This window comes from Lepus europaeus, chromosome 19 (genome assembly GCF_033115175.1).
Source record: "Lepus europaeus isolate LE1 chromosome 19, mLepTim1.pri, whole genome shotgun sequence".
Taxonomy (NCBI): Eukaryota; Metazoa; Chordata; class Mammalia; order Lagomorpha; family Leporidae; genus Lepus; species Lepus europaeus.
The window spans coordinates 61,349,360-61,493,538 of NC_084845.1; positions in this window are offsets into that span (position 1 = coordinate 61,349,360).

Genomic DNA, 144,179 nt, shown 5'->3' on the forward strand with positions numbered 1-144,179 from the left:
GGACAGAGAAATTTCAGTGTTCTTAATGTTCTTGAGAAGATGTACATAATACTATACAACAAATAGTGAAAATGTAATTTAAGAAAAGTTCTCTGAAATAAAAGGATGTAGGGCTTACAAATTGCAAGGACTCATGGGAGATACTGGCAGATGGACTAGACTGCTTAACACTGAGATGGAGTCTAGTAAAATGATTAGAATTGAATGACAGAGGCTGGCACTGTAGCATAGTGGGTAAAGCAGTGCAGTGCTGGCATCCCATATAGGTGCCGGTTCTAGTCCCAGCTGCTCCACTTCTGATCCAGCGCTCTGCCATGGCCTGGGAAAGCAGTGGAAGATGGCCCTGGTTCTTAGGCCCCTGCACCCACGTGGGAGACCTAGAGGAAGCTCCTGGCTCCTGGCTTGGGATTGGCGCTACTCTGGCCATTGCAGCTAATTGGGGAGTAAACCAGTGGATGGAAGACCTCTCTCTCTCTTTCTCTGCCTCTCCTTCTCTCTCTGTGTAACTCTGACTTTCAAATAAATAAGTAAAAGAATTTAATGACAAAAAAAATCCTTTCAGCATTCAGACAATAGCACAAAGTTGTGTATTAAGGAAAGCAAATGAGTTGGTATTAGAAACTTTAGAAAAATTATTTATTTATTTGAAAGAGAGAGCAAGCACAACAGGGAAATACATTACCCATCATGGGTTCACTTCCTAAATGTCTGCAATAATGGGAGTTAGGCCGGACTGAAATCCAGATCTGGGAACTCAAACCAGGTCTCTCACACTGGCGGTGGGAGTGAACACCTTAGCCATCAGCTGCTGCCTCTCAGAATTCACAAGAACAGGAAGCTATACCAGAAATAGAGCCAGAGCTTGAACCCCAGCACTCCAATCTGAGATGTGGGTATGCCAAGAAACGTCTTGACTGCTGTGCCAAATACACACCCCAGAATTTTTGATATTAAGATCTTATGAGTTAACAGAGCAACATAATTAAGATGCTCGAGGCAAAAATTTACGAAGTGTATCATATTTAGCCAAAGTGACATTCAAATATAAAACCTATAGTCAAACTTCTGAGGATTCTGGGAACATTTTCCCCACAAGCACATCAATGAGAATCTACTGGAGAATCTCTTCAAAGATATAGAGCTACAACCATTTCCCAATGAGAGAAGAGAGATCAAGATCAAGGGAAACACGGATTAAGAAACACCTATGAGATGTGCCAATTAATGCAATGTATGGATCTGATTTGGATTTTTGTTGACAAAGCAAATATAAAACTTATGAACTATTGGAGGAATTTGAATATTGATGATTTGATTGTATATGATTGTTGAAACATGTTTTGATAATGAAAAGTGGCTCTTTTCAAATAACAATGTTAGGTTTTAAAAATGTTTGCCTATTGAACTATTTAAGATCCATTCATGTGATGCCTCTGGATTGGCTTCTGAATGTTTTAGTGGAAGGGGCAGGTTGGTGAAGGATAAATGAAGCAAGTTTGCAAAACTGGTGTTTATATGGAAATTCATTCATTTGTTCCAACTATAATTTCTGCTTTTTTGATTCAATTATGACTTTCCACAGGAGAAAATTAGCCACAGATGGGTCTTGTAAAGGTAGGAACACTTCACAGTGGCTGGTAGTGACAGATGGTCATCTGATCGTTAGAGCGGATTATGAAAGCACAGAATGACAGAAACCTACCAGCAGAGTTATTAGACTTAGACCATTTAGCAGAAGAGCCAGCACACAACAGTCGTCCCTAAGGACATCATTGTGTTATCTACGGGTCTAATAACTGATCTCACAAACAAAGAGGCTGAATAATCTCGCAAATGCCACACTATATTTTGCACAGTCTGTTTCAGGAAGCAGAGGCACAGTGAATATATTTTTTAAAATGTCCATTGACATCGTGTATTGTTGGAGATGTGTCAGCATACAGCGTGCCCTGATGGAGAATCTCCGTCGCAGTCTGGCGTTGTCTGCCACGATGTGGGAACCACGGCGATGTCTTGCGAAGCTCTCCATCAGAAGAGCCTGCTGCCAAGTGTGTAGCAGGTGCCACAACCTGGGCTCCTCATGCTATGCCTGCTGAGGCCAGGGCTCTCCTGGTTGCTTTCAGTTAGTGACGGGGCATGGTGGATTGCTACCAGTATCGGCTAAGGCAAGATTCCTCCTTTAACCTGCAGCTTTAGGTCCCACCCAGTCCTTCCTTCCCTCCTTTCTCTCACAGCTGTCATCCTTAGTCTGAGGCTCTGCCTCCCTTCTCTGCTCTCTCTCTCTCTCTTTCTTGATCTGTCATGGGCATTTTTCCCAATAAATGTTCTGTGTGCCTGATCCTGAGTTGGCTTCTGCTTCTGGGGAGAACTGACTGTCAGAGTTGTACACTGGAAAGATGGGTGGAGAATATACCTGCACCCTGTTGGCTGGCACTAGGTCTTTCGTTTCCATTTCAAGAAAGCAGGGACACAATTAAATCAGCGAATAATGAATTAACTTGCCGAGATCTTGAGGTCTGATTCTTGATAAGACAGCTGTGGGATTCTGCACCATGGCTTTGGATTTATACCCACAGCTAACTCTCAGGGTACAGCTACTAGTGTTTTCCATTTGCTATTTCCTGACTGAAGCTCCAAGGATCATCTTCAATGATACAATTCTCTAACTTCTGTAAGTTTCATGTCTTTAATCACCACAGAAGACAGACAATCAAAAGGCCCATCAGCATGTCACTATTGCAGGTAGCTATTTCAAAAAAGAAGGTTTGTGCTTGCTTTCCACTTACTTTGGCAATATCCTTTTGACTGTTGCTCATAGCCATCCAGTTTATCTCACCTCTGGGGGGAGTGGGGGCAGGGAGAGTAGTTTGGGCAGGTGCCGATGCCTGCAGGTAGCAACCTGAGCTGAGGTCAGAAAGCTTTCCGGAGAGTGAGCTCATCCCACAGGCCTTATCTTTACCCCTGGCAGCAGTGCTGGCTGATAGATACTGGGGGAGGTGATTGCTTTAACCAGTGCTGGTTTATTTCTAGTGCTTAAAACCTCACCTGCAGGAGAAGCCAGAGGCTGGCACTGAGTCAGACACACTCAGGTCCTCTGGCCGAACACGTTCCCTTTCTCCAGGAGTCACAGCCTTCCCCACGGCCATTGTCATGTACACAAAGCCCTTTCTGAACTTCACCCCATCTCCAGCCTCCTCTGTGGGTCTCAGCGCTGCACGCTCCTCTCTTCGCATTTACATCTGTGTCTTCAGGATGTGGATGGATCCGTGTCTCCTTTGACCTTTCTAGTATGTTTGTTTCTGGAGAACAAACAAACCTAGACCAAATGGTTCTAAAGATACAGGAACAAGTACTGAGGTTTGTTCCTGTGAATTCTCTAGATTTGTATTTCCTAATATAATTTTTTATCTTAATATATAAATGTCCTTATTGATCTCATCAGGATGTTCAAATTTAACTTTATTTTTCCTTTCATCATCAGAACTAAGGCAGACCTTATTTACAATAATAGTGAAATATACTCTCAAATTCTCAATGTTTCTTTGGGGTAAGAATGGAATGTATTTTCTTTTTAATATTTTGGGGTTACACTGCAGTCATGCAGGCCAAGAGGACCATATAAACCTGGTCTGGAAGCCATCCACTTCAGTTGAAGGGTGAAAAAGAAGCACAAGGCGTCTGCACACCCAAACATCAGAAATTGTAGTTCCCAACATGCTTTGTTTGCCAACACATGGCACAGCGCATCATCATTTCTAGGATGGGATTAGAAACAAAAGAGATGGCTCAAGTGGGAGAGAGATCAATTTTTAGAACTGATAATGGAACAGGTAATAAAAGAGTTAGTATCGTTGGAGTTGAATTGAAAACACAAACCTGATCCCATGACTTTGAAAAGGTCAGCTTACCCCTGTTGTCACCTTCACTCCAAACACTATTCAAAGTGAAACCATCTCATGGGCATAGCGGGCATCAAAAGCCCTCATATGAGCGTTGCTCTGCAGCATTGAAAGAAATCAGGGCTGCTTCAGGAGTGGCTGGCTCTAAACCCTGGAGTAGAAAGAAACAGGATTAGCCCAGATCATTTTGTTGTCTGCATAACAATAGTAGAGTTTTAAAGATATTTACTGTGATGTTGAGAAAAGCTTCAGCCTTTGGAGTTATTCTAATAATGCAGTAGTGACAAGCTGAACGTGGAAACAAATGATCACAGCTAGTCAGAACGTGGTGTGTCCATCAAAAATGTTGTGAGTGAACGGCCACACTCAACAGAGAAGGCAGCGACAGCATTTGTGCAGGCTTCTAGAGAATACAAACATGTATGTAGTGAATACAAACATGTGGGAGTCGTGTGCCCCACACTCACATCTGGTTCACTTAACATTATCATACTGGCTATATTGAAAAGGGTGATGAATTGTAGCTTAGACAGCACCTTTCTTAGCTCCTCTAATAATGACTCTGTCCTTTGTTCTAGACCCTGTCTAGCGTACTTGGGCCTCATTCCTTTGTAATCATAACCTCTACTCTACCACCAATGGCTCTACTCCCAACCTGTGTGTACTGATGGTCCTATTCCCCACTTAATGCTGTATAATTGTTCAAACCTGGTTAATGCCACTCTTAGGTTCATTGGTTACTATCCTCACTCTGTCTTTTATGACCTTGTCTAAATATGATCAGATTCGGCAAACTTTGAAGGTTTCCATAGCCTTGGCAACTCATGATGACAGCCTAGGATGGTTACTGGCGCCATAAACTAGAGTGTCAATTTGTTGGGTCAACAACAGGAGCCACTGTGCACTTGCTCCTCATGTGGGATCTCTGTCCTTAATGTGCTGTACATTTTGATTTGATGCTATAACTAGTACTCAAACAGTATGTTTCACTTTGTGTGTCTATGTGAGTGCAAACTGTTGAAACCTTTATACTAAATTGATCTTCTGTATGTGAAGAGAATTGAAAATGAATCTTGATGCAAATGGAAGAGGAGAGGGAGCGGGAGAGGGGAGGGTTGCGGGTGGGAGGGAAGTTATGGGAGGGGGAAGCCACTGTAATCCATAAGCTGTACACTGGAAATTTATATTCATTAAATAAAAGTTAAAAAAAAAAGAAAAAAAAAAAAGAAAAGGGTGATGGTTTTTTGAAAGCGTCTTAAGAACAAAAATAGGAAGTGTTTGTTTCAAGTCGGAGAATGGTTGGTGGATATTGATTATGAAAGAAGAATCATCTGGATGCAGATAAAGGAAAAAGGCATTGAAATAAAATCATCTTTTATTAAAATGGAAGAAGCCTAAAAGGTTAATTTAGACACACAGAAAACAAGATTTTAGTTGTGGTCCTGCATGTTGTGGAAATATGTTGCATACTGACCTTTAGGGAGTCAGTAACAATTAGAATTGTAGACAGTAGCAATATGTTTCTATTAGGAGTGTATTTTGGGGTGTTAGAATGAAGCTATAAATGTTTTGACATTTTTGTGGCCAATTAGGAGAATTGGGAATTTTAAGTTTCTTTGGGAATAGTGGCTCTCTTCACTCTCAGCTCCTGTTCTGTTCTCTTTTGCACTTCTTTCTAAGATTTGATTTTTATTTATCTTATGTATATGAGAGAGAGATAGAGAGTGAAACTATATCTTCTATTTGCTAATTCGCTCCCCAAATGCCCATAACAGCGAAACTGGGCCAGGCTGCAGTCAGGAATCAGGGACTTCATTCAGACCTCCCACGTAGATGCCAGGGTCCCAAGTACTTGCGTCATTGCCTGCTCTCTCCCAGGATGTGCGTTGGTAGGAAGCTGGATGGGAGGTGGAGCTGGGACTTGAACCCAGGGCTCTGATATGGGATGCGGGCCTCCCAAGCAGTGTCCTAACTGCTCTGCCAAACATTCACCCCAGAGCTCTTTCTTAATGCCTCCCAGAGGCCTCAGACATTAATGTAACTTTTATTCCTATATTCTGATTCCAGTTAAGAATGTTCTCTGGATTCACATTTACATCACATAGAGGTTAGAAAACTGGGATTCTAACTTATTTTGTGGTTGAAATTCTTCTCCCTTTAAGTCTGTTCAAATGGCTTTGAGCAGAGACACAAGCGCGAGGCCCCCAAAGCAGAGCCTGTCACCTCTGCTCTCACAGGCAAGACACTGCCTTGTAAACAGGACACTTTTGTCCCCAGCAAGAGTCCACTGCTCACCTCTTGTGTAGATGCAACGTTGTTGATGCTAACTTCTTTAAGCATGACTTCCAGAAAAATGATCAGTGAATAATCACCTTCATAAGAAATAGCCAAATAAGGGGCCGGTGCCATGGTGTAGTGGGTTAAGCTGCTGCTCGATGTGCCAGCATCCTGTATGGGTACCAGTTCAAGTCCTGGTTGCTCCACTTCTGATCCAGCTCCCTGCTAGTGCACCTGGGAAAGTGGTGGAAGATGGCATAAGAGCTTGGGCCCCTGCACCGACATGGGAGTCCTGGAAGAAGCTCCTGGTTCCTGGCTTCAGCCATTGTGGCCATTTGGGGAGTGAACCAACGGATGGAAGATCTCTCAGTTTCTGTCTCTCCCTCTCTCACTGTAACTCTGACTTCCAAATAAATAAATAAATAAATAAATATTTTTAAAAAGAGTAGCCAAACAAAATGGCATTTACTTCCACAAAGGCCATCAACTGCCCATGTAAATAGTTCTTGTCATTAGTTTTCTGACAAAGGAATAGCACAAGGCTGAAAAAGACTTCAGAGCATGAAGTTGCTTGGGTTCAGCTGCAGAGTTAAACTCTGACCTCGGGACCGAGTTGGCTGTAAATAACTGCAATGAAAAACTTGTCATTGCTGGAACCGGCATTGTGGTGCATGAGTTGTGATCGCCTGGGACACCGGCATTCCATGTCAGAGTGCCTGTTCAAGTCCCAGCTACTCTTCTTCTACTACAACTTCCTGCTATTCCTCCTGGGAAACCAGCAGAAGACGGCCCAGTGCTTGGGCCCATGCCACCCATGTTAGAGACCAGATAGAGTTCCAGGCTCCTTGCTTCAGCCTGACCCAGCCCAGCTGTTGTAGTCATTTGGGGAATGAAACAGCAGATTGAAGATCTCTCTCTCCCCTCTTCTCTCTCTCACTCTCTCTCTCTGTCTCTCCCTCTGTCTCAGTCCTCAGTCACTCTGTCTTTCAAATAAATAAATCTTTAAAAATTGTCATTGCTGGAGTACCTTATCTGCAACAAAAGACAGGAACAGGTATTTCTTAGTATTATTGTGCTCTTACAAGTGGTTTATGCAGTTGGGCTCCTAAGTCCCTTCCTGTGCCTTGCTGAATTTATTGCTTTTCTGGCCTCTGTAAGAGAAAAATCACTTCAAAAAGATAAGCTTGGGCAGTACAATGACAAACTCCTGTACATACACACTTTTGTCTTTTTTCTTCTTCTGAGCCTGTAGAATTTACTTAGCAGATTAACAACAACAACAAAAAGTCATTCTCCTCCCTGTTGTCTAAACAAAACCTTATTTAAATTAATTCCATTCATATCTGTGTTTCAAAATTTGATTTGTTTTAAACTTTTATAAAACTTTTAATGAAATACATAAATCGTAGTTTGAAAAACTTAGTGTTACAAAGTACTTGGCTTAGCCTACAGGAACTGCATACATAATTGTACTTTTGTCTAGATCGCAATCTTCAACTCCATCCTTTTTATTATGTCTGTATCTATCCATCCAGAACAACCAAAACTGCTGTGTCAGAACTACAGAGGAAAACAAAGTCTATTTGTACAGGTCAGCATGTCCTACAGAGATGTAAGGGTTGGGTAAAAATGCGACCTCTGAACCTCTCAGCAATGACAGAAAGACAAATTTGTTTGCAAAAAGAATACTGTAAGAAAAGAAAAAAAAGTCCTGTATGACCTTGGGAAACTTAAATAATCACCCTGTGTCTCAGTTTCCCCATCAATTAAGTGGTATAATAGTATTAACTTCCTTATAGGCATGTTATGGGGCTCAAACCAAAGGTACCATTATTAATTAGGTGTTTAGATGCATGGTGGGCACAAAAGAGCACTACTTATGTGTTTTAAAATAAGAGTATTAAGGAAGTGCTAAGGAAATTTCTCAAGAGATGCCCGATTCTACTGAGTACCTCATTTTAAAAGATAGTTCTTATTGGGAACTTTATCTTCTTTATAGGACAGGGAGAAAGAAGGTAAAAATGTTCTCTGATGACTTCTCTATTGCAAACACATTTATGGGATTCAGGGAATGTTTTCTTGACTTATCCCTCCATAAGCACTGAGAACAGAATGCTGAACTCAAGGAAAGTAATTTTGCAGCAGGACAAGATAATATGTTCGGAACCTGCAGTGTTCTGATGATCGGGCTTGAGCTCTAGATGATAAAGAAATGGATGGGCTCATTTCCTTCAAATAACCCTTCATAAATATCAGTTCTCTTATCTGAGCACTTGGAAGTTGTGCACTGGGAGCATGGAGTTATAGTCTCTGCTGGTGTGTCCTGTGAAGCCACTGCACCCTGCTGATAAAGCCAGAGATGCAGGGTAGCATGTGCTGCTCAATAGCACACACACCTGTTTTCACATCCTGGCAATGCCACGGGATAACAGGGCAAGCTGCTAACCTTGGGAGAAATTATCCTGCTTCTTTAGATCCTTGATTGTCTATCTGAGCTTCTTGCGTCTTACATAAGTGCTTCGAGAGTGAAAGAAATGATTAAGGCATAGCAGCAACGTGGTGAGTGGGTGAATGATTGCATGGTCAGGAGTGATGAGAGTGGCGACTGCCTTTTGCTAGTTTGGTGACGGTTGAGGCTTAGGCTCCTCATCTGCAGACGGGGGTGGTGATGGTGCCCTTTCCCTAAGATTGTTTCAAGAATTAAATGAGGGTTGGCATCGTGGCGCAGTGGGTTATTCTGCTGCCTGTGATGTCAGCATCCCTTGTGAGTGCTGGGTGGAGTCCTGGCTGCACCACTTCCGATGCAGCTCCCTGCTGATGCGTTTGAGAAAGCAGCAGGAGATGGCCCACGTGTATGGGCCCCTGCTGCCCATGTCACAGACCTAGATGGAGTTCCAGGTTCCTGGTTTCAACCTGGCTAAACCCTGGCTGTTGTGGCCATTTGGGGAGTGAACCAGCGAATGGAAGATCTTCTTCTCCATTTTTCTCTTTCTCTGCTCCCTCTCTCTCTGTAACTCTGCCTTTCAAATACATAAATAAATAAAAGAATCTTAAAACAAAATTAAATGCAACCACAAAACAGTAATTAACATGTGCTCAGTGTTTCATAAAGGTTACCTGTTAACTGTGCTTTATTCAATTTTCTGTTAAACACTGCGCATCATACACTTGCACTGAATTCACGCTTAGGAAAAATGTCTCACTTTGGGGACAGATTTTTAGGAAATATTTTCATGAACAAAATGCAAATTATTCCTATAAACTTTTATTATTATAGAAGCAGAACTTCTGCATTGTATGAATCACAAAACGCATGCAAGCAAAAATACAACATAAAAACATGGCATTCCCATGGCACACAGATTACCATAGTAACAATCTAGAGCATATTAACCTACATTTTTGCTATGAATATGTGAGTAATAATGTTATGTTTCCATTAGTAGTTATATTCCAGGTACCTCAAAATTTATTAGGTGCCACAGCTGTTGGTTTTTAGTAAATGCTACAAGATTCATTTGAAAATATACAGAATTTACATTTCCCCAAGGTGGCAAAGATTAGCTACAATATAATTGTCATTCACCTGCATGACTTCCTTGCCACACATTAATGTCAACACATATAGCCACATTTGTGACAATGTAACTTGATTGGAGGTTTCTGTAATTTTGAGCACTACTCTGACAAGGAAGCATATTACATGATTTGATTTTGCAGGTCTACAAATGAGCAAGGGCAGCACAACTCACAGCCTTTCCTGTTTCCCCTTTCTTTTTCTTTTAGCAATATGGTATCTTGAGCCATTAATAATTTTATTTGTTTATTTTTTTAATCCAGAAACCTCTTCAGATTTTCATCTGATTTGTTCATGCCGAGGTAACTCTTATCAAATACCTTGTTTTACCCTACAGATATTTGTTGCACAGGTGGACATTGTCATATTTAAGAAATTTCTATTTTAGTTCAGTAAAAATGACAAAATCAACCTGTGTCATGTACCAAACTAATTTAAAATAAACCTGCTTGTTTACTGAAAACAAACAAACAAACAAAAAAAGATCATATTCTCTATAGTGTTATAAAAATTCTTGGCTGGTGCCGCAGCTCAATAGGCTAATCCTCCACCTTGCGGCGCTGGCACACCGGGTTCTAGTCCTGGTCGGGGCACCGATCCTGTCCCGGTTGCCCCTCTTCCAGGCCAGCTCTCTGCTGTGGCCAGGGAGTGCAGTGGAGGATGGCCCAAGTCCTTGGGCCCTGCACCCCATGGGAGACCAGGAGAAGCACCTGGCTCCTGCCATCGGATCAGCGCGGTGCGCCGGCCGCAGCGCGCTACCGCGGCGGCCATTGGAGGGTGAACCAATGGCAAAAAGGAAGACCTTTCTCTCTGTCTCTCTCTCACTGTCCACTCTGCCTGTCAAAAAAAAAAAATTCTTTTTTTCCCCAGTTAACTGTCTTGGTCTTTGCAGATCAATACATTATTATCTCATACCTAACCACAGCGGTGTATTCCCGAATGTCCTAATTACATGTTTCGTAACTAGTTGATCCAATTCAATATCCAGCACAGAAACACACAGGTGCTTATTCTTCAATCATTTTTGTTTTTTTGATAAGTTCTGTTCTGGTCTAATTAATGTATGGAAATATGCAAAGATCTTAAGTGTACAGTTCAGTGAGTTTTGACACATGTAGGAACCTATGAAGCCAACAGGCAAATGAGCTACAGATTTCACCACCTCCACCACTTTTGCATGCCCTATTTCAGCCCATTGCCTCCCTGGAGGCAACTCTTCTGATTTTTAGCACCATAAATTAGTTTTGACTGCTGTGGAACTTTGCATACATGGAATGATTCAGTATTTAACTTCTTCGAGTCTGGCTTCTTTCATAAACCTAACGTTTTTGAAATACATCCATGTTATTGTGCATGTTAGCAGTGAGCTCCCTTTTAATGCTATGTTGGAGGGATACATTATATGAATATAGCAGGGTGTGTTTACCCAGTATGCTACTGTGGTGGGTTTAAAAATAGTACACCAGTTTTAGCCGGTGCCGCGGCTCACTAGGCTAATCCTCCGCCTTGCGGTGCTGGCACACCGGGTTCTAGTCCCGGTCGGGGCGCCTGTTCTGCCCCGGCTGCCCCTCTTCCAGGCCAGCTCTCTGCTGTGGCCAGGGAGTGCAGTGGAGGATGGCTCAAGTGCTTGGCCCTGCACCCCAGGGGAGACCAGGAGAAGCACCTGGCTCCTGCCATCGGATCAGCACGGTGCGCCGGCCGCAGCGCGCTGGCCACAGCGGCCATTGGAGGGTGAACCAACAGCAAAAGGAAGACCTTTCTCTCTGTTTCTCTCTCTCACTGTCCACTCTGCCTGTCAAAAAAAAAAAAAATAGTACCCCAGTTTTTTGATTTTCCTTCCCATTGAAAGGTGAGGTTTATGTTTCTACTGTCAAATCTAGATTCGGTGGGTGCTTGACAAGATAAACTGGGCAACACCTGCTTCCTGGGACGCTTGCTCTGAGAACAAAACCACCGTCCCGTAAGGAAGCTCATGCAGCACCCTGGAGAGAAGTGTACATGAAGAGGTCTAGGACGGAAGGCACCGCGGCCTCTACCAGTATTCCCCAATTTTAAAATAATTCATTTTTCTTGGTTTGATAATGTCAACTGTATTTTTAAGTTTACATATTCCTTATAATCCTCATAATCATTTCATGATTCACTCAATCCATCGTGTTCTTCAAATTCTTTAGCATATTTATAACAATTGTTTTAAAGTCTTTATTTCAACGAGTGAGTCATTAGTAGATCTGCTTCTGTTGCATTTTATTCTATTGATTGTGGGTCAATTTATTTGCTTATTTACAAATCTTGTAAATTTTTATTGCATGCCAACCATGGTATTTCAAAAAATGGAGAATGTTAAATGATTTGTTTCCCTTTTTCTTTTCTTTCTCAGAACAAAAGAACTTTCTTTCCTCAGACAGCTGATGCATGATCTGTTCCTTTGTATTGGGTGGGGGGCGGGACTAGGGCTGCAGTTAGAGCCTTTGTCTAATTACTTATATGAATTAGAACATCTTTTTATTTTAAAGACTTATTTATTTATTTGAAAGAGTTACACAAATAGAGGAAGAGAGAGAGTGAGAAACAGAGACAGAGACAGAGAGAGAGAGAGCCTTCCATTCACTGGTTCACTCTTCAGATTGGCTGTGGCTGGACTAGGCTGAAGCCAGGAGACGGGAGCTTCATTCAGGTCTCCCACATGGGTGTAGATGCATGGGCACAATACTTGGACCATCCTCTGGTGCTTTCACAGGCATGTAGGCACTGAGCTGGATTGGAAGTGGAGCAGCTGGGAGTTGAACTGGTGCCCATATGGGATGCTAGTGCTGCAGATGGTGGATTTACCCGCTAAGCCACAGTGCTGGCCCCAGATCTCCCTTTCTGCTTCAGCTCACTACCAGCTCTCTTCACTATTGCTTCATAAATGAAGAAAAATAAATCCCATTTATAGTCTCAGGATTTGAACTTGGAGGAGTTTTATTTGTAGCTTAGTTTGTTCTTTTTCACTGATGAATTCAGCTTTTGCAGGGATCCTGGGATCAGAGCTCCATGAAATGGTTAAAATATCTTCTGCTGCCTTTTAGCTTTGCCTCTGAAAGTACTTCTAAGACTTTCTCAGAAAAGTTCCCAGGGTGTCTTGGTGTTGGCCTGAAAAATGTTTTTTTGTTGTTGTTGTTGTTTTTTTTTTTTTGCACTGGATCCATTACAGATCAACTTACTTTTGTTGGACCTTGCTGTTGTCATAGCCTGGCTTGATGCTCCTCATCCCTTTCTCTTCCATCTCTGACCAGTTTATTCCTCCACATAACCCCACATCAGGTGCCTGCCCCTAAGGATGGGAGTATCTGCAGCCTCTTGCTCATTGCTCTGAAGTTTACATCCTTAAATCTTCTTTGCATCCACAGTCGGTGGTCCTTGGCGTCCATCTATATGCTGCCCCGAAAGTCCCCCAACAATGTTAATGTGTTTACTCTCTTCCGGTTATGAATTTTGGCTGGAATAAATTGTGTGATTTTTATAAGGTTTATATTATAGAATTCCTTTAAATATTAAGCAGAGAGTAGGAGGGTATTGGGTATGCAATTGGAATTTCCAATGCACCAAATCTACTTTTTATTAGTTTTGCGATTCTCTGCAAAGGAGGAAGAGATTGACAGGCCAAGGACACAAATCCTGTAAAGCAAGCAAAGGCTGAGGCCCTGGACTGCAGAGGTGCCTTTGCCAAGCTGGAGAAAGCAGAGCATTTTTCCCTTTGGAGGGGCGGCTTCCATGGTCTGTAAGCACTTGGTAGATTCTTCGCTGCCGATGACTCAGGCTTTATGGAGGAGATATTGTGGGGTGGGTTCTTCAGAGAGTTCAACCTGGGTCCAAGAAGAAGACCACCTGCCCCCTGTGGCCTTTATGTTCTTGTGACTGTATGGAGAGACACCTGTCCTTCTACCCGTTTTACAACCTCTAGAAAAGACAGGTTAAAAGCTGAGTAAACTCTGTCTCTTGTCCTGGGATGTTAAGTCCATATCTTTGCACTGAGAATGCCCTTTCATTCTAGCACCCTCCTAGAAACACACGGTGGGGACATACAAATGGGAAGGCTCTTCTGTCACGTGGGGGTCTGGTCACCTCACACAGAAATGGGCTTAGGCCTGTCTTGAGTCCTGTCTGGACTCATGAGTAAGATACTCAAACTCTCTCAACATCAAATTTCTCACAAATAAAGTGGATTCAATTGTAATATAATTATAATACTTGCCCCACTGCTAGTGAAGATAGGAACTTTGAAAAATGTGGGCAGCTTTTTTTTCTTTTTCTTTTTTTATAGAAAGTTTTTATTTAATCAGTATAAATTTCATAAGTACAACTTTTGAATTATAGTGGTTCTTCCCCCCATACCTGCCTTCCCACCCACAAACCACCCTACCTCCTACTCCCTCTCCCATCCCATTCTTCATTAAGATTCATTTTTAATTATCTTTATATACGTATATATCTTTATATACTATATCTTAGTATAGAAATCAACTCTATACTAAGTAAAGATTTTAACAGTGTGCACCCAAACAGACATACAAAGTATAAAGTACTATTTGAAGACCAGTTTTACTGTTAATTCTCATAGTACAACACATTAAGGACAGAGAACCTACATGGGGAGCAAGTGCACAGTGACTCTTGTTGTTGATTTAACAATTGATACTCTTATTTATGATGTCAGGGCAACTTTTCATATTGAGATTCCAGGAGATCTCACAGGGCTTTTGGATTTAGATGTGACACAGTGATTGAATCACCCGCTTGGTAAACATTACAATTAAATATAGATTTTAAATAATTGTATTCATAGATTTGGCTATTTCAGGTTCTTAGATTTAAAAGGAAGTTTCTCTTCATTTTTGAGAAGACACTGAAAATAAGGAACATAGGAACAAATGCAAAGAAATAAAAAGAAGAAATTTGATCTGATCCAGATTTGGTCAAAGTTTTCGGTATGATAAGATACTTCACTTATGCTTTAAGTAATCAGAAACTGTTGAGGGACTTTTTAAGATTATTTCTATGTATGTAAATATTTAGTTTTTGAAAAGGGGATAGAGAGAAAATATGAGAGCTCAAGAGACCTTCCATCTGCTGATTGACTTCCCAAATGCCTGAAACAGCCATGGCTGAGTCTGGTCAAAGCCATGGATGCAAGGGACTCAAGTACTTGACCATCACCTGTGCCTTCCAGGGTATGCATCAGCAGGAGGCTGGATCAGAAGAACCAGTACTTGAACCCAGATACTCTGATATGGAATGTGGGCATTCCAAATGGCATTTGACTGCTGTGGCAAACACCCACTCTTTTTTTTTTTTTAAGATTTTATTTTATTTATTTATTTATTTTTCATTTTGACCATACATCTTTTTTTAATCTTTTATTTAATGAATATAAATTTCCAAAGTACAGCTTATGGATTACAATGGCTTCCCCCCCCCAACTTCCCTCCCATCTGCAACCCACCCCTTTCCCGCTCGCTCTGCCTTTCCATTCACATCAAGATTCATTTTCAATTCTCTTTATATACAGAAGATCAGTTTAGTATATATAAAGATTTCAACAGTTTGCCCTCACATAGCAACACAAAGTGAAAAAATACTGTTGGAGTACTAGTTATAGCATTAAATAACAGTGTACAGCACATTAATGACAAAGATCCTACATGATATTTAAAAAAATGATTAATTTTCTATGTAATTTCCAATTTAACACCAAGTTTTTTTTTCATTTTCAATTATCTTTATATACAGAAGATCGATTCAGTATATACTAAGTAAAGATTTCATCAGTTTGCACCCACACATAAGCACAAAGTGTAAAAATACTGTTTCAGTACTAGCTATATCATTACTTCACATTGGACAACCCATTAAGGACAGATCCCACATGGGACGTAAGTACACAGTGACTCTTGATGTTGATTTAACAATTTAACACTCTTGTTTATGGCATCAGTAATCTCCCTAGGCTCTAGTCATGGGTTGCCGAGGCTATGGAAGCCTTTAGGGTTTACCAACTTCGATCTTATTCTGACAGAGTCATAGTCAAAGTGGAAGTTCTCTCCTCCCTTCAGAGAAAGGTACCTCCTACCTTGATGGCCCCGTTCTTTCCACTGGGATCACACTCACTGAGATCCTTCATTTAGGTCTTCTTCTTTTTTTCTTTTCCATGGTATCTTGGCTTTCCATGCCTACAATACTCTCATAGGCTCTTCAGCCAGATCCAAATGCCTTAAGGGCTGATTCTGAAGCCAGAGTGCTATTTAGGACATCTGCCATTCTATGAGTCTGCTGTGTCTCCCCCTTCCCATGTTGGATCTTTCTCTCCCTCTTTGGTTTCATCAGTTAGTATTAGCAGACATTAGTCTTGTTTGTGTGATCCCTTTGACTCTTAGACCTATCAGTGTGATCAATTGTGAACTGAAATTGATCACATGGACTAGTGAGATGGCATTGGTACATGCCACCTTGATGAGATTGTATTGGAATCCCTTGGCACGTTAAAGATTTTATTTACTTATTTGACAGGTAGAGTTACAGACAGTGAGAGAGACAGAGAGAAAGGTCTTCCTTCCATTGGTTCACCCCCAAATGGCTGCCATGGCTGGAACTATGCTGATCCAAAGCCAGGAGCCAGGTGCCTCCTCCCGGTCTCCCATGTGGATGCAGGGGCCCAAGCACCCGGGCCATCCTCCACTGTTCCTCCCAGGGCACAGCAGAGAGCTGGACTGGAAGAGGAGCAACCAGGACTAGAACCAGCGCCCACATGGGATGACAGTGCTGTAGGTAGAGGATTAACCCACTATGCCACGGCATCAGCCCCAACACCCACTCTTTACTGAGGGATTTAAAAAGAGGAGTTTTTGGGCCGGTGCTGTGGCATAGCGGGTAAAGCTTCTGCCTGCAGTGCCGGCATCCTACATGGGTGCAGGTTTGAGACTCAGCTGCTCCACTTCCGATCCAGATCTCTGGTGTGATCTGGGAAAGCAGTGGAAGATGGCCCGAGAATTTGGGCCCCTGCACCTGTGCAGGAGGCCTGGAAGAAGCTCCTGGCTTCGGATCAGCACAGCTCTGGCTGTTGTGGCCAATTGGGGAGTGAACCAGCAGATGGAGGACCTCTCTCTCTCTCTCTCTCTCTCTCTCTCTCTCTCTCTTTCTCTCTCTCCCTCTCTCTCTCTCTCTCTCTCTGCCTCTCCTTCTCTCTCTGTGTAACTGTGACTTTCAAGTAAAATAAATAAATCTTTAAAAAAAATAGAGAGGAGTTTTTGTTCTCTAGATTTTTCCCTATGACATAAATATTCATTTATTTGTCTTGTTTCTGTGCCACACCTATTCTTCTTTTTAAGGTTTGTTTTATTTATTTGAAAGACAGAGTTACAGAGAGAGGCAGAGACAGAGAGAGAGGTCCTCCATCCACTGGTTCACTCCCCAGATGGCCGCAATGGCCAGAGCTGTGCCGATCCAAAACCAGGAGCCAGGAGCCTCCCCCAGGTCTCCCACATGGGTGCAGGGGCCCAAGGACCTGAGCCATCCTCTACTGCTATCCCATGCCATAGCAGAGAGCTGGATTGGAAAAGGAGCAGCCAGGACCAGAACCAGCGCCCTATGAGATGCCGGCGCTTCAGACCAGGGTTCCAACCTGCTGTGCCACAGCGCCAGCCCCAGCCACATCCATTCTTTTTGCATCTTTTGGTATAAAACTTTTAGAACAAAATTAACTACATTTAAATTATATTTAGGTAGGGAACTTCCATATGGCAGAGTAGGGAGGGAGCTTGCTTCTCTAGTGTAGAAGATAGTTTAAAAAAAGTGGAGAGAATGCAGTCTCAGGGAAGAGTTAGGGAGAAAATGGCAGAGGAAAACACTATGCTAATTAGAGGGACATAGTGGACCGACGTGGAGGTGTGAATGCCTACAACTCAGGACCCCAGCAGCCAAGAGTCTCCCAACCAGCATTGGAGAGAGACCAAACTGCAACAGCCCAAGCCACTGGTGATAAAGCTCCAGGAAGAGTATAGAGAGAACCTGGCTTGGAGCCCAGTGTGGGATAGCATACCTGCCAAACTAGAGAAGAAAAAAAAATAACTCTAAGCAAATTGTGTATAGAAGGAACATTCCTCAACATAATCAAGGCAACCTGTGATACACCCATGCCAGCATCCTATTGAATGGGGAAAAGTTGGAAGCATTCCCACTGAGATCTGGAACCAGACAAGGGTGCCCACTCTCACCACTGCTATTCAACATAGTCCTGGAAGTTCCAGCCAGAGCCATTAGGCAAGAAAAAGAAATCAAAGGGATACAAATTGGGAAGGAGAAAGTCAAACTATCCCTATTTGCTGATGACACGATTCTATATATAAGGGATCCAAAAGACTCCACCAAGGGACTACTGGAACTTACAGAAGAGTTTGGTAAAATGGTAGGATATAAAATCAATACACAAAAATAAACAGCCTTTGTGTATACAGACAATGCCATGGCTGAGAAAGGACTTCTAAGATCGATCCCGTTCATAATAGCAACAAAAAATCAAATATCTTGGAATAAATTTAACCAAGGATGTCAAAGATCTCTATGATGAGAATTACAAAACATTAAATAAAGAAATAGAAGAAGATACAAAAAATGAAAAAATCTTCCATGTTCATGATTTGGTATAATCAATATCACCAAAATGTCCACTTTTCTGAAAGCAATTTCCAGATTCAATTCGATACCAATCAAAATACCGAAGACATTCTTCTCAGATCGCTGAAGTTTGTATGGAAACACAGGAGACCGCAAATAGCTAAAGAAATATTATACAACAGAAACAAAATGGGAGGTACCACAACACCAGATTTCAAGACATACTACAGAGCAGGCAGTTATAATCAAAACAGCCTGGTACTGGCACAAAAACAAATGGATAAACAAATAGAACAGAATAGAAACACCAGAAATCAATCCAAGCATCTACAACCAACTTATATTTGGTCAAGGAGGTAAAACCAATCCCTGGAGCAAGGACAGTCTCTTCAACAAATGGTGCTGGGAAAACTGGTTTTCTACATGCAGAAATATGAAACAAGACCCCTACATTACACCTTACATGAAAATCCATACAACATGGATTAAAGTTCTGAATCTATGACCCGACACCATCAAATTATTAGATAACAGTGGGGAAACCCTTCAAGACATTGGCACAGGCAAAGAGTTCTTAGAAAAGACTCCAGAGGCACAGGCAGTCAAAGCCACAATTAACATGGGATTACATCAAATTGAGAAGTTTCTATATTGCAAAAGAAACACTCAGAAAAATGAAGAGGCAACCGACAGAATGGGAGAAATTATTTTCACACTATTGAACTGATAAAGGATTAATAACCAGAATGTATAAAGAGGTCAAGAAATTCCACAACAACAAAGCGAACAACTCAATTAAAAGATGGGCAGGGGCTGGCGCTGTGGCTCACTTGGTTAATCCTCTGCCTGCAGCGCCGGCATCCCATATGGGCGCCGAGTTCTAGTCCCGGTTGCTCCTCTTCCAGTCCAGCTCTCTGCTGTGGTCCAGGAAGGCAGTGGAGGATGGCCCGAGTGCTTGGACCCCTGCACCCGCATGGGAGACCAGGAGAAACACCTGGCTCCTGGCTTCGGATCGATGCAGCGCGCCAGCCGTGGCAGCCATTTGGGGGTGAACCAATGGAAGGAAGACCTTTCTTTCTCTGTCTCTCTCTCTCACTGTCTAACTCTATCTGTCAAATAAAAAAAGAAAAAAAAAACATGGGTAAAGGACTTAAACATACATTTTTCAAAAGAGGAAATCCAAATGGCCATCAGATACATGAAAAAATGTTCAGGATCAGAGAAATGCAAATCAAAACCACAATGAGGTTTCAGGGCACCCTGTTAGAATGGCTTTCATACAGAAATCCCAACAAGCAACAAATGCTGGCGAGGATATGGGGAAAAAAGTACCATAATCTACTGCTGTTGGGGATGTAAACTGATGTATCTACTGTGAATGACAGTATACAGATACCTCAGAAACCTGAATACAGCCCTACCACATGACCCAGCCATCCCATTCCTCGGCATTTACCCAAGGGAAATGAAATCAGTAAACAGAAGAGTTATCTGCACCAGTGTGTTTATTGCAGCTCAATTCACAATAGCTAAGACATGGAAACAACATAAATGCCCATCAACCAAAGATTGGATAAAGAAATTAGGGGAGATATATATATATATATATATATATATATACACTCTATGGAATACTACTCAGTGCTAAAAAATGAAATCTGGTCATTTGCAGCAAAATAGTTGAATATGGAAACATCATACTTAGTGAAATATGCCAGCCCCCAACGAACAAATACCGTATATTCTCCCTGATCTGTGAGAACTAATACAGCACCTAAAACAAAATCTGCTGAAGGGAAATTGACACTTCGGGAAGAGATGACTAGAGCTGCCCTTGTCTTGTCTTTCGAGGAACAGTTTTGTTTTCTCATTTTTTTTCTTCATAGTATTTGTTGAACTCTTTACTTAACTTAGAGTTAATTATATGTGTATAAAGTCAACTGAGGATGGGTCTCAGTGAAAAAAAATTCAAGTGGCAATAAGAGAGGGAGGAGGATGTTTGTAAGTGTAGAGCTGTATAGTTGGGGCCGGCACTGTGGTGCAGCAAGTTAAAGCACTGGCCTGAAGTGCCAGCATCCCATATGGGTGCCAGTTCTAGTCCTGGCTGCTCCTTTTCTGATCCAGCTCTCTGCAATGGTGTGGGAAGGCAGTAGAAGATGGCCCAAGTCCTTGGACCCCTGCACCCGCGTGGGAGACCAGGAGAAATCTCCTGGCTCCTGGCTTCGAATCGGTGCAACTCTGGCCATTGCGGCCATCTGGGGAGTGAGCCAGCGGATGGAAGAACTCTTGCTCTGTCTCTACCTCTCTCTGTAACTCTGTCTTTCAAATAAGTATGATTTTTTTTTTTAAAAAATTGTATAGTTCTGCACACATTCCTATGGACTTACTTCTAATTTACAGTTTAAAAACTTGTCATGGTACTCTAAATCCCATTAAGCTGAGTGGTAAAAATGTCACCTTAAGTATTAAAGTGATCATATTAAGCGTTAAAGTGAACATATAGATAGAATTAAGTGTTAATGTGCTCATACAAATAGAATCAAGTAATCTGAATCTGGTAATAATAATAGAATTAAAAAGGAGAAAATATTCCAACATGGGAAGCAGTCCACACAGCAGACTAATAAAATGACAATTGCTTTAAGTAACACTCTGACCTCAGAATCAGCCATTAAGTTTTCCTGGTCTGGCTGAAAAGCCCATGAGAGAATTTCAGGTATGGAAAGCCAAGACACTGTGGCAAAAAATGTTCTACATGGAGGACCTGAAGTAGATGGGCATACAGGTTAAAACTGATTAGGTTTGTGAGCTGGAAGACCATGCCTTCACCACACCCCTGTGTGACCTCATGTTCCTACCTGGCAACACCTGAGTGCCCACCAGCCAATCAGATTAATTAACCACTCCCCTTTGAAAGTGGATTAAAAACCTGGAACACAGTGTGTCCGGCCCTTTTTCCTTCCTCTCTCTGGCCTCTTGCCAGTAGGGGGCTGGCTGCACCAATTTGGCTGGCACCCCAAATTCTGATAATATATGTGGTACTTCAGGTGGGACTGTTGGGGAACTTTAAGGGGGCCACATACTGGTATTATATTTTAGGGGGTCAAATTTTGATATCAGACCTTGGTGAGTGAGACTACAGTGGAAAGAAGTGGCCATCAAAGAAGGACGTACCTATGCTAAAGGGTGGAAAGAACTTCCACTTTTCTTATGGCCTTGTCTAAATACTGACAGAGTTTGTGGATTCAAAGGGCATCCATAGCCTAGGCAGCTCATGTCAAGAGCCTTGGGTAGTCACTGACGTCATACATAAGAATGTTAGTTGTTGAATTAACATGAGGAGTCACTGTGCACTAATGCCCCATGCAGGACCTCTGTTCTCAATGAGTTGTATAATGAGAGTTAACTGTAAAACTAATTCTCAAACATGATTTTTTTTGTGTGTGCAAATTGTTGAAATTGTACTTAGTATAGAGTTGGTTTTCTGTGTACAAAGTTAATTGAAAGTGAATCTAATGGAGAATGGAACTGGGAAGGGGAGAGGGAGGAGGGGGGGTGGGAGTGTGAGTAGGAGGGAGGGTATGGTGGGAAGAATAACTATATTCCTGAAGTTGTACTTATAAAATATTCATTAAAATCAATTAATTAACAAAAATAAATATATTTATTATTGACAAAGTTTTGATATTTCTCTTGTTAATGTTTGTACATGTAATATCTACAATGACACATCTCTAAAAGTCACATCTTGTAACACTGTCTTGAAATGCATTTATTTGCCAACCTGTTTTGCTCTATGTTATGTTACAATATTACAGGGAAAAATGGCTGGACATCCGCTCACTATCCTGACTACCCAAGGGAGTCTGTCATGTCCTGCAGCTTCTAAGAAGTCCAAGTCTGAAACATGCACTGTAATAGTCAAAGGACCAGACAGTCATATCTACGTTTTGACCCTTACATCAGAAAATGCTTCTACAGAGAGGACTTTGAGAGATGTTGTCAGGTTTTAGATTTGTTCTCCTCCTGGAAATTATAATCAATTAGGGAGTAAGATGAGATGCAAGAAAGGTAGGTCACAGAAGGATCCCAGAAGCCATGAAATTTGCTGCAACTGAACCCTGATATCCAAGGGCACTTCAAAACATTCATGAAGAATAGAATTAAAAGATAACCTTATTTTTTTTGCCAAAATGCTTGAAATCCATGCATAATTTTTTCATAATATGCATTTCCATGAAGTTTTTGAAGACCCCTCATATTCATGAATGTCAACATCATCATTCTTTTGCATGTATATGTGGAAGCAAAATTGTACAGAAAAAAGTCATTCATAGGAAACTTTATTTGAGGCTATTGCAATAGGAGAGCCCAGACGGAAGTACAAACCTAACTCCCTGAGACAAACAGTGGGAGACCTTTTAACAGCCAAGGGGTAGGAGGATCATAGGCCATCAAGTTGGCTAATTGGCTTCATCCAAGGGAAAAGAAAATTTTCTCTTATCTTCATGACAGGAGGCATTTTCACAACTCGAAGCAAAGTGCCCATGGAAGTTAGGTGCCTACCCTCTGCAGAAGCTGGAGATGGGGCACTATCTTCCTTTGATGCTCACATTTCAAAGAGATGGCTCCCAGGTCCCTGAGGAAGACATTCCTGGGTTATAAAAAGAGGCCAGAGGATTTTAAAAGAATTTACATGTCAAAGAGACAGATGAAAAATTTATAATTGCAAATTTTCTAAAGGAAGTCCTCTAAGAAAAGGGAGGTCAGGGCCTAGAATCAGGGAGAAGCTGGTGCAAAGTTTAATCAAGCTGAGAGGGACCTTAGGCCCTCTGGGTCATGGGCAAGCCTGAACATTTTATGTAAACCACACAGTGGTCACATTTGATATTAATTGAGTAATTCAGTAACAAAATAATAGCACTTGATAGAACTCTACAGTTGGCAAAGCATCTCCCATACGCCATTTCTTTTTATCTTCACAGCCATGTGGTGGATACTCTGTAGTCACACCCCAGTGTATGTGTAGGAACTCGGTTTTCAGAACTGTTGAATGAGTTAACAGGTGAATGGCGGAGTAGGTGTTTCAGGGCATCTGACTTCTATGCCCTTTCCAACCTGCATTTCTTATTTAAAGGAACACTGGGATGAATTGTTCCGAGAAATGAATGAACATAGGTGAGCTATCATTATGTTTTGGGATTCTGGATTCCTACATTTTGTTTCTTTAAATTTTATTAAAGTAGTAAATAAGCAGAGTAGATAACTTTGGAAGATAATAAGCAGACAGGGCAATGCTCCCCTCCCCCTTTTAAGCTTTATTTATTTATTTGAAAGGCAGAATTACAGAAAGGCAGAGGCAGAGAGAGAGAGAGAGAGAGAGAAAGATCACCAATCCACTGGTTCACTCCCCAGATGGCCGCAGCTGTGCTGATCTGAAGCCAGCAGTTTGTAGTTTCCTTTGGGTCTCTCATGCGAGTGCGGCTGGGCCTACAAGTGCCCGTATGGGATGCTGGCACTGCAGGTGGAGCCTTTACCCGATATGCACAGCACCAGCTCTGTCAATTCTCTTTTAAAATGAGTCTACTGAATCTGTGGGAGTGCTATTTATAAATGACAACTCATGATAACCCATTTTTTTGTTGTAAAAAGTCTAAGACCACAATTGTTCCTTATCATATTCACTAAAAGTATTTCCGAGAGCTTTTGAAATTTCTTGCTCAGAAATTTCCCACGGAATATGCCCTAACATTTTAACACAAATAAAGGAAGATGGGACTTTCGGTTCAGGTGTGAGTTTTAATTTCATGAGCTATTTAACAGATTTCAAATGGAATCTTTCTGCAGTCAGCTTCAGAGACAAAGATTTTCTTTGTCATGGTTTCAACTTCATCTGCAAATGATTTTGATGAAGGAGAGAAGGGCTGGTCTGAACCCTGAAATATTTGCACCTGCTTTCTAATTGTCCCTGTGTTCAATATCAGGCTGAGGTCTTTCTTTATGTAAAGCTGTCATGGCCTATACAACTCTCTTCCTGTTTTGTGTGCTGAACATGTTCTCATGTGAGGTTTTTCTATCCTTTCTTTATGCCTCCTCCTGTCATTCTTCTACCTGGACATTTATTGCAGTTTTGATGTCCTGCCATAGTAATGGTTATCTTTTCACGGCTGTGCAGATGAGTGCTTCCATTTGGGGAGACTCCATACCTTTCCTCTAGGTCTCTGGATAACAGCTGAGAAAGCTCCGCTTGTCAAGTTGCTCACCTGGGTAAATGACTCGGGCCACTTGGTCATTTGCTTTATAGGGTCTGATGGTGTTTTCAATTCCTGCAATACAGGTTTGGAATGTTGCTGAGGTGAACATCTCAGCAAGATATACAGTGGGGGACAGAAAATGATGGCATGGTCATTACACAGGTTGGTCCCAAAGGGAGGAGGGGGCAGGTTCAGTATAGTCTTGTGATACTCTGGTATCATGTTGATAAATATTCGGAGCTGAAATATATCTTCTAGCAATTGGAGATGATTATTTTAGGGGGGCATGATCATTGTAAGGGTTGAATGTGAGTGTTAAATATCTCCAGGGACATCTGGAAGTATCTTGAGAAATAACTGTAAATATTCATTCTTAGACTGCAGATAAATCTAAGAAACCTATAGAAATGGTGCATGCATCGCACCATTCTTTTTAAAATTTTAATTAGATATCATCTATGCAAATGAGCCTCAGTCTAACCTTGAATTTTAGTGACCTGTACTTTGTGGTGAATTCTTTCTGGGATCTCGTCTATCACAACGAAAATTCCCCTTCCCATGTGATGTACATAACTAAAAAGCATTAGTAGTCAGCAATGGGTTATCTCATTTTTAATCAACCTCTAAGGTACAGTTTCCCACCTTCATTGTGGGATCAGCCAGTAAGGTACAATGTTAACTCTAAAAACTGAGCTGAAGCACTATGGGATTTAACTGCCATTTTGAGTAAAATCTTTTCTGTTTTAATTTACACGTATATTTTATACTACATTTGCTTAGAGTTTTGTGACTTATAAAGCATTTTATTTTTAATCTTTTTAACAGCCTTTTCAGGACCATAGGGAAATATATTTTCATTCTAGCATGTTTCCTTCTACATCATGCCAATTTATCTCTGAATATCCCCAACCAGACTGTAAGCTTTTGTAAGGATGGAAGCACATTTTATGCTGCTTTGTATCACATCAGTGCTCTTAATAGAAAAAACTAAATGTGTTTTTGTTGATTTATCCATTGTAAAAATTTAATACAGGGGAACTCAAAATACCCAGACAGCATGCCAGATTTTGCAGACTCTTCTAGGATTAAGCAAATTCTAAATTTTAAGGACCCCAATCAATCAATTCCCAAAGTGTGTTTAAAGATGCAAAATTCAGAGAGTTGTTATGAAATATAAGTCTCTCCATGCATGGTTAAAATTCAGCTTTATTTCAGTTCCTGAAACCCAGTCTGTTCCTTGTACTGTTGAAAGTAAAATTACAGAGGAATCACCCTGTTATTTACAAATATAAAGAAACGCAAGAATTGGCTGCCATCTCAGCTCCCCAGGAATTGCTTTATTATGTCTTTTAAAAATTTTATAAAGGCATATAAATGTATGAAGAGACAGTCAATCTGGAAACAATAAGCAAAGGACCAATGCCGTTAGTTTTTTCATCACCGTCTAGTGATTTTGAATAGATAAAAATTTCAGCCACTTAGAATATTTCACCACATGTGAGAGGCAGCGTCGTGGCAAAGGCTACTGTGTTGCAATAAGATGACATGGATCTGAATCCTACTTGGGGTAATGAGCATTTGTCTCAGCCTCAGGGATGCATGATAATCATACCACTTCACGTGATATTTATAAACAATAACATGAGAGAATCTGTATGTGATTGATTCTGTCAGTTGGAAAGCATTAAAAGTGTTAGCTATTGTTACGTCAAAATTTGGGAAAATGGTAAAAAAAAATTTATAGATTATTTTAGTTTCTAGTGCTGTATAGTATCCTATCCCCAAACTTAGTGCACAATGAGCACCATTTTATTTGTGTTCATGTTTGTGAGTTGGGAACTTTGAAATGGTCTGACTCAGGAGCACTGGTTTGGAGCCTCTTAGGTAGGGATCATTGGACATTGGCTGTGGGTGTAGTCATTTAAGAGTTTGACTTGGCGCTATGTTCAAGGTGCCTTCTCTACTCAGTTGAGGTTAGAGCTGGTGATGAGCTAGGACTGATTCTGAGGCTGTGGGCAAGAGCTTCTTCACTCACCCTCTCCAGTGCGGTGGTCTCTGGTTAGTCATTTACTGCTTGAACATCGCATTCTCCCAGAGTGAGCATCCTAAGAGAACCGTGTGGAAGTTGCATCATCTTGGCTTGCCTAGCCTCAGAAGCCACTCAACATTACTTCCTCTGCACCCTACTGGTTATGAGCATGTCACTAATACATCAGGGACGAGAGGACAGAGCTTCCCCCCTTATCTCTTGACAGGAGTGGTGTCAATGATGTGCAGACATGTTTTAAAACCACCTCTGTCATTAGAAAATGCATGTTAGAAATAAAAGGGGATATGTTTTGGAAAACAAGTAAGATCAGATGTTTTACAAACTATTTAAAGAATATCTTTGTGTTTGTAACTGTATCTTGTGCTGATATTATTTGGTGATTTGGTGATAGTGAGGGGTGAGTCCCAATATTTACAGGGACTCATCTGGTTCTTTGTGAACGATTGCTTTGTTCTATTTGAGGGGCTTTTTCCTGAATCTTTTCACCACATAACAGGACATGTGACCTCTTCCTGTAGACTTGCATTTCATTAATTTATTTGAACTTCAATGGCTTTCTGTCCTCAGGAACTCTCTAATCAATAGACAAAGTTCCTAACCTTTCAGCAGTTTAGTAACCTTACAACTTGATTCTATTATTAGCATGTATCCCTTTCAGAGGCCAATTATCCCAGTTGATGATTAGGTGTTATCACAGGCATCCCAGGTGGGGATTTTCCCAGCCTGCTTTGTGGCAGTCCCCCAGGTACCTCACAATCACATCTTCTCTGGCACTCCTGTAAGCTGACTTTCAGGTGCAGCTTACTCTTCCAGAGAAGGATTAGCTTATTTGCATTCATATGTGCTTTGTCATGTAGAGGGATTGGCAGGAAAAATTGCTGGAGGTACAATTTCTTGCCTCTAGGTGAAGCCAAGCTTCTCACTGTGAAGTCCAGTGGGTTTATTTTGAGTAGGCTGTCTGCCAAAGAGAGAGCTCTGCTGTTGTGTTGTTCCCAGACAAAAGTTATGCATTTTTTTGTAAGAGCCTCAGCATCTCCAGAAACTAGTAAAGGAAGTTGATGGAAGTGATGGCCCTCGGAAGAAATATGTCAATACAAGACCCAGGAGATGCTAGCAACCATGTCTCCTAGGGACATGTTATCTGGGGAATAATGTTTTTGTGGTGGTTGCTAGAAATCCAGCTCCTTTAGCCAGTACCTCTGTTAGAGTATTTCTGACCCTTGAAGCCCTTTCTGCTGGGATCTGTGGTAATAGGTTCTCATGGCATCCCAAACACAAGACCTCCACCAGTGACTGGTTGAACAAATTTCTACAATGTCTGGCAAGAAGGGAAAGATTAGAGGATGCTGATTCTGTCACAAAAGAGCATGCACTGTTGATTGCCTTATATGATTACCAAAATGGTTGTAATGCCCACAATCCAATAGTAGTAACCTGCTGTGGTGAAGAATCAGTTGTGAAAGGGTTTGAGTTCTAAGAGAGTGTCAGGGTTTACTTTCAAATTCTTCTCATTGGAAGTTGTAGGACGTAGGGTAAGCTATACTACTTCTTAAGGCCCTGATGTCCTCAATTATAAATTCCAGGGTATGACAGAAGATGGAGTATGGCTGAAGATGACCATTGTTACCTGACTTAGTAGAAATATTAATTTAATTTATTTTTATTTTTTTCTTCCACACATGCATGTATTAAACAAAAATTTCTTGACAAAAAGGCACAAAATGATTATATAAATTGTTTTGTAAGCCTGCTAAAACCTCAGCAGTTTGGATTCTGAGTATGCATAAAAGACTCACCAGAGGACACAGGGGCAGGAATTGCAAGCTTATTGTCAGAATCAGGCAACCAGAAGTCTTTTGAATCCATAGGTGGATCCGGGCTCACTGGGGGCTCTAATAAGACACTGAGAAACATTAATTTTAAATGATAACTCTAATTGTTTGGATTCAAATGGACTGTTCTCATTTTTAACATCCAAGAATAATTTCTCCTCCTTTTTGAAAAAATGATTTATTTACTTGAACAGAAGATCAGACAGAGAAAGAGACAGCAAGAATATGAATGACTGATCTTATATTTGCTGGTTCACTCCCCAAATGGGTGCAATGGTTGGGGCTGGGACAGGCCAAAGTCAGGAGCCGGGAACTTCATCCGGGTCTCCCACATGGTTCCAGGAGTCCAAGCACTTGGGCCATCTTCCTCTGCTTTCCTAGGCACATTATCAGGGAACTGGATTGGAAGCAGGCAGTGGCTTACCCACCGTGCCACAATGCCAGCTCTCTCTTTCTTTTTTTCTCTCTTTATTGGGCTGATCAGGAGAATGGAAGTCACTCTAGGTATTCCAAGATGCATGGAAATTAATACAGGGAATTAGAGACGTTCAAAGCAAATGAAAGGGCCAAAGGAGAAATGTCTCTGGTAAGATTTGGAATTTTGAGAACTTCTGCCCAGAAATCCCTTTGCCTGTGTTCCTGGAGTTGGTGATGTACTGGGGGATGCTGAGGGAGGCTTGGCAGGTTGTCACGTCTGCACTTACTGAAGCCCTCACTCTGCCCACCATGTGAGAATCACTGTCTCTGTTTCTTTTTTTTTTTTAATGATTTCCTTTTTTTAAAAAAAGATTTATTTTATTTATTTGAAAGACAGAGTTACGGGGGGGAGAGGGGGAGGTGTCTTCCATCTGCTGGTTCACTCTCCAAATAGCCACACAGCTGGAGCTGAGCCAATCCGAAGCCAGGAGTCAGGAGCTTCTTCTGGGTCTCCCACATGGGTGCAGGGGCCCAAGGACTTGGGCCATCCTCTACTGCTTTCCCAGACCACAGCAGAGATCTGGATCAGAAGAGGAGCAGCTGGGACTTGAACCGGCACTCATATGGGATGCTGGCGCTTCAAGCCAGGGCTTTAACCTGCTGCACCACAGCACGGGTCCCACTGTCTCTGTTTCTTTTCCATCTTCCACATCACTGCAGAATGCCCTTTACTTTGGTTCAAATAACAAAGAAATAGATAAGCATTCTTTATAAAAATTTTGAATTATTTTCTGTTTGAAAATTGAGGAATTGAGAATGCTGTATTTTGGATATTTTAGCTAAACTTTATGGTCTTCCCTTGCACCATAAAGATATGCCTTTAGAATAGTTCCATCAGGAAACACTAGACTGAAGCTTTACAATTCAGGTGGATACAGATTCATTTTTTAAAAAAGATTTATTTATTTTTCTGAAAGTCTTAGTTATACAGAGAGAGAAGGAGAGGCAGAACCAGCATCCGCTGGTTCACTCCCCAATTGGCCACAATGGCTGGAGCTGCGCTCCTCCGAAGCCAGGAGACAGGAGCTTCCTCCTGGTCTTCCCATGTGGGTGCGGGGGCCCAAGGACTTGGGCCATCCTCTACTGCTTTCCCAGGCCACAGCAGAGATCTGGATCAGAAGAGGAGCAGCTGGGACTTGAACCAGCGCCCATATGGGATGCTGGCAGTGCGGGTGGCAGTTTTACCTGCTATGCCACAGCTCCGGCCCCACAGACTCATGTTTGGCACTGCACTCTTCATGCTAGGGCTCTGTAGTTGAAGGTGAACTGTCACTGTGCTTTGCTCTGAGCAGGGTGGCTGAAGAGTCACAGTGTATTTATGAGGCCAAGGTGCTCATTGGCCTCTTCCGAAGAATGGATTTTCTGGTTCTGTAGCTTCTGGTCTTCACTTTGGCTGAAAAATTCAGCTTTTGGTGCTGCAAATCTCGCAGGTGTGTGAGAACTGCATCTCAACCCAAGTCGATAGTTCAATTAATTGACAATATGATGCCATTTAATTTATAAGATGGTGAGAACAATCCATAAAAGAAATTCTACCACCATTTCAGGTTCTTTCCCACTTAGGAAGTGCCCCCTGTGTGTGGGGGTGCAAGGAGGCATAGCATGACGTCTAATGGGTATTTTCTTTTCAAATTCGATGAGCAAGATTTTTTGTGCAACCTGTGCTAAACTTTGGGAGTTAAACAAATGAATGTTTTGAGATCAGAAGCCTTTGTGGAAAATTCTTTACCTATGTTAGAAGGCCCCTCCTTCAGAAGCAGCCCAGGGTGTTTATGAAGGCATTCCACTCTGCTTGTCTTGTGTCCGCTCACTTCAACATAATGTGTCCTACAGTGTGTTCCCCCTGGTCCCCTAAAGAGGAGGCCCCTCTCTCTATTTCCTTTTTTCTTTCTGTAACTGCATGTCCACAACAAACTGACAATATCCTTGCATTGCCTTTGAAGTGCCAAAACAACAAATACACAAACAAACAAATCCAAGAAACCAGAGGAAATAATCCTTTGTTTCCGGGAAACTGTACTTTGGTATAAGTGCACCAGAAGTCGTGATTATTATAAGTGAAGTTTTGAATTGTTGGAAAGATGTGGAACCATTTCAGATAGTTGTCTTTGTTTTAAGACGCCTGAGCCAGTCTTTAAGGCCCTATTAATCAGCACTTCTTTCCATCTCAGCCCTGACTGCTGACCCTGAGCTGGCAGTGGAAGTTAAGTCTTTATGTGAAAGTGATTTAATGTTACTTCTGCATGGATAAAGGCACAAAATCGTGGCCATAGACAGAGAATTGGAAATCTGAAGGCTCCCATAGAGCAGAAGTTACAAGTGTTAAAATTTCCAGTGATAGATAATGTTGTAGGTGTGTTTATTTCCAGCCCTATAGAAAACAAAGTCAACTTGAGCTCTATAAAGGTGGATGCTATCTGTGTCTCCTTTATGTATTAGATAAATATTTGCTATATATTATGTACGTGTTGTACATATTATATATCCCTTTTATGTATAATTTTCTGTGGATTCATATTGCTAAAGAAAATGGTTTGAAATAATATAATCACTCTATACTCTTCTGCTTTCCTTTGAGATTTTTTTGGTCAGTTACCATAGTTTCAATGTAATCTCTATTTTTAATAAGACAGGTGCAGGTTAGAGGTTCATGAGAACTCTGTAAGGTCACACTTAGCAAAGGTTATCCACTTGCCTTCAGTGTTCATGAAAGAAATGACCAAAGTGTCAGCTAATGCACCAGTAGTTCTGTGTGTAAGGTGTCGGAATGAATGCCAGGAAGAGCGATGTGGAAGGAGAATTAGAGAATTAGAGGGAAGGGAATTAAGTACTCTTTACTCACTCCTTACCCTTGCTACCCTCCATCGTGTTTTCACCTTCATTCAATTTTCGTATATTTGTGTACATGTTTACTGTTCCTCATAGATTATAATATCTTTGAGGCACACTTAACTCATCTGCCTTCCATCCCAGCCTAAAGCATTTAGCAATGCTCCTTGTACACGTTTCTTTCAGTGACTCAGGAGCAGAAAGCAACTTTACAATTTGCTAACCCATGAGTGTGCTTTGTAAGTCACCAATGTTAGGGAAAACTTCAGGGAATTAGGTTGCCTTAAGACTCCAATAAATCTTAAGTGGCAGGTTGAATGGTGTCCTGTAAAAAGGTGCACATCCTGATACCCAGAACACTGTGATTGGGATTTTATTTGGAAAAAGGGTCTTTGCAGATGTGATTAAGTGAAGGATCACTCAATGAAGAGATCATCCTGGAGTATCTGGCTGGACCCTAAATCCAATGATAAGTTTCCCCATAAGAGACACAAAGGGGAAATTTGGCAGAGAGATGAGGAAGTGGCTATGTGACCATGGAGATGGAGACTGGAGTGATGCGACCATGGTCTAGGGTCCACCAAAGATTGTTGGAGCCACCAGAAGCTAGGAGAGGGTGTGGTTTGGATTCTCTCCTAGAACCTCTGGAGGGAGGGCAGCCCTGATGATATCTTGATTTCACACTTCTAGGCTCTAGGCCTGCAGGAAAACAAATTTCTATGGAGTCAACAACTTTGTGTCATTTTATTATGTCAGTCCTTAGGAAACCAATAGATCTTGGTTCTGGAAAAGTCCTCTTAGAGATCACACAGCCTGTATCTGAAAAATATGAGAGATGAAGTACAGCTGTGGGCTTCCTGGTGTTCCCTTTTCAAATCCTTCTTCACCAATACTATACTAGGGGACTTCTCAGCACAGACTCTGGGGACAGGAGAATTGCATCCTGATTGAAACTAAGACTTCAGCTGCCACACTATTCAGAGAGCAGCCTTGCCTGGGAGATGAGGGTCAGAAAGGAAAGGTACTACCTCTCACAACCTCCTGCTTTTTGAGTGATGTTGTAGAGCCCCGAATTTATTCTCCATTGGTATTTTATCCCTGTAGGCAGACAAGTTACTATTAAACAACAGACTGTTTCAAGATAACATCTGAACAGACTTATGACACTGCAATGGAAGAAGAAATCACAATGAAGGAAATATTTGTATGTAGACAGATGTTCCTTGGAGGAACTGAACCTTGAGCTGGACTATGGGGAAAAAAAAGGGTTTGAATAAGTGGTGAGTGGAAAGGAATATATTTTAAGTGAATGCACAATGGGAAGATTAAGCAGGAGGAGTAGAAAATAGCGTTGATTGAAAGGAAGGTCCAGAGAAGCATGTCCAATGCTAAGTAGGGTGTTCAGTTGCCATAAAAGGAATCTGGATTTCTTCATCTGGGGACCCATTGCAGTTAGGGCTACAGCCTTAAGGAGTTATCACAGGTAATGTGGATGACACTGCAAATCACAACGCTCAAGTGTGGAAAGGACATCAAAGTTCCCCTCTCTTCCCCACTCCCAGCAAATCTTTCTTGATTTCTCTGGGCAAGGTTGAGTGCCCCTCATCTGCTGGACCCTGTGCATAATTCTACAACTGCTCTTGAGTATCTCTCTATGTGGTTTGGATTCCTCCTAAATCCAAAAGTTCTACAGAGAAATTTATTTCAGCCACTCAGCACAAGACTTGACTTCTAGTAGGTACTCCAATACTATTTCTATTGAACTCCACTGAATTTCAAGAGTGACTCCTGTACAAGATTAAAGGCCTGCACTCCAGCCCTAACAGCTATTGTCCCTTCGTAGTCAGGAGCTGTACAAAATGGTCTTTTAATAAATTTCACACTTGGGCAAACTATGCTCACAAAGTCTAACTCTGGGAAAGTCTAGCTCTTTCATGGTTTCAGAGTCTGTCCTAAGTGGGAGACAAACCTTGCATTTTTCTTTTCTTTCTTTTTTTTTTTTTAAGATTTATTTATTTATTTGAAAGTCAGAATTACACACAGAGAGAGGAAAGGCAGAGAGAGAGAGAGAGAGAGAGAGAGAGGTCTTCCATCAGATGGTTCACTCCCCAATTGGCCACAACGGCTGGAGCTGCGCCAATCCAAGGCCAGGAGCCAGGAGATTGCTCCAGGTCTCCCACGTGGGTGCAGGAGCCCAAGGACTTGGGCCATCTTCTACTGCTTTCGCAGGCCACAGCAGAGAGCTGGATCAGAGTAGGACCAGCCAGGATTAGAACCAGTGCCCTCAGGTCAGGGAGTTTACCTGCTGTGCCACAGCGCCAGCCCCTTCCATTTTTCAACAGAAGTTTTCAAAGGAAACATGTAAACCAAATAACAGGGTTGCCCATATTTGACGAGGACCTGATTGGGTTCTGCACGCTATGTTAAAGATCAGATATTAGGGGCCGGCACCGAGGCTCACTTGGCTAATCCTCCACCTGTGGCACCAGCACCCCAGGTTCTAGTCCTGGTTGGGGCACTGGATTCTGTCCTGGTTGCCCCTCTTCCAGGCCAGCTCTCTGCTGTGGCCTGGGAGTGCAGTGGAAGATGACCCAAGTGCTTGGGCCCTGCACCCGCGTGGGAGACCAGGAGGAAACACCTGGCTCATGGCTTTGGATCGGCACAGTGCGCCAGCCGTAGCGGCCAATTGTGGGGTGAACCAATGGAAAGGAAGATCTCTCTCTCTCTCTCTCTCTCTCTCACTGTCTGCTCTGCCTGTCAAAAAAAAAAAAAAAAAAAAAAGAAAAGAAAAGAAAAAAAGATATTAGGGAAGAGAGTATATCTGCTTGGGAGATGCCCACTCTGTGTTTTTGTTCCTCTTCTTCCAGGTGTGTAATGGGCGAGGATGAGGGGAGGAGGGAGCTTACCCTGAACCTTGGATTTCCGGGAGGGGAGCTTGGAAAGTTGCTAGTTGCCATGGTGCCTGCAGGACATGAACAGGAGGTCATTGTTACAGGGAAACGCACGCCAGTGTGGGTGGAGAAGGGAGGGGTGGAGTATAACTTACCGCTCACCTTGTGTGAAGTCTTGGCATTGTAAACAACTGAATATAAGTAAAGGGAGAAGACGTTTGCTATGACGGACTTGTAAAACAGAGTACCTACCTTTAAGGTAGCATGAGAGACAGGCAATGCATTCAAGTGTCTGTGACTAAGTTGTTTTCCTTGTTTTGATATGTCTTAGCTGTTTGCAGGTACTATCCCTAAGGCCTTGAGTGCTGGCTTTGTTTTTTTCCCCTGTCTTAATGTGATTCTCTCTTTATACTTATTAATAATTCAGACACGTTGCCTAACAACAGGTTCCCAAATATCTGGAGAAATTTAGTCCCTTACAATAGAGAATAGTTGAAAGCTGAGAAAAATTGAGGCAGCTTTTCTGCATTTCACCATGTCGCTGCCCATGCTGGGTGTTGAGATCTGAGCCTCTTTGCTCTCCTAGTTGGAAACTTTAGGGCATATAAATATTTATATTAGATCTAGGCTTAACCTATCCATAGATAGAGTGATCTGAAGAGCTCTCTGAACATGTGAGAAGTGTGTCTTACTGTAGAAATCTTGTCCTCATAGTAGTCCTGTATCCTCCCCTCACTGGATGGGATCCGGGTCAATTCTCAGTGCCTTTCTGCAGGTCACCTTGACTTGTCCTACGACTGGAGGAAGACCATTTGGTTCAAGAGTTTATTTGTCTCTTAATGTTTTTTTTTTTTTTTTTTAAAAACACATACTTCACTTAATTGCATAAAATAGCTCAGCTACAGAAATATCAGCACAGATTAGTAAGGAATAGCAGTCAGAGTTCCCTAGGGACATGAAATCAGCAGGATGGATAGACAAATACAAGAAAGAGATTTATCGTGAGGCACAGATGTCTGTGATTTTGGAGGCTGAGAAATCCCATGATCTGCTTCTGCAAGCTGGAGGCCTGGGAGAGCTGGTGGTGTAGTTCCAGTCTTCGTCTGAAAGCCTGCAGTCTGATAGCAGGAGAAGCAGGAGGATTCGGCTTGAGAACAGACAGCAAATTTACTTTTCTTCTGCTTTTAAGTTCTGTTCAGGCTCTCAGCAAACTGAACTATGTCCATCTGCCTTGGAGAGGAAAATCTCCCTCACTCAGTTGACAGATTAAAAGGCTGGTCTTTCCCAGAAACATGCTCACAGATGCACACAGAGATAAGGTCTAACCAGTTATCTGGGCATCCCTTAGTCCAGTCAAGTTGGCATATAGCATGAGCCATCATGCAAGGAATATTCTAAAGTGTTAGAATGCCTTAATCAATGGCAAGTCCAATTAAACGTTCATAGCTTCATATGTTGATGTCCAGGAAGTGATGGTGGTACACAATATATTTTTTAAATTCTCATTGAGCACACAGATAGTTAAACATTTACACCTCTCTGTTTGCTGGTTACATGAGATGTATGATGCAATTACCTACTGAAATGTATTTTCTGCTTTGTGTTGGAAATCAAATGTTTTGTTCCTTAACACGATTAGTAAACTTTCTTATAAACTTTAAAAATAAATAAAAATATATCTTGCCCAATATGAAAAATATTAACAACAAAGAAATAAATCTTGTCTAATATCAAAAATGTTAACAATATTTAGCTCTGATGAAGATAGAAGGTAACTGTGATTCTCATATTCTGGGATGGGAGCACAAACCAGTAAACCTCTCTAAAGACTGTCACAAGTCAGCCATTATGGAAAACAGTATGGAGAGTCCTCAAAAAACTGTCAGTAAAACTGCTGTACAGTCCAGCAATCATACTACTTGGTATGATTCCAAAGTCAGTCTGTTGAAAAATATCTGCACTTGGCTGGCGCCGTGGCTTAATAGGCTAATCCTCCACCTTGCGGTGCCGGCACACCGGGTTCTAGTCCCGGTCGGGGCGCTGGATTCTATCCCAGTTGCCCCTCTTCCAGGCCCTCTCTCTGCTATGGCCCGGGAATGCAGTGGAGGATGGCCCAAGTGCTTGGGCCCTGCACCCGCATGGGAGACCAAGAGAAGCACCTGGCTCCTGGCTTCGGATCAGCACAATGCACTGGCTGCAGCGGCCATTGGAGGGTGAACCAACGGCAAAAAGGAAGACCTCTCTCTCTGTCTCTCTCTCTCACTGTCCACTCTGCCTGTCAAAAAAAAAAAAAAAATCTGCACTTGAAGCTTATTGCAGCACTATTCATTATAGCCAAGATATGGCAAGCGAGTGTCAGTTACTCAGGAATGGCTTCGGAAACCACCTGGAAATGGAGCCTGCCTGGCAACAGGCTGTGATTGGTTAGGGCATAAACTGCCCCTTGACTGGATTGGTTGCTTCGGCTATATAAGCTGCTGTACCAACTGAAATAAATGAGTGTGGGCTGCTCACCTCTGGCCCACTTTCACCCGACTCCCGGTGTCTGTGTGGTGATTCCATGCCTCTTAACCCCCACCACGCTCCTCATCTCAGAACAAATCAATCTCAACATCTGGTGCCCCGCGTGGCTGAGAGAGAGACAGCGTGACAGAATTGGCAAGGTCCCCCCTTGATTTTGGCAAATAGGCCCCTTGGTGCTTTGTGTGCTGTTTGGTTATGTGAGGTGGGTTCAGAACCCCCTCCTAAGCCCCTTTCCTTGTCCTTGTCCTCGGTCTAAGTGACCCCAGGTTAGGCACACACCGCCCAGAAGCGTAAAGCCACTTCTCAGCTCCTCCTTTTACTTTCAGTTCTCCCGGCGAATTCACATAAGGGACTGATCACCCCAGAATTCGGAACCAAGTCATCTTCCCTCACTTGAGAGAGGTGATGCTCCAGAGACACCATGTGGGCATATGGCCTTGACCTAACGAATCAAGGAAGTCCCCCACTAAGCACAGGACATACTTATGATCTGATACACCACTGTCTGTTCATCTAACATAGGGAACCCCTTGCATAATGCCATCAGCTGCTGAGGTGCTAGGAATTTATTTTGTTATGGCAGCAATGCAGTGGGTGTCTTTCCTTTGGCTAGAGTTGGTGTGGTATGCTGCTCTTAAGTGCTCAAACATGGGAAAGATAACCCCCTCTCAGAAATCCACACAGATTACCAAACATAATGAATCTGTGAGTGATAAGAGCCTGTCACTCCAGGCCACTGCCTCACAGGCAACAGTTGATGACTTGGGGAGAGAGAGCTTTGACAGTGGAAATGACATGACAGCAGACAACGCAGCAATGCCTAGTCAGCCACCCCTGAAATACCCGTGGCATGAATTTAGATGACCTTGATGCAATAACCTATGCGAGGTCATCCCATCTGCACCCAGTGAGGATCCCCACATTTGTGGCAGTCCCCAGGCATCCCAGGCTCTCAGGGCATCTGCTAGACCCCATCCCACCCGCATGTTTGCCATTAATGTTGGAGTGGACACAGAATTCAGGCCCTGGATTTCAACTCCTGTAAAAAGGCTTCTGCTAACCAAGGGCCGAGGATATGTTTGTGTCTTTCCAGAGAATGTGGGACAGCCCATTTGGGTACCAGCCAGAAACATCAAGCCTGCTACTGACAGCCAACCAGAACCAGTAGAACAAGACTGAGAGTCCTCCTTGTAGCAGACACACCTGCTACCAATTGTCAAGCTGCTGCCCTATCATCCTACCTTGAGGAACTGCCCATAGCCACATCCGTTACTGCTATATACCCCACGTTTGAGTCAGCCACTCAAACGGCCCACAGCCTGTGTGCGGTCACACCATTCTTGAATACCACTGTTCCTTATTCCTGCCTCCATCTGAGCAAGCACTCCTGTGGTATCCCATTTTGAGGGCTGGTTAGTCAACAATGGGTAAGATCCCCTGGGGTGCAACCTAAGACAGGCACAGCTGCATACGGAGACCACAAGGAAACGGGGTCAACAATGGTATGGCCAAGAATCATGCCTCCCGTTGCTCAAAAATAAACAAAAAGTGGGAAATGTGGTGGAATGAGAAGGCCATGCCAAGATGACCGCTGGCAAGCGAGTGTCAGTTATGTGTGGTGACTCAGCGCCTCTTGCCCCTACCACGCTCCTCCTCTCAGAACGAATCCACAGCAACAAGAGAGAGATGAAGAAATAGTATTCAGCCATAAAAAGAGTGAAATTTTTTCATTTGTAGGAACATGGGTAGAACTGGAGAATATTATGGTACATGAAATAAGTCAGTCACAGAAAGGCATATACCACCTGTACTCTCTTATATGTGGAAGCCAAAAAGCTGATTTTACAAAAGTGGGGAATAGAATAGTGATTACCAGAGCCTGGACAGGGTATGAGAGAGGGCGAGCAAATTTTCCATGGAGAGGGGATGATTAACATTGAGTACAGGGATGCAATTAGGAATAATAACTCATAATATTCCATTGAATAGTAAGAATACTATGGTTGACAATGATTATTTGAATATGTTAGTTGAATAGCTAGTAGGGAAGAGTTTAAATGTTCCCAACACAAAGAACTGATAGCTTTCTTGGGTGAAAACTGTGCCAGTTACTCTGATTTGACTATTACACATGGTATACATTTGTTGGAATATCACATGGTACCCCACACATTTGAAAAATTGCTAAGCATCAATGAAAATACAAATATATTAAAAAAATCGATACAATTGCTTGGTAGTATCTACTAAGTTAAACAGATGCACACCCTTTGTACAGCAGTTTCACTGTTAGGTATCCAGCAGTCCCCTTTATCCATGGTGGATACTTTCCAAGACCCCCAGTGGTTGTCTGAAGGAGCCATGGTACAAAGCCTCTACAGGAGCACTGCGATTCTGCGACAGATCTGATAACAGAGAGTTACTGTGTGGCTAACTGGTGGGTGCGTATATAGTGAGGATGTGCTGGACAAAGGATTGGCTCCTGTTCTGGGCGAGCTGGCCTGTGACAGTGTGAGATTTCATGCTGCTGCTCAGAATGGTGCACAATTCAAAAACTTACAAATTGTTTATTTGTAAAACTTTCCATTTAATTTTTTTCAGACCATGGTTCATCATGTGTCACTGAAACTGTGGGAAGTGAAGCTGGCTAAGGAAGGACTACCATTTAACCAACTGGAGTGCCTATCCATATTCGCCAAAAGATGCCTACTAGCATCCTGGTAGTGTCCATATTGGTAATATCCACCATCAGTAGTTGAATAAATGAAGAAAAAAAAAAACCCCAAATATCCACCAAATGAGATACCCTCCATCTTAATGAGAATTTATGAACTTTTATTGTAGGTAACAACAGGAACAAATCTGCCAAACATAATATTGAGTGAAAAAAGCTAGAAGAAAAAATATGTTAACTAATGCTTAAAATATCAGACAAAATAATCTGTGATTTTAGAAGTCAGGGAAATGTTTAACTTGGGTGGTGGTAAGTGGGGTGGATTACTGATAAGGGGGTGTGTGGATACTCTTACAGCTTTTTTTTTTTTTTGGACAGGCAGAGTGGACAGTAGAGGGAGACAGAGAGAAAGGTCTTCCTTTTTGCCCTTGGTTCACCCTCCAATGGCCGCCAAGGTAGGCGCGCTGCGGCCGGCGCACCACGCTGTTCCGATGGCAGGAGCCAGGTGCTTCTCCTGGTCTCCCATGGGGTGCAGGGCCCAAGCACTTGGGCCATCCTCCACTGCACTCCCTGGCCACAGCAGAGAGCTGGCCTGGAAGAGGTGCAACCTGGACAGGACCGGTGCCCCGACTGGGACTAGAACCCGGTGTGCCGGCGCCGCAAGGCGGAGGATTAGCCTAGTGAGCCATGGCGCCGGCCCTCTTCCAGCTTTTGATTGAGTGTTGCTTATGCTTTGCTTTATGGTGAAAATTGATCCAATAGCACATTTCTTGATTTCTTTTTTGATTAGTATTTATCTTGTTTTATATATATATATATATATATATATTTGTACCTATATATTGTTATACCAATATATATAGTTATATGTTATATATTTTTCTGTCAATCTAATGACACACATTTGACTTACTGACTTCTGTATATGCTATAATTCAATAGACCACTTTACTTTTTTTTTTCAAACTTTTATTTAATGAATATAAGTTTCCAAATTACAGCGTATGGATTACAATGGCTCCCCCCCCATAACTTCCCTCCCACCTGCAACCCTCCCCTTTCCCGCTCCCTCTCCCCTTCCATTCACATCAAGATTCATTTTCAATTCTCTTTATATACAGAAGATCAGTTTAGTATATATTAAGTAAAGATTTCAACAGTTTGCCCCCACATAGTAATACAAAGTGAAACATACTGTTTGAGTACTAGTTATAGCATTAAGTCACAATGTACAGCACATTAAGGACAGAGATCTTACATGATATTTTTAAAAAATTGATAAATTTTCTATGCAATTTCCAATTTCAAACCAAGTTTTTTTTTTCATTTTCAATTATCTTTATATACGGAAGATCAATTCAGTATATACTAAGTAAGGATTTCATTAGTTTGCACCCACACAGAATCACAAAGTGTAAAAATACTGTTAAAAGTAAAAGTACTAGTTATAGCCTTACTTCACATTGGACAACACATTAAGGACAGATCCCACATGAGACGAAAGTACACAGTGACTCTTGATGTTGATTTAACAACTTGACACTCTTGTTTATGGCGTCAGTAATCTCCCTAGGCTCTAGTCATGAGTTGCCAAGGCTATGGAAGCCTTTTGAGTTCACCGACTTTGATCTTATTCCGACAGGGTCATAGTCAAAGTGGAAGTTCTCTCCTCCCTTCAGAGAAAGGTACCTCCTACCTTGATGGCCCCATTCTCTCCACTGGGATCTCACTCGCAGAGATCTTTCATTTAGGTCTTCTTCTTTTTTTTTTTTTTTTTTTTGGCCAGCGTGCCTTGGCTTTCCATGCCTAAAATACTCTCTTGAGCCAGATCCAAATGCCTTAAGGGCTGATTCTGAGGCCAGAGTGCTATTTAGGACATCTGCTATTCTATGGGTCTGCTGCATCTCCCGCTTCCCATGTTGGATCGTTCTCTCCCTTTTTGATTCTATCAGTTAGTATTAGCAGACACTAGTTTTGTTTGTGTGATCCCTTTGACTCTTAGACCTATCAGTGTGATCAATTGTGAACTGAAGATGATCACCTGGACTAGTGAGATGGCATTGGTACATGCCACCTTGATGGGATTGTATTGGAATCCCTTGGCATGTTTCTAACTCCACCATTTGGGGCAAGTCCAATTGAACATGTCCCGAATTGTACATCTCCTCCCTAGACCACTTTACTTAAGAGCGAATATGAGCCTAATGCCATGCCTGTCCTCCTGTTGTTATTGGTCCCAAAATAATTGAATACAATGTTTATATTTTCTTATATTTGATTTAAATTTCTTTTAATGATGGAATGGGAGAGAAGAAATATTTGAAAGAAATGAAAGAGCAAAGCCCAAAGTAACTGGCTTGAATCACACTTTAAAAACTTTATTTTTTAAGGGAAGTGGGAAGAGAGGGTTAGAGCGTGTTTCTGTGTGCTACTTTACACCACAAATACTTGCCATGGCTAGGACTGGACTGGGGCTGGGTTGAGGCAGAAGCTGGGAGCCCGGACCTCAGTCCAGGGCTCCATTTGGTGACTGGGACCTCCAAGTGTCTGCATTAGCAGGAGGCTGGAGTTGGGAGCCAGAATAGGCTATTGAACCAATGCACTCTGATAGAGGATGTGAGTGTCTTAACCACTACAGTAAATGCTGCTACCTCATTTAAATTACCTTTTAAATGAAGCAATTGACTAAGAATATTCTTAGATCAAGAGTGAGGTCTTTTCATGCTAAATAAAAAGGGGTGATGATCACCAAAAAATATCAAAGTATTTAAGAGTAAGTTAAAACAATATGGTTTGACAAGCTTTAGAGATGAATAACATTTTTCTCAAAAGACAGAAAAATAAGTCATCTAGAGTAGCCTTAAGACAATAGACAATGCCTATTGTTTGTGATAACAATTTGATTTATATTGCATATAATACTTATCAATGGAATAAATATTTGCTATGCAAATTAAAGTAATCAAATCAAAGTAAATGAGATATCTACTTTGATTTAAATTAATCCTAAGAAATTTGAGGGAAGGATAATTAGCAATTAGACTTGAAGATAAGGGAGAAATGTGACAAAGCTAAAACAGACAAGCAATAGAATAAGTGACAGAAGATCATTTCCTAAAATAATAACCTGCACGTATTGCTTTCTGGAGAGACAATGCAAAACGAAACAAAACAAAACAAAGCCACAAACATCTTCATATAGCGTAAACTCAAGTCTTAAAATCTTAAAACATTCAGGTGCAAGGTCATCAGCATTTATAAAATGTGGCTTAAGAAGTGTTATTTAAAACCAAGCCATTGCTGGAAGAATTATGCAGAAATTTAAAAAAGAGCACTTCTTTATTAATTCCCTTAGATTTCTCAGAAATCCACACATGTAACTGAAGTCTGTCTGAAATATCAGACATTTGAGGGGCTATGACTGGTACATTGTAAATACAGTGAGTATGAAAATCATTGCAAATTATCTCAGAGTTCCCAGGTGTAGGTCTTCCTAAGCATGCCAAGAGCCCCATGTTGCTGCCTGGACAAAGTGTTCACCCTAAAACAATCAAGGGCTGTGCTTGGAACATTACCAGATTTTTTGTTGGCATTTCACACAAGCAATTTCAACATTCCCAGTAAGTAAGACAGGCACGAGAAAAGGTTAACACATATGGCTGTAGAGAACCTGTGGCCGTCGTCTTTACCTGTAGCACAATTTAGCGGAATAGCAATTTTATGCTATTTATTTCTGTAATTTATTTATCTGAAGGAGAGATGATAAGGAAGAGGAGGTATATGAAAAGCAACTGGAGGTGGAGCAGACTGGATAACAAGGAGGAGGGTGGGGAGAAGGGAGATGGAGGAGAGAAGGCGGCAAATGAGCAAATGAGAGAACAAACTGGAGGTTTTAGTTCCCAATCTGAAAATACAGATTCCTGGGATCCACGTCAGGCCACAGCCTTGATAAAACACTTGGCAGGCGGCTCCGATCATCAGCAGGGTTCCAGGTAAGTGAGTCAGAGACTGACATCGCCCAGGGACAACCCTGTCGGGTTCCTCTCTTGCGGGTCTGCACCCTTTGGTGAGTTGTTGCTGGTGTAGGCTTCAGTGCCTCCCTGGGGAACAAAGGAACCTCAGAACCCATCGCTAGGCTGACTGGTGGGGTGTCTTAGAGCAGAGATGGATTCCAAGGCTCTTATGCTCATAATAAACTCATTGAGGATCAGCAATATGTCTTTTCCAACTGTTCCTGTGGTACTCACCTGGGGGCCTCATGTGAAATTAGTGATGGTAAGTGTGTTGAATTGGACGTATCATGCAGTCTACTGTTCACCTGTTTATGGCAGGCGCTCTCCAAAGCTAAGCTCTAACTTGATTGGGACCTCTGTAAATACCCTACAACGCAAATAGGGAATACTATCAGTTGAGAGAGTTTTTGTTTCCATAAAGCCAGAGCAAGTGGATCCGTAGAAATACGTAATTCTGGAGCCCCGTGCCTTTTTGCAAAGACCCATACTGAGACTCGTACCCTAGTCTTTGTGCCTTGCAGCATAAGGCAAGACATCCCACTCAGAGTCGAAGTGCATTCCATCATGGAGAAGGTAGCCGCCCGCACAAACACATTGCTTCTGTCAGTTTCACACTGCCTTGTTATCCTAGCACCTGCTGTTCAGAGGAAGAGGAAAGCTGAAGGAAATAAAGCTCAACACAGAGCAGAGCTGTGTCTGCAGTGCAGGCTTCGGGAAAAGGACAAGGGGGTTGTCAGGGTTTCCTTGATGGGGGAAGTGCCATTGAAATAGAGTATTGGTGTAGTTAATTGAGAAGAAAGAACAAGGTGAAGTGAATTTGAGAGGAAAGCAGAAAGGTTTTGATGGATTTTTGCTCACAGATCCTGAGAGCTGGAATGGGCTTCAGAGAATCCCAATCTTGTCATCGTGCAGGGAAGGGAAGAGAGGCTCAGTGGGGGTGCACGCCGTTTCCTGGTCGCTGGGAGAATCCTCTCTGGAACCATCCCTTTTGTCAACAAAAAGCCCACTTTTATAATTAAAACACTGACTTCATGTATTTATTTACTTATGTCATTTTTCATTCTTAGAGGAAAGATGCAACAAAGGAATTCACAAAATGCCTAAGTGGTTTTGGAACAGTGCAGTGCTGCAGCGACAGGGCCTCTCTAGTGGGTGCTGAGGCCCCCAGCCTGGGCCCCTGAGCAGGGGCTTCTGTCCGGTGATCAGAGCTCTGGTTGCAGAACAGCGAGACTGCTGCTGCTTCCCCACAGCTTACGCTGTCTTACCCGTCAGCCCGCTCTGGAGGGAGAGGCCAGGGGTCTTGGCAGGACACTGTAGATTCTTGCCGTGTGGTCTAATAAAGGAAACCCTTCTGAAAATTTCCCCATGAGCTCGAGGGTGTAGGGAGCGTGGCTCCATATGGAACTTGGGTTGCATTCCTGGAGTCTTGGGGATTCTGTCTTTGTGAAGTTGGAGCTGGGAAAAAAAAACGCAGGCTTGCAGCGAGAGTCTCCTGCGGTTGGCTCTTGTCTCTGCAGGACTGTGCTCGCGACCCCGCAGCCACTGTCCTCTCGGATTCCTGTTCACTGTGAGGCAAGAACAACGTCCAGCGCATGAACAGCCAGCAATGGCCTCTGCCAAGCGCGGGGGAGTCGGGCAGAGGCTCTGCATTCGTTTCCCTCGAGTTCCCGAGGCTCCTTCTCCAATGCAGGGCAGAATCTGATAGCATTGGTTTTTTTCTTGGTTACCTGATTTTCTAATTGGCCATCAAGGACGTTCAAGATCCTCATGGGGTACTCATACACAATGAGTGATGAACAACTTCCTTCAAAACAAAGACCATGAACCGTTGGTCGCCACAGAAATACGTTCTCAGTCTTGGCTCTGCTAATTTTCCCATTCTTCTACTGAAACATCAGCTTGTGCCTGAATGCTCTCTCTGATGTATGTAATGGGGGGACAGCACGCCTCAGTACTCTGACAAAGAGAAGTGAGTGGACGGAGCTGTAATACAGTGAGTCTGCAGTTTTATGGGGGAGAGGGGAGCTTACTGATGTTTTTTAAAAGGCCATTATTTCATGCAAGTATTTTGTATTTTGATTATGTGTGTTCATCGAGGTGTAGTGCTTTAATAAGGAAACATTTAGAGCCATGGTCTCAAGTTAAAAACAAAAATCACAAACAAGAAAAGATCAGCGAGAACCTTCGATTAAAAGAAAAGTTGCACGGATTACAAATTACAGCAAATGAGTAATATCATTTCTAACTTAATTCATAAGTACTTGAAACATGATTCTAAGTTTTAAAAACACTTCCACATTTTCTTTCTGTTGCAGGGTTTAACAAAATATTGTCTTTCCATGATGTCCTTCGTTCACCCAGCTTTATTCCCTGAGCACCTGCAGTATGGCAGAAGATGGGGAAGGGTATCCAGATGCAAACGCCTTCTCTGCGGCCGGCCGGGAAGGAGTAGAAAGTCAACAATGCAGGTGAGTCAGAGAATGGGAAGGTGAGCGCCCCAGCAGCAGGGAAGCGCACAGCCATGATCTGTATTCTGAATGTTACGGGAAGCCGCGGGGTTTGATTTTACATGTCAGCTTGGCTCGGCCATGATGCCCAGTCGTGTGGTCAAACACCAGTCAAGTTGTGGCCGAGGGGGCCAGAGCTGTGGCGTAGAAGGTTAAGCCTCTGCCTGCAGTGTCGGCATCCCGTAAAGATGCTGGTTTGAGTCCTGGCTGCTCCACTACTGATCCAGCTCTCTGCTAATGCACCTGGGAAAGCAGCCAAAGGCGGCTCACATGCTTAGGCCCCTGCACCCATGTGGGAGACTTGGAGGAAGCTCCTGGCTCCTGGTTTCTGCCTGATCCAGCCTGGGGCCATTGTGGCCATTTGGGGAGTGAACTCTGGATGGAGGACATTTTTCTCTCTGTCTTTCCCTCTCTCTCTGCAGCTCTGCCTTCCAAATAAAAAAAAATTAAAAAAAAAAATAAAGATGTTGCTGGGAAGGTAATTTCTAGATGTGATTAGCATTAACATCGGCATTCTTGGAGGAAAGCAGATTAACTTCCATGATGTGCATCGGCTCCGCCCCATCTGTGGAAGCCGTTAGAGACAAGACTGAGGTCCCTCAGAGAGGAGGGGCTTCTGCCTGCAAACTTCAGCTCAGAAATTCTGCCCTTGCAGTTGGCACGCACGAGTTCAACAGCTCCTGCCAGCATTTCCAGTCGGCTGACCTGTCCTGCCAGCCCCCACAATCGCACAGATCGATTCCTTTAAACAAATCTTTGGTTCTTTTTATATGTTCTCTCTCTCTCTCTCTCTCTCTCTCTCTCTCTCTCTCTCTCTCTCTCTCAAAACTCCCTCTCTCTCTCTCTGCCTCACTGCTCCTTTAATTCTGTCTCACGGAGGAACCCTGGCTCACAAAGATGTCATCACACCGATTTGAGCAGGGGCATGGTATAATCTGAAAATCACTCAGACTACCAGAGAAAGCATTGTCTTGGGGGCAAGAGGGAAGCAGGGAGATGAGCTCCCAGGCTGCTCCAGGCCTGTAGCTGAACCTGACAGCAGCCTGGACATGATCAGAGGGTGTGGATGTGAGGAATATTCTGATTTTCAAACAGATCAGATGATGGGTGTGAGTGAAACAGATAAGTAGCGGCTTATGTTTAGGGCTTGAACAGCTGTATGTATGTATGGTGTACCATTGGAAAAGACAGTGCTGGAAGCTGGAGGGAGGAGGAAGGATACAGATTTGGAAAAGAAGGGGAGGGAGTGATGTATTAATGGATATATTAAGCTTTATTGTGAATGCAATGATTTCGTGTCATCCATTAGATGTCCAAATGGAGATACCAGGCCGGCTGGAGATTAGCATCACTTGGCCAGGCAGAGAGGCACGGTGCCTTGGCAGAGACTATGCAGTCCCTGGAGCCAGAACAGCTGGATTCAAATTACAGTTCTGCCTTGCCCAGAATTAACTTGACTGTCTTGGTCATCTTATTTGAAAAACAGATGATAATAGACTTACCTAATTGAGACAACATGAGGCCTAAATTAGTTACCATGAGTAAGCATTTGGGATGTTGCCTGGATCATATTAAGTGTCATGTGAATGTTCTCTATTATTATCTTCAGAGATCAGTTTTCTTTTTCTTTTTTTTTTTTAAGATTTATTTTATTTATTTGAGAGAGAGAGAAGGAGAGACAGAGAGGGAGGTCTTCCATCCACTGGTTCAATGGCCAGAGCTGCGCCGATCCGAAGGCAGGAGCCAAGAGCTTCCTCTGGGTCTCCCACCTGGGTGCAGGGGCCCAAGGACTTGGGGCCATCCTCTACTACTTTCCCAGGCCACAGCAGAGAGCTGGACTGGAAGTGGAGCAGCCAGAATTGGAACCAGCGCACATATGGGATGCTGGCACTGAAGGCTGTGGCCCTACCCACTACGCCACAGTGCCGCTCCCAGAGTTTTATTTTTCTGGCCCATCAAGTCAATGGCTGGACTGAGCAGGGGTCCCAGCAGGCCACCTTTGTGTGATTTTGGGGTTGTTGGCTCAAAGTGATGCTGCAGCAGGTGAGAGTTGGAGTGCAGCTGAGTGTTGCATCTTCCGTCTGCTTGGTCCCTCAGTGCTTTGGAGCAGGAAGGCTGACGCAGCTTTGCTCCTCCCTGCACTGCCTTTCTCTTCTCTGCTTTGTTTCCTCCACTGCGTTTGCCGATGCATGGATGTCCTTACTTACTCTTGGTCTTTTCTTGGTAGATAGCCCTATGAAGGCAGGGATTTTTCACTATTTTGTTCACTGTTAGCACCTGGAAGAGTGCCTGACCCAGTCAATATATGAGGAATGAGTGATATTTCTTAGTATTTATTGTTCCCTTTCTCTGTTTCTCATGCCGTTTCTTCAAATATTTTTCCCTGAGAAAACCAGATAAAAATGATGGCTGGGTGTTAATACGATTCTCTGGGCCTTTCTGATTTTTGCCTGTTGTCGATTTTCCTCGGGACAAACTTCACCTACGAGAAGGACATTCGGAGATGGTTTCAAAATTAACTCTGGAAATCAATTCTAGAATTGACATAGGGTCTTCTGAAAGTGGCGGCACCCTCCTTGCTCTGGTTGTCCACTCCGTTTCCTCACCTGGCTACATGTGGGCAGTTCTCCTCTTTGATTGCAGATTCTGATCACAGATTTTTGCTCAGCAATGCTTGTCGATGAGAAGCATTGAAAGCAATGCAGGGTGGAAGTTGATACATGGCCCAGTCAATCTATGACTTATGAGACCTATTGCCATCCCAGGCACCGTATTGATTCTGCAGCGTGGACTGGAAACTGACCTTCATCTCACAGAGCCCTCTGCCTTGCCCCTTGTCTGTTTATTCCCAATGGAGCACTTGCGTCAGGCATTTTTGTTGCAAAAATCATTAACCTTTATGTCCCTTTACATTCCATCATGATTTTACCATACGTATGAGGAGTGCACAAATTGATGTCTTTATTTAGCATGAAAGCTTCAGTCCTGTTTCAATGTCAGCTTTTCAGAGGCAGTTAGTTTTATCTTCTCTCACTGCATGGTTTTAGTACATACACACTATATCCTTGGAAGTGCAGGCACTGTCCAAACAAAGTACATTTAATCCTTACACTACTTGCACCAGCCCTTGTTAATGACCATCCTCAGCACAGTGTGTTGCAGGCAGTATTTTAACAATGTTTCCCAATTCTCCCAGTCAGATTGATGTTAATATTAGGATGGATGTCCAGTTTTACCTTGTGGTCGTTCCAGCCAGCACATCATGGTATGTGGCTGGAGTTCAGCACTTGGTGGTTGAAGTGAGTTAAATATTCATTCCCGATGCTCCACGGGAAGGGGCACTGACAGTGTGCTGCTCTCAGCTCTGCCTTTTATCTATAGAATGGATGATTGGCTGAAATAGGACTTTGCTCATCAACTATTCTCTTTGTTCTTGAAATGTAGGTGTGAAGTGGACTTCAAGATGCCACTTGGAAAAAATAACTCGTTTCTGGATTAGGTTTTGAGTCATTCATTGTGTTTTTGATTTCCAAGCCTGTTTTCTGTTGTTGGAGAATGGTCATTACATGCCAAAATAATAATTTTAAGACTTACATTCCACAATTTAGGAATTTAAATTGAAAATTACATTTCCCATGTAGAATGTAAGTTCTAAAATTGTAGAATATTCTGCCTGGATACAAGCTTCTAGTTGTTCTAGTAGAGAGAGTGCTCACTATACAGATAAGTAGGGGGACTGAGAATTTCAGAACCAAGTCCGGGCCACGGAGCTGCTTGGTCTTGGTCATCTGGAAAGGATATCCATGGCCTTTGAGCTTAGTTTGGAGGTTGTTGCTTGATTTCCTGGGTCTTTATTCATTTATTTAAAAATTAATTTAAAAAATTTTTACATTGCACCAGAGTTTTGTTCACTTACATGTAACAATTGTAACATATTTATGGAATATGGTGTGATATTTCAAGACAGTTATGATTTACGATCAAATCATAGTAATTAGCATTTCCATTTCCTTATCATTTCTTTATGCCTGGAGGCTTTTAGCTCCTCTCTTCTAGTTCTTCATAAAATACACAATAGATTACTGTGACCTCTAGTCCCTCCACCAGGCTGTGGAATAGTTGGACGTATTCCCTCCATCTTACTATGGTTTGTTATCCATTATCCAAGCACTGTGTGACACTTCCCCTTCCCAGACTCTAGGAAGCACTGTTCTACATGCAGATCTGCTTTTTTTTTTTTTTTTTAAACTTTCACATATGAGAGAGAATATGCAGTATTGTCATTCTGTAGCTGGTTTATTTCACTTTCCTCCTGCTCCATCCATGTTGTTGCAAGTGACAGGATTTCATTATTTTTTTTTCTTTTAATGATTTATTTATTTATTTGAAAGGCAGGGTTACAGAGAGGCAGAGGCAGAGACAGAGAGAGGTCTTCCATCCACTGGTTGACACCCAGATGGCCACAGTGGCCGGAGCTGTGCCAATCTGAAGCCAGGAGCCAGGAGCTTCCTCCATGTCTCCCATGTGGCTGAAGAGTTCCAAGGACTTGGGACATCCTCCACTGCTTTCCCAGGCCACAGCAGAGAGTTGAAATGGAAGTGGAACAGCCGGGACTCAAACTGGCACCCATATGGGATGCCAGCACTGCAGGTGGTGGCTTTACCCACTATGCCACAGTGCTGTCTTCCAAAATTTCATGCTTTATGGCCAAATACTATTCCATTGTTGTAGGGCAGCTAGGTTGACTTCATACCTTGACCTTGGCATTTATGTAATGAAGAACATTCACAGCAAACCAGTCTTTTTGTCCAAGGCCAATTGATGTTTCCACTCATATTCCCAGGCAGGGATATGAGTCGGAGTGTGATTCTGAAAAACGCACACTGAGTTACAGTCTTTTTTTTTGACAGGCAGAGTTAGACAGTGAGAGAGAGAGAGAGAGAGAGAGACAGAGAGAAAGGTCTTCCTTCCGTTGGTTCACCCCCCAAATGGCTGCTACGGCCGGCACGCTGCCCTGATCTGAAGCCAGGAGCCAGGTGCTTCCTCCTGGTCTCCCAGTTGATGCAGGGCCCAAGCACTTGGGCCATCCTCCACTGCCCTCCCGGGCCACAGCAGAGAGCTGGACTGGAAGAGGAGCAACCAGGACAGAATCTGGCGCCCCGACTGGGACTAGAACCTGGGGTGCCGGCGCCACAGGCGGAGGATTAGCCAAGTGAGCCGTGGCGCCAGCCACTGAATTACATTCTTACACTTGTTGTACTCAGAAGTGCCCTGTTATTACTCAAGTCTTCGCCATTGCTACATTCAGTACATCAGAGTAGGAGAAAATTGAAAAGAGCAACAGGAGAAATGGAGACAATACAACAACAACAAAAACATCAACTCTCTCCTCCCCCTTAGATAAAAACGAAAGAGAAGGTTTCCGATAAAGGCTCTAAGAAGCAATGATTCCTTTGAAATGAAAGTCGTAGCCCTTATCTTGGCTCTGGTACGTCCTCACTAGTATTTGCACCCCAGACTCTGCAGCACTTGGCTGCCTAACAGTGACAGGCTTCTAAGACAGCCTTTCTCTGTCACTATTGCGACCAACTGAGTATATATGGGTGGCAAAGAGCATTTTTATTCATAAAAAAGTAAATGAGCTTATTTCATAGTATGTTAAGTGAAAAGCACCAGGGAGAAAAATGAAGGGAAGAGGCAATCCTGGTGAGAGTCACAGGAACATCTTATCTTAAACATAGTTTCCACGTTCTATACTAAAGCACACCGTAGGGCACACGTGGGCAGAGTGAGATCACTGTCGTGGAGATGAGGCATTTGCCTTCTTCAATGTCCTTATTCCTATCCAGATCACTCCAAAGTGAACGGATACATGTTGGGCTCACTTCTTGAACCGAGTGACAATGTTCATTTCTGTTTGCATCCAGAACAAATTCGGAGATAAGAAAGGATATCTGTTAGCTTTTTACTTAATCCGAAAGTCAAATCCTGGCACATGATTTTAATAGCAATTAAAGTGGTAGATCAATTAACAAGTGTTTAATTAAAGTCTATTTAACTTTAAGCAGAAATCTTTCCTTCTGCCCTCATTTTAATCTTTATCCATTCATTTCTTCACTCATTAAAACATTAGTTTGGCCTTAATCAAAATTGTTTAGAAGCAACTTTCTGGAAGTTAATACCAGGAATTATTGCTGTTTTGTCCTATCTTTTACTTCATAATAAAGTTAATGGTTCATGAGGGGCTAAGTTCTGCAGGTACTGGGTATGACTATTGGAAAACAAAAAAACCCTCTATTCTTCATCAAGGATTTGCAGCTGCGGTGACTGCAAAGGCTGGTCTTTATTAGAAACTGATTGTGACCACACAGAGGGCCCCCCAACATGGAGAGGCAGCAGGCCAGGCCAGGTGGGAAGGGAGCGCTTGTGCATTTCACATGGCTTTCTTGTGCATACCAATGGGGAAGGAAAGGAGTCTGAAAATGCTGTCCGCGGAGATGCTCAGGATGTGGGCCCGAAGACCTCGCACGGCGGCAGAGTACTGATGGTCTAAAGACGTCCAGCCCTAATCCCTGGCACCTGTGGCTTCCTCGTGTCCCGTGGCAAAAACAACTTCCATGATGTGATTAAGGACATGCACCTGGAGCTGAGGCCAGTTGCCTGGATGATTCAGATGGAGCCAATTGAATCTCATCCATTTTTAAAAGGGGACGGGGACTTTCCCCTGGCTTGCTCACAGAAAAATGCGATATGAAAGTGGTAGGGGAAGAGATTCGCAGGGTGAGAGGGAGTCACCATGGCTGCCTTAAAGATAGAGGCAAGGGTAGAGTAATCAAGGACAGTGGGCATCCGTAGAGGCTGGGAACAGCTCTCAGCTCATTTCCAGGAAGGAAAAGAAGGTCTCAGTTCTACCAGCAGAAGAAACTGAATTCCGCCACCAACTGTGTGAGCAGGAAAAGGGTCCTTCCCCACGGCTTCCAGAAAGGATCCCAGTCCTTCCAACTCGCTTCAGACTTCCACCCGACAGAGCTGTAAGTCACTATGTTTGGGGTAATTCTGGAGAGAAGTGACAGAAATGTAAAGATTCTTATAGTTCTGGAATGAATAGAGAGAGATTAAAAGAGCTGTCTCCTTTGGGTAGGTCAGTTTCAGTTCTTGGCGTGTGTTGGCGGGTGGACCAAAGCAACGTTGTATTTGTCCTTGCACCTTGGAAACCTCTGTTACAATTCAGGCAAATATCCAAGCCACTTAAAATAATGAGTAAAGGGGCACAGCTCCACGTGAGTCAGAGTTGTCACTTACGATCATGGAATACAGCTTCGCGTTTCCAGACAGCCTTACAAGGTATGAGACCTAGCCTTTTTGTTGAGGTATTTAAAATAGTCTTCAAATTTTGTTCGTAAATTACTCCTGTCGTTTCTGGGTAAATGTCGTATGTAAATACATCAACAGCAGTCACTCAAACTTCTTAGAACAATCAATCATGTGTCACTGAAAAATGATGTGCCCTGCAATTAGGGCAAGTCTGTATCACTGCCTTGCTTTTGCCTCCATGGTTAATTGAATATTGTACACAGTTAGTGCTTGAATATAGTGCTGTGAGCTCACTCACCTGTAGTTTACTTTTTCTCTCCCTCCTTGGTCCTCTTCTTGGGGCTCCTGAGTATCTCCCAGGTTTTCACTAAGACCTTGCATTGGGAGTCTTCCTGGGCATGCAAAATTCTAAGGGTACTCAGAACTGACCCAGAGATGGGGTCGGGGGAGGCACATGGCATTCTGACTTGCTGTGCTGTGATTTCACTTGTGCTGCAGTGTCACTTGTTCAAAAATAGGACCTTTCTTTTTTCAAAATATAAAATTCTAAGAGAGGCAAGATCTGAGAGTTTGTAGAAGTTGAACACACATGGCCAGAAGGTCTATCCTGTATTCATTAGGCACAGCCTGTCGTGTCTGTACCTGTGTGTTTCGTTATCTTGGGTAAAATCAGCCAGACCTTTTGATTGTAGTTGGAGACCAGGTCTTTAAGGAGGTTACTACAATTACAGGAGGTCGGAAGGGTGCAGTCCTAATGCAGTAGGACTGAAGGTTTTAAAGAAGAGAAAGAGACTCCAGAGGTCTCTGCATAGAGAAAGGCCATAGGAGGAAACCGTGAGGAGTCGGCTGTGCGCAAGCCAGGAGAAGCCTCACCAGAGATGGAATTGACTGGCATCTTGGTCACGAATTTCTAGCTGCAGGCACTGTGAGAAGAGAAGTTTCTGTTTAAGCCTAGCAGTCTGAAATGTGGTATGTTTTTTTACGATGGCCCAAGCAGAGTTAGACAAAGCCACTCCCAGGAATCTTCATTTCAGCATTGGTTGGAAGCCATTGATGCAAATTAAGCTTGGGGCAGGTGGCTTTTCCATTTATGTTTGAAAGCAATATCTCTGGCTGCTGTGACTAAAAATGTGACTAAAAATGGGACAAGAATATAGCGGGAAGTCAGCTGAAGGGTTGCTCTGGTGTCCATGGGAGAGAAAGTGTTTCAACATTTGACAGTGTGAAGCAAGAATTACAACCCTACAGTGTTTTGTTTCTCACAAGGTAGAATACGAACCACAATTGCATGAAGAGTGAGGATTTGAGGTTAATAGATTTATACTTGTTGAAAATGCATGAATTTATGTGAGATGGTACAGTTGTAACGTTAAGTTGACAGTGGTAATTTTATTTTTCATAATGTAGCCCCTAAGTTATTGTGAGAAAGATGCAGACATACAGCTTAAAAGCTAATGAAAAGAAATAAAGTATTAAAATATCCGATTAGCTCCAAATGAGGCAGAAAAGAAGGGACAGAGAAAAGAGAATCAGATGGGACAATTAGAAATCAAATAACAAAAACAGTAAACTGAAATCAAAGTGTATCTAAAGTTATATTTGGTGTAAAAGCGATGAATATGCCAGTTAAATGAAAAGAATCCAATTAAATGCTATCTACAGAGAAACACTTTAATAATAAAAGTAGAGGACAACTGACAGCGAAAGGGTGGAATAGATATGCTGTGTGAAAAACAAACGTGAGAGATGGAACAGCTATATTAATATGACAAGATAGAACTCAAGACAAAGAATAGTGCTAGAGATAAAGAGGGACAATTTATCATGGGGAAAATTCAATTCTATACAAAGCTATAACAATTAATATATATGTTCCTGTTCACAGAATTCCGAGTTACATGAAGCACAAAGCAGAAATACAGGGAACATAGACAACTGCACCTAGCTGGAGATAGCAACATGTCTTTTTTTTTTTTTAAGATTTATTTATTTATTTAAAGGTCAGAAGTACACACACACACACACACAGAGCGAGAGAGAGAGAGAGAGAGAGAGAGGTCTTCCATCTGCTAGTTTACTCCCCAATTAGCTGCAATGGCTGGAGCTGGACCACTCTGAAGCCAGGAGCTTCTTCAGGGTCTCCCACATGGGTGCAGGGGCCCAAGGGCTTGGGCCATCCTCCACTGCTTTCCCAGACCACAGCAGAGAGCTGGATTGAAAGTGGAGCAGTTGGGACTCAAACTGGCGCCCATATGGGAGCTGGCACTGCAGGTGGCGGCCTTACCCGCTACACCATAGCGCTGGTGCCAACATGTCCTCTTAGTAATTGGTAACAACAATTAGACAAAGAAAAAAAAGTATAAGACAGGAACCGTACAGTTAGTCTCCCTGATCTAACTGACATTGACATCCAGCATCCTGTAACTAGAATACACATGCTTTTCAAGTGAGGTGGAACTTTGACGCTCAACTGTAGGCTGAGATGTAACATGCATCTCAGGAAGAGGGAATTGATGCAGCCTTGTTGGTAAGCATCTGTTAAAGTTCAGCTATGTCTGCGCTCTGTGCCAGCACGCTGCTCCATGGATATGGGCTGCAGAGAGCGGAATGAGCTCTAGGGCGAGTATAAGGTTGTCTACCACGGTTTTATTCATAATACTCCAAACCTAGAAAGCATCTAAACGCCCATCCACAGGAGGATGGACCCACTGTGGTATATTCACATAAGGGGAGACTACACAGAAACAAAAACAAAACAATGTGGATGAACCCCACAGATAAAATGATCCGCTCCACAATCCCTTCCTGAATCTGGCCACACTGTAAAATTCCACTCATATGAAGTTCAAGGGCAGGAAAAATGGGTCGAGAGTGGTCAAAGACAGAAGAGTCAGATTAGTTTTCAATCCTTGGGGTGGGAGACCTGGCCTGGGAAGGGCACAGGGAGCACTGTGCACACTGGCAACTTCTGTCTCACACAGGTGGTTGCTGCCCTGGGTAAACGGAAGCCAAGTCCACGTCGAAACTACTGAGAGGCCTGCTGCCAGAGACAGCCTGGGCCAGCAGCACCGGCTCAGAAACAACACATGTCATAATGACCTTAGTTTTCCAATTAGGAGCGTTCCTCCTAGTAGAATGGTCGAATATTTGCTCTCAAATTGCATTTTTTCCCAATATGGTGACTCGAAATTTATCATCCTTTGGGCTGGAGCTTGCAAACAGATGATTTTTAAAACATTTTATTTTTAGTTTGTATATATCATAAATACAACATTATATACATACTAATTCTTCCCACTGTACCCACCCTTCCACCCATTCTCACCCCTCTTCCTGCTCCGTCTTTCATCCGAGAAAGAAAAAGAAAAAAAGAACAAATGGAGTAAAAATAAAAAAACCCTAAGAGATGTGTTCCTCAACAGTCTATACAAGGGTTGATCTATGTTATTGCTTCTTGAAGGTGATTTTTCTTTTTTTTCTTTTTTCCCTTCTTCCTCCCCCTTCTTTCCTTTTTGAAACTTAACTGTCTAAAGAAAAACCCAAAGATGATACATCTTTTGTGAGCTCTTAGACATGACTATAACTTATGAGACATAATAATATCTTCCTTTTAATATATTAAAAGGAATTTTGTATATAAAGTAAGCTTTCTTGACCAAATCATTGATTGAATAACCTTGCCATGAGACTAGGGAATGACTTAACTATACAAATTGTTTTAAACCCTTTAGAAGCAATTTCTATAAACCGATAGGCTGGGCATGTGTTGCACCTTATTTGTCTTGGAAGTGGAGCCCTGGGTGGGTAGTATCTTGGGGCTGGTTGAAGCTGCTGTAGACTTAAAAAAGGAAACATTTTGCTTTGAAAGCATTTCCTACTTGTTATATTTTTCCTTCTATAACCACCCCTCCCTGACGCTCTGTCTTTTCCTCCAGCCCTGTGTCTCTTAGTGGAGGTTGGGGGCATCTCAGTGCTGGCCCAGAGAAGACTGGGCAGTCCTGCATACAAACTTCTGCTAGAGAGGGGAGTTCGATTCTGCGATGCTTCTAGAATTACCACAGCTGTAGGGACATCAAGGAAGTCTCATACATAGACATATGTTAGTGTAGCCAGTGGCAAGTGTTAGTGTCTGACCTGAGTATAACCACTGCCTCTAGCACTCAGTGGGTGTGCAGTATTGGGCAAATTACTGAAAGTTTGTATTCTTACGTGTGAAATGTAATTAATAATCATTGGTTCCTAAGGTTGCTGTGGTGAGGTTGCTGAGAATGATGTAGGTGCCCAGTAAGGGGTGATGCGATTTTATGATGATGATACCTCTGTTGCTGGCTGAAACCATACATCATGCCAAACCCTTAATGGACTGCGTGCTTTGCCTACACACAAATACCTATGATGGCATTTAACTTATAAATTAGGAATTAACCACAGCTAATAATAAAATAGAATAATTAAAACAAAAAATAGTGCTGTTGCTGACATTAAACTTAGAATTCTGACCTCCTCTCTCCAATAGAAGCTAAAACATCAGTGCACAGTTAAGCACAGCGAAACGAGTTCTTTTGGTCCTAACGTTCTGAATAATGGGGCTGACCAGTTCTTCATAAAGCACTTTGGATTCCAGAGCGAAAGCTCTAAAGAAGTCTAATGACTAAATAAAATTTAAATGCCATTAGTACTTCACATAATGATCGCAAAGTGCCAGAGAGAGATTGTGAAAAGCAACAAATTGAGTCAGCTATTTCCTTCTCTTTAAGATATCTACTGAGATGTTAACAGACAGAAAATCAGTAAAAATACTGGATGGGATTTATTTTTGTTTTAATTTTCTTAATCCTGCATTGCCTAGCTGGGGAAGATATGTCTATAAGGGAGTTTTAGAACAGTTTATTAGCTTTTAGAATAAGAGGCAGATTTGTGAATTACCTAATTATATTCAACCTTGGTGCCATTGACATTCCACATAATCACTGTAGAACAGTTCATGTGTGGCATGTGTATACTACAGTTTAATCTGACATTCATTCTTTTTTAATGTCTGGGTAATTTGGGAACCACTGTAAAAATAATTGGCATGGAAATGCAAAGTGTTTCTTTTCTTAAATAACAATATTACACCCAGGCAAAGTATATGTAGAAGGAGCTGGGACAAGAATAGAGGGGAGTACCACCAAGTAAAAAATGATTAATGTACAAATAACAATTCCTTATTGTCAGTGACAGGGAAGATGGAGTGAAAAGAGAACATGGTATGTAATACTTGGATTTGTCTGAAAGAAACAAGGATTTGTCTCCACTAACACAAGGGATCCAATTTATTTATGTAAAAATATGTTAAATATTTCACATGTATTATATAATCCTTCAGTGTCCCTTGGAAACAGTATATAATGGAAAATGCAATATTTTTTGTCAACAAATGTTTATTTACTACTGACTTATTATATGCCAGGCATCAAGTAAGACTTCAGAAATTCAACAGTGGTTAAGACATGTTTCCTGCTCTGTACAATACTGGAAAGTAGAGATCACCAACATATAAATGGGAAAACGAGGGGGTAAAAATACACAAAGACAGTATTGATTTCTAATCATAATTGATGTATAGACAAGCAGTCTTTTTTTTTTTTTTTACAAGGATTTATTTATTTGAAAGGACTAGTGACAGAGGGAGGAAGAGGGAGAGAGAGGAAGGGAGGGAGGGAGAGAGAGCAAGACAGATATTTTTCCATCTGCTGGTTCACTCCCTAAGTGGCTGTAAAGGCTGAAGCCAGAGCCTTGAACTCCATGCAGGTCTCTCACATGGCATGGCATGGGGGTCAATTACTTGGGCTGTCTTCCACTGCTTACCCAGGCACATTGACTGGAAGTTGGATTAGAAGTGGAGCTGCCTGGACTTGAAGTGGTACTCTGATATGGGATGCTGGCATTGCAAGTGGTGGCCTAACACATTGCACTACAGTGCCAGCCCCTAGATAGGCATTCTTTTTTTTTTTTAAATTTTTCCCCCAGAAACCTTTCATGTAAGGAATACAAACTTCATGCATTTCATAAGTATAACTTTAGGAATATAGTGATTCTTCCCGCCATACCCACCCTATCACCCCTCTTCCTCCTTCCTCTCCTATTTTCATTCTTATTTTTCACTAAGACCTATTTTCAATTAACTTTATACACATATAATTAACTCTATATTAAGTAAAGAGTTCAACAACAAATAGTATGAAAAAAACATACAACTTCCTCAACAGTTGAGACAGGGGCTGTTCAAAGTCATTGTATCTTGAAGTGTCAATTTCACTTTTATAAATTACCTTTTAGGTGCTCTATTAGTTATCACAGATCAAGAACATATGGTATTTATCCTTTTGGGACTGGCTTATTTCACTAAGTATGATGTTTTCCAGTTTGATTCATTTTGTTGCAAATGACAGGATTTCATTTTTTTTAACTACTGTGTAGTATTCCATGGTATATATGTCCCATAATGTCTTTATCCAGTCTTCAGGTGATGGGCGTTTGGGTTGATTCCATATCTTAGCTATTGTGAATTGAGCAGCAATAAGCATGGGGGTACAGATAACTCTCTCATATGCTGATTTCATTTTCCTGGAGTAAATTCCTAGGAGTGGGATGGCTAGGTCATATGGTAGGTCCGTATTCAGATGTATAAGGTATCTCTATACTGTCTTCCACAGTGAATTTACCAGTTACATTTCCATCAACAGTGGATTAGGGTACCTTTCCCCCAGCGCTACTTTGTCTCTCTGAAACTGGAAGCTTTCCCAGCATTGGAGGGTTATAGAGCATTCACGTTCAAAGAGTTATCGATAATTTCTGAGAAGGGATATTTAAGTGTTCTCACCACAAAAGAATTTTAGGTGATGTGTATGTTGATGTGCTTGGTTTTGCATTTCTACAACATATTCATATATGAAAATGTTAGATTACATGCCATAAATATATCCTACAATTTCTGCTTGTCAACCAGAAAAATAAAGAATACAACCATATTTTAGTTCCCTATGAAATGATTTATTGACTATGTACTCCTGACGTTTGGACCAGGCATTGTGCTGTGATATAAGGTACACACAGCCACACCCAAGGGGCAGGGTTATAGAAGGCTGATGGCTTGGATGTGCGTATCTCACTTGCTCTCTGTTGGAACTTCTACTCAGGACCTACCCACTGCACGCAGATGGAGTCTGGGGACTGTGTCTCTGGTTGTGAAACTTCCCGAGATGGCTTGAAAAGTGAGCAGGTGGCCAGTGCCGCGGCTCACTTGGCTAATCCTCTGCCTGCAGCACCAGTACCCCGAGTTCTAGTCCTGGTTGCTCCTCTTCCAGGCCAGCTCTCTGCTGTGGCCCGGGAGTGCAGTGGAGGATGGCCCAAGTGCCTGGGCCCTGCACCCGCATGGGAGACCAGGAGGAAGCACCTGGCTCCTGGCTTCGGATCGGCGCAGCGCACTGGCCGTGGCAGCCATTTAGGGGGTGAACCAACGGAAGGAAGACCTTTCTGTCTGTCTCTTTCTCTATCACTGTCTAACTCTGCCTGTCAAAAGGCAGGTACAGGGAACTTAATTACCTGGGATTATGGCCCAGGCTTGTTTTCTCCCAGTGGGTGGAGGCAGATCTCGGAGGAGACCTGGCACTGCAGCTGCTCAGCCCTGGCTGGGCTTCCTTTTAATGGGGGTCTGCACAGAGCTGGAGAGCATCTGTCTTCGGGGCTGAATTTCTGTTCCCCACTGGAAAGAACCTCTCTACCCCACAGCCCCGTGGAGTCTCTCTGTAAGCCGGCACTCATTGCTGAGAATACAGCAGGAACCGTTCACGCTAGTGACTCAGAGACCCTTACAACCTGGGTGGGTGTTGTAGGACTAAGCAAGCAAAGGACATGCAAGGGTCAGTGTCATTCTTGTACGATAGTGGACCTCAACCTTGGGATGCATGTTAGAACTTGTAAAATAGCCTTTGCCAGTATGCTATGCATATCAGTTAAATAGAAAGCTGCGTGACTGGCCCTTGCGTGAGTATGTCTTAAAATCTTCTTATGTGTTTTGGATGTATACCCAGGGTTACAAATTACTAATTGGATATGACTTGGGATGGCCACATTGAATAGTTAAAAGAGGTGATTAATTTTGAGGGAAAATCAATGGAGAGATAACACAGAGCATTAGCACAGAAAAAAAGGAACTTTCAAGTAAATGAAATAGAACAACACAAAAACTACTTTTTGAAAGAAAAATTTCTGGTTTCACCCTTCATTAAATGAATTTTAACAAAATCACTTGTGAGAACCCAATTATTACTTGGGAAGACCAAATGGAATAAGAAACACAACGTTAGACAAAGAAAAAGAAATGGAAATTAGAAGTAAAAAGTACTTGACTGATGATGAAGAGGGAAAAGGAATAAATAGATGATAATGAAAGAAATATCAGAACCATTCCCCGAGTGGAGGAAAAGACTGGAATCTGAAATTTAAAAAGCCTTAGTGGCTCCCAAATAGAATAGAGATTAAAAATCCCACATACTAGGTGGAAGATATGAGAACAGCATGAAATTGATTATTTTACTTCTAATAGGGCTCTAAGGATCCTTTATGTAGTCAAGGAATCATTATTCTCTTAGGAAAACGAGGTATGTATCTGGAGACTACAGGATTCAGTAGCTACACCCTATGTCCCACGTAAGAAATTATTCAAATACTGTGAATAAGGATGCAGTCTTCCAAAATGACCAGGGTAATTTAATTTGGAGATATTGATGTTTGATACGCAGTGGTGGGCCCACCACTTACCATGGTTTGAGCTAGGAATCTGACTTTACAGTGGTGTGACAGTGATACGCGTTCAGTGGAAACTGAAGGTCAGCTGTTGCTCTTTGGGCTGGCAAGATGCATGCAGTTCTCGCTCTTGATGCTGGGCAGCTTGCAGTCCGCTGCGGAATCACGAAGGTGAGCAACCGAGGCTCTGCGGTGTACTGTGTTCCTAAGCCGTGATCGTTTCTTGAGCTGTTTTCACTTCACAGTGGGCTTATTGGGATGTGTCCCCGTAGCAAGTCGAGGAACTTCTGTATACCCGTCCACTCATACGCACACAAACACACATGTACACTCACATATTTGTGCATATAGGGATATTTGAAATAGTACATCATTTAATCTGAGACTAAGATAGTAGATCTGAAGGTTTTAATACACCTCACAAAAACCAAGAGGTGGAAAGAGGCCTGAGGAATCCATGTTCTAGAGGCCTGGACCAATGGGATGTGGGTATCTGGCCACATGGAGAGAGACAGGAAGTAAAAACATGCTAATACATTTGGGGCCAGGTGATACAAGCGGACAGGTAGGCTGCCTCGGCTGCTGTGTGACTGCTTGATCTGGCCTCAACAGTGGAGACACGCAGGAGTCACCCCTGCTGTCAACCATGGACCTGGAGCCTGAAAAATCTCATAACCAGGTGTGTGGGTGGTGGTCATGGCGAAGAATTTGAAAAAAATATTGAGTGAAAATGTGAGGAGCACAACAAGGCACATTATGTCGATCAAATGGGATTAAAAAAAGCATCAAACCAAGTGTAGAATTGATCACAATATTTAAAAAAACACTGACAGAATTCCTGTAACACAAGTCAGAGATTCTTAAAGGAGTTTAAAATGCAACATGCACAAAGAATAAAGGATATTTATTAGTTAAATCAAAATGGTATGATTTGAATGCAAACATGTCAAAACTAAAAACCACAATGACTTGGACCAAATAAAATTATGGTAATTTAAATATAACTCATTAGAAAAATATTAGTGATAGATTTAGTAATAAATTTAGGTTTGAATTTTTAATTCTACATTTAAAAGCCAAAAGCAATATGTACTAAAACATTTTTTAGGCCATGTGCCAAGAGTAAACCTTTATTTTGTTTTTTTTTTTTTTTTTTTTGGTTTACAGCAAATACAATTGTCAAAAAATTAATAACATTAAAAATTCAGAGACTTTGCAGTTCACATTTCTAATTATAACTAGTGAAAATGGATAGCAACAGTTGCAATTATTGTAAAATCTTTTTTATAATTTAAAAACACAAACCTCTAATTAAGGAAGAAATCTGAAATATAAGTTTTCTGGGTAGGCAAAAAAATCAAAAGATCAGCATACATTATAGTTCACATGACCATTGTTCAGAGAAAATTATTAGCATAAAAACCTCATAATAAAGATAAAAACTATTGAACCTGAGAAATGATGAAAAGCATGGAACAACGTACTGCAATAATGAAGGCAGAAATAATTAGTGATATAAGAGATCAAATTAAAGAAACAGGGAATGTGTATTGTCAAAAGGATAAGTAACCCCCAAAGAATGGACACTTAAAGTGACATATTTGATTATGAAAAATAGAAAAAGATAAATACATGCAATAATTAGAAAAACACATTTGACAATATCATAGGTTCTATGAAAATAAGTAAGGTATGAGGATATTATATATATGCTGATGGTCATATTTTATTGATAACTTGGTTCTTGTTTATCTCAGTGTTTTGAGTATATATGTCTCACCATCAGGTTTGTTCATATTGCAAGCATTCTACCCCATCACTTAAATTTAGGTCACACAGCTTTCTTCCTAGTACCAAGGTTTCACCTCTTCTTCACAGGCTTCTATCTTTCAAGTAGAACTATTTTTTTCTAGCAATAAAAGGGAGTTGTTTATAACATAGTCCTGAAAGTAAACGTCTAGCTTGATACATCAAGGAGGAATTCACCTAATAGAGGCAATGTATGTGTGTGTTTGTTTTTCTGTACCAACACTGCATGCACAAGTGACTCTCCTGTGACTTTTATTGCACCAGCTAGAAACAAGATCAAACACTCTTTTCCTTAATGACAACTTTGTTTCTAAAACTCAGCATTGTGAAGTAGTTAACTATCAGATTTTCAGACTATTGTTGCCATTGAACTCGTTGAAATATATTTTACTTTGAAAGGGTACATTTCATTATGCTACTGGATTATCCATGAAAATGCATGAAGGGACCTTCAGCTTTGTCATGGAAACCTTAACAACAACAGCATATCAATGTTCTGACTCTTGAGTGCAAAATCCAGTGTTTCAACATTGAGGCTCTTGGGAAATAATGGAAAATGGTGAACAATGGCTTTGGAATTGACATAAAAAGCCTGTGTATTCAAAGCACAGGGTCTTTGTGTGAGACTTGGCAAAAGAGATATCGACAAAAATGCCCAAAACGGAGTATTAGCACTTAGAAATTGCCATGTTGGGTGTTCACTTTTAGCTTGGCGATTCCGACGCTGGTCGATAGGCTGACATCCCGTGTCTGAGCCTGGATTCTACACCTGGCTCTGCTCCTGCCTAGCGTTCCTGCTGATGCAGTGTCTGGGAGGCAGAGGTGTGATGGCTTAGTGATGGTGTTCCCACCGCCCACGCCAGAGACCTGTGTTGAGCTCTCAGCTCCTGGCTTTGGCGCCAGGTCGGGGCTGTTGTATGAGTTTGGAGGAGTGAGCCAATAGGAGCTGTCTCTTTCTCAAAAATCTTTGCCATTTTGGTGTATTAAAAATATTTTTCTCAGTTTCCTCACAGTTTCCCATTTATAAAAACCACCAAGGTTTCTAAAGCTGGAGCTAGGTTCTCTGACTGAAATAGGCATAAACTTCCTTGGAACAGATTTGCCCAGAGCTTTATATGCACTCCCAAGAGAAAATTTCATCAGTGCTTGGACTTAGGTTGATAAGCAGTAGTTGAAAAATGTCTGGTATCTTCAACACTTTATTGTTAAACAGCAGTTTATTTCTACCACTCTCTAGAGTCTTACTCACATGTTATAATATCTTAGGATTATGTTAAGATTATGATGCTATTGAGATCCTGAATTAAAAAGATTTTACTCAAACCGTTTCTGCTTCCTAAGTTAGAATCTAACTTTACTTTATAACAAGGAAGAAGTCTATATAAGCTTTCAAGATTCTCAATATTGTAAGACATATGCCTATTGGATCTTTGTGTTTTTTTTTCCCCTCCAAAGCAAGAAATGAAAACAGCCTAGGTAAAATGAATAATAAGCCATAGGGTGTACAGTTTTGGTTCATTGATTACTGTCACGTTCTAAGTGAAATTATGTATTTGAATTTTGATTTATCATCTGTGTATTTATTAAACAGATACACTTTGTTCTGTTGAAAAATCCTTGAATGTATAACTTAAACCTTAAATTATGACAGATAAAATTATCTGAATTGCTCTATTACACTTATCAGAATGCTCCATTTACCTGTGTGGTGAGGTAGAGATGATTCAAAATGTTATTTATTGTTTAAGAAATGTATCAGTCAAGAAAAGCATATAAACTAATACATATATTTTCAGGTGATTAAAGGAAAAACAAATACTAAGCTGAAGTATTTGTTAGTCTAAGAAGCAATTTATAATGAGTAAATGACAAGCAGTAGACTTTATTCCTGCTTTATATCACTGAAGTCCATATAGCTTGATCTTAAATTCTGTGGAAAGGTTTGTAACTCTTTAAGCTGTTCTTGTCTCATCTTGAATCCTACCTTGGGAAAGGGAATTAGGTTGTTTAGTATCTTCATAAAATTGTCACGCATTTCTGTATATTCTTTTGGAGCTATTGCAATGATAGTTTATGTGATGTTTTCATGCATGCACAATCCTGAGAATGATTATTCTGATGTAAGGACTTGAAGCAGAACATACATCCATGGAATCACAGCCACTGCTTTGGGAGTTAGGATACAAAGAATGTAGAATTTCGTGTTTTCATGGATAATACAGATAAGCTGTCTCGAGTGATTATGTATGGAAATGCTGTTTCTATCATGTTCCTATCTCTTCACTTCCTTCCATGACTGGCTCCAATTTGCTCTTAGTTCCATTTCTGTGCTAAGAGATCCTGTTGATTTTTGATCAAGTTGCCCATTGATCATAGTTGCCTGGCAAAATCCCAACCAGGGTTCAATCTAGTTGTCCAGCTAACTTAAAGCTACACCTTAGTTTTAACCCCACAAGGGACGGATGTTAAAATCCATCAGTTTGTAATTTCCATTCTTCCCAAGGCAAAGAACTGTATGTCAACCTTACATTGTGCAAGTGTCTTCTCTCCCATTCACAACAGCAGACTCTTGAATCTTTCTTCGCTCTCTCAGATATCCTACTCCACACCACCTACCTGTTCTTGACAAACGATCCGTCTCTGAAGCCGAAGTGGACAGTGGAGTCCATCATCTGTAACTCCTTCAGCTGCAGCTATTGTGAATCATGGTGCTTAATGTGGACAGCCCTCCAGAACCTTCCCATCTTAGCCCCCAGTGTAAGCATCCCTCTTTCATTTAATTTTTAAATATTTTAAAAGATTTATTTCTTTGAAAGGCAGAGTGACAGAGAGAGGGAAAGACACCCCCCCCGCCCCCCCCCCCCCCCCACACACAGGGCAATATCTTCCATCTACTGGTTCATTGCCCAAATGCCCACAACATGAGTGGGGCCGGGCCAAAGTCAGGAACCTGTAACTACGTTCAGTTCTCCCATGTAAGTGATAGGGTCTCGAGTACTTGGGCTGTCATCTGATGCCTTCCCAGGAGAATTAGCAAGAAACTGGATTGGAAGGGCACTCACACTGACATTCTGACAGGGGCTGGGCGTGTCCAAGTGGTGGCTTAGCCTGCTGTGCAGCAGTGCCTGCCCTACCTCTGTCGTTTTTTTTGTTTTTGTTTTTTACTTTTTGACAGGCAGAGTGGACAGTGAGAGAGAGAGAGACAGAGAGGAAGGTCTTCCTTTTGCTGTTGGTTCACCCTCCAATGGCCGCCGCGGCTGGCGCGCTGTGGCCGGCGCACCGTGCTGTTCCGAAGCCAGGAGCCAGGTGCTTCTCCTGGTCTCCCATGGGGTGCAGGGCCCAAGCACTTGGGCCATCCTCCACTGCACTCCCGGGCCACAGCAGAGAGCTGGCCTGGAAGAGGGGCAACCAGGACAGAATCCGGCGCCCCGACCGGGACTAGAACCCCGGTGTGCCGGCGCTGCTATCTGTCGTTTTAAGGTCAAACCCTACACCCCTGCTCAGAAACTATCCTCTTTAGCTTTCATAGCGACCTGGACTCGCCAGTCCTCTCTTACATTTTATATCTTGAACTTCTGCCTCCTTCCTGACTACTCCTTGGCATTTGCCTGCTTTATCCTACATTTAGCTGTGGACATGGCCCTCCCTTCCTTCCTTTTGTAGCAGAAGTCCACTAAGTTGACTTCTTTATTTCCTCAACCTCTCCTCAGCTGCAGTCTGCCATTCTCATTCTGGCCTAGTGAAGATTCTTTTGCTTTGTCACAAATAAATTTTTTAAAAGAAAGATTGATTTTTTTTTATATATTTGAAAGACAAAATTACAGGAGAGAGAGAGAGAGAAAGTGAGACAGAAAGAGATACTCCGTATGCTGGTTCACTCCCCAGATACCCGCAATGGCTAGGGCTGGTCCAAACGAAAGCCAGGAGCTTCCTTTGGATCTTCCAAGTGGGTGCAGGGGTCCAAGCACCTGGGCCATCTTCCACTGCTTTGCCAGATGGATTAGCAGGGTGCTGGATCAGAAGTGGAGCAGCTGGGACTCCAACCAGTGCCCATATTAGATACTAGCATCGCAGGTGGTGGTTTGACCAGCTATGCCACAGTGCTCGCTCACAAATTCTTTAGTAATAAGTCCTCTAGATGAATTTTATATTTGTGTATTCCTTGTTAAAATATTCTTAGATTTGTCTAATTTTTTTAAGATCAATTTGTCTTCGTCCAGCTTTTATAGCAGGTTGCTTTTGAGATTACTGCTTAGATATTACTTGTTCCTTCACAGGCTTTTCCTTGGAAATACAGTTTATTTCCAAGGGAATATTTACTATCTGCCTAATCATGATTCCCAAATCACTATCTCAAACATAGAGATCTTTCTTGAATTTTAGGACAAATTTATCAGAGTTCAAATTCTGTCTGAAATAAGAATCATGTTTGTCTCCTGGATTTTTTTTTTTTCTTCTCCAGGACTTTCCTGTCTCAGTATTTAAACATCATGCACCAAGGTTTTGGGACCAGAAAACTGGACATCATGCTTGACTTCTGTTCTTCTGTTCCTCATTCCTCAAACCCAGGAATATGTTGTGTTTGGATGTATTTTCCAAGTCCAAAGTATCTTACATTTCTTTACATTTCCATGGAAACTCTCCTAATTTAGGACAGTATTCTCTCTTGCTATTGAATCCTACTTCTTGTTTATATGCTGTGGACAGTGCTAATGTAATTGCTTCTTCACTTAACACCCTGCCCCAAAATTGGTCCCCTGAATGCAGACCGAAAGCTTTAACACTGTTCTAAAATCAAAATGTAATTATAAAACTCACATGTTTTAAATTACTCTAACCTTTGCATGTAAAATGAAATCCACATATTCATCATAGTTTACAAGATACTCAGGAAATGGTCTTTGAATTTCTATGTAGTCTGATTTTCATTACCTAAATGCAGTAGGCTTCAGCCACAAGGAGCTGATTTTGAAAAACTATTGGAATCACCTATCCTTCTTATTTTTTTGTATTTTTTTTTACTCTGTTATTTTTTTTAACTTTTATTTAGTAAACATAAATTTCCAAAGTACAGCTCATGGATTACAATGGCTCCCCCCGCCCCCCCCCCCCGCCCCATAACTTCCCTCCTACCCGCAACCCTCCCATCTCCTGCTCCCTCTCCCATTCCATTCACATCAAGATTCATTTTCTTTTTTTTTTTTTTTTTTTTTTTTTTTTTTTACTTTTTGACAGGCAGAGTGGACAGTGAGAGAGAGAGACAGAGAGAAAGGTCTTCCTTTGCCGTTGGTTCACCCTCCAATGGCCGCCGCGGTAGCGCGCTGCGGCCGGCGCACCGCGCTGTTCCGATGGCAGGAGCCAGGTGCTTATCCTGGTCTCCCAAGGGGTGCAGAGCCCAAGCACTTGGGCCATCCTCCACTGCACTCCCTGGCCACAGCAGAGAGCTGGCCTGGAAGAGGGGCAACCGGGACAGGATCGGTGCCCTGACCGGGACTAGAACCCGGTGTGCCGGCGCCGCAAGGCGGAGGATTAGCCTGTTGAGCCACGGCGCCGGCTAAGATTCATTTTCAATTATCTTCATATACAGAAGATCAACTTAGTATATGCTAAGTAAAGATTTCAACAATTTGCACCCACACAGAAACACAAAGTGAAAAGTACTGATTGAGTACTATTTATAGCATTAAATCACAATGTACAGCACATTAAGGACAGAGATCCTACATGAGGAGTAAGTGCACAGTGACTCCTGTTGTTGACTTAACAAATTGACACTCTTGTTTATGGTGTCAGTAATCACCCTAGGCTCTTGTCATGAGTTGCCAAGGCTATGGAGGCCTTTTGAGTTTGCCGACTTCGATCTTATTTAGACAAGGTCATAGTCAAAGTGGAAGTTCTCTCCTCCCTTCAGAGAAAGGTACCTGCTTCTTTGATGGCCCATTCTTTCCACTGGGATCTCACTCACAGAGATCTTTCATTTAGGTCTTTTTTTTTTTTTCCAGAGTGTCTTGGCTTTCCATGCCTAAAATACTCTCATGGGCTCTTGAGCCAGATCTGAATGCCTTAAGGGCTGATTCTGAGGCCAGAGTGCTGTTTAGGACATCTGCCATTCTATGAGTCTGCTGTGTATCCTGCTTCCTCTGTTATTTGTGAAGCCTAGGATTCACTGAAGGCAACACTAGAAATAATAAAACCCAAACATAAATCAGCTTCTGGTAAGACTGAGGTATTTTCAGACATAGATTCTATATATTAATCTCTCTTTTTCTTTAGTTGATGTCTGACAATTAACAAAATTATGAGACATGCAAAACAGGAAAAGCAACCCATTGTAAAAAGACATTAAAATCAACAGAAGAAGATGCAAATATGACTCAGATGTTGGTGTTGTTACAAAGTGGCTTTAATAAACACGATCAGTATTAACGGATCAATGGAGAATTATGATATGCCCAGTTAGATTGGGATTCTTGGCAGAAATAGGCAAGCTGTAAGGAGATAGAATTTATTTCTTGTTTTGTCATTTGATACTGAAGATTGAGAATTCTTTGAGTAGTTTCATCAGTTGACAAGATAGCTCTGGAAAGAATCAGCAGACTTGAAGACGGGTCAATAAAAACTACTCACAATGAAATGCAAAGGAGAAAGGAAGGAAAGTGATCAGAACATCTGGGTACTATGGTACTATGTATAATGGACCAAGATATACATAAGTTGAGTGCAAGTAAAAAAAAAAAACAGAAGAAATACTTGAACAGATAATGGTGAAGAATTTTACACAAATTATTGGGAGGCATTAAGTCACAAATAAGTTCAGAAAACTTGAAGCTAAATAAATAAAAATAACCTATAAACACACACCCATTATCATAGTCTAACTACTTATAGTCAAACAGTAACAGAAAATCTTGAAGGCAGTTTCAGGAGAAAAACAAAAAAAGCAAAAATAAGATTTTTGTCTGACTTCTCATCAGAAACTATGTGAGCCAGAAAGCAGTGGAATATTTAAAGCTATTCTCTTTTCTGAAGTTCAAGTTGACCAAGGGAACCAATTCTAGTTGGCTTATTCTTTTGATGTAATCCTCGTATTATTTTTAATATTGCCATGCTTTTTGAATTACGTGATGCTCCATGTACATTTTATGCATTTTCTGTTTCCTATTTGAAATTAGAATTTCCTCTATGATACTCTTGCTTCCTTTCAACACTTCATGATCTGAGTGGAAGGGGTGTTTCTTTGATGCTATGCTGGTGATTTCTATTCCTTTTCATATGCATTGATTCCAACACTATTTCTGGTTTTGAAACTGTTACTTGTAAGTTCTATTTCCACATCTTTTTTGAAATAACCTTATATTTCCCAAGGTCATACAGATAATCTCACTAACAATTCGGGACTGCAGTATTTTTATTTAGCCTTATGCATTTTGTATTTGTATTTGTTTTCTCCTATACAAATGATTGTGTTCCTCAGTGACACCTACAGAAATACTTATTTATCTTAACCCACGATTAACTTAAGAAATTTGCAAAAACAAATACCTATACCACAAGCATTTTATCTTAAAGGGTGTCAAAATAACTCACTAGCTCACCTGAGACTTTGGCATGTAGGGTGTCTGATCACAAGGATATGTTGTGGTATCACTCCTAAAACAATGACATGGATTGTACGCACTTTGATTTTTTTAGATTTTACTTTTCTTTTAATAGTTGTTTTTTTTTAGAGGCAGAGTAATACAGAGAGGGAGAGACCGAGATCTTTCTTCCGCAGGTTTACTCTCCAAATGGCTGCAATGGCCAGATCTGGGCCAGGCTGATGTCAGGAGCCCAGAGCTGCTTCCAGGTCTCTTAGGTGGGTGCAGGTGCCCAAGGATTTGGGCCATCTTCCACTGCTTTCCCAGGCATAGTAGCAGGGATCTGGATCTGAGATGGAACAGCTGGTACACGAACTGGCACCCATATGGGATGCCAGTGTCACAGGTGGCGGCTTAATCTTCTATACTAGAACGCCGGCCCTGGATTGTACACTCTTCTATGGAGTAAAGAAGGCAACAGAAAGCTTCAGGTTATAAATTGATTAGAGTAGTAGAAAGATGGCAGCAGATGATCTGAAAAAAAATCACATAGGAGAAGATTTTTCTTTTTTTTCTTGACAGGCAGAGTTAGACAGTGAGAGAGAGAGAGAGACAGAGAGAAAGGTCTTCCTTCCGTTGATTCACCCCCCAAATGGCTGCTATGGCCGGCGTACTCCACCAATCCGAAGCCAGGAGCCAGGTGCTTCCTCCTGGTCTCCCATGCGGGTGCAGGGCCCAAGCACTTGGGCCATCCTCCACTACCTTCCTGGGCCACAGCAGAGAGCTGGCCTGGAAGAGGAGTAACCAGGACTAGAACCCGGCGCCCCAACTGGGACTAGAACCCGGGGTGCCGGCGCTGCAGGCGGAGGATTAGCTAAATGAGCCACGGCACCGGCAAGAAGATTCTTGAATTGAGACATCTCCCTGTATCTGAGTCAAGCTTTATACTAGGGATCTACTAGTATAAACCATAGCATATGACCATAGTCTCTTCGTCTATCGTAACCTCCGTCATAGGTACTTCTCTCTTCCCTAATGGTTGACACTGCCTTATAGCTCCCTGGTTTTCAGCCTTTGAATTTAGCAGGACGTAAATGTGGGAATGTATTTTAAGTTTATAATATATCTCTAGCCTAGGCCTGAAAGTAATAGTTGGAAAAGGCTGTTTTTTTTTTTTTTTAAGATTTATTTATTTATTTGAAAGTCAGAGTTATACAGAGAAGGAGAGGCAGAGAGAGAGAGAGAGAGAGAGAGAGAGAGAGAGAGAGAGAGATTTCCCACATGGGTGGCAGGGACCCAAGTACTAGGCCATCATTTGTTGCTTTCCCAGGTGCATTAACAGGGAACTGGACTGGAAGTGGAGAAGCCAGGACTTAGCGTTGCAATACGGGATACGGGCACTGCCACTGGAAGCTGAGCCTGTTGTGCCGTAACGCCAGCCCCTCTGCTATTTTTTAAAGCCTACACACAGACACATAATCATCCATTGAAATATAAATGCACACATATATGTATGATTTTGCTGGTATTATGATGCAATACATTTTACTAAAGATATTTTAGGGCTATATGTTAATTATCTTGAAAAAACATTTGCCAAGTTTATATATACCAAATATTGTATAAGTAGTCTAATTATATTTATGGAAACCAAAGAGAATATGCCTTTGAATTTCTTGTTATAATAATATCTTCATCCCAATTGTGAGGTGTCAAATGTCAGCCGATGAAGCATTGTGTGCAAAGCCAGACATCTCTACTTGATATTTTTTGCCAGCACTTTTAATTGTTTTGTGTGGAGTTGAGACACCGTCTAGGACCCTTTGACTTCAGCCTGAAGGAAGATTCAGGTGGCGAATTATGTAGAGCAGATGTGCTTGTATCAGCCTCTGGGTTTTTGTTGATCAGGAGGCATCTAAGGCGTGGTTTGGTCGTCCTGCCGCGCCTTCCTGGTTGTGCAGAGCCTCAGAGTTCAGCAGGGGCGAGAGCGTAGGGCACTCGCAGGCATACATTGGTGTATGCACTTCTGTGTTTCCAGGAGTGCCTAGGAGCTTTTCAGTCCCCCAGCTGGACATTTCATTCCCCAGCTGTTCCTTTTAAACTTTCTGACTCACCTGTTGCTGGCTTCCACTGTTACCGCGATTTCGGGCATCCATGAGGTTTAACAGCCACCTTGAACTATTTTTCACAGATTGCCACCCCATCTCCCACCCAAAGGGTCTGTTTGCACTGAGCTGACTCTTGAGTCTGTTAAAATAAAGACGTTGTCGCAAGCGTCGTCTCCAGGGAACTACCAGACCGGCGACACTGTGAGACTTCTCTCAAATCAGGCTTCGAGGAGGCCCCCGTCCGGTTCCTGCTCCTTCAGTGGGTGCCCTGCTGATGTTCTCTGGGATGTCGCCCACCTGCCACTGGGGAGTGGCACTTAGGCAAATAAAATAAACAAATGAATAAATAAAAACCTCATTCAACATTCTGTGTTTCCTGAGAACTAGTGATTTTTCTGAAGTAGATACAGTTCGGGATTGCTGCAAGCATTTGCTTCATTCAAGAGGTATGAGCACGTTGATTGTGAAAGTTTTGACCAGTTTTCCTATCTCTTTGATGGAGGAATGGATTTTTGGAGGGTTTTACTCCATCAATTTCACTGACATAACCCATTTCAGTCCTTTTTTTGATTCCTTCCTTCGATCAAAGTGAGATGGAGATATTAAAAATATTTAAAAAGTGCTAGCAAGAGAATGGTAGGAGGAACGCCACTCATCTTTTATTCCCTAGCAAGTGTAGAGGCTGCACAGTGTCTGTGCTGAGGACACACACATGGTGGCTTTATACTGTGCTAAAAGTTATTGGTGTTAAACACAAGCCACAAGCAGTCCGTTAACAGGGAGAGAGACAAGTGTGTTGAATTACAAAATAGAATCTTTATGCTATAGGTAATAAAATATTGGCATGTCCATAGAAGGCATTTCATGCATGGGAACTTCATACCATGGGATTTTCATGTCTGCTAAGTAACTGAGGGGAAGCAGTGACCTTGTTTAATGGATTCTGGGCTTCCTAACCTGTGAAGTGAATCCATATACCTTCTGGATTGCTCTGAGGGTTGTCAACAATACATGTCGTGTGTCACAGAACAGGGACTCAATTCAGTAGAAGGAACACTTAAACAGCACAACAGCAATAGTTATTACTTAATCTGCCAAGCCTCACAAGTGCAGGCGGAGGATGTTTTCCAAAGTTTCCTCGCCATGGTGTAGATTTCTGGAAACTCAGGTTGGGGCATGGTAGTTAAATGGAAAACAGTCGATTTTGTGAATGCGCCATTCTTGAATTAAAACATGAATGTGTGGTAGATGAGGGTTTGGTGTGGTGTGGTGGTAGCCATACGTAGGGGTCGCATTGCCAATGAGCCTCTGTGTCCTAGCGTGTACCCTAACATGCAGGAGATGATGCGGTGGGGTTCACGTGTTTCCAGTGACTAAGAAATGCCCTAAGGAAAAATCAGACACAGAACAGGAGAACTGAGGACAAGGAAGGCAGAAGAGTAAGAGGTCATCTATAGAGGAGAGAAGGAAGAATGGATAAATTAAAGATAAACCGAAAATTTGATGGCTTTTTTTTAGAGCTTTTATTTAATGAATGCATTTTTCATAGGTACAGCTTGAGGAATATAGTGGTTCTTTCCTCCATACCTGCCCTCCCACCCACACTCCCATCCCACCTCTTAGTCCCTCTTCTATCCCATTCTTCATTATGGTTCTTTTTTAGTTTAACTTTATATACAGAGGACCAACAATTTGATGGCTTCTTAAGAAAATCATGGCAAAGTGGGGAGACTTTAAGATCCCTGTTGCAAAAGAGATTGGAGAAATCACTGTATTTCAGATTCTGGCTTGGGATGCAGTCTTATTTTTCCTCCCAATTTAAATTGCACTTTGCCTCTCCCCTTAGAAATGGCAGAGTAACCATAGCAAAGTGATTGTAAGCATATGGTGTGTGTTAATGCGATCGTTTGCTTCCTCATTATGGATTTAGTATGACCATTAACATCTAACTGCCTGATTTCCCAATAACCATTGAAAAATTAGAGCTGCATCATTGCCACCCTGGTATTCACCATAATAATTTTGTTATTTCTAAAAGCATTCTATCTTTGCAAAATGCTTTGAATCATTTTTCTTTCGTATTTTGACTTTTTGGCCTACAGTGATGTGATTTATTTGTTAATTATGTTTCTGTATAAAGTAAAATCGCATAGTTAATCTTGAGTAAAAAATTATTAGTTATATTCCATAATATTTAGGATATTGTTACTTTATGAGATTAATATGTACTTGCCCTTTTCATATCTTGGTCTGTATCAAAGCTTTTAAAAATGATTGTAATCTACATACTTGTCTATGGTAAAACACCCAAATCTTTTCATGCTTTGCTTTTTGTTTCCACAAATTGCCAACAATCAAGTTTCACTGTGTGTGTACATGTAGCTCATTATTTAGTGGGAAAAAATTCCTGTGTAGCTGAAGACTTTTTTTTGTGTTTTTGATTATAGAAGTATGTTTGATCTTTGAGTGATTTCCACATTGGGAACTAGGTACGTACATTGCAAATGAGATATGCATATACACACTGCAGACAGACATGTACACATTCTCTCTCACACGTGTACATGCACGCCTATACTCGCCAGTCTACATTCACATTTACACTCAGCTACACGCTTTTACCTGTGCATGATATTCACGTACTCACTCCCACATGCATATGCAGGTATAAAGTTATTTAAAATGATTTAAGAAGTTTGCCGTTTGATTTGGAATTTGGAGACCTTTTATGGCACTGTATTATTTTCACTAATATTGATGGGTAAACCTTCTGAGATTTGGCTGCCTTTCAACTCAGATGTGAATATACTGAAGTATTTATGCATTTCATTTTGAAACGTTCCAAATGCTTCTAGGAGATTTCAACCTTTAATTTTCTCCTTAGGTATTGATTAATCTTAAAAGCATCTGGGGGCAGAAATGTACATAAAAGGCTGTAATTTTAATTTTTCCTTAAAGTTACGGTTAATCTTAAACTTCGAAAAAAAGTGTGGACAGTCGTCAGTTAAATGTATCTCCCATTAGGATTACAGCTAAGGCACAGGGATTCTGCCTGTTCTCAACGATGTGCCTAGTTTCTTATGCCTGTGTTTCTACTGGTTCTTCCAATATAGTAGGTATATACTTCATCAACATTCATCCCACATCCAATCTAGACAAGTATCATGTCTGTTCTAGTCCTATCTGTTGTCATCTGGACACCTGTCTGCAGTGCTTACACCATCTTTATTATGAGAAAACAGTCCACAGAAGTGAGGGAATATGTAACAGTAACATCAGCCTGACGTTGGCCTTTTTTGTTAAAGAGGGATCTAAACAGGCTCAGCAAATTGTAGAGAGAGATGGTACTTAGATGATGCTCCAAGCCACTGGGATTTTTGGATGTAGGAATGAGATACCAACAACAAACTATTCTGTTTGTCATTTGTAATTTTAGAATTTGAGCTTTACCCTATGCCTAACTCACTAGTCTCCCGTTCCTTCCCATACTTCTTTTAGAGATGAGAAAATGGAAACCCAAAGAAGGAAAACAACTTGCCTAAGATCACACAACTAGTTTTAGTTTAAGCCAAAACGATAGAAATAATCTGGGTCCTACTCCACAGAGTCTTCATTAGACCTTAAGGATTTCTGATCACCCATCATCTGAAGGAATCGCTTGGTGCTTTTCATGATTGGAATTATCAGTGTGAGGGTAGGGCGAGTTGCAAGGATGTTGTCCTGTAGAATCTGCAGCCTGCTTCCCTCCAAACTCTGCTTTCCTGTTGACTAGCTTTGTCTCATGCTGAAGATTTTGTCAGTACCTTGGGCTGAAGGAAGGAATTCCTACCAGATTGCTCATGTTTTACTTATTGGTGACTTACCTTCATTAGTGATAACCTTGAAATCTTGCCCAGAAGTTCTTCTTTACCACGCCTTGAATTGTGAAAAGAGACATCGTGAGGGGAGCACTTCTAGATTTGAAAGGCTGCAAATGCTGCTGCCGACCCCAGATAATGTGAGCTAGGAACCTGCTCGACATGGAAGATTGAACTTCAGAGTTTCTAGAAGGGAGTATACGCTCAGTAGTTGTAAGAAGTGGAATGAGTTGTATAAGGCATTTTATTGAATTATGTTTGTTTGAGACTTGGATAATTGAGCTGGTGATCATGTTCAAAACGAGGATGTCCATGACCTACTAGTTGAATGGGGTGGAGCAATTAAGTAGCCAAGCTTTACTTGTTAGTCTAGTCATAGACTGAGTTTATAGACACAGACTGGTGGTTTAGGAGAATTTTCTAAATACATGCATAATGTGAAGTGGATTAATTCTTATTCAGAACAGGAGTTTTGTGTTAATTTATACAGATAACTATTTTGTGCCTTTTTGTTTTGTTTTGTTTTTTTGCCCAGTATGTGGTAAGATGAAGGGAGACACAGAAACTCCTGAAAGCAAACATTATCTAGGCGGCTGTGAACTCCTTTGTTGTGAATTTACAGTTAATCCTCTTGTCATCATTTTTCCAGTGGAATATATGGTCTCTTTCTACTTGGTGAGAATGCCAAATATCATTTGCAAGTGATTAAAAACCTGGTGATTAAAAAAATTTCCAATAATATTCTCATTTTGTGACTATTTCTTTGGATGATTTCTGAGAGATGAAGAAGCAATAATCACAGAATTAATATTAAGTATTTAGAGACTTTAATAATTTGGAGATTAATATTTATAAAACATTTATGGGCAATATAGCTAGCACTTAATGAAAACATCTCACATTACATTGGTATAATTAGATTGACCCATATAATACTAAGACATAAATTATGCATTTTCTCATTGATCCTTGACAAGTTTCTGTATGGAAATATGACCAAGGAGCTGACTGCTGTGGACTTCGGGACTGTTCCAATAGGGGATTTAGTAGAGTCTTGGTACTTACTAGTGGTGGGAGTTTCAGAAAGTTGATTGCACTCTGAAACTTTTTTCTTAGTAAATGACAATGGTAATTTCTGTCTTGACTTTTTAAAAAAGTATTAATGATATACCGTGAACGTGCCTATTGTGATGCCTTTAATGTCATGATAATAGTAATAATAATAATGAAAAGATAATCACTATAAGGAATAAACTAAACACAGAAGAAGGCAACTAATGCTGACTTTGTTTCAAATATGTATTCTGTTTCTAAAATATCCAGATACTTCATTCACCATATGTCACTGAAAACCAAGGTGTTTAAGCAGGAGTTGCTTTATATTTTAGGAATTGAGATGGGGCAGGCGATGAAGTTCAATTCAAACAAAAGGCATAATGAGTATTTCTTGAAACCTTTGTAAAAAAAAAATTGCACAGTTAATAAGGTGGCTTAATTTCATTGCTGGAGGCACTGATGCATATTTCATTCATTTTAAGTGTTTCCTTTTTCAGAGCCAGAATGAAAATATATAATTGCACAGTCCATGATTAGCCAGCTGCTTAACAATTCTGTCTTACTGAGTGTTTTCTGCCGTATCTTTTTTTTTTTTTTTGCCCCACAGTGGCCAGCAAGTAGACGATATTAGTTGAGGACAGAAAAGGCATTTTTGTTTTGTTTTACCATACTTGGTACCCTCTAATAGGTTATGAGGCCTATGGCATTGTTTACTACCTGTGCAATTTTAAAAATCAAAGATGAGAAAAAGCCTCCTGTACAATGTGGAGAATTAGCCCCATGGAAGGAGATACAGCAGGTTTCCCCCCGTTGATTTTGAACCGTTTGCTTCTGGTTTTAAGTCAGAAGCCCTTATGGAAGGAGAGCCGGGGCATTTATCAGAAATCGCTGTCTCCGTGCCAGGCCTTTGCCCTCACATGGAGAGCCTGTGAAGACAGCATTGGTCCAGGGCCTCACATTCACCTTCCGCCCACCCTGCCCTGCCCAATCAGCCAGCAGCTGTCATCAGGCAGGGGAATATCCTGGGAGGAGGGATTGAAACGATTTGTAAAGCTCAGGGCTGGCAATCTTGAGATTCCTGTTTAAAACAAAACAAAACAAAACCAAAAAACAGCTCTGAAATGGAGGTTGCCCTGTTGCTCCTTCTCATGGGAAGCTGGCTAGAAAATGGCCTAGGATGCTCTATGCGTGTGACTGAGAGCAAGGCAAGTTTGAAGGAGATGATGGGGAGAGAGGGGCTAATTTGCCTCCTTTTCAGTCCCTGATGATGTAGTTCTTCCTGATGGATCCTAAGGAAATGTCCATGGTAATCATTCAGTGAACCCTAACCAAGGCCAGTGGAAGTCTAGCCAGAAAGATGTGTAAGATTGTTTCCTGCACCAGGGAACCACACAGCCCAGGCTGTCATCCTCACGTAGCAGAACTCAGACTGTGCAGTGCTGTGCCATCTGGCTGTAGGCGCTAGTGGTCTCCTCTTATATCTCTACCACCCCCCCATCTCCATCTGTCTCATCCTCCCTGTATCTCTCCTTCTCTCTTCATTCTCCTCTCCTCCTCTCCCTTAAAAAGCATTTGCCTGCCTGGTGATCCCATTGATTTTCTAGTCCCAGGGTGTGGGAGTCTGTAGCCATATATCCAGTTCTTAGGCTGATGGCAGTTACATCCCCTTCTGAAGATCTTCAGTCCTGAACTGCTTCTCTACTTAATGATCAAGTTTACTTTGGATGCCTGTAGCATCTTTGCTCCTACTCTTCAAATAAAACAGTTAACTAGGGAAGCTTTTGTTTGGTTCACTCCAGCAGACCACTTTCAGTGTTTGTGTGTCAGAACTGGCTTTGAGTTTTGTTGCCAGTGTCACATCAAGTGGAACTGTTAAACATTTTTCTTGCCTTTTCCTTGGGCATATTGTTTTCTATCCTACATGTAAGGTAGAGCTACAGCCTATGCAGGGGAGGCTTCTAAAGTCTGCCTGGAAGGTGGAACTGGAGTATAGTAGAACATTCCTCCTGAACTTTGCCACAAATCACTCCTAAGGTACAGTATGTGAACACGAATAACCTCAAAAAGATCAACAAAGCCAAATGGTTTATCCTGCAGTATTGATCCAATCATTTTCTCACTTGAATGTCAGGTGAGATTTTGCCTGTATAGGCGTTAAGCTGTTTGAAAATTGTGTCTATTTAATCCCAGAGTCACATGCAGTCAGAAGAGGAAGAATCATGGTTGCACTTGCTCTGTGGTATTCACTGGGAGGCGTGGGTGGTGCACTGCCAGTCCTCGCTGTTTGTTTTCTTCCTCGAGGACCTGCAATAGAATCGCATCAGTCGGATTTACAAAAGCGATATCCCACTGCTGCGCTGCATGACTCAGGCCCTACTGTGAGCATTTTTGCATGGCCACCTGTGGCATTAGGAACACATGGTGGTAACTGACCGCTGTTTATTGAGATTTTATTAAGTGTATGAAGTATAGTGCTAAATATTCTATGTTATGGACCCATTTAATCTGCTCAAAAATTCTGTGAGCTCTGAGTTATTTTTCCCATCTCTCATATATATATATGAGATATATATATATATGAGATATATATATGAGATATATATATATATGAGATATATATATGAGATATATATATATGAGATATATATATGATATATATATGAGATATATATATATGATATATATATGAGATATATATATATGAGATATATATATGAGATATATATGATATATATATGAGATATATATGAGATATATATATTATATATATATGAGATATATATATATATGAGATATATATAATATATATATATGGATTGATTATTTAAAAAAAACTTTGAGTTTTCAGAAAAATAGTCAACAGATAACACTTCCCTACTGCTATCACACTGTGTGTACTTATTTGTGTTTGTATCTCGTATGCAAACTGGGTTATAACATTAAAATTTTACTTTATATTTGAGAAGTGGAGGGAAGGGAGAGAGAAGGAAAGATTTATATCACACTTGCTGGTTCACTTCCCAAATGCACAAAAATGTCAGCACTGGGCCAGCCTGAAACCAGGAGTCCGGGACTCAGTCCTGACTTCCCATGTGGGTTTCAGGGACCTGACAATCGAGGCATCGCCTGCTGTCTCCCAGAAAGCTGGAATGGGGAGCAGAGCCAGAACTCAAACTTGAACTTGGGCATCCTGGTACAGGATGTGGGCACGTCCAACCCATGGTAGGCCAAACGCTCATCCCAGGATGGAAGAGTTTCACGAGCTGAGAAAGCAGCATTTGGCCTTGTGGTTATCATGTCCACATTCCTCCTTGAAGGAAATGCGTGGGTTGAAGTCCTGGCTCTGGCTCTTGACTTCAGCTTACCACAAATGCAGACTCTGGGAGGCAGTGCTGGTGACTCAGATAATTGGGTTCTTGCCACACATATGGGAGATGACCTGGATTGTGTTCTTGGTTCCTGGCTGCAGTCCTGGCCCAGGCCCAGGCCTAGGGTTTATGGGAATTTGGACTGAGAGAGTAAGAATTGTTTTATTCTACTTACAACAAAATGTCTAAAGATTGAATGGTGAGCAAAGTGTTCCCAGTCATACAGATAGTTCAGCTTGGTGGTTTGAACCACATGGCTTTTGCTTCTTTGTAAGAAGAGGAGTCTCCTGTATATTTGGTTTTCATTGTCAGCTTTCTTGGTTTCCAGCTTTCTCATGAACTAGGACTTTGATGATGTCATTGCAAACTGCAAAATATTGTCACATGGCAAGCTTTCTTCAGGTAGCTTGTTGTAGTCTCAAGATCTTCCTTACAGATAGTTATTTATTTGCTGGTATAATACGACTTCCCACTGAATTAAGGGTTTGTTGTTCTGTTGAGGCTCTTGATATGGTGTTAAGGAATTTCCACCAAGGAAGACTTCAACAAGAATCAAGCTGGATGGCTAGGGTAATACTTGTGTTTATTACTCAGATCTGATGGGAATTACTCATTTTCATTTAATATACTCTGTTATTCCGCTTTCTGCTTTCTGATGCTCTGCGCAGTTTGTTTTAGTGCTTCATTTTCTCTTACATCATTTCTTTCTTTGTTCATACACAAAAAAACTTAAGCCCTAAGGAAAACATTTTTAGTTATTTCAGTGTTAACTGTTAAAAGTTACAGAAAAACCATTCACTTTATATACCTAAAACTCTGTGTCTTTATTTATTAATGTTGCTTTTGAGTTTAGGTGGAAAGAAACATGAAAGATTACACCATGGTCTGTATTTTAACAGATTTGTGGATAGATAAGCCCTTCTTGTCAATCTGAAGACTAACAGCTACCTCTCTAGTGTGTTAGTCTGCGTCAATAGTGTTAATTTTCATGACCTCTTAATGCACACTTTAAACATTTTCCTGGTTTCTACTGTTCTCTGGCTCAAAAGTAAGCAGTTTTAATTGAATTGATTTTCAAATAATAGACACTTTTCTAATTGTGGTTAGTAAACAACCTCTAAAACACACAGCAAAATTCCACATGAAAACATTGACTGTTAACTACTTCGAGTGACTGATTTACATTCTGACTCTTGAAGTATTTAAAAATGCATGTTCACCTTTTTAAAAATAGCCATCAGGGGGGCCATTTCACACATTGCAACCAATGAGTACTAAATACCATAAACGAGAATGTGTCAGGCAGATGTGTATAATAAAATAATGTCAGTCAGTTTTGCAGACATAGGGCATGTATTACAATGAGTTCCATAAAGGTTAGCAATTGGATGTAGAAACCGAAACTGTGCAGCCCCAAGTACACCAGGATGTACATGCAGTATATGTCTATTGCATGCAGATACATATATGAATATACACACATTATATTTATTTAATCAAGAGAAGTTTTTCATAGTCACTTATTTGAAAGGCAAAGCGACAGACACAGAGAGCTCTTCTATCTGCTTATTCACTCTCCAAACTCCCACAACAGCCAGGGCAGGGCCAGGCTGAAGCCAGGAGCCTGGAACTCCAACCAGTTCTCCCATTGGGTGGCAAGGGCCCAAGCACTTGGGCCATAAGCCATTGTTTTCCCTGGTGCATTAGCACAGAACTGGCTGGGAAGCAGAGCAGCTGGGACTCGAACTGGCTCTCTGATGCGGGATTGCTGCGTCACCCGCTGTGCCAGGCCAGTTCCCAGATAGTATATTTAGAGTGAAAGGTGTATGGAGATGTTTTTTAAAAAATACAATAAACAATTGCTTAAAAATCTTGTGATACTTGCATAGAAAAGATACCAGCAACCTGTTCTAGAAAAGTCAAAGGAAACACCCTGAATTTTGAAGGACAATATTACATGAAAATTTTGAAAGGAAGTGTCTCAGTTTCTCTTCAATTATGCAGTTATGCCAGCCACTTTTCCTGCAGTGGAAGTGATGAGTGTGGAGTATAATTCTCTCTGACATGGAAAGTCTCTGTCTCATTCTCTGATCCTTGTGTTCTAAGTGAAGAGCACAAGTCTGCAAAGAAAAGGTAAATGATAATCCCTTGATGTTTTCTCCTGATGTTTAACTCCTTGTCATCCTGCTGTTCTCTCTGAGCATTGGTTCTCTATGCGAGGCAAGGGCAGAGGAGATGCCATTCTGCATTGGAGGACACGAGTACTTGATTCTGCACCTGTCCTTGATTCTACAGCTCTGCTTACATCTTTCCCCTCGACAGAATCATGGGCTGCCCTCCGAACCTGGCATCCACTCTAGAGAAGAACGATACTTATTTATTTATTTATTTTTAAATTCATTTGAAAGGCAGAGTTACAGAGAGGCAGAGAGAGAAAGATTTTCCATCTGCTGGTTCACTCCCCTAATGGCTGCAATGGCCGGAACTAGGCCAATCCGAAGCCAGGAGCCAGGAGCCAGGAGCCAGGAGCTTCTTCTGGGTCTCCCATGCGGGCACAGGGGCCCAAGGACTTGCGCCATCCTCCAGTGCTTTCCCAGGCCACAGCAGAGAGCTGAAGAGGAATAGCCGTGTCTTGAACCAGTGCCCATATGGGATGCCGGCGCTGCAGGCAGCAGCTTTACCCACTACACCATAGCACCATCCCTGATGATATTCTTTTCTGTGGACAAAAGTTTAGCTTTCAAGGTATCCGCAAAGGTTTAAAAAACACATAAAAGTACCTGTAATGATTGTAGGTAAGTGTAACAATCTCCAGAAAGGGCAGAGAAAAAATAAAATATTTACGGAGTTACACTGATATAGAGTATTTGTGATTGGAGGTGAAGATGATGGATCCACGTGGAAACACAGGGAGTGGTAATGCTGACAGGTGGCCACAGAGGCATCTGCGGGGCCTGGCAAAGCAGCCTTTGGCAGATGCCAAGCAAGGTGAAGAGGAGTCGTGGGACACTGTGCTAGAGCCTGTCTTCTTCAACCGGGGTTCCCCTAGAGAATGCGGCGTTCCGTAAGGTTAGGCCAGTAATGATTTGTCACCCCTCACAAATCTGGTACGTAGCTATCACCAGTCTGGGAGAGTAGACGAGAAGTTGTTTTTTTTATATATATGATGTCTGGAGCATTTGGATTTAATTTTCTCTGAGAACACTGATTTAGAGTTCTGGTCTAGTCTCCAGATAATGAGGAGCCCTGGAAAACATTTAAGTTGAAGTGTGGCATGACATGCTTGTGTTTTATGACGACTTACCTGACAACTATGTTCAGGATAGTTGGAGAGATGTGAAATTAAAGAGCATCAGATTTTTTTTTTTAAATGGGAGGTAATGAAGGAAATGAAATTAATCAAAAGAAAGCGAGTGCACAGAATTTATTAATTCACTCACTTAAAGTAATTATTGCAGTTTGTAGGTACCTACTGGATGAAGAAAATTAGAAAAAACCACTAACCATGTAATGGAGAATCGGGTATTAAGCAAATAAACATGAATCCTGTGAATTCCCAACATGGAGAAATGCTACGAAGGAAGGTTTCTCAGTGCACTTGCCTGATAGGAAGTCTATAGCATGGTTCTGTGGACTTGGAGAAGCAGACCATGTACCTTAAGTGAGGCTTTATATCTGGAGAGTGAGTGGAAGACCAGCAGATACTTCTAAAATTTTTTAAACGTCAGTTCATTTCATTTATTTGAAAGTGGGAGAAACAGAGTGAGATCTAGAGAACGAGAGGAAGAGAAAGACCTCCCATTTGGTGGTTCACAAACCCTGGCTGCTCTACTTCCCATCCAGCTCCCTGCTAATGTGCCTGGGAAAGCAGTGGAGGATGGCCCAAGTGCTTGGGTCCCTGTATCCATGTGGGAGACCCTGATGAAGCTCCTGGCTCCTGGCTTTGGATCGGCCCAGCTCTGGCCATTGTGGCCAAATGGGGAGTGAACCAGAGGATGGAAGACTAATCTCTCTGACTCTACCTCTCTCTGTAACTCTGCCTCTCAAATAAATAAAATTAAAATCTTAAATTTTTAAAAAGGCACTGCTTGATTCTTTCATTCCAGTCTTGCTAAAGAATGCTTTTATGAAAGTTTTTATAACTCATCATCCATAGGCTGTAAGCATGAATGCAAACAGATACTCCTCTTTGTCAGTTGTGGTTGTACTTGTATAGCTAATGCATTTTATCTAGTCTGCCTGTATTGAGGTGTTCACTGGAAAAGATCCTCCTTGGACATGCCTGGGTGAATTTTCCTAAGTTGGCAAAGGAGCAAATCTATAGCTGGAGTTCAAATGAAAACAATATAAGTGAATGGAAGCTAAAACCAAAGTAGCACAATTTTTAAAAAGTTCACGTGATTATTATGAGTCAGCTTATTATAGCTGACGTCAGGAATATTTCTCATCTCTAATATTTTTATATCCTAGGTGAGTATTGTTTTTTCTTTATGAAATTTTTTTCTTCAAAATGATTTGTTCAAAATGGGAGGGGGAGAAATAATGAGTAAGCAAGGGCGAACTAAGAGCTAGCGTTCTTTTCTGCTGATTCTCTCCTTGAATTCCCACAACAGCCAGGATTGGACCAAATTGTTGCTGGGAGCCTGGAACTCAATCTGAGCCTCCCACACAGGAGGCAGGGAGCCTACTAATTGAGCCATCATCTACTTCCTCCCACAATGAACATTAGCAGGAAGTTCGGAGCTGCAGTGGAGCCAGGAGCACACTTTGAAATGGGATACAGACATCCCAAGTGGCTTCTTAACCACTGTGCCAAGTGCCCACTCCATAACAGTGTTAGACTGGTAACACGTGGACACTTCCTGGTGCACAGCAACACTGACACAGATGCATGGGGCACAAACTCAACAAATCAGGCTGTCAGCTTCCTCAATCGCCACACTTCCTCGGTGTTGGGAGCCTAATGTCTCCAATTCTTTGTAGAGTGTGTAATACATTCTTCTGCTCATGTTGCTCCTCTGAGCTGGGTAACTTTAGAATCTGTTTTCTGTATCTGCTTGATAAGGTTTATTTGCTTATTTGAAAGGCAGAAATAGACACACACACACACACACACTCTGATGCACACATGCACACACACAGAGGGCAAGAGATCTTTCATCGACTGGTTCACTCCCTAAATGGCTGCATCAGCCAAGGCTGGGCCAGGCCAAAGTGAGCTAGGAATTCCGTTTGGGTCTCCCATTTGGGTGGTAGGGTTCCAAGTACTAGGACCATATTCTGCCTTCCTAGATGTATTAGCAAGGAGCTGGATGAAAAGTGTAGCAGCCGGACTTGAGCTGGAGTTGGTGCTGGTGTTGCCAGCAGTGGCTTAACCTGCTGCTTGCTGGGCCACAATGCAGCCAATTTTCTATGTTTTCACACCCTTTATGTGCTTTTTCTCCTCCCCCCACCCCCGGTAGTCATTCTGTGAATTCAGATAGACTTTGTTCAATTCCTATGGGAGCATTTCCATTAAAATTTAGCGCCACAACAAAAGTCTCATTAAGGACTTGCTGTGGTTTCCCAGTTTTAAAAATGAGACCCCTATCTTAACTTTCAAGTAGGCCAGAAACAATTTTGATGACAAACCATGACTGTCGAATTTGCCTCCTTGAGTCAGAGGCCCTAATGATCTTCTATTTTGTTGATCATATTGTATCCATGTCCATTCTGTTAGCTACTCCATATGATTAACCAAAGATGTCCCATTTCTTAGCATCTTGTTACTTGAATCTGTATGCTGCTAAAACTGACAGTGTGTGGAGTGAGTAACCAAAGACGATATCTTTACCTTGTCCTCCCTGAGCAGACCACAGCCTGAACAAGCGTTTGGGGAATGAAGTTCATTAAGTAGAACAATGAGCACTCCACTCTCATTGTTGTTGTTCATATTTTCTCTTACAGTGCGAGTGCCTCCTGGGCAGAATCAGCAAAGCAGACTTGGAGGTTTTGAAAATGTGAAAGGAAGTGTGAAAATATATCCGAAAATGTGGGGGTCATGCTAGATCTCGATAGGAGAAATAAATCAGTGTTTTGGTTTTTATGGTTGTAAGTGCTGTGAAATAAAGGCCATAAATGTCTGAACTAACAAGGAAGGATTTGGTAAAACAAATGGCTGAACTGCTCTTAGTAAATCCTGTTGAAAATGATTACACCACTCAAGATAGTATAAACAGAAATCTGTAAAACTCGAGGATGGATATGGAGCCATGGGATTTAATGAGGTCTGAACACAAGAAAGCCGTGTTACATAATCCGGTGGGCAAGGGCCACTGTGTTTAATTGTTGTCCAGACTTGATGCTCTTTGCTCTCTGACTGTCATCTCATCAGTTAAGGGCCTTGTCTTCTATCTCCCTTGTCCATGCACCGCCCTCGGCGATCTCCCAGCTGCTGGCTGAGTTCAAGGCAGAGAAGCAGAACCTCGGGTGGGGAAGTACTCAACCTAAGGCTTACGTCACCTGGCCCCATACCTCCCATTAAAGAAAAACCATGAGTTAGAGTCGCTCTCTCCATCCATATGTACATATAAAGTTTCCCCTTTATTAAGAGTCAGATTGGGAGCTGCCAACAGTACCCCTGATTGTACCTCCAAAGCCATCAAGGGACACGTGTGGTCTCTTCTCTGCTCCACATTTCATTAAATGTTTAATATAAATATAATAAAACCAAGTAAAATGTCAACTGCTTGTAGTCCCAAATGCAGAGAGATTATCAGGTAATGCTTCTGTCGTGACCAGTCCTATCTGAATTGTGAAAGTAGAAACTGCCATTTATTGTGTCTTTAACCATCACCAGATGGGACAACAGGGCTTTTCCTTTCAGTGCAGTGCATACCTGTAGCTAACGAGGTGAATGCATGTGTGCCACCACTAAGGGGGTTACTATTCATTTCCAAGTTGGCAATTGACAGAGGCTTGCACAATTCTTTGGGCCCTGAACGTGAACCAGATTCAGGGTTTACCGTAAGGTCTGTCTTCTCCGACAGTTGTACACTCCTTTATGTAAACTGCAGGTACATGCCTTATTATCCCTGTATTAGTCTGGGTAAATTCCACTATTCTCTAAAGCCAATGTTTATGCTTTTAAAATAGTTATCTTTGTGTGGTGGAAGTCATCATTATGATCCTCCTTGGAGGGTAATTTTGGAGAAACTGTTTGAAATCAAGATTAAGAGGCAGTAGGCTGGATGAGGCAGCGTGGGACAGGGAATCCACCTGCTTTGTCAGCTGGAGAAAGAATGTGCCATACAAATCTACCCAAGACATCTTTACACTCCCCAGGTCTCCGGTTGAGTCTAAGCAAATTTAGTTCTAAAATTTATTTTTTAATTTTTTTTAAAAGATTTATTTACTTATTTGAAACTTAGAGTTACAGAGAGAAGGAGAGGCAGAGAGAGAGAGAGGTCTTCATCTGCTAGTTCATTCCCCAGTTGGCTGCAATGGCTGGGGCTGAGCCAATCTGAAGCCAGGAGTCAGGAGCCTCTTTCAGGTCTCCCACACAGGTGCAATCAGCGGTTTTACCCACTATGCTGCAGCACCAGCCCCCATTTGGCTTTTATTTTAGCTCTTATTGTCAAATAAAAAATATAGTTGAAAACCTCAAGAACAGACTAGATCAAGGAGAAGAAAGGGTATATGAACTTGAAAATGAGTCTTTTGTAATAGTCCAGGTAGACAAAGAGAAAATCTTTGGGCTATCATTAAACAAGCTAATATTTGCATGCTGGGAATTCCTGAGAGAGAAGAATGGCACAGAAAACCTATTAAATGAAATAATTGCTGACAACTTTCCCAAACTGGAGAGAATATGCACACCAACATACAGGAGACCCCTAGGAATCCAAATAGACATGACCAGAAAAGATTCTCACCATAGCAGATTAAGGTCAGCCTCTCAAAAGCACAACACAGAGCTCTCTAAACTTTGCAAGTGAAGAGTGCCAGGTTACGTTTAATGGGACTTCCATTAGATCAACAGAAAATTTCTTATCACAAGCTTTACAGAACAGGAGGAAATGGAATGACATATTCCAAATTCTGAGAGAAAAGAACAACTAGCCAGAAAAAAATATATATCCTACTATATTTTTATATATATACATATATTATATATACATATATTTTTATATATATATAATTTTAAAGGGTCGTAGAAGGCTTTTTTTCTTTCTTCCTTTATTTGAAAGGCAGAGTTGCAGAGAGGCAGAGAGAGGTCTTCTATATGCTGGTTCACTCCCCAGTTGGCTGGAGCTGCGCTGATCCGAAGCCAGGAGCTTCTTCTGGTCTCCCACGTGGGTGCAGGAACCCAAGCACCTGGGCCATCTTCCACTGCTTTCCTAGGCCATAGAAGAGAGCTGGATCAGAAGAGGAGCATCCAGTACTAGAATTGGCACCCACATGGGATGCCAGAGCCACAGGCAGAGGATTAACCTACTGTGCCACAATGCTGGCCCCTGCCCCACTTCTGATCCAACTCACTGCTAATGAGCCTGGGAAATCAACAGAAGATGGCACAAGTGCTCAGGCCCTGCACCCATGTGGGAGATCTGTAAAAAGCTCCTGGCTTCCAGCTTTAGCCTGGCCCAGCCATGACTTTTGTGGCTATTTTTGGAGTAAACCAGCAGATGGAATCTCCTCTTCTCTCCCTCTCCCCCTTTCCCCCTCTCTCCTTCTCCCTCTACAATTGTGACTTTCAGATAAGTAAATCCTAAAAGATGTGTGTCTCATCCCTCATCTAGTGATACAAAAACCTTTTTATCTTCAGTAGCTATTGTCTGTTCTTCTTTGTGACTTGCCTACTAATATTATTTGCTAAATTTTTTGTTATCTTGTTTTATTTGCTCTTATCAATTAGATTAACATTGTATATTAGCAGTATGTATTAGCTTTTTGTTTGTCATGCTAATTCTAAATGCTTTCCCAAATCTATTGTTTATCTTTTGCTTTTGTTTATAGAAGTTTTAACAAACTATTGTTTTATATAATAAAACAGAGATGTTAAGATCCCCTCACTATATTAGTAATTTTTTCCATAAAAAGTTTTATAATCACTGTCATATAATACAGCTATGTGAGAGAGAAGTTTTATTAAAATCGTTAGCCCAAAATTGCTAGTTTTAAATGATGAATTGAAATTCTTTCCATATTTTCCTATGACCTGGAAAGAAATAGTAAAATATTACTTAAATTGAAGTGTGTGGGTGTGTGTGTGTAGGGAGCTGGTTGTGGTGCAGTGAGTTAAGCTACACTTTGGGATGTCAGCATCCCATATGGGAGCACCTGGGTGCAGTTCTGGCTGCTCCACACTTCCAATCCACCTTCCTGATGATGATCCTGGGAGGCAGTCGGTGATGAAATGAATTTCTAGTACTGCTTGAGAGACCTGGATGGAGTTTCTGGCTCCTGGCTGCTGACTTTGGCCTAACTCAGCCCCAGCTATTGCTACCGATTGGGGAATGAACCTCTATTTCTCTCTCTCTCTTCTCTGTCACTCTGTCTGAAGTAAATAATTGCCAGTTAAGAAAAAGTAGTAGAGGGTTGAGTGTTTGGCTTGGTGATAAATAGTCTGGTCAAGGGGGCTGATGTTGTAGCTTAACAGGTTAAGCTGCTGCCTATAATGCTGGCATCCCATATGGCGCTGTTTTGAGTCCCAGCTGCTCCACTTCTAATCCAGCTCCCTGCTACTGTTCCTGGGAAAACAGTGAAAGATGGCCCAAGTGCTAGTACCCACAAGGAGGCCTGGATGAAGCTCCTGGGTTCTGGCTTTGGCTTGGCCCAGCTCTGGATATTGTGGCCATCTGGGGAGTGAACCAATAAATGAAAGATCTCTTTCTGTCTCCGCTCCACCCTGTAGTTCTGCCTTTCAAATAATGAATAAAATAAATCTTTGAAAGAAATAGTTTGGTTAGGATGTCTGCATCCTGTATTTGAGTGCCTAAGTTTGGGTCCCTCTTCAGGCTGTTGATTCCCGCATCCTGACAGGACAGCACTGGAAGGCAGCAGGGGAGGGCTCAGGTAGACACCGGTCACCCACATGGGAGACTTGGGTTGAGCTCTGTGCTCCTGGCTTTGATCCTGCTGAGCCCTTGAGGGCATCTGGGGAGTGAACCACCTGTGGTTGGGAGCTCTGTGACCTTTCTCTCTCTCTCTCTCTCTCTCTGTGTGTGTGTGTGTCTGTATCTGTGAGTGTATCTGCCTTTCAAATAAATAAAAGCAAGTTTTTGTTTTAAAAATGACATGTAATTTAGCTGTAAGATAAGCTGGAGTGAGTTTTCTTAAAGGTAGAGGTTTAATTAGTCCTCCATTCCCTTTCTTTCTTTCTTTCTTTTTTTTTTTTTAAATTTTTGACAGGCAGAGTGGACAGTGAGAGAGAGACAGAGAGAAAGGTCTTCCTTTGCTGTTGGTTCACCCTCCAATGGCCACCAAGGTAGGCGCGCTGCGGCCGGCACACCGCGCTGATCCGATGGCAGGAGCCAGGTGCTTCTCCTGGTCTCCCATGGAGTGCAGGGCCCAAGGACTTGGGCCATCCTCCACTGCACTCCCTGGCCACAGCAGAGAGCTGGCCTGGAAGAGGGGCAACCGGGACAGGATCGGTGCCCCGACCGGGACTAGAACCCGGTGTGCCGGCGCCGCAAGGCGGAGGATTAGCCTAGTGAGCCGCGGCGCCGGCCTCATTCCCTTTCATAATTATGTGCTTGTTCAGGTTGTTTCTTGGATAAATAGTACATTTTTTGGTCATGATTTCCATAGCTGTCTTGTAGTTGCTCTTGCTTTTTTTTTTTTTTTTTGGACAGGCAGAGTGGGTAGTGAGAGAGAGAGAGACAGAGAGAAAGGTCTTCTTTTTGCCGTTGGTTCACCCTCCAATGGCCGCTGGTGCCGGCGCATCTCGCTGATCCGAAGGCAGGAGCCAGGTGCTTCTCCTGGTCTCCCATGCGGGTGCAGGGCCCAAGCACTTGGGCCATCCTCCACTGCCTTCCTGGGCCATAGCAGAGAGCTGGCCTGGAAGAGGGGCAACCGGGATAGAATCCGGCGCCTCAACTGGGACTAGAACCCCGTGTGCCGGCGCCGCAAAGTGGAGGATTAGCCTGTTAAGCCACGGCGCCGGCCTGCTCTTGCTTCTTAAATTCCTTCTGAAATTTTAGAATTTTCCATGAACTTAACCTTAGCTCCCTTTTTCTCAAGTCCTGCCGTGTAACGTGATGTGTTTGCAAAGCTCTGGTAGTTGCAGAGCTCACAGGCTCTGTGCAGAGGTGAGTCAGCGAGTTCTGGGGGCAGGACGGCCCTTGTGGCTGAGAGAATGAGCTCGTGGACTCCACATCTTCTGCCAAGGCTGGAGGAGGAAGCTCCCCTGCTGTCTTTCTGAGGGGTTGACTGCCATGCCTCAGAGGCAGGCCCTGGCCATGTGTGTTACTTCCTTCTTCCAGGGCCCACCAGGGTTCACACAGCTGTGTAGATGGACAGGTGCTGCTGTTCCTCCAGAGACTCCACGGCTTGGGACTGCTCGTCAGCATCTACCAAAGAGGGGGCCGAGAGAAGCTCTCTGTTTTCCAAGGCCTTCGAAGAAGGCAGGCCTGCCTTGATTTCCTCCCCTGGAATCCTAGTAGGGTTGGTGACCTAAGATGCCTGGTCCACTAGCAGCCTGCTTGACAGGGTTGATCCCTTGGTCTAGAGCGGGTGTCGAGAACAAGAGCACAGCAGTGATAGGTGATCGGCATGTCCCAGTCGCACAGAAATGACTTCCACGTTGAGCCACAGCTTGTGAAGATACATCTTTTGTGGTAGTCTTTAAAAAAAAAAATGCGGTCTCCCTTTAACACACTTTGGAATCAAATGCAACCGCATATTAAGTGTTTGCCTCCTACAAATGCGACGTGACATGAAATAGAAAGAAGAGCGAACATTCTTCTGCAAGTAATTTTGTAATTTACAGACTGGCCCACGTGGATTTCAGTTTCTTAATAAGCTAAATCATGTTTTGCTGTCCTGCTGTGAATCTAATCATAATCATATGAGTATTTTTCCTGCTCTTCGAGATGCCGGTTGCCCTGTACGTAACAGCTCTGCTTTGGAGGCAGTGGCAGGAGCCCTGGGCTCCCCTTGTGTTCTCCCATCCTCTGACAGAAATGCTTCTCACTTCTCCCCGGCATGGCTGCCGTGGTCTCCACTGGCATCTCCTCGGCACCATCTGTGGACCGCTATTTTGTGGGAATTTGTGTGGATTCCAAGTACGAATTCAGCTCAACAGGCTGGAATATTTAGTTTTTAAGAGGAAAGAAAATAATCGATCAATTCCTATTCCAGCCCCCCCCCCCCCCCCGCCCTGCCCCAGTCCATCTTCATGTGAAGATGTTCTCACAGCTTTGAAATGGAATCAAATTTCCAGGCTGCACAATTAAATTTCAGTCAAAAATTCCACTTACCAGAATGCTCACAATACTAATAGTGTTGTTAGAAATAAGACACTTGATTAAAAGGCGGGTACACTTGTCTGTATCTTTAATGTGCATTCCCAATGAGTCTTAGCAGGAGGTTGATTCACATGAAAATGCACAATTAGCTCATCCAAGTTTAATACACCATTATCTGCACCCAGGCCCTTTCTTCATTACCATTTGAATACGCTGTTTTCTTTGGAGTTTCGTGCGAGAAGCAAATCCCTCTATATGGCACACAGCTCTGCGCTCGCATTTGTCTGCCTTTGCCCTTTAGACAAAAGGCCAAAACAACGTGTTCTTTGGTGCATTAATTTTCAATCTCTGGCTATTCTTGCAGCACTTTCTTTTCCAAGGGACTTTAGTCAGTACACAATGTGGAAGTAGATACAGCCAAGGGATTTGTTTGATAGTCTGGATGGTGGCACACCATCTTGCCCATGTGGATTCCAGATAAGAAGGGGCTGCTTTAAAGAGATGCTGAAACCCAGTGAAACAAAAATATTACTTGAGTCTGATGTCGCCGCTATGGAACGCTTCACTATCTGGACTTTGGAATCTGGGTCAGCTGGTTTTCTGAAGTGAAAACAGAAGTTTTGTTTAATTCCTGTCAAGGTTGTCATCCGGGTTTTCATGAGCTTTCAGGGTTTCTGGCCACGCTCCCACAGTTCTGTGAGCAGCCGCAATACTCAGCACTCCATTTAACCGGGAGCAAATGGAATAAAAACCAGATTTAAAATACTGTAAATGTTGTTTAATAATTTATTTACTTTTTTTCTCTCATTTTCAGCATTGCTTATATATTGCCCTTCAGACACTTAAATGCATTTTTTTTCTTGGAAGAATTATTTCTTATAAGTGACAATTTCTACTCTTGAATACTGAATTATATAGGTGTTCTAAGCAAGAAGCAATTTTAAAAACAAGCCCATTAGTTGTTCACAGATTTATGCAGTAAAATAGAGATATGACGTATTTGAGGTACACAGAAGTTCAAAACTATTGTTTGCTGATAGGTAATTTTTTTTTAAAGGTTTTTTTATTTACTTGAAAGGCAGAATTACAGAGAGGCAGAGGCAAAGAGATAGAGAGTTAGAGAGAGAGAGAGAGAGAGAGTGAGAGAGTGTGTGTCAATCTTCCATCCCCTGGTTCACTCCCCAAAGGGCCACAACAGCCGAGCTGGGCCGATCTGAAGCCAGGAGCTACTTCTGGGTCTCCCATGCACATATAGGGATCCAAGCACTTTGCTCATCTGCTGCTGCTACCCCAGGCAGAGAGCTGGGTTGAAAGAGAAGCAGCCAGGACTGGAACCAGTGCCCATATGGGATGCTGGCATTGCAGGCAGAGGATTAACCTACTGTGCCACAGTGTCAGCCCCAGTAAATTATTCTTAATATTACCTATAAGGGGGTCGGTGCTGTCATAAATTGTTTGGTAATTTGCTGTAGGAGTAAGTGTGGCAAAAGAACTGTAAGAATTAGAAGAGTACATCATGGGGGCCGTCGCCGTGGCTCACGGCGTCCCATATGGGCGCCGGGTTCTAGTCCCGGTTGCTCCTCTTCCAGTCCAGCTCTCTGCTGTGGCCCGGGAGGGCAGTGGAGGATGGCCCAAGTGCTCGGGCCCTGCACCCACATGGGAGACCAGGAAAAAGCACCCGGCTCCTGGCTCCCACCGTGGTGGCCATTTGGGGGGTGAACTAATGGAAGGAAGACCTTTCTCTCTGTCTCTCTCTCTCACTGTCTAACTCTATCTGTCAAATAAAAAAAAAAGAAGAGTATATCATGAAAATCTAAGCTTACATATTCAGATTGCTTCACAAGAGGCTTTGTCATTCAGGTTTTAAAAAGTTGAAATTGGGGTCGGCGCTATGGCTGGGCTTCTGCCTGAGGTGCCGGCATCCCATATGTGCTCCAGTTCATATTTTGGTTGCTCCTCTTCGGACCCACCTCCCTGCTAATGGCCTGGGAAAGCAGTAGAAGGTGGCCCAAGTGCTTGGGCCCCTGCACCTGTGTGGGAGACATGACAGAATCTCCTGGCTCTTGGCTTTGGATTGGCCCAGCTCTGGGTGTTGTGGCCATTTGGGGAGTGAACCAGTGGGTGGAAGACCTTTCTCTCTCTTTCCCTCTCACTCTCTAACTATAACTCTCAAATACAATATTTTAAAAAAAGAATAATGTACTAAGGGTAAGGATAAAAAGGCTTATCAGAGGGTAAAGGACATAGAATTGATTGGTTTATATTCTTTAAACTTTCTACCTTTGCTAATTAGGTATTTGCCTCATTTTTTCTGAGACTTAGATGCTTCTTTTGTATTCATTGTGGTAGCTGTAAAAATGGCATAACAACTTCTGTGTACCATTGTTGTGAGGATTACAGAGAAAATTGCAAAGCATTTAGTACACAAGTTTATCAAAGTTGCAGAATGTGAGATAAATGAAAAAATTGACTGTGTTTCCACACACTAGCAGTAAATACTAAGAACTGGAAATTAAAAGAATTTTACTTGCAATAGTATCAAAAGGAATAAACAGAAATGAACTTTAAAAATGAAATGTAAGACATGTACTCTAAAATCTACAAATCACTGATAAAGAAATTAAAGATGAACTAAATGAATGGAAAGCTATTCCATGTTCACAGTTCAGAAGCTTAATGTTGTTAAGAAAGAAATACTCTCCAAATTCATCCACAGATACAACACCATGGTTATGCAAATCTGTCATGTACAAATGCAAGGACTCTCAGATATCTAAAAGAATTTTGAAAAAGGAAAACCAACTTGGAAGACTCCTACTTTAGAAATTTAAAACATACTACAAGCTACAAAGTTGACATTGTGCTACTGGCATAAGGATAGCCCTACAGTAGGACAGTGTCGAAGAATCAGGAGTCGAGAAATAAAGTCAAACATCTGTGGTCAGTTGATTTTTGACTAAGATGCTAAGAAAATTCAAAGGGGGAGAGAATGCTCTCTTCAACAGATGTTCCTGGGACAACTGGATGTTCACACACACAGGAATAATTGACACCACACCCAAGAATTAAATCAAAATTGGTCCTAGAGTGAAATGTAAAAGCTATGAAGGGACTTCAGTTAGTTTTCCAGTAAAACAGAATTGAAAGGTCAAAATAAAAAAACATGAAATTCGTTTCTCAACGTATGCTCCATGAAGTTCAAGATAATTTTGTAAGAGATACTGTTTAGTTCATCTCTAAAGAACTCTGAGGGTCCTAGAAATTTAACCAGTGAAAGCAGTATTTATTTATTTATTTATTTTTTGTAAGTACTATTAGCTGGAAAAGAATGGATGTGTTTGGAAGATTTTTTTAACTTTTATTTAATAAATATAAATTTCCAAAGTACAACTTTTGGGTTATAGCGGCTTTTTCCCCCCATAACTTCCCTCCCACCTGCCACCCTCCCATCTCCTGCTCCCTCTCCCATTCCATTTACATCAAGATTCATTTTCAATTATCTTTATATACAGGAGATCAATTTAGTATATATTAAGTAAAGATTTAACAGTTTGCACCCACACAGAAACACAAAGTGTTAAGTACTGTTTGAGTACTAGTTATAGCATTAATTCACATAGTACAACACATTAAGGACAGAGATCCTTCATGGGGAGTAAGTGCACAGTGACTCCTGTTGTTGACCTAACAAATTGACACTCTTGTTTATGGCATCAGTAATCACCTGAGGCTCTTGTCATGAGTTGCCAAGGCTATGGAAGCCTTTTTTTTTTTTTTTTTTGACAGGCAGAGTGGACAGTGAGAGAGAGACAGAGAGAAAGGTCTTCCTTTTTGCCGTTGGTTCACCCTCCAATGGCCGCCGCGGTAGCGCGCTGCGGCCAGGCGCACTGCGCTGATCTGATGGCAGGAGCCAGGTGCTTCTCCTGGTCTCCCATGGGGTGCAGGACCCAAGGACTTGGGCCATCCTCCACTGCACTCCCTGGCCACAGCAGAGAGCTGGCCTGGAAGAGGGGCAACCGGGACAGGATCGGTGCCCGAACCGGGACTAGAACCCGGTGTGCCGGCGCCGCAAGGCGGAGGATTAGCCTAGTGAACTGCGGCGCCGGCCTGGAAGCCTTTTGAGTTTGCCAACTCCGATCTTATTTAGACAAGTCCATAGTCAAAGTGGAAGTTTTCTCCTCCCTTTAGGAAGATTTTTTTTAAGATTAGGAAAAACAAAAAAGTTATAAGGAGCCTAATTGGACTGTAGGGTGGATGCCTAGGAATTTCCCATTGAATTTGTAAAATGCCCTTGTTTGATTCGAATGAGCAGAACATTGTGGTGGAGAGAGACTTTCTGGTGGGGTTTTCTGGATTTTTTTCTGCTAAAGCTTTGGCTGACTTTGTTGGAACACTCACGTAATAAGCAAATGTTATCTTTTGACCTTCAGGAAGATGACAAGCAGAATGCCTTGAACTTTGCAAAAAACTATTGTCATCATGTCTGCTCTTGACTCCACTTGTGCTTTTATTGAGCTATGTCCACCTCTTTTTATTATTTTGTTTAAGATTTTTATTTGAGAGGTAGAGTTACAGAGGGAGGGAGAGACAGAGAGAAAAGTCTTCCATCCACAGGTACACTCCCCAGATGCCTGCTACGGCTGGAGCTGAGCCTATCCACAGCCAGGAGCCATCTTCCATTGCTTGCCCAGTCCAGAGCAGAGAGTTGGATTGGAAGAGGAGCAGCCAGGACATGAACTGGTGCCATGTGGGATGCTGGCACCGCAGGTGGAGGCTTAGCCTCAGCGAAGGCCCCCATGTCCACCTCTTGGTAGCCTTTGCTTTGATGGTGCTGTGTCTTCAGGATTGTGGTGGTGAAGTCCTGTTTCTTCTCCTGTCCCAGTTCCTCACAGACTTGCTTCTTGATCCCATGTGTTTCAGTTTCCACTGGAGGCTCAACTCATGTGCAGCTCATCTACGCGCCACAGCTTTGGCACCCACTAAGCAGAATTTTGTTCCACTTTAATTTCTCATTCAGAGCTGGGGAAGCTGAACCAAGTGAGATGTCTGTGATGCTGGCTGTTGTTTCTGCTGTTGATCATTGATCCTTATCCATGAAAGCAGAAACAAGATGGATTCTTTCTTAGCAAACTGATGTTGATAGTCTGCCACTATGGGCTTTGTTTTTAAAATGGGTTCCTCTCCTCTTACTAGGAGTTACCCATTTGTAAATAGTAAATTTCTTTGAGGTGTTGTGCTCAGAAACTTTTGGAAAGGAAAACATTAATGAGTTCACCATCCTTTCCCTCAGCCTTCACCATTAATTTGATTTTTGTTCTTGCTTCAATTTTAACACTTGGTTCCTATTGCTCAAATGGGACTCTTTCTCAGACGAGATTGGGCATGTTCAGGGTTGTATGGCTGTAGACAGGGACTCTTTTCAATCCAACATCTTGGCCTTTTTAGTGCCTCAAACTAGATACTATTCAGAAATGCTATAACGATTTGGTATGCCTTTATTTTAATGCAAATATTCTTTGAAATATCAAGAAAAAATTTATAGGATCACAAAGTAGATCAGTGGTTGGGACAGGTGGAGTTGACAGCCAGGTACAAATTTGAATTTTGAGAAGATTAAAATCTCTTAAAATTAGATGATGGTGATGGTCGCACATCCCTACGTTGTGTAAGAAAGTACTTAATCATATCCTTTAATTGGGTGGACTTTATGGCATGGGAATTACAATAAAACTCTTAAAAAACATTATAAACATCTGGCAAATTCCTTGGCATATAGTAGTTGCTTACTACTTTGGCAACAATTGATGCTTTGCTTTGTTGTTCAGTGTTTCAGTCAATAACATTCACTGGGTGTGCGTTTGTGTTAAGCAGTTTTCTAGATGACGATACAGGAGTCATCAAGACACTCAACGTTCCTGTTTCTAGATGCCTTCATGGGTGAAGGGACAGAAAACAGACAACAACAAAAGACACTGGAAGAGGGTTTCTGGAGGTGGAACACTAACTCAATATAGAAAGGATGGTCAGATTAATGATTTCAGGAATCCTTAATTGTGAAAACCTGGGGGTCAGATTTTGGATTTATTCCCTCTAGCACAGAAATCTTGGCAGTGTTCAACAAGAGAAGACAATGGATTTGTGGTGCAGTAGGTGAGGACATGAGTTGTACAGGATGACATTGATAGACTGCATGTCTAGATCATACCAGATCTTACAGGTCTGCATTTATTTGTAGTGCTTCGAGAAGTTACTGAAAAGCCAGAAGCCAGCCAAGATGAGCTTGTTATTGTTGAGATTTTACAGATCTGAATTATAACAACCCTCTCTCCTATTCAGATTATGAGTATATTCAAAAATAAGAAAAAAGAAATCCACAAATGGAGGCTTAAATACTGCCTCTTTTCTTTTTTTTTTAAAAAAAGATTGTATTTATTTATATGAGTGGCACAGCTACAGAGAGAGAGAGAGAGAAAGATCTTCCACCGGCTGGTTCACTCCCCAAATAGCCACAATAGCTGGAGTGGAGCCAATCCGAAGCCAGGAGCCAGGAGCTTCTTCCGGGTCTCCCATGTGGGTGCAGGGGCCCAAGCACTTGGGCCATCTTCCACCACTTTCCCAGGCCATAGCAGAGGGTTGGATCGGAAGAGGAGCAGCCAGGACTTGAACCAGTGCCCATTTGGGATTCTGATGCTGCCGGTGGAGGCTTAGCTCATTGTGCCACAGCTCTGGCCCAACTTTTTTTTTTTTTTAAGTGATGATACCGTTTGAAGCTTTAATTGATGAGTAAGTAGTCTAAAAGTGGACATAGAAGTCTACCCATCCACAGAAACCCTGGACCTTCCCCATGGGCTGAGATCCTTACTAATTAGTCAATGAAGTAGGAAGAAAACCCATTGAAAGATATATTTCTGAGTGGGGTGCAGATGAGAGGTCAGAGTAATTCTACACAGGGTGGACTACCATGAGGAAAACAAAGGGCATTGTTATGTAGTTTTACATAGTTCTGACTAGGAATTAATAGAACCAGCTGTCTTACCACACAAGACGAAGAATGAAGACACTGAAAGTATTGTGGATTTACCCACATGGAGCATCAACAATTTTTACATATAGGGTTTTTAAAGGAATTTTTCATCTCAATCACAATGAATCTTTCTGTGTGTGTTGGAAAAAAGAAAGAGTTGTGTGTTCAGTAACGATGTAGTTTGGTTGTCTTGAGATCTTGCTGAGAAAACTTCGTAGGGTCAGCCTATGGAGGTTAAATGCAGGAAGAGGAAGATTGACTGTGAGGATCCATACTGAGCAAAGAGAACTTGGAACCACTACATGGTTGTATGGGGCTCAAATTTTTCCTCTTGGTATAAGGAAGAATCCTGAAATGAAATTGAACTTAGGTAAAGAAAGAGAAAATACATAGTTGATAAAATTCAAGAACAGGTAGGGAAAAGTAGTTGAAGGAACTTCTATTTGTATTACATTTCTGAGCAGTCTCATTAGTGTGAGGCTTGCTGGTACATTACAATATGGTGATTGTGCAGAAAAGAATGAGATGCTGATGGGCTGAGCCTGTTGGCAGAAGGCTACTTTAATAAATGATTCTTGACTACGGCGTGCACTGCTCTTGTGAATGAAAAGATAAAGTTCAGGCTGGGCATCATTTAGAGGAGTGATTGACTCCATTTGCTTAGAAACCTAGATTTAGACAGCAACAGAGCCTTTTTGATGGTTCCCTTCAAAGAAAAGTTTGCAATGAAATAGAAATGGGTTTAGACAAATCTGAATTCCTGCACACGGAATGTGGTTGGTTTGCTTATATGATAGAGGGTATAATTTAAGAGGGGCAACTACAGTGGCCTGATTAAATCACTGAATTGTAAGTAGAAATTAATGTAATGGAAGTAATAGATGAAAGTAAATTAAAGTAATAGAATTCTAAAACCTAATAAAAAAACTTTACTAACAGGTTCAAAAAGGAAAATGAAGTAAATTTTTTTAGGGACAGTGGAAAATTTCTCCTAGAGATATATATGAGGCAAAGTAATAGCTTTTTTGGGACATTTTAGTAGGAAGAAGTCTAGCAAGGTGATTTCTCAAAGTCTATCACAGCCCAATGAGTTTATGAAATGTGGTCAGAGAAGAGCACAAGGTTCTTTGTCAAGGCTGCATAGCTGAGCCCCTTGGAATTGACTGAGTGCATAGCATTGTGTCATTTATTGCAAAAATATTATCAATCACCAGGGGCAATTATTCACTTTTTTATAATATGAGACAGTTCCACAGTGTCCTGAGACATATTTATCTTCAGTAAATCAAAGAGAATGATACTAATTATTCTCACTTATCTTCTCACTTTTCTAAACAAATGGAAGGACAAAACTGCAAACTTATCAGAATGTCATGATTAATTTTGTACCTTCAGTAAAAAGTGAAAAGCTAATTTTACATTAAAAATGTCACTATAGAGAGCCAGTTCTGATTAGGATGTAGAAGAATGGGAAACATGTCCTCCCTTTCATTGCCAAAAGAAAAAACCAGAAGAACTAAAATTATCCCCATTTCTGCTGGAAAACAAGAGTATTGGGTTAAAAATATGCAAATATGTTTAGCAGAGATAAAAGGTTGCTCTTCTATATTAAACCAATGGCTTTGTCTATTTGTGGATGGTTGAAAGTGCCTGGGAGGAGAGACTTCTGCTGTGTGTGAGATTTTATTTGCATTATGTTAATTAAGGACAAAGCATGAGAAATTAATAAAAAATAATTGAACAATGCTAATAGCTGGTTCTTGAAGAAGAATAATAAAACTGATAAATCCCTGTCAATAGAGTTTAAGATGAAGTGACATACAATGTGTTACTAAATCTTAAGAAAATAGTAAAGATGAAAATGTATGCCACTCATTTAAAACAATAGTCAAGAGGGCGTTGTTATTGAACATTCAAGTGCAATGAATAGTGTTCAGGTGGACACAACTTTACAAAAGTGACTCGGGAAGAGGACATATGAGTAGCACTTAATCTAGTAAAAGTTTGTAAGGCAAGGTCTAAAAAAATGAAACAAGAACATAAAGTTTTAACATTTGAAGATCGATCAGTTTAGTTATATACATCATCAGATAAGAGGAGAAGGACAACATGATTACCTGAGTAAATGCATAACGAATACTTAATAAAATCATAAAACCAAGGAGCATTTTAGAAACCAGAAGGGACTTGACTTGGGGTGAATACTTGGTCTAGTAGTGAAGACACTACTTGGCATGCCTGTGTCCCGTCCAATAGTGCTTGGGTTTGAGTCTCCGTCCCACTCCCTATTGCAGCCTCCTACCAAAGCACACCTTGGGAGTCAGTAGGTGGTGGCTGAAATAGTTGAGTTCCTGCCACCCATGTGGGAGATTTGGGTTGGGCTTCCAGCTCTTGGCTTTGGCCTGGTCCAGCCTTGGTAGTTGTGGATGTTTGGGGGAATAAACCAGTAGATGGGAGATCTCTCTTTCTCTCTCTGTGTATCTCTCTAAATAAATAATAATAAAAAAGAATAAAGAGACCTAACTTGATAATCTGTCTACAAAAAAACTAACAAAGCTAATTCATGTCATCATTTGAAAATTTGCCTTGTAAAACTGGGAACAGCTCAAGAATTCTTTCTGTTGCCATTCTTATCCACTGTTCTGTTGGATGGTCTCAGTTCAATAGCTCAAGGAAAATAAAATGCATAAAAATCAAAGAATTAAAATTATTTCCAGGTAATATGATTGAGCATGAAGATAATTCAAACTAATCTATATCAGAAATTTTAACAAATATGTTAAGGTTCCTGGACAAAATGTGAATCAGTTATTAAATTTTTTGAGTATATATCAGTACCAATAAATTAATAGATAAAAATTTTTTTACATACCATTGATAATGAAAGGGAAACATGTCAAGTGCCAGATGGAAGTTATTAAAGCATACACAGAGGACAACTGAAATTATAAAACATTTATAAGAGCAATTACAGAAAGCCAAAATAATTGATGGGATATACCATGGCAAAAGATTAGAAGAGTCAATATTGCAAAAGGGTATGTTCCAAAAATTAATAACGCTTAACAACTGAGACTCAAAATTATTGGTAGAATTTGACAGGTCAATTTTAAAATTTAGCCAGAATTGCAAAGGATCATGAATAGTCAATAGAGTTTTGAAGAGGAAAGTTGGAGGAATATTTTAATTGGATTATGGTAGGAGTGTTGATGAAGTGTCCATAGCTATCACAGAATTGGTGTTGGTGCTGGTACACAGTTAGGTCCCTGGTTTAACAGAGCCTGAAGACAGCCTTACACTCAGGTGGGCACTAGATTAATGATGAAGCATACCCTTAGTCGTAACAAAGGAGAGTCTTTGCAAAAGATGGTTCTGGGTCAGGTGAAAAATCCAATCCCTGTGTCACATCATAAGCCCTATTCAATTTCAGATGAATCATGAATCTTAATGTTAGAACACAAACAATGCTGTCTTTAGGATAGAGTCCATGAAAATACCTTTGAACACGGAGGAAAAAGTTTTCCTTATGATGTAAAAGCACTAACAAAAAAGGAATGATTCAATGCAGTACATTAAAATAAAGAACTTGTTTCATCATTGATACCATTATAAATAATGAAAGTCCAATCTCAAGAGTGGGGAGAGATTTATACACACATACAATTTTAAAGTGTCTTATAAAGAATTTCTTACACATCAATAAAAGACAATACAATAAGAGAAAAACAGGTTAGAGATTTGAACAGCACTCCAGTGCAAAGATATCTTAATGGTCAATGATAGGTGAAGATCTCAGCCTTATTAGTCATCAGGAAACTGCAAATTAAGTCCATATGGATGGGCGCCTGTTCAAGTACCAGTTGCTCCACTTCCAATCCACCTCTCTGCTATGGCCCAGGAAAGCAGTGGAGGATGATCCAAGTCCTTGGGCCCCTGCACCTGCGTGGGAGACCCAGAAGAAGCTTCTGGCTCCTGGCTTCAGGTTTGCGCAACTCTGACTGTTGAGGCCATTTGGGGAGTGAACTAGCAGATGGATGACTTCTCTCTCTGTCTCTCTGCCTCTCTGTACCTCTGCCTTTCAAATAAATAAATAAATCTTTATTGAAAAAAAGACCCACCCCAAATCCATATGGAGTACCATTGTATACCCACCCTAATGACTGAACTAAGATACAATAATGTAAAATATTGGAGACTGTGGATAAATTTAAGCTTTATTTCTGAAGGGCATGCAAATGGGTACAACTGTTTTGAAAAGGCATTTAGTCTTTAATAAATTTAATAACTTTTGATATCTGCTTAGTTACCTAAAAAACTTACTATTAATTTGGCATTTAAATAAAAATAAACACATGTGTATCAAACACTTATATATGGACATACGTGTACATGTTTGAGACCATAGGCTCTGGGCCAGTGTTGTGGTATAGCAGGTAAAGCTGTTACCTGCTATGCCACCAATCCTTATGGGCGTTGGTTCAGGACCCGGCTGCTCCACTTCAAATTCAGCTTGCTGCTGATGCATCTGGGAAAGCAGTAGAAGATGCCCTGAGTGTTTGGGCCCCTGCAACCCACATGGGGGACCTACTTGAAGATCCTGGCTTCGACCTGGCTCAAGCCTGTCCAATGCAACCATTTGGGGAGTGAACCAGCAGGTGGAAAATCTCTCTCCCTCTCTCCCTCTCTGATTTTCAAATAAAATAAATAAATCTTTTAAAATAAAGAGTACGGGCTCATCAACTATAAAATGGGCTGAACAGTGCATTATGGTGTAACAGACCTTTCATACTCTCTGTGCAAAAGGATGAATGTACTTGTATACAATAAGATGTATGCAAACAAAATGCTGAGGAAGTTGACTTACTACCTTGTTACTCAATTGTCTTCTTTCTTTTTCTTTTTCTTTAAATTTTTATTTGACAGATAGAGTTAGAGAGGAAGTTCTTCCTTCCATTGGTTCACCCCCTAAATGGCTGCTACAGCTGGAGCTACGCTGATCCGAAGCCAGGAGCCAGGTGCTTCTTCCAGGTCTCCCATGCGGGTGCAGGTGCCCAAGCACTTGAGCCATCCTCCTCTGCCTTCCCAGGCCATAGTATAGAACTGGACTGGAAGAGGAGCAACCAGGACTAGAACCCGGCACCCATGTGGGATGCCGGTGCTGCAGGTGGAGGATTAACCTAGGGAGTCACGGCGCCGGCCCCACTCAATTGCCTTGTTACAGTTTTTCCTGGTTTATGGTATAGATGGTTTATGTTCCGAGAATCATTAGCATCTCCAGCCTGAAGGAAGCTCTGTTCATTGTGTCATTTCTATAGCACCAAGTCATTTGGGGGACTTGCATGTTTGCTTTAGAAAACTATTTACTATTTTCTAATTTGAAGATTATAATTTATGGACTTTTCAAATAGAGAAGTGACATCAAAATACATGGATAGGGAAGGTATTAGAACTTTGAAAGCAAGTATTGCTAGGTTTTCATTTCACTTTTTTAGCTGTACTGTTATAAGGCCGAAGATGAGGAGATATCCCAATTTGAGGAAATAGTGGTTTTCAAAATTATATTGCATGGATTGAGAATAAAGATTTTTGGGGAAGAGTTCATGTAGTGGTTAAATAGCCATTTGGGAAACCACATCCCTTATCCAAGTGCTTAGTTTGGGATCTGACTTGGCTGCTTCTGATCCAGCTTCCCAGGGAAGCAGCAGGTGATGGCTCAAGTACTTGGGACCCATGTGAGAGACCCTGCTCAGTTCCTGACTCCTGGCATTAGCCTGGCCCCACTGCACTGTTTGACATTTGAGGGATGAACAAGAACACAGACGATCTCTATTTGTCTCTATATCCACCTCTCCGTCTTTCAAATTAAATGAAGATAAATAAGAGGCTAAAAAAAAATCTTTGTTTTAATCAGATTATCTTTTGTGACCAAGCCAGGTTAATTAGCCAAAGGGGTAGTTTGTACACATGGAGAGAGGGAGGGAGAGAGGGGGAGAGGGAGGGGGGAGAGAATGTTGTCATCAGAAAACCACATATTATTAGTCACATATCTTCCTTATAGTTTCCTTAGGCCTGGTATGATCTAGTGGTAAACTCTTCAATTTATTTTGAGAGAAGTTTTCTCCTATGAAAAAATTTCTGTATTGGTGGAGAAAAAGGCCTTGATCCCTGCTTGAGGGTAGCTTGCTCCAAAGAGGGACATTATAACATCTTTTCAATGAACTTTGGAAATCTGCTAAGACTTTTAAAAATAAGTGCTAAAGGCTGCTAAAACTACATTTGCGCCTGTGGAAAATGCAACTTTGGTTTGATAGAAAAATAACAGGCAGCTCAAGAGACGCTGCTCCTTTGCTCTACAAAATGTTGCTTATGGTAGGTACTTGGCTAAACGGATGCACGAGATGTGTCCTCACCTTGCTTAGCCTGCCGTTAGTGCGTAAGTCAGACTGTGCCTTGGCTCAGGATCTTACGGCGTATGATAAAACTACATAGAATTTTACAACTGAGTAAAACCCCAAAGTTTTTCTCTGACAAGGGCATTAAGTCAAATACACATGGTCGATAAATACATTTACAGTGAGCAGCAATTGAATTTCTTCCCTAAAGAAACACTACTGGTTAGTATCTAATTCAGCAGTAGATGCCAAGTCTAGTTTTCTCTGACATTACATTGTTCTATGCCAACTTTTGACTTGGAATAAGGCAATATTTAAGAGAAAGTGTCTTCAAAAAATACGTAAATATATGCATGAATTCCAACGTATTTTGTACCAAAATAAACATATTTTCACTCTATTTTCTGTGAACATTTTGATGTTCTTATATTGATTTTCAGTATAATCTTATTTTATATTAAAATTTTACAGATAAATTGGTATTTATTGAGTGCAACATGTTTTGTAGTATTTCTGTCTTGTAGAAGGACTAAATGTAAGTTATGAACACATACATTTCCTGAAGTAGTTATCATTTTGAAGTGAGAACACTCACATCCACTCCATTAGCATTTTTCAAAAATAAAACACATTGTAATTAACTTTAGTTACCATATAGTACAATAGTTTTTATGAAGTTACTCCTCCTCTCTACCTGAAATTTTGTATGCTTTTACCAGTATCTTCCCAACCCTCACCCCAAGTAATCTCGGCTACTGGTAACTACCACTTCAGTCTCTGCTTCTAGGAGATCAACCTTTTATATTTCACCTATGATTGAGATCATGTGGTGTTTGCCTTTATGTACCTGGATTATCTCACTAAGTGTGTCTGTCTTCCAGGTTCATCCATGTTGTGTAAATGAAAAGATTTTCTTCTTCTGTTTTTTTTTTTTTTTTTTAACAGCCAAGTAGCGTTCCATGTATATTTACATCTCATTTTCTTTATCCATTCATCCACTGGTGGACACAGGTTGATTCCTTACTTAGGCAATTGTGAATACTGCTCTTTAACATACTGATTTCGTTTTCTTTGGATGTATGCCCAGTGGTGAGAGAGAAAATTTTTTTTTTTTTCATGGATCAGGGCAAAGAGGAGGTTCTGGGAATAGGACCCTAACAGCAAATAGGATTGCCAGTTGCAGCACGTGTATCAGAAAGCTCATTTTACTATTCTTAATTAATTTGAGAGACAGAGTGATAGGCTCCTTCAGTGTCCAGGGCCTGGATGGCTAAAGCCGGGAGTTCAATCCACACCTCTCGTGTGGGTGGTAGGACACCAATTGCTTGAGCCATCACTGCTGCCTCTCAAGGTTGCTGGTGGGAAGCTGGAATCAAGAGCCGAGAATCAAACCTGGACATTCCAGCTTGGGAAGGAGGTGTCTAAACGGCTAGGCTAAATGCCTACTCTAGAAGTCAGGTTTTGATGTGGGACTAGACCCGGTTATGAGTTTGCTCAGCACTATTTCTAAAACGGGGAAGATCACAGGTCGGCAGAGTGGCTGATAGTGATTATGATGGTTTGTCTTCTATCTGAAAGTAAGTCTGTCTCCGGGAGAGTAGGTGGGTTGCCTCTGCATTAGTGTGGGAACTCTATTACATCTGATACAACCAAGTGCTCGAGGAAGAAGCGTGAGCTCTAATGAGAAAGCTGTGTTACCTGCAAAGGGTCTGTGTTTTAGGAACAGTCATTCTGTGCATCTATGTTTAATCTTTGAGGACTGTATTGGGAAAAACATTATTTTTTTTCTTTTTTGACAGGCAGAGTGGACAGTGAGAGAGACAGAGACAGAGAGAAAGGTCTTCCTTTTGCCGTTGGTTCACCCTCAAAGGCCACTGCGGCTGGTGTGCTGCGGCTGGCGCACTGCACTGATCCAAAGCCAGGAGCCAGGTGCTTCTCCTGGTCTCCCATGAAAGTGCAGGGCCCAAGCACTTGGGCCATCCTCCACTACCCTCCCGGGCCACAGCAGAGAGCTGGGTTGGAAGAGGAGCAACGGGGACAGAATCTGGTGTCCTGACCGGGACTAGAACCCCGGGGTGCCAGTGCTGCAGGCGGAGGATTAGCCTATTGAGCCGCAGCGCTGGCCATGGGCAATACATTTTAACCCAGGTAGATGCATTTGTCGATACAACTACTTTGGATATTCCTACTAGTACCTATAAATTGAGGAAAGATGTTTCTGCCTTAATAAATCTTGTTTTAAAGGTAAATATTAAGACCATAATAATCATCAGCAAGTGTGTTGGGTTGCTCTTTATCAATATATCCTTTCCATTCCTGAAATATTTTCCAGTAGTGCTGTATAGTCAGTAGAGATGATGGTTCCATAGGAAGCTCATAAGAGAATAGAGAGTTAATGGGACTAGGAAGGCAGACACATGTTATTGGGAAATTGAATAATAAAAATAGACATTGGGATAATTGCAACAGATGGGCTTCACGTGAAACAGAACAGCACCGATGTGGAGAATGCTGCATTTAAAAAAAAACAGATAGAACTGACTTAGCCAAAATGTCTCATTTATATGTCGACAGACAGGTTTACCCAAGTTCATTTTTTTCAATACTATGCTTACAAAGGCCTAACTTGTTTGAGTATTTGGAAATAAACACAGCTATAAAAATAGAATGACTTAAATTTGGTAAGTAATCATTACAAAAGAGGTGATAAGTTTACAGCAGCTCTTTTGCTTTTTATTTTTTTATTTAATAAATGTGAATTTACAAAGTGCAACTTTTGCATTGTGCCCCCCCCAACCTCTCTTCCACCTGCAGCCATCCCATCTCCCTCTCCCATCTCACTCTTCATCAAGTTTCATTTTCAATTATCTTTATATACAGAAGATCAACTTAGTATATACTAAGCAAAGATTTCAACAGACTGCACCCACACAACTGCAAAAGATATAGAGTACTGTTCGACTACTAGTATTATCGTTAACTCTCATAGTAAAACACATTAAGGACAGAGATCCTACGTGGAGAGCAGGTGCACAGTGACTCCCGTTGTTGATTTAACAATTGACACTCTTATTTATGACGTCAGTGATCACCCGAGGCTCTTGCCATGAGCTGTCAAGGCTATGGAAGCCTCTTGAGTTCACCAACTCTGAACGTGTTTAGTCAAGGCCATATCACAGTGGAGGTTCCTTCCTCCCTTCAGAGAAAGGCGCCTCCTTCTTTGATCCGTTCTTTCTGCTGAGGATCTTGTTCACTGAGATTCTTTCTTTCTTTCTTTCTTTCTTTCTTTCTTTCTTTCTTTCTTTCTTTCTTTCTTTCTTTCTTATTTCATAAATGTGAATTTACAAAGTGCAACTTTTGTATTGTTGTGGCTTCCCCCACCAACCTCCCACCGAGATCTTTCATTCAGGTTGTTTTTGCCACCGTGTCGTGGCTTTCCATGCCTGTGAGACTCTCATGGGCCTTTCAGCCAGATCTGAATGTCCCAAGGGTTGATTCTGAAGCCAGAGTGCTGTTTAGGGCATTTGCCATTCATTCTATGAGACTGCTGTGTGTCCTGCTTCCCCCGCAGGATCATTCTCTCCCTTTTAATTCTATCCTTCATTGTTTGCAGACACTGGTCTTATTTGTGAAATCTCTTTGACACTTGCCCTATCTTTTTGATCAATTATGTACTTATTACTTTAACAAGTGAGATGGCATTGGTACATGCCTCCTTGATAAGATTGAATTGGAATCCCCTGGCACAATTCTAGCTTACCATTGGAGGTAAGTTCGAGTGAGCATGTGCCAGCCTGTATATCTCCTCCCTCTTTTTTCCCACTCTTATATTTAACAGAGATCACTTTTCTGTTAATTTTAAATGCCTAAGAATAATTGTGTATTAATTACAGAGTTCAACCAGTGGTATTAAGTAGAACAACAACAACAACAACAACAAAAAATACTAAAAGGAATAAAATAGTAAGTTGTTCCTCAACAGTCAAGATAAGGGCTGATCATGTCATTGTTTCTCATAGTGTCCATTTCACTTCAGCGGGTTTCCTTTTAGGAGCTCGGTTAGTTGGCATCAATCAGGGAGAACATATGATATTTGTCCCTTTTGGACTGGCTTATTTCACTCAGCATGATGTTTTCCAGATTCCTCCATTTTGTTGCAAATGACCGGATTTCACTGTTTTTTTACTGCTGTATAGTATTCCATAGAGTACATGTCCCATAATTTCTTTATCCAGTCATCCATTGATGGGCATTTAGGTTGATTCCATGTCTTAGCTATTGTGAATTGAGCTGTAACAAACATTGAGGTGTAAAGAACTTTTTTTTTTTCCCATTTAATTCCATTTGGGTAAATTCCAAGGAGTGGGATGGCTGGGTCATGTGGTAGGGCTATATTCAGGTTTCTGAGGACTCTGCACACTGTCTTCCATAGTGGCTTAACCAGTTTGCATTCCCACCAACAGTGGATTAGTGTCTCTTTTTCACCACATCCTCGCCAGCATCTATTGTTAGTTGATTTCTGTATGTAAGTCATTCTAACCGGGGTGAGGTGAAACCACCTTGTGGTTTTGATTTGCATTTCCCTGATGGCTAGTGATCCTGAGCATTTTTTTATGTGTCTGTTGGCCATTTGGATTTCCTCTTTTGAAAAATGTCTATTGAGGTCCTTGGCCCATCTCTTAAGTGGGTTGTTTTTGTTGCTGTGGAGTTTCTTGATCATTTTATAGATTCTAGTTGTTAATCCCTTATCAGTTGTATAGTTTGCAAATAACGTCTCCCATTCTGTTGGTTGCCTCTTCACTTTCCTGACTGTTTCTTTTGCTGTAAAGAAACTTTTCAATTTGAGGTATTCCCATTTGTTTATTTTATCTTTGATTACCCTTGCCTCTGGGGTCTTCTCCAGGCATTCTTTGCCTGTTTTAATGTCTTGAAGTGTTTCCCCTATGCTCTCAATTAATTTCATGGTGTTGCGGCGTATGTCTAGCTCTTTGATCCATGTTGAGTGGATTTTTGTATAAGGTGTAAGGTAGGGGTCTTGCTTCATACTTAAACATGTGGACATCCAGTTTTCCCAGCACCATTTGTTGAAGAGGCTGTCCTTGTTCCAGGGGTTGGTTTTAGGTCCTTTGTGGAATATGAGTTGGTTATAGGTGTTTGGATTGATCTTCGATGTTTCTATTCTGTTCCATTGGTCTATCCATCTGTTTTTGTACCAGTACCAGGCTGTTTTGATTATAACTGCCCTGTAGTATGTCTTGAAGTCTGGAATTGTGATGCCTCCATCTTTGTTTTTATTGTAAAGGATTGCTTTAGCTATTCACAGTTTCCTGTTTCTCCATATGAATTTCAGCATCGTTTTTTCTAGGTCTTTGAAGAATGACTTTGGTATTTTGATTGGTATTGCATTGAACTTGTAAATTGCTTTTGGGAGAATGGATATTTTGATGATATTGTTTCTTCCAATCCATGAGCATGACAGATTTTTCCATTTTTTTGTGTCTCCTTCTATTTCTTTCTTTAATGTTTTGTAATTTTCATCATAGAGGTCTTTGACATCCTTGGTTAAATTTATCCCAAGGTACTTGATTGTTTTTGTGGTTATTGTGAATGGGATTGATCTTAGAAGTTCTTTCTTGGCCATGACATTGTCTGTGTATACAAAGGCTGTTGATTTCTGAGCGTTGACTTTGTATCCTGCTACTTTACCAAACTCTTTTATGAGTTCCAATAGTCTCTTATAGGAATTTATTGGATCCCCTATATATAGGATCATGTCATCTGCAAATAGGGATAGTTTAACTTCCTCCTTTCCCATTTGTATCCCTTTAATTTCTTTTTCTTGCTTGATGGCTCTGGCTAAAACTTCTAGGACTATATTGAATAGCAAAGGTGAGAGTGGGCATCCCTGCCTGGTGCCAGTTTTCAATGGAAATGCCTCCAACTTTTCCCCATTCAATATGATGCTGGCCATTGGCTTATCATAAATTGCCTTAATTGTGTTGAGGAATGTTCCTTCTAACCCCAATTTGCTTAGAATTTTCATCATGAAATGGTGTTGTATTTTGTCAAATGTTTTCTCTGCATCTATGGAGATAATCATATGATTTTTGTTTCTCAATTTGTTAATGTGATGTATCACATCGATTGATTTGTGAACACTGAACCATCCCTGCATACCAGGGATAAATCCCACTTGGTCCAGCTGAATGAACCTCCTGATGTGTAGTTGGATTCGGTTTACCAGGATTTTATTGAGTATTTTGCATCTATGTTCATCAGGGAGATAGGTCTATAGTTTTCTTTCTCTGATGCGTCTTTCCCGGGTTTATGAATTAAGGTGATACTGGCTTCATAAAAAGAATTTGGGAGGATTCCCTCCCTTTCAATTGTTTTGAATAATTTGAGAAGAACTGGAGTTAGTTGTTCTTTAAATGTCTGGTAGAATTCAGTGGTGAAGCCATCTGGTCCTGGGCTCTTCTTTTTCGGTAGTGCATTTATTACTGATTCAATTTCTTTCATGGTTATGGGTCTGTTTAGGTTTTCTATATCTTCACAGCTCAGTTTAGGAAGGTTGTATGTGTCCAGAAATCTATCCATTTCTTCCAGGTTCCCCAATTTGTTAGCATACATCTCTTTGTAGTGGTTTCTGATGATTCTTTTTATTTCTGTTGTATCTGTTGTTACATTTCCATTGCTATCTTTGATTTTATGGATTTGGGTGTTTCTCTCTCTCTCTCTCTCTCTCTCTCTCTCTCTCTCTTTTGTTATTTAGGCCAATGGTGCATCTATTTTGTTTATTTTTTCAAAGAAGCAGCTCTTGGTTTTGTTGATATTTTGTATTTTTTTTTTTGTTTCAATTCTGTTTATTTCTTCTCTTATCTTTAGTATTTCTTTCCTTCTGCTGGGTTTGGGCTTGATTTGCTTCCGTTTTTTAAATCCTTGAGGTGCATGGAGAGGTCATTTGTTTGGTTCCTTTCCAGTTTCTTGATATAGGCACCAATTGCTATAAACTTTCCTCTTAGTACTGTTTTTGTTGTATCCCACAGGTTTTGATAGATTGTGTTATCATTTTCATTTGTTTCTAGAAATCTTTTGATTTCTCTTTTAATTTCTTCAATGACCCACTGTTCATTCAGAATCATGTTGTCCATTTTCCATGTGTTTGCATATGGTGTAGAGATTCTTGGGTTGTTGATTTCGAGTTTCACTGTGCTATGGTCTGAGAAGATGCATGGTATAGTTTCAATTTTTTTGAGTTTTTTGAGGCTCCCTTTATGGCCTAGCGTATGGTCAATCCTAGAGTACGCTCCATGTACTGGGGAGAAATATGTGAATTCTGTGGCTGTAGGGTGGAAGGTTCTGAAAATATCTACTAGGTCTATTTGGTCTATAGCGTCAATTAGCTCTGTTGTTTCCTTGTTGAATTTCTGTCTGGTTGATCTGTCCATTGGTGAGAGTGGGTGTTGAAGTCCCCTGTTACTATTGTATTTGAATCTATATCTCCCTTTAAGTCCTCTAGTAATTCTTTCAAATAGCCAGATGCCCTGTAATTAGGTGCATATATATTTATAATAGTAATGTCTTCATGTTGGATAGATCCTTTAATCATTATATAATGCCCTTCTTTGTCTCTTATAATAGTTTTTATGTTAAAGTCTATTTTGTCTGATATTAGGATGGCCACACCAGCTCTTTTTTGATTTCTGTTAGCTTGGAATATCTTTTTCCATCCTTTCACTTTCAGTCTGCATGCATCTTTGCTGATAAGGTGTGTTTCCTGAAGGCAGCATATAGATGGATTCTCTTCTTTGATCCAATCAGCTAGTCTGTGTCTCTTGGTTGTAGAATTAAGACCATTCACATTCAGTGTGACTACTGTTAAGTACTGTCTCTTCCCAGTCATGTTTCCTGAAACAAGTTGCTTATGTATTTTGAGATTTGTTTGTAAAGCTACATTCGTTTTTTTTTTTTTTTTTTTTTTTGTAGTGAAGTTCTTGTTTTTGTATTTCTGTGTGCAGCACGTCTTTGAGTGTTGTAGGGTTGGACACGAGGATACAAATTTTTTCCGCTTCTGTTTGTCGTGGAAGATCTTTATTTCCCCTTCATTCATAAATGATAGCTTTGCAGGGTATAGTATTCTAGGTTGGCATTGTTTGTCTTTTGAAACTTGAATATATCGTGCCATTGTCTCCTTGCCTTTAGTGTTTGTGATGAGAAGTCTGGGGTAAGTCTGATTAACTTACCCCTGAATGTGATTTGTTGTTTGTCTCTGGCACATTTTAGGATTTGTTCTTTGTGTTTCACTGAGCTGAGTGTTGCCACAATGTGTCATGGTGAATTTCTCTTCCGGTCTAACCTGTTGGGGTTCCTAGCTATTTGTTGAATTTGTTGGTTATTATCAATTTGCCTCTGTTGGAAGTTTTCTGATATTATTTCATTGAAAACACCTTCCAATCCATTCTCTCTTTCCACACCCTCAGGGACTCTTATTATCTGAACATTACAATGCTTGATTGAGTCTTGTAGGTCTCCAACTGTATTTTTTAATTTTCTAATTTATTCTTCCTGTGCTTGAACTGACTGTATTATTTTTGGAAGTTTGTCTTTGAATTCTGATATTCGCTCTTCTATTTCATCTGTTCGATTTCTGAGGGATTCCACGGTGTTTTTTATATGGTCAATTGAGTTTTTCATTTCCAGTATTTCATTCTGGCTTCTCTTTAGGATCTCTAATCCTTGGGCCTGCTTTTCATTCAGATCTTGAATCTGTTTCTCATTATTTCTAAGTAATCTGATTATTAATTTTCTGAATTCTTTTTCTGGCATGGTTTCAAATTCTTCTTCAGCCTCTATTATGGATGGTTTAGCCTGCTCCATTGGCGAGTTCATAGGTTCTTCTATGTTCTTATTCTGGATTTTTCCTTTGTTCTTCGGCATTTCTGTTTAGCTTAATTTTCAGGTTGATTTTCCTCTGCTATGGGCTGCTGTGGGTCTGTACAGTGTAAGCAGGCAGCTCTATCTTCTAGAGTTTATTTATTTATTTGTTTTTCATTTATTTATTTTTTTTGGTTAATTGAGTGGGCTAGTGTCAGGGCTTTGAGGTGCCAAGCTCCGCCCCTTGGGGCCTGTTTACCTGTTCCTTTGTTTGCCCTAATGTTCCTGGGCCTCATTGGTCAGCCACCCCCTCTCACTGCGCCCCCTGCACGAGGAGTGAGGGGTAGCTCCAAACCACCTCGGTCTCCGCCCCTGAAGTTTCCTCCTTCGGAGTGTGAAAGCAGAGGCCATTCTCCTTTATGCCCCAGTGTAAACAAACAAGATGGCTGCTTTCTGCCCGCTGCAGCTCTGATGGAGGGGAGGGGAGCGGAGACACCAAAGGATCCTGGCGTATTCAATCACTCAGTTCGTCCCTCTGGGTCCTGCCACTTCCTGCGGGTGCTATTCACTTTGTTTTGATTTCAATTTCCTCCCCAACTCAGTCGTGTGTGTCTCACCTGTCTGTCCCAGGGTGGGTCGGGGGCGGCGGCCGTGGCGGCGGCTGCCTTGTCTCACCTCCCTTTCCAGAGCTCAGCTTTTTTTGCTTTAAAAAGGTCACAATCATATATACATGCATATACACGCACAAACATACGCACACACACATAAGAGGAGACTTCAAAAAGTTGGAGAAAATGAAATTAAAAGTTGATTTTGATGCAAACAGTTTTGAAATTACTGCTATGAGGGGCTTCCAGATCATTGAAGTTCATTAAAATGTGTATTAGGAAAAAACTGTTCATGGATTTTAAAATATTTTTGCAACCAAACCTTGTTTTTAGCACCATTTTTCCATGAATGTTTTGAAGTTCTTGTGTGTGTGTGTGTGTCTTCCACGGAAAATGACTTCAGTGTCCACATACAATGTTCCCCTGTGTCCTGAAGAGCTAGGTAGTTGGTTTAGTTTTTCTTACTGCAAAGACTGCTTGTTTCTGACCCATTTTTTCTTTTTATGTCTTCTTGGTCCTGTCTCTGGCTTCGATTTGGGCCTTGTATTGAAATTCACTTTGTGCTTATTTCTTCCTAACTTCTTGGCTGGCTCTCATCCAGCTCTGTCTCATATCTGCTGCAGGGTGGCCTATAAACCTGTCCCCTTGCTCAGGTCTGTATCCTTTGGAGGATCACTGTGGAAGGCTCACTTGGCAACTAGAGCGTGAGAAGGTTCCTGATGATGTTGGTTACTTGTCAACTTGAAGCTGGGCTGTTTACTCCTGAGGACGCTGACTCTGGTTTTTCTCCACCTTGTGGGTTCTGTTGTGCATGGCCAGACAGGTTGAAGGGGGAGGTGAGTGACATGGGTGCCTGTGCAGAGCCTGGGAGTCAAGCTTCTCCTCCACATACCATATGGTAGCTGTGATGGTTAATTGGATGTGTCACTTGGCTGGGCTTAGGGATGCTAGATGGCTGGAAAAATGATTTTTCAGTCTGTCTGTGAGTGTTTCCAGGGTTTCACTGAAAAGGAATATCCAGGACGTGAGCAATAAAGAACGAGGACCACGGCAGTGAAGGAAAGAGAGGATGGCGAGTCCCAGGGGATCGGAAGAGGGTGAGGAAGTGTGGAAGAGCCCTGGGCAGCCATGGGGACACCTAGGCCCCTGGCCTGGGGTATGCAGAGTGTGTGAAGTAGACAGTGTTGCAGAGAAGACCCAGGGAGGAACTGGATTTCAGTAAGGGAAGAGAACTAGAGGAAATATTCCAGGAAGGCACTGGGGTTGAAGAGAGATGGCTCATCCCAGAGAGAAGGTGGAGAACAGCACACAGTGGAACACACTGCTGGAAAAGTTTATATGGGGATTGGACTGGGGAGAGGCCAGCACATCGCAGTCTTCCTCAACCTGGCTTGTCCAGCAGATGGTAGGCAAAGTACTACAAGCTCATTTAACTAGGTGTTCGGTTAGTAAAGACAGTGTTGTTTTCCAAGCTAGACTGTGGCTCTTTGTAGAGAATTGGTTGCCAATGTCTGGTGCTAAGAACGTCTCCTGGAAAACAAGCTGAGAACAGCTGCCATTTCACGCCAAGATCATCAGCTTCTGTAAACATTGTGAGTTCATTGAGGGGTTCTGCATGATCCCCACAAAACTATCCTCAACTCCTCCCTTTGCGTCATTTCCTTAATTGCAATGGACTCAAGGCTGCAATACTTGTCCTTAACCATAGGGTAGATATCACCATGAGGATTCAGTGAGGTGCTCGCGAATAAATCCTGCAGGAAACAATAGGGAGGGCAGAGGAACTGCAGTGGACTGAATGTCTGTGCCCCCGACCCCTTCATGCCTCCCCCTCTGCCAAATTCATCTCTTGGAATCTTAACCCCTACTGTAATAGCGTCAGGAGGTGGGGCCTTTCGGAGGTAATTCGAGCGTGAGGTGGAGCCCTCATGAATGAGTTCCCTTATGGTGGGCAGAGAGCCAGCTGCTGCTTTCTCCCAAATGAGGAAACAGTGAGCAGGTGGCTGTATACAGCTTGGAAGAGGGCCTTGCCAGAGCCAACCGTGCGGGCACCGTGATGCTGCATTTCCAGTCTCAAGAGCCATGAGGAATGAATTTCTGCTGTTGATAAGCCACCCAGTCTATGACAGTTTATTAGAGTAGCTCAAACGGAGCAAGATAGTAACTAAGAGTACTTTTATATTGTCAAACTTGCCATGACATGATTTTTTAAATCTATTATAATTTTATTTATTGGGAGAGAGAAGGAGAACTAGAAAGAAAGAGAAAGATCCTCCATCTGCTGGTTCACTATCCAAATGCCTACCATAGCTGGAACGGGGTCAGGCCAACGCCAGGAGCGTAGAGCTCATTTCGGGTCCCCTACATGGGAGCATCTGAACCAGTGCGCCAAACGCTTGTCATCAGATTCTTTTTGAGCAAACAAAGCGGCAGAGTCTCAGTTTTGATTTTCTACAATTAAAGAATTTTTTCAAAAGAATTTTATTTGATAAGTAGGTAAAGCTGCACATCACCCTGTGTTTCTGGTACGTATTTTATCTTTGAGAGAGAGCTAAGAAATAAAAATAGTTTAATTTAGTTTGCTTTTAACACTTATTTCCATAGCTTTCTAAAGTGAGGAGAGGAATTTGTACTGGTAAGTATGACAAGTGAGGGAAATGCTCTGATCTGTGTGTAAAGTGGGGAGAATCATTTGAAGCGAAGATATCTCTTATATTACTTACCTTAGTTTCTTCATTAGAAAAAGTCACTTGTCCAATAGATTTAAAGAAAATAGATCTGGGGATGGTGCTGTGGCACAGTGGGTTTACGCCCTGGCCTGAAGTGCCGGCATCCTATATGGGCGCTGGTTCGAGACCTGGCTGCCCCACTTCTGATTCAGGGCTCTCTATGGCCTGGGAAAGCAGTAGAAGATGGCCCAAAGTCCTTGGGCCCCTGCACCCACGTGGAAGACCCGCAAGAAGCTCCTGGCTCCTGGTTTTGGATCAGTGCAGCTCCGGCTGTTGTGGCCAATTGGGGTGTGAACCAGCAGATGGAAGACCTCTCTCTCTCTCTCTGCCTCTCCTCTCTCTGTGTAACTCTGACTTTTGAATAAATAAATAAATATTTTTTTAAAAAGAAAATAGATCATATTTACTAAGAATTGGTGGCAGGCATTTTTGAGGATGCATGAATACACGATTTTCAATCCTTTTTTCACTCTTTTCCAATGCACAAAAAGAAAATACAGTCCATTAAAATATTTAACATTTTACATTTATTTTTAAAAAAACATCTAAACTTGTTTTTGATGAATGACAATTGCATATGTTAATGGAACATACGGAATATGGTGTGATATTTCAACAAAGCGTATGGATCCAATCAGGGCATCTGACATTTCTCGTCTTTGTCGTTAAAGATTGTCACCTAAGGTAATGTTTTATTGGCTTACAGTCACAATTAAAAAATTAGCTGCAATGTAAAAATTAGAGTGTCAGGATTTAACCAGGCCCATCTATTGTGAGTGTGTACATTTTCTGCCACAATAGAGTACGTTTCAAGATACATCAGAATTTTCCATCCTGAGTGTTGACGTTCTAAATTCTGCTTGGAAAATGTTTCCCTCTGGTGACAGCTTCCAAACACACTGCTGGGTTCCAGAATGGCTTGAATGTAATTTCTTTCGTAGGAGCTTCCCTCCTTCCCCTGCATGATCTTGGTGGTTAGGGGCTCACTTCTCTGGACTGATAGATGGTACTTGTTCATCCTGTCACTTCTGCACTTGTTACATTAACAGCTGTTAGTTGAGGTTCCAGGTATGTGTATATGCACAGTTCTATTTTGCATTAAAATTCAAATTATAATGCAAACTTAATATTTGATATAGGAATAGTCATTAGTCTGTAAGTAAAACCGTATTACTATAATTTATTAAATTCTAATGATGGTAGAAGCTCAAAAAGGCTTTTTTTTTTTTAAATAATGATTTTACTTATTTGAAAGACAGTTACAGAGAGAGGTAGAGCCTGAGAGAGAGAGAGAGAGAGAGAGCGAGGCCTTCCATTCTACTGATTCACTCCCCAAATGGCCATGATGGTCAGAGCTGATCGGATCTGAAGCCATGATCTTCTTCTGGGTCTCCCAAGTGGTCACAGTTGCCCAAGGAGTTGGGCCATCTTCTACTGCTTTCCCAGCCATAGCAGAGAGCTGGATCAGAAGAGGAGCAGCCAGGACTCGAACTGGCACCCATATGAGATGCCGGCACCACACGCTGGGGCTTTAACCCATTGTACCAGAGTGCTGGCACCCCTAAAAGGCTTTTATTGTATGAAAATATTTGGGAAAAATCTACAATTTTCTAGTTACAATATATAGATAAAAAGGTACATATGGAATCAAAAATTGGCATTTGTGAGGGATACAGAGCAGATCCTTTAGGATCTTACAGATGTGAAAATAAGTTTACAAGGTCATGGTTCTTGCCTGGATCCTGGAGAAGATTCGTGGATCTCAATCACAAATGATTCAGAGTCAATGCTTCAGAGTGTTGAATTCATCCCGTAGGGGATGACCCATTCCTTCATCCTCAAATTTACACAGTGCAACAAAATCCAAGTTCTGTTTGCAATGGTCATGCAGCTCACCCACAAGTAGTAGTTATTGTGAATATTAACTTTGTCAATTTTGAAGTATTACCACCTTTTACCTCAATCTTGACAGGGTGACCAGAAGAAAGTTTTGTGGCCATTCAGCCAGCAAGTCCCAGAAAAGACCGTGGAACCTGACACATTTATTTTATAAAAGAGTCGAGAACTGAGCTTACTTACACAGTGTGCGTCCCATCTCAAAGTTAAATCAGAGCTTTTTAATGGAAGTGACTGATAGCTGTGACAACTGTCCTATTATAATGGGGACTTGGAGTCAGTGCTGCTGCCCATGTGGGGAGAAAGGGAGATTTGCTCTTGCTTACACCCTCAGAAATAAATTTACAGCAAACTCAAAGACCCTTCCAGGAATGACCTGCTGTCCTTGGTACTCTTTCCTGCTGCTGTTTCAAGACCATGTTTTGCTACTGCTAAGAGTCTGTCCAAAGCTGATCGACAGAGTTCTCAGGATATTGTGGGTGTGTGTTTTATCTTTGGAATTGTTCACTTTATCTTGAACTTGAAATTGTCTCAGGGTAATTAGCTTGTTTTGATGCCTTAACAGAAAGCAGTCTTCAAAACTCTTAATAGAGGGACATCTTGATAACAGGAAAAAAAGTGAAGATAATGAAAAATTGCTGTTTATTTTTCTATTTAACAAACAGTTTTTACCAATTTATATCATGTCTTTTTTTTTCTTTGAAGATATTTGAAAGAGAGAGAGAGAGAGTGCGCGCTAGAGCTAGATATTCCATCTGCTGTTCACTCCCCAAATCACCACAATGTTAGTATTGGCTCAGGCTGAATCCAGGAGCCAGAAGCTCCATCTGAGCCATCTAATATGGATGGTAGGGGCCCAAGCATTTGGACCATCCTCCATCACTTTCCAAAGCTCATTAGCAGGGAGATGGATCAGAAGTGAAGCAGCCAGGACTTGAATAAGTGCTCATGTGGAATGTCGACAGTGACTTAACCCATTGTGCCATAATGTTAGCTCCAATATTTTCTCATTTTTAAGGAGTAAAAATTAATACATTTTAGTTACAAAATTGGTATTTGTCCATAAAAAAACATAAGAATATTGAAATAAAGAAAAATAGTCAATAATAGCAAGGGTCAACATAGCACCATTTTATATACCCTGAAAGATGTCATCTGTGGCTTAAGAGCCTTTATTCATACTAATGCTTACAATGTTAACAATTACAATTACAATGTTAACAATTGCTCAAACTTCACCTTGCATGAATTAGATATTTATTTGTGAATATCTATAATGAAATTCATGGCTTTTACCTTTAACTTTTTTAGAATTGTTTTTGAAGTCATCTAAAACAAAATTCATTTTGGTTCTTTCAAATAATTGAATACTCAGTTAAGTGCTTGCGGTGTTGATCTTGGGTAAGACAACTGTTTATGGAAGAAGAATCACACTCCCCTCCTGCTCCACCCCCCGCCCCACCTTGGAGGTTTGGCAAACTCAGCTCTGGTTACTGACCAGTATTTTAAAATATTTATTTCAAAGATTTATTTAGTTGAAAGGTAGAGTGACACACACACACACACACACACACAAGGAGAGAACGTTTTCATCCATTTACTGAGGCTGGGCCAGCCCAAAATCAGGAGCCCAGGACTTCATCCTGGTCTTTAACATGAGTGGCAGGGCCCAGGTACTCAGGCCACTACTTGCTGCCTTTCCAGGCTCATTGGCAGAAAGCTGCATCAGAAGCGGGGCCAGTGCTGTGGCACAGCTGGTAAAGCCACTGCCTGCAGAACCAGCATCTCATATGGGTGCTGGTTCAAGTCCTGGCTGCTCCACTTCTGATCCAGCTCTCTGCTGTGGCCTGGGAAAGCAGTAGAAGATGGCCCAAGTCCTTGGGCCCTTGCACCCTGTGGGGGATCAGAAAGAATCTCCTGGCTTCGATTTGGCTCAACTGCAGCCATTGTGGCCATCTGGGGAGTGAACCAGCGGATGGAAGAACCCTCTGCCGCCGCCTCTTTCTCTCTATAATTCTGCCTTTCAGAAAAAAATGAATAAACCTTAAAAAATAAAAGTAGCTTGGACTTGACCCAGAACTTAGCCTGTTACACCATAATACCCACCCCCAGTATTTTTAAAAATTTAATGTATTAGAAAGAGATATAGATCTATGTCTATATCTAAATGTATCTACCCCATCAGCTGGTTCATTCTCCAAATACCCACAATAGCTAGGGGTAGGACAGGCCACAGTCAGGAGCCAGGAACTCAACATAATTCTCCCATGTGGGTGGCAGAAACCCAGTTGCTTGAGCCATCGCATGCTGTCTCCTAGGTGCACAGTAGCAGGAAGCTGGAGTTGACTCCAGGCACTTCGGTTTGGAATGCAGGCATCCCGTGTGGCAGCTCAGCTGTTGTGCCAAAGCCCTGCTCCTGTGTATTGGAGTTTAAAGATGGGCGTGCTGTTGAGTGACTCTCCATTGATCTTGGTGGAGCTCCAGGGGGTGTGAGGCTATACAAAGCCACTCTGGTGAGCTGAGAGCCGAGAGACATGATTGGACTTCCTTCATACCCCATCCGCCACAACAACTTATAAGAATTTATTTGTTTACCGTCTAGGTAAGGTAGTATTTCAAGGAAGTTCCACAGAAATAAAGGAGTTCAACCAATGTTGAGCTAGCACAAAACATTCAACTTTTATGATCTATCCCCAGTTATAAACCATTCCATGGGCAGAATTGGGACCAGATGTTTATTTCTATGTTTGTTTTATCCGTCTTCCTTCCCACCCTTTACTTCAAGCCTGACACTCGCTCACCAAATATTAGATCAACACGTCCTCTTTGACAGCTGCATTCGTTGCCACAGCAAAGCATTGAGATCTAGTGGGAAAAGACAGAGTAAATAAATCACAAAACAATATGATGAGTGCTATAACGAGATGTGGAAGAGTGACGCTGAGCACGTAGATGCCCGGATTGCTGTAAGGTCGGGGATAAGCTCCCCCTACTTGCAGTACACTGGTTAAGGGTAGTCTTTCCCATCTTTAAAAGGTGTCTCTCTGCAAGACGATATGGCACTTTGGGGGTAACAGAATAAGAAAAATAAGTAATGATGATTTCTCTATTGTGTTAATCATTTAGATGAATCTAGCATTTTTCTACTTTGTCTTGGTTCCCCTTAACTGCAGTAACAAAGTACATTAGGGTGGGTTGCATATAAAGAGAAGTTTACTGTCTTCATCTATATTTATTTATTTATTTGAGAAGTAGACTGACAGTAAGAGGGAGAGGCAGAGAGAAAGGTCTTACCCGCACCAGTTCATTCCCCAAATGGCCACAACGACCGGAGTTGGGCCGAACCGAAGCTAGGAGCAGGAGTTTCTTCCGGGTCTCGCATGTAGGTGCAGGGGCCCAAGGACTTGGGCCATCTTCTACTGTTTTTCCAGGCCTTAGCAGAGAGCTGGATTGGAAGAGGAGCAGCTGGGACTAGAACCAGCGCCCATGGGGGATGCTAGCGCCACAGATGGATGATTAACTCACTGCACCCCAGCGCCGGCCTCTTCATCCTTGGTCTTGAAACATTTCTCAGAATGACTGTGTAACCTCACCCACACACTGGTGATTTTCTGTTTACCTCTCCTGCTGCTGCTTGTCAATTTCCTACTCCTTTTCATCTAGTCTTTTGCATATAGGGGGACCTATGGTTTTTATATTTGGGGTTCCTTTCCATTTGCTCTTTTTCTGTATATTACTTAATCCAGTACCATGACTAGATTAGCGAGTCCCCATTCAGGTATGGCATACTTCATATTTCACAGGGCTTACACTGAACCGTTGTGTTCCTTTCCTTCAAATTTGACATTCCAATCCCAATGTCTTCACCATTTCAGCAAGTACCACACCATTTCTCGTTGTGTGGAACAAATATGAGTCATCATCCATGATTATACAATAGTACGCCCAGAAAACTATTTTCAAAATGTATTTAAAATATGATGGGGATCAGTGTTGTGGTGCAGCATGGGAAGTTGCCATATACAACTCTGACATCCATATCAGAGTGCTGGTTCAAGTACTGGCTGCCCCGCTTCTGAGCCAGATCCCTGCCTGGTAAAAGTGGGGAACATGACCAAATGACTGGAGCCCCTTCCAGCCATGTGGGAGACTCAAAAGAGTTCCTGAATCCTGGATTCAGCCTGCCCAGCCCTAGATGTTGGGACTGTTTGGAAAGTGAGCCGGAGATAGAAGATTGATCTCTTTCCCTCTCTCTACTGCTTTGCCTTGGAAATAAATAAATCTTTTAAAAAAAGATAATAACTTTAACCATCTTTTCTTTAATTAGTCTAAGCCACCATCAGTCACCTGGATCATTGCACCAGTCTTATAAATACTTTCCAACCTTGCTCTTCTACAGTTTTCCAAAGACAGTCTTAACATCTCATTCCCCCTCTGCTGAAAACCATTTAAGGACTTCCATCACAACCAGAAGAGAACAAAGCTTTAGGTGACCTTTTCTCTACAGCTCTTCTTCTTTTCACTGTTACCATTATTCTATTCTCTAGACACAGTGGTTATCTTTATTTTCTTATTTGTTTTGTATTTCTTGTGGTTTTCTTTCTGTTCTTCACAAGCTCAAGAGAATAAATTTTAAATTCTTTTCCTTCATTGAAGGAAGATTATGATGAGAGACCACCTCTGTTGGGATCCTAAATTACATTCTCCCACTTTCACAGATGTGGAAAACTCCACCTCCTAGGTCTGTAGTCAAACCTGACCAATCTACAGCCTTCCTCCTTCATCAGGGGAAAAACGGAGTTGGGGAGAGGTTTGGGCAGTTTTGGCTTCTGTGCCCGTCATCTAAGTTCTAAATAAAAATACATATTGTGGTACGTCTACAGTCAGAACTCATAGTTGGTTATGAGAACCAATTTGTTTCTTAAGAAAAACTTATCATATGCACAGCAGGGTTGAAAATTGTGTTTTGCTCTAAAGTACTTCTGCCATGGTTAATTCCTATTAGTTTAAAATCCAAAATTTGGGACATAGTCAGATTTTGATTTCTGTCCTCAGAAAGCGTACACCAGTTCTATAAATATTATTTTGCCATTTGTTTATGGAGTGCTTAGAAATTCTCAGCGTCCTGTTCCTTTGTACTTGTAGGAGTAATTATAATACTTAAGAGTTCTATAACGTTGTATGTGAAGCCCAACTGAAGTATGAAATCTGGAGAACAATAGCGATAATGCAATGGTAATAATAGCTGGCATTTATCGAGTTTTTTTTTGCACTCAACGTCCATTTGAAGTTATCTCCAGTGAGCCTGAGTTACTAGTGACTATGGAGTATAGCTTTCACGTGGTTAGTTTCTGCACTCAAACATTGAATTTCTTACATTTAATACATTTTCTATAAATGATGCTTGAGATAATCTAGTGGGAAAAGCTGAAACACTGACTGAAATACTTGAGCAGTAAAATGTATCCGGGGCAAAATAATGAACCAGTTTTAATAGCCCCTTGGCAGGAGGTTTAACTTTTCTGTCTCACACGGGGTTTGAAGATGTTTAGTTTTATTTTTATGTCTCTATTATGCTCTAGGAGAGTGGATTGGTTTTCAATAATTGCTGTACTTCTCCTTTGCATTTAATCCTCCTCCCCCTCATTAAGGTCACTTTTTTTTTTTTTGAGAAAAATTCTCTTGAGAAAATATAGAAATAAGGCAACATAATGGAGCCAGTGCAAATGAGAGTTCCCTGTTGAGAGCCGCTCCTTGTGCAAGGTGGTTTCCATAGGGTTCCTTGGAGGCAGGGGCTGTGCCTCCAGGCCTCGGATCTCCCCATACCCAGGCCTCTCAGGCAGAGGGATACCCCTTTGCAAGAATGTTGATAAAAAAAAGTAACTGGTTTTTAGGCAGGAAAGTCCAGGAGTGATGAGACAGGATTTGGAAGGGGCAGGAGGCAAGAGGGAGGCTTGTGGATACCTGACCAAGAAGGGGATTTGGAGCAAGACCCAAGGTGATTCCAAATTCTTTTCTGGGAAAATTCTCTCATTCATTTCCCTCTCCATATGAAGGAACTTCAAAATATTCATGGAAAAATGGAATTAAAAGTTAAGTTTATTGCGGTGCAAAATTTGAAATCCATGCTTAATTTTTTTTTTAAATAAAAGATGTCCTATGATCTTTTGAAGATTCCTTGTGTAATGAAGTCCACATTGCCCAGTGAGTTTTGTGAGTTTATTTCCGTGAAGTTTTAAGGGGAAGAGGGCACAGCCAACAAGAGATGCTCATGAGCAGTACATGTCACGAGTTCACAGCCAAGTAAAATCAGCTCTCCCAAGGTCTCCTTCTCCCTGTAGCTCTCCCTCCTGAGACAGATCAGCTCTGATTGGACCCCCCAAGGAGAAGGCTGTGCCTGTCATTCTTTAACACCTGGGAATTTGGAATCGCTGGAATCCACCTTACCCTCTCATTCATGGTCCTCTAGGCATCAAAGGGCCTGGTTTGACCGACCAACTTTGCCGTTCTTAAATTGTGTGATCTTAGGACAGCTTTCTATAAGTTTCTTGATATGTGATAATTTTAGCAGAGATGGTAATATCTTAACTGTTTAAAATATTGTTTAAAAATCTAGATGCCGAATCCCCAAACATACAGGAGTCATTTACTAAAGACTAGTCCTTCCCACTCAGCTATCATTGTGGAGACATTTGGGCTTCCCCAGAGAAAACTTGTCCATATTTGGAAACATCTTTAATTACGAAAGCTTTTTATTTATTTTCATTGTACATGAAAGGCAGACAGACAGAAAGACACACAGATAGATCTTCCATCCACTGAATCACACTCCAAATGCCTGCAACACCCAGGACTGGGCCAGGCCGGAGCCAGGAACCTGGAACTCTATCTGGGTCTCTCAGCAGCAGCGGGGACCAAGCGATCATCTGCTACCTCCCAGGGTGTGGCTGCATAGGAAGCCAAGGATCTGGGACTCAAACCCAGGTGCTCTGTTAAGGGATGCTGACATCCCCAGCAGAGTCTTAACTGCTGAGCCAAAAGCCTGCCCCAGGGAGTATTTAACTCTCCACTGAAAAGAACCTGTCTAGCTCTTAGGGCTGAGTTGTAGCTCTCCCTCCCTTCTTACTATTTTTAAAGGCCTCCCCTGGGTGCCACGGTGTGTATTTGTTGTTTGCTTATACAACTATCCCCCTCTTTACTAACAGGACCCAGACTTGGCCTCTCGGTGTGTACACTGGACCCCTAAAGACTTTATCTGTTTCTCAGGTGGTCGACTTCACCTTCTGTTCTCTTCCTGGGGCACAGAGTTTGATAAAGCAAAGAAAATATAAACAGAAGGCCATCCAAGCACAGTGAATCTCATGGCTCTTCTTTAAAACGCTGGGCCAGAGGCATTTTTCTGAACGGTGTGGAGTACAAGCTGTAAAAGCTGCCATGAGGAAAATCAATGGTGGAAAGACACCGACACATGGAGCAGTCAGGTTCACGAGGACTGCCGACAAGTGGAACCAAAGGACTCCAACCCTGTTCTGATCCATCCCAACATGCCGTTCACTTGCAGTTACACAAGTCACTAAGTCTCCTTTATCACTGGACAAATTTGGTTGTCATGAATGCCTTAGTTACTACAAGGGGGTGAGGTGAATATCTGTGTTGTTACAGCAAATGCTGATCAACTGTTACTCTGTCACTTCAAATTGCATATGGTTTAGGTGCATATACAATGAAATAATGAAGAATAGTCTGTGTTCCAGGATAACCTTAGGTTTACTTGTGTCTTTGAATTCAGCAAACATCAGTAGGACATTCGATTTGCTATGTTTTTAATGTGATAATGGTAAGGAAGCTGACATGTAGAGCTGCCTCTTGGTTGGGATACAGAAAGCCATGTATTTCAATTTTTCACTGCAGTACCATCCCATGTGGGATGCCGGCGCCACAGATGGAGGATTAACCTACTGCACCATGGTGCCGGCCCCGGGCCATTATCTCTTAAGATAAGTTCCCTGCACCCTTTCTCGCTCTTCCTTATTGAGACTGTTACACACATATACAGAACTTTAAGGGCCGGCGCCGCGGCTCAATGGGCTAATCCTCCGCCTTGTGGCGCCGGCACACCGGGTTCTAGTCCCGGTTGGGGCGCTGGATTCTGTCCCGGTTGCTCCTCTTCCAGTCCAGCTCTCTGCTGTGGCCCAGGAATGCAGTGGAGGATTGCCCAAGTGCTTGGGCCCTGCACCCTCATGGGAGACCAGGAGAAGCACCTGGCTCCTGCCATTGGATCAGCGCGGTGCACTGGCTGCAGCGCGCCGCCCACGGCGGCCATTGGAGGGTGAACCAACAGCAAAGGAAGACCTTTCTCTCTGTCTCTCTCTCACTGTCCACTCTGCCTGTCAAAAAAAAAAAGTTCTTGGGGAAACAGGAATTTGGTGTAGCGGTTAGGAGGCTGTTTAAGATAATCTGAATCCCCTGTCTGGCTTCCTGGGTTTAAGCCTCTGTGCTGTTCTGGATTCCAGCTTCCTGCTAATTCACACTGTAGGAGACACTGGGTGACGACTGATGTGTTTGGGTCTCTGTCACCCGTGTGGGAGACCCAGATTGAGTCCTTGGTTTCAGCCTGGCCCTGCTCCAACTGTTGAGACATTTGGAGAAGAAACTGGTAGATAGGAGAGCTCTGTCTATTTCTCTATCTTTCAAATAAATAAAAAAAATAGAATTTTTTTTAAATACATGTAAAACTAGAATTAAAAGGTAAAGCAAATTTTCCAAGTCCCCACTTAGTGGTTCGCTGCATGGTGTCCTATAAGTCCCTCAGGCTTTCTTCAATGTTGTTCATCGTCTTTTTCCTTTCCTTGTTCTCCGTCGATAATTTTGAAGGGTCTGTCTTGAAGTCTGCAGATTGTTCTGCTTGTGGAAATTGAAATCCTGTGGAGAAATCTTCAGTTGAGTTATTTAATCTTCACCTCCAGAATTTCTGTTCAACTCTTCCTTACACTTTCTTTGTCTTGGTTTATACTCTCACTTTGTGCATAGAACTCTTTGCTCATCTTCTTTAGTTGTCTGTGTCTTGAAGCTTATTGAGAATCTTTACAGTGACTATTTGGGGTCCTTTCTCAGACAGTTAGAGATCTTGATTTCTGATTGGTTGTTGGAGATGTAGTTTATTCCTTGGATTGGGTCTTATTTCCTGCGTCTCTATGTGTTTTGTTATTTTTTTTTTCTGTTATTTGTGTATTTGAAAAAAAGTTATTTTTCCCCAGTCTTTATTGACAGTGTTTTCTGATTAACCGGTTTCTTTTCCAGGAGTTTCTACTCTCTTGCTCCCTCTGGTGTCTGCAGTGCTGTCGGGTCTCTGGCACAGCAATGAGCCACTGGGGCTCTCTGTTTTTTGAAGTTGCCCCCCGGATGCCAGTTCTGTTGGGGCCCTGGTGGAGGCGAGTTAGAAACCAATCCCCCGGGCAGTCCCACGAAAGCTGGAATGTGGGATGCACATTCCACTGTTCTTTCTAAGGCAGAAGCTGTGAGCTGTGTTTTTATTTTTTAGTTTGAGATAATGTATTTCAAATTTACAGTATAATCAAAGGCTTAATGGGTGCACTAAATAAAAATTTCAACAAATAAAAAATATAACAAAAAAAAAGGACCCCATAGTCCAACAGGAAAATAGGCAAAGGCTGTAAACAATCATGAAATGATGTTCAACTTTGCTCAGATAAAGTAAATTTTAAAATAGCCACAAAGTCATTAAAGCTATAGGAGTATATAATTATCATCAATTTGTTTGACAGATTTAAAACAAAGTTTGACAAAGCACTGTGTTTGTAATAAAACTGATACACAGGCATTTCTCCCTCTTTTTTTTTTTTTCTCTTTCTCTCTTTCTCCCCCCTCCTCCCACTTCCCTTAACTTTAGCTCCTACATTTAAGAGAGAACATAAAATATTTGTCTTTCTATGTCTGGCTTATTTCACTCAACAGAATGTCCTTTAATTCCAATAGTTCTGCTGCAAACGATGGAATTTCATTCTTGGGTCACACTGAACTATGGTGGCATGGGAGTGGGGAGGGCGATGGTGGGTGAACTGCAGCTGCTTGTATTGCCTGTTTTAACCTTCAAGCTTTGAGCTGGACTGTGGTGCTGCAACTGCAGCTGGTTTCAGGCATTCCCATTCAGGCTTTGTGGACCGTACTTGCACATTGTTTCTAAGTCACCGTGTAGTAGGAAACCAGGCTTGGGGCTTCCTGTTCTCTCATCTCACTGAAACACTCTCCTGTAGACCTAATGTTTTGTAATGCTCAGCTACGTTTTCATTATTGTTTTCTATTATGAAATCACAAGAGTGGCTATTCAAGAAGAAAAAATGGCTAAATCTTGGGAAGAGTGGAGACTGCCACCAGGATGTATCCCAACCAAAGTGTCAACTCCCCAAAGCAAAGAGAGGCCCACCAGGACGTATCCCAACCAAAGTGTCAACTCCCCAAAGCAAAGAGAGGCCCACCAGGACGTATCCCAACCAAAGTGTCAACTCCCCAAAGCAAAGAGAGGCTATTGAGAACAGTAAAAGGGATGCAACTCCTCCTGGGCTAAGGCTCTTCAGTAAGACCCGTAGCTGTTTTCTCATGATCTCATCTGATGATTTTAAAGACACCTACAACCTGTACATGGTAATATAATGGAACTTAACGACAAAAGGGTCTAGGAAAGCATTCTTGAAGCATTGTTGAGGTTGAATGCCACCTGGTGTGATTTTATAATTATTGTATCTGTTGATGTGAACATAGACACAAGACTTGAAGGTCATCACTAATCAGTTATGCCTCTGGTAATAAGAGAAAACAGACACCTGTGCAACAAAATCATGATAAGATCAATAAGAGTAAGCAGCAAGTTCTCAAAAGCCTTCTGTCAAATGCGACAGCAAAAAGAAGAAAGCTTATAGAAAAATATGGAGCCGGCGCCGCGGCTCAATAGGCTAATCCTCCGCCTTGCGGCGCCGGCACACCGGGTTCTAGTCCTGGTCGGGGCGCCAGATTCTGTCCCGGTTGCCCCTCTTCCAGGCCAGCTCTCTGCTGTGGCCCGGGAAGGCAGTGGAGGATGGCCCAAGTCCTTGGGCACTGCACCCTCATGGGAGACCAGGAGAAGCACCTGGCTCCTGCCTTCGGATCAGCGCGGTGCGCCGGCCACGGCGGCCATTGGAGGGTGAACCAACGGCAAAAAGGAAGACCTTTCTCTCTGTCTCTCTCTCTCTCACTGTCCACTCTGCCTGTCAAAAAAAAAAAATATATGGATAAGTAAGGACGTCTATGTGTGTGAGATGAAGGTCAGAAAACTCTGCAGACGGTGGACTCTGTGACTGAGCTCCAAGTATTCTCATGAGAAAGGGGAAGTGAGTTTCATGCACAGCAGAGAGAATTGGAGGGAGAACACCATCGGCTTGGGAGTAAGAAAGTGACCTGGGAGGAGGAGGGGAGGAAAGAGGAGCAAGCGCAGCTGAGCAGGGTGTACTCTGCCGCAGAAATATCCAGCAGATCCCGAATAACAAAACGATGGAACCGAAGATCTTGAGAATGCATTGTGGACCCCCAGCGATCTATTAAATGCCAGCGTGCCATCGTGAACATCAGCGCTAGATCACCTCTGCCACTTTGTAACAAGTGCATCGTAACGATGGATTTAATTGCCTGACCAAAATAGCTAGTGTTCCTCTTGTTCTTTTTTAAAAATGTTATTTGAATGGTAGAGTTACAGACAGAGATAAGAGACAGACAGAAAGGTCTGCCATCCACTGGTTCACTCCCCAAATGGCTGCCAAGGCTGGAGCTGAGCTAATCTGAAGCTAGGAGCTTCTCCCGGCTTTCCACATGGGTTCAGGGGTCCAAGCGCTTGGGCTATCTTTCACTGCTTTCCCAGGCCATTAGCCGGGGGTTAGATAAGAAGTGGAGCAGTCGGGACTCGAACCTGCATCCATATGGGATGCTGGCGCCACAGGCGGAGGCTTAGCTTACTATGCCACAGTGCCGACCCCCCTTTTGTTCTTAAGGAGGTAAAAGATGGCTTGAATTTTGCAGGGTTGGGAACTTAGAAGTAAAGTAATAACTCTCTGTATCTTTACTATATGTTCTTTAATTTTTAGCTAAACAAATATCTTCAATTTAATGCGGAAGTACATGTTGCTCCACAAGTCTGCTTGTTTGCAATTATGTTTCGGTGACTTGGTTATTCACATAACATTCCCAAACAAAATATCTGGAATATTTTTATTTGGGATGCGTTTCTCTACTTTTCTGCAGTCTGACATTTTGTCTGATAATTATGATTCAAATGTGCCACTCAATGCAATATACACAATAATTCTGAAGCGTTGCCTCTGTTCTTTGAGACTTTTATGGATTTAAAAATTCATTCTCTAAAAAGAAAACTTACATGCATAGCATTCACTCAGCACAAAATTCACCTAGCAATTTAAAAGATCTTTTTAAGTTTCTAAAGAATGTATTATTCTCATGTAATAACTTCTTTAACCAGAAGCTTCTCTCTCTATCACTTCATTTTTAAAATCATGTTTAATATGGGCATCTTTCCATGTATTGGGCCTGCTACAGTAGACTGACATCTTTTAAGTGATGAGAGCCAGAGATTAAAACTTTCCATTACCTGCCTGTTTGGTCTTTGTGAAAAATCAGAGAAAAATCTAACTATAGTCTATTTTGGGACAAAATTGTGAAGTTGATGACCAAATTGTTTTTCTGCATGTAAAGTCTGTGCCTATTTTTTACTAAAATAAAGAGTATGTAACCATTCTGCTGTTAGATATATTCATAGACTGCATTTCTATGGGTTTATTATTATTTTTTTGCATTGTGGAAAGTCACATAAATGTTTTTGGGATTGTCAACATATTTTGAGGATAGAGAAATATACCAAGCAAATATAAAACATACTGTTTTTCCTAGATGGAAGGCTCAGTGTTTTAAAAATGTATTATGTCTCTATAAGTTAATGTATGAATTCAATGTAGTCCCAGTAAAACATCTAATAGACTTTAAATGGAATTTGACACGCTGTTTGTTTATGAGAGGAGCCATTGGTAAATTTGATTCCAGTGAGATAAACAATATATGGAAAATCTGTCCTACAGAGTTAAACAGAAGAGACAGCACAGGAGGAAAGATTTGTCTCCATCTGCAATAGGCAGAGGCAGAAGACTCGGGATTTCTAAAGAGAAACAGTTGAAATAGTCAAGAATATTAATAATATCAATGGACAAAGGCTAAGGAAAAACAATTGACAAAATATGTAACATCACAGTTCAATCAATATCTATACACATGTAGAGTGTATATTGTGTATACACACACGTACAGTGTATATTGTGTATACACACATTACAGTGTATATTGTGTATACACACATGTATAGTATATATTGTGTATACACACACGTATAGTGTATATTGTATATATACACACGTACAGTGCATATTGTGTATACACACACGTACAGTGTATATTGTGTATACACACATGTATAGTGTATATTGTGTATACACACATGTACAGTGTATATTGTGTATACACACATTACAGTGTATATTGTGTGTACACACACACGTACAGTGTATATTGTGTATACACACACGTACAGTGTACATTGTGTATACACACATGTATAGTGTATATTGTGTATACACACATGTACAGTGTATATTGTGTACACACACATTACAGTGTATATTGTGTATACACACACGTACAGTGCATATTGTGTATACACACACGTACAGTGCATATTGTGTATACACACACGTACAGTGTATATTGTGTATACACACATGTACAGTGTATATTGTGTATACACACATTACAGTGTATATTGTGTGTACACACACACATACAGTGTATATTGTGTATACACACACGTACAGTGTATATTGTGTATACACACATGTACAGTGTATATTGTATATACACACATTACAGTATATATTGTGTATATACACACATACAGTGCATATTGTATATACACACACGTACAGTGTATATTGTGTATACACACATGTACAGTGTATATTGTATATACACACATTACAGTATATATTGTGTATATACACACGTACAGTGTATATTGCGTATATACACACGTACAGTGTATATTGTGTATACACACATTACAGTGTATATTGTATTACAGTTCCAAGCAGCAGAGCTGACTGGGTATTTCAGTAGGAAGTACCTGTGTCTTTGTATCAATGTGTGCATGTATACATCAGTAAACATACATGTGTGTATGTACAGCTTTTTCATATTACGCATTTTCGTGAACCTTATGAAGATCCTTCATACACATGGATTTCAAACATTTTCTGCACCCAGATGAGCTTAGCTTTAATTGCATTTTCCATGAACTTCCTGAAGTACACTTACATATATATGTAAAATGGAATCGATGAAAAAGAGCTGGCTCCCACAGATGCAGAGGCAGAGAAGTCTCAAAACCTGCCTTCTGCAAGCTGATGACCCAGATGCTGGTGGCTGGAATCCCCATTGGAGCTGAAGCCCTGAGACCCAGGAGCAGTGGAGGTGTCCAATGCAGTGCAAGGCAGGAGATGACTCAGCTCAGCTCCTGCAGCTAGAGAGGAGGCGGGAGGGGGAGGAGGAGAGGGGGAGGGGGAGAGGGTGAGGGTGAGGGGCCCATTCTCTGGTATTTTTGTTCTAGTTGGGCCTTCCTTGGAGGAGGCAATGTGCTTGACTCAGTCAACCAATTGAAACGCTGGTTTCTTTGAGGACCATTCCTACAGACACATCCAGACATAATGCCGGGCCAGGCATCCAGGGCATCCTGTAGCCTCGCCATGTTGACCCTCACAGTCCATCATCACATCTATTTTATTGTAACAATATAATTGAAATACTTTTTCACCAAGCAGAAGGATAATTTTTAAAAATATCAGTCTGGGTAAAAGTGTATGTCAGATATTTTGAGGCCTGGTGGGGAGTATTAAATGGTATTTGCACTCCTGGGGGGTTATTAAATTTTAAATGTGCATGTTTTATGGCACCGCCATTCTTCTTTATGAGATTAACCTACACGCCCTCTTCTTTATGAGATTAATCTGTATGCCCAGGAGTTGAGAATGAGAAAGTAACTAAGGAACAGACATATAACAACAGTTTAATGTTATGTTAGGAAGAATCATAAAACATGACATTCTGTCACAGTGATTTGTAAGATGTATTATGATAAGAAAAATGCAAGCTAAAAATACACATTAAATATTGCATGAAAATAAAAAAACAGAGCTATTGGCATAGGACAATGTGTGCCTTCCTAAATACTGATGACCACATATATGTCTTGAAGGACACACAGCATGGGGTAACAGTGGTCACCTAGGCGGCGGAGGCTGGTGGGAAAGCAACTGGTTTGACTGATGGGTCTTAATCTCCATATTGTCATGGTACTTTATTAAGAGGTCAGCTGTGTAATCCCTTATTATTAAAGTAATTCTCCTAAAACATATAGTCCAGCGTCAGAAACGTACAACCTTATCGAGCCTATAAAATAGGGTCAATCTTTCTAGAAAAAAAAAAAAAAAGGTAAAAACACTTGGCTTGCATGATGTAGTTTGCAGAAGCATATGGGCACTGAAAGTTTAGAAGACCACACTGAAGATTTCTAAAGATAACATTTCTACTTAGAGATCTGACATGCGGTAGGATAATTCTTGGCTCTCTATCTAATCAATGAGGAAACGCCCTTTCTTTGTGTTGCCAGTGTTACGGATTGATTCGCACAAACTCCTGCAGTCTCCTTCTATTCCCCACTGTAAGAATCTTGATCCGAATAGCTGACATGAGGCAAAACCTGCTATTACAGGCTAGGTTACAGAAAGAAGCTTATGTGTGGAATGAAGTGTATATAAAAGGGTACCTGTGATACGCTCATGAAGTGGTTTTTTTCTCTTCACAAAATTTAAGATTTTCCTGATGCACCCAGGAGGAGGAGTAGGAAGGAAGGGAGAGAGGAGGTGGTGAGGGAATGAATTTACACCCTTATTTTGTGGAGAAGAAGGGTAAGTGATCACTGGTTCTCATGAATACAGGCTGAATACTTATCTGAACCCAGAATCCTACAAATCATCTTGAGTTTATATACCGAGAAAAAGAATGAGATACACTTTGAAAAGGTTCTCATCGAACCATTCATTCATTCTCTGATATGTTTTGGTTGCCTCCACTGAGCAAGACATTGTCCGAGGTATTGTGGAAATCAACACACAGAGCTCCTGTTCTTGTGTGGGTTAAAGCCTGAGTCATAGGCTGACACAGAAAGCAAGCATAAAGCAAAATGTGATTTTTAAAAGCTACAGGCATGGATGGGTGTTTGGGGCAGTGATTAAGATGCTGCGTGGAGAATTCTCTTCCTATATAAGGGTCCCTGGTTCAGGTCCCAGCTCTCTGCTTCTAATCCAGCTTCCCACTAGTGAACACCCTGGGAAGTAGCGTCCCTGCCACCCACACAGGACACCTGGATTGAGTTCCACACTCTTGGCTCCCAATGGTTCCTTGCCTGGCTATTGTGAGCATTTGGGGGGTGAAACAGCAGATGGAAGATCTCAGTATGTCTCCCTTTCTCTCTCTCTGTTTCTCTGCCTTTCAAACAAAATGAAAACACACAAATAAGTTTTAATAAGTAAACCAATACATTTTAAAAGCAATGACTAAAATAATAAAGGCCTTATGTAGTATTCAGACAGAGAAAAATGCCAATCTGAATGAGTGAGCAGGAACAGCATGTGAAAGTGTCCTGAGGTGGGAGAAGAACTTGATATGGGTTCACATGATGCAAGAAACACAGACCAGGAGAGAAAGATGAATTTTGTTTTATATGCAGTAAAATTTATTGAAGAGTTTGCAACAGTGATACAGCTTGGATCTAGTTTGGATCACATTTCTGGCTGTTGAAACAAAAACTTTTTTTAGAAAAGAAAACTATATTATACATATTGTTCCACATGTATTTATGTAAATAAACAATATTGGGAATTAGGAATTTTTATCTGTTTGGATTTATTTATTGGTTAATCTAACAGAGTACTTATTAAGTAAAACAATATTAAGTAAAACATATTTTATTAATTTTATGTGTTTTCAACAACTGAATCCTCATGATAGTGATAAAGTCTTTCAATAATGTTTATGTCTTTATCTGATTATTGAGATTAAACTTCGCTCAGTCTGGAACATGTGTCCTTAACTGAATTATCAATTAATTTCTCCCCATTGTTAATTTGCACAGTAGTAAGTTCAGTATTCAATAAACGCATGACAGGACTCTCCATTAGAGAAAATGCTATCCTCTATTGACGGATAAACAGTTTAGCATGAGATCATTTGATAGCTGCTGTCTTAAACTATTTGGTCTCCCAAGGCACAAGTATATTTTAGAGCCAGCCCTTGCACCATGTCATTGTAATGACACCATAAAACAGTTCTTTTTATACTTTCCACTAAAACAGTGTGACATCTTAAATCTGAGCTGCTTTACTTTTTAAAGGGGGAAGAATGCATGATTCCTTCCCATCACTTCCTTCCATCAAGGCAATCATCAGGCACAAAGAAGGAAGCTCAGGGGAAACATAGTCTCATTCTATAAATATGTTCAAGGCAACCGTATAGATAGAAGCGCAATTGTTCAGTCGGAGAAGATAAGAAGACAAGGTGACAATAACCTAGAATTATCCAAAGGTTTTCCAGTGGGTAATGATGTCACCTGCCTACACAAACTTGACTCACCAGAATGATCACAGAACGGCAAAGTTTGGGATTAACCATTGCCAGTGTGATAGGATCTTGTTTTGTAGGCCATTGCCAGGTCCTGTTACATGTGTTGGTTAGAGCGGGAGGGAGGATTATGAAGGGAATAATGCAACAGAGTGCCCTGTTTGAGAAATTTTCCACAAACTTTTTGAAGCTCCCTCATACAAAGAAAGCAGAGAGTCTGCGTGTTAGATTGCTCACGTGTTCTGGAATAATTACTATTTTAATTCATGTTACTGTGTTGTGCAGGGTTCACTATGAGTAATAACTCAGATCTAACTCATCAGAAAGAAGCCAGTGGAAATAGTTGAAGGCAGTAGTTTGTGAGACAAAGCTAGTTGCCTCAAACACATGATCTTGGCTTCTCCAAGAATTGTCTTGGAAGTTGGGTAGATGGTGATATGGAGGCTGGAAGTCTCTGTGTCCTGATGCCGTACCCAGTGTGTACCCAAGCCCATAAGGAAAAGCACACTATTGGTCTCAGCAGATCGGCCTTGGGCAAATGTCATATTCTTCTCTGCATTCATATTTGAGCTGGAATTCTTAGGATTTTCTACTAGCAATGATGTTTTTCAAATATGTTTTTAATATCTTGACTTCTTCAGTGTTCAGAGTTCTATAAACCCGTGCAGAATTAGCTCTCACCCCTTTTACTGTGTATTGCAAAAAAGTTAACTAAAGATGGATTCCCTAAATGTGCACACACAGAAAAACAGTTGTGTTTTCTAATTCCTGGAATATAAATCTGAACACATGAGAACCATCCCTACTGACTGAGCTAAGGAACATTGCTTTTATCTGTGGAAACCTTGGCCCAGGGATAGTTGTTTAAGTATGCTGTCTTATAATTCAGACTTGATGATTTGCTTTTCTCACACAAAACAACTGCTGGGGAGTTTCATGCCACTGTTGAAACCAAAGGCTCCCTTAACTAGAATGACCATGAGAGTATCAGCAGAAAACAGATAGGTGAACGCAGACAAAATGTGGCTTTGAGTATTTAACTAAAAATAGTGTGGTAGGCGGAGTTCTCGATGGGTTTTACTTCCAAAGCGTGAAAGTGAAACAACTCCTGGAAGTGTATGGAGGTACCCAGGTAGCCAACTGATCAAGAAATAGCATGGCGTAACTTTAACTCATCCCATGGCCAAGCAGAATCCATCTGCCCTTGGTTAGGACCACGCCTGGTGATACTGTGACGCTGAGACAGCAGAGAACTGCCGTATTCTCTCTCCTCAATGATCTCCACTGACAGTCTGGGGGACCACTCAAGTCTGACTTCCCCTGAGCATGTATCTCAGTCTATGGTGGAGTGAGGGCAGCATAAGCATTAGGCTACTTTGGAGAAAATCTTCGGGTCCAATTGCTTTATGCAAAAGCTTTCAACACAGTCCCTGCATTCTGGAGAACCCCCTGTGCCACCTGGACCCTCCCCTTGCACAGCTTCTCCGGGGAATGCAGTGGGTGGTCTCTGTCTCTGGGGTGCTGTGCTGGCCCAGGTCTTCCTTCCCAGTCTGCTCAGCCATCACGCCTTTATGCTTTGATTCCTTTCTCTGTTCCTTTCTCTGTGTTTTCTCTCTTCTTCCCTTCTCTGCTTTCCTCATTTTAATCTCTCTTGCTCTATTATTTCTAAACAGAAGCCTGATTATTTTTTGAGAAGATTAATAAAGGAAGGAAAAATTTTAAAAAATGCCCTTTGAGGTGCTACGATGTTAAAGTTACTCTGTGAATGTTGGATTTTTAGGGAGGGCAGGTGTATACAGGTGCACTTGGAGGAAACACCATGGTCCACCAGTGGTTCAGCACTAACGGTATATTCCGTGCCAACAAATGACTTCTACTTCAAGTAACTGTCTTTTGCCTTCAGATCTTTGTCATTGTGGATTTTCAAATATGCACATTAATTTTGTTTGAAGGATCCATTTCAAGTAGTCATTTTATTGTCAATATGAGAGTATTCTAGAAAGTTTAAGGAAATCTGCATTATGAAATAATTATGCATAAAAATATCTCCATTTTTTTGCAGCAATGTAAATCCATCTTTCAATCCCATTTTCCATGAACCGTTAGGGATATCTTCATGTGCAGTCTTTTTATACTGGTTCAATGACATGGGCTTTCCAAGCCGGCCAGGAGAGTGCAGATGTCTCTTCCTCCCCTGATGTGGGCTAGCCTGTCCCTTGCGGGCAAGCCTGTGCCTCATCAGTGCTGTGCTTCATCAAGCTGCAGTATAAAAGGCTGCTAATTTTTTTAAAAGAGTGTAGCTGTCCTATTAAGAGTACTTCAGTTGAATTTAATGACGCTTTACAATAAGTGGATTTTATGGTTTTTCTTGTGAAACCTATTCTTTCTGACTTGTAACTAAAAGTGATGCTTTCTCTCTCTTTGTCACCCCAAGTTCTCTTAGCACACAAATGACTCCATGGGGATAAGCAATTCAGATGGGAACATAAGATAACTGTAACTTAATGGGGCCCCAATGGCCTCTAAAAGTTAATGCTGTTAATGCAATTAATGAAGCCTCTAAAGCAAGGGATATAAGCCTCTGGATAATTTATGAAGTGGGAGGGTTTGGCTCATTATTGGCCTTATTTAATAATCCCCAGGCACTTCAGTGGAGCGTGGTTACACACCCCCAAACAGGACAAGAACATAGTTTGGACTCCTATCAGTAGGAATACATCCTTAAAATTAGAAGAATAGGGAAGATCTTAAAATGAAACACTATATTTGGGAGAAGGGAAGTTCTCCGTAAGAATTTAGCTGATGAGTTTGTAGATGACATAGAATTTTGTAACTCTGAGTATAAATAATAGATCTAAGCAACAATCACAGTGGAAATTTGATAGCAAGGATCATGCTAACGTCATATGAGTCTACTGATAAACGCTAACATCATTAAATGTGGGTGTGAGCAGGAAACATTGGGTTCCAATGACGTAAAGCAACAGGAAGCATGAGACAACTCACATCACATACGAAGTACACTTGTCAGGATACTTGATCCTGACTCTAGTAAGTCCTCCTAACCCGCCACTCTGTAGATCACACAGAGGATAGAGAATATTTGCTATTCACACTGAGGAAGTAATCAATCAAATGCAGAGTGTGGCCATTTGATTGTACGTATCAATAGACTAAACAAAATGAGAGCAACTGTTATAATATAAATGAGACTTAAAGGACAACTTACTGCGGAATGTAGACTTTGAGGGATACTGATTCAAGCAAATTAGTCAGCCAATGTTTGGGTGATACTAAGAAATTAGTGACTTTTAAAGTATGGCTATTTTGAAATAGTGTTCTTTGGGGAGCACACTGAAATATTAGAGTTGAATGACCACGATATATGAGATTTGCTTTAAAATATTCTGGCTAAAATACATGGGTCAATAGATGAATTCACTGGTCATACGTTGACACATATAAAAGCCGAGCGATAAATATATGAAGGCTGATGAGATTGTTCTGTGCATTTATAGTTATATTTGAAAACACACAAAATGAAAGGGGGAATGTTAGCATTCCATGATAGAAGACAGAATGTTAGAGTTCCTTGATGCTTATCTCCATGATAGAGATAAGTAGAAGAGTTTCACTTTCTCAGGACTTGAACAAACAGTGTTGTAATCAGGTCAGCTCTGGATATGTGCAGAGTTGATATAAAGTTAGACATCATTCAGAGATATGTCACGGAAAATACATTGATGTGTTAGATTTCCATTTCAATAACTCAATTTCAAACACTTCTTCTAAACTATGCCTATCTATGAGATGTTTATAATACTGTTAATACTGTTCCTAAACCATTTCACTAGTGGCAGTTCTTTTAATTCAATCAGATCAAGAGGTTTGTTGGTTCTGATGGTTTTAATAATAGAAAACAACAAATTCTCTACTTCTTTCTAGCAATTTCTGTATTCATGATTTGAAAGCACTTTAGTTCAGGCTGACCGAGTAAAATGCTGGTAAGTATTTCACAGGAGACCATTGACTTGGACTAGGCTACTGCACTGAACCCAGCTGACAAAAACAATATGCATTTTAGCTACAGTA